At 43.6% G+C, this 121,896-nt stretch overlaps 1 protein-coding gene across 11 annotated transcripts; it reads left to right on the forward strand.

The window, feature by feature from the left end:
* The first annotated feature begins 15,160 nt into the window (after positions 1 to 15,160).
* On the forward strand, positions 15,161 to 117,967 carry LOC119498206 (zinc finger protein 521-like). 11 transcript variants are annotated; one of them, XM_037786819.1, is made up of 9 exons: positions 15,161 to 15,333; positions 23,023 to 23,079; positions 30,836 to 31,036; positions 60,160 to 63,680; positions 63,844 to 63,928; positions 64,249 to 64,281; positions 96,711 to 96,842; positions 104,694 to 104,809; positions 116,529 to 117,967. In XM_037786819.1, the coding sequence occupies exons 4-9, from the start codon at positions 60,516 to 60,518 to the stop codon at positions 116,556 to 116,558; spliced, it is 3,561 nt and encodes a 1,186-aa protein (XP_037642747.1). In that variant the 5' UTR covers positions 15,161 to 15,333; positions 23,023 to 23,079; positions 30,836 to 31,036; positions 60,160 to 60,515; the 3' UTR covers positions 116,559 to 117,967. The 11 variants fall into 11 exon arrangements, with proteins under 11 accessions (XP_037642747.1, XP_037642748.1, XP_037642750.1 ...); XM_037786820.1 differs by having other exon boundaries at positions 23,026 to 23,079; XM_037786812.1 differs by lacking the exon at positions 15,161 to 15,333 and adding an exon at positions 15,341 to 16,118.
* Positions 117,968 to 121,896: the final 3,929 nt, after the last annotated feature.

Consider the following 121,896-nt stretch of genomic DNA (forward strand, 5'->3'; position numbering starts at 1 on the left):
CTCAATGCTACGCTGTTCAGAATAATTCCTCCCTCCCCGCCTGGGAAACAAAAAGAGCAAACTAAAATGGGAGACAAACAAAAGAGGAGAAATGCAAAACATGGACTTGTGACAAGTTATGGAACCCACTTAACTTGTTATCTGACCCAGCAGCAGTAGATGTCATGATATATCCTGCTCTAATGTTTTGCCGGTGTTTCATCCCTGGAAAAATCACTAGTGTATGCCTCCTGCATGCATCCCTGGGGAAATTAAGAGGCACACTATGTATCTCGTGAGGATTCCCCCAAGAATGAGAATAAAGCAGGCAGCATGAAAGAGTAGTGTTGGTGTGAGGGAGTTATTGGTCTGGCAAAGGGATTGCCAACACATCAAAATAGCATGGGTGTTGAACAAGACAGAAACTTGCACCATTTACACCTGCCAGCAAGAGAGAGAGAGAGAGAGAGACGGAGAGACCGCCATGCTGACATGGAAAATTTCCATAGCCACATACGCACAGCGTGATGTGAAGTGCAAGAGTTGACGCTTCATGTCAGACTGAATTTCATGAAGTGACATGTACAACATGTTCACATGACAGAGGTGCTTTGAATGTTGTTTTTTGGGTTGATAAGATGAGTGTATACAGTAGCAGTTTTACAATGTCACATAGGCAGATCTTTGAAAGAGTGTACTATGATCTGGGATGTAAAAATCAACTATTTGACAAAATAGTCAATAGTGCAAGATGTTATCAAGCTTTTCTCAGCGCATTTGGCGTTGAATGCCAACAGTGCCAAGAGTGATGTTACAGCATAATGAGAGTCACAGTGGAAGACTGTGTCTGGTCTCACGGGGAACATGATAGGCTACTGTAACACAAGAACACAACACTAGAAGAAGAAGACTACTTTATTATAAAGAAAAATATATGTTTTAGAAAATAATCTTCTTAATTTAAAGAGGAGGGCTGAGCTAGAGAAGAAGAAGAAGAAGCAGAAGAAGAAGAAGGAGAAGAAAAATAAGAAGAAGAAGAAGAAGAAGTAGAAGAAGAAGAAGAAGCAGAAGATGTCGAAGAAGAAGGAGAAGAAGAAGAAGAAGAAGAAAAAGAAGAAGCAGGAGAAGAAAAAGAAGAAGAAGAATGAGAAGAAGAAGAAGAAGAAGAAGGAGGAGAAGAAGCAGGAGAAGAAGAAGAAGAAGGAGAAGAAGAAGAAGAAGAAGAAGAAGAAGCAGGAGAAGAAAAAGAAGAAGAAGAAGAAGAAGAAGGAGGAGAAGAAGCAGGAGAAGAAGAAGAAGCAGGAGAAGAAGAAGAAGAAGAAGAAGCAGGAGAAGAAGAAGAAGCAGGAGAAGAAGAATAAGAATAAGCAGGAGAAGAAGAAGGAGGAGAAGAAGAAGAAGAAGCAGGAGAAGAAGAAGAAGAAGAAGAAGCAGGAGAAGAAGAAGAAGAAGAAGCAGGAGAAGAAGAAGAAGAAGATTACATCTTTATAATTATAAAGAAAAAAAATGTTTTAGAAAATAATTTTCTTAATTTAAGGAGGAGGGCAGAGCTAGAGCAGGAGAAGAAGAAGAAGAAGAAGACGCAGAAGAAGAGGAAGAAGAAGAAGAAGCAGGAGAAGAAGAAGAGGAAGAAGAAGAGGAAGAAGAGGAAGAAGCAGGAGAAGAAAAAGAGGAAGAAGAAGAGGAAGAAGAGGAAGAAGCAGGAGAAGAAGAAGAAGAAGAAGAAGAGGAAGAGGAAGAAGGAGGAGGAGGAGGAGGAGAAGCAGGAGAAGAAGAAGAAGAAGAAAAAGAAGAGGAAGAGGAAGAAGGAGGAGGAGGAGGAGGAGAAGCAGGAGAAGAAGAAGAAGAAGAAAAAGAAGAGGAAGAGGAAGAAGGAGGAGGAGGAGGAGGAGAAGCAGGAGAAACAGAAGAAGAAGAAGAAGCAGAAGAAGAAGAAGAAGAAGAAGAAGAAGAAGAAGCAGAAGCAGAAGAAGAAGAAGAAGAAGAAGAAGAAGAAGAAGAAGAAGTAGTCCGCAGAGTCAGACCTCGGATCTACCTGCAGTTTGCAGGATGCTGTGTATATCCTGCTAACGCTCCACAGATGCTGGATAACGTCAAACCAAACTTTTCTTCTCTTCCTGGAGTCACCGAGCAGGAGGAGCAGACAGTCTGCAGGAGGAGCAGACAGCCTGCAGGAGGAGCAGACAGTCTGCAGGAGGAGCAGACAGTCTGCAGGAGGAGCAGACAGCCTGCAGGAGGAGCAGACAGCCTACAGGAGGAGCAGACAGCCTGCAGGAGGAGCAGACAGCCTGCAGGAGGAGCAGACAGCCTGCAGGAGGAGCAGACAGCCTGCAGGAGGAGCAGACAGCCTGCAGGAGGAGCAGACAGCCTGCAGGAGGAGCAGACAGCCTACAGGAGGAGCAGACAGCCTGCAGGAGGAGCAGACAGCCTACAGGAGGAGCAGACAGCCTGCAGGAGGAGCAGACAGTCTGCAGGAGGAGCAGACAGCCTGCAGGAGGAGCAGACAGCCTGCAGGAGGAGCAGACAGCCTACAGGAGGAGCAGACAGTCTGCAGGTGGAGCAGACAGTCTGCAGGAGGAGCAGACAGCCTGCAGGAGGAGCAGACAGTCTGCAGGAGGAGCAGACAGCCTGCAGGAGGAGCAGACAGTCTGCAGGAGGAGCAGACAGCCTGCAGGAGCAGCGCCACTCTGCCATTGCAACTCAACTTGGGTATGTCTTTGCCATACTAACTTAGCTAACTCTGCTAAGCCAGGCCCAGCTGCTGTAGAAACACATGTTAGTGCATGTTAGGGTTAGGTTTAGGTAGGGGGGGGGGGGGACACATATTCCACTTATGGAGCTTTCAATTATACTATGATGCTGGATATTTTCCTGAATAGTAATTCATCATATTTTAATTGTTAAATTTTGTGAATAAAATCTGAATCTGCAACTTAAAGGGACTGTTTGTAACTTCTTACACGTATAAATCAATCCGGGTCGGTGTCCCATGCGCACTCGCATGCGGCTACGCTGTTCAGACTCAAACTACATGGAAGCACCAAAACCGCAAAGTTATATCTAGTGAAGCCCGTTTTGCAAAACAGTGTTGGCCGTGGTCAGAGGACGCGGGGGAGACCCTAGCTTTGGTCTCCAGGGCCGAAATCTCTGCTGTACTCTGCTCCTCTGCCTGCCTGCCTTGACTCACAGCTCGCTCCACCTCACGTGCATGCGCGCACACTACACACTGCAGAAGACTTTGTAGCTCTGAGAATATCTAGTGAGTGTACAGTGGACGTTTGTGCAGAAATAAATGCTGCAGCTCCTCCAGACCAACAGAGGTTTCCCGTGTTTTGTGAAGTGACGGGGCTCCGCAGCGAGAAACATTATCGTCTCCGATCGGGTGCCGGTGTCTCCCTGTTCCCTCCCTGGCCGCGGTCGGGAGCTTGAGGCAGGAAAAGCCAACACTAGGATCAGCAGTGATTCGTGGAGAGACCTCCGTCTGGTCAGCTAACATTACTGCCAAGCAGGTGAAATATAGAGTGATATTGTGGTTTTAGCTGACGTGTGTCGCCTCACTGTTTTGACGGATGCTCGCTCACATTCAAGTAGCGCGTGCACACGGGCGAGGGCGAGTAACAGGATGCTGACTTTCGTTGACTTAACGGCCACAGGTGTCGCTGTTACAACCAATTTCTGATTCTTACAAACAGTCCCTTTAACCGGTAACATTTCTCTGTCAGGTAAATGTATTGGTACAAAGTTTTCCTCTGAAGTAGCAGTAGAAGTACACAGTAGGAGTATACAGTTGAGTTGAATAAGTTTAAGTGCTTTGGGGGCCTTTTGTATGTTCAGGGTACAATGACTTAGGATAGTAACATAATTCAATATTTTCACATCTAAACATCATAATAACTATAGCTGTTTGATGCCTTTTTACTTGGGGGCCTCAGGCCCTGCCTTGCCTAGTGGTAAAATCTGTCCATGAAGTGTATTTCACTTGTGTTTCAGACCACAAATAGCTGGACTTGAGTGTGCATTTTCCCGTGAACCAGGCTGTATTTCACTGGTGTTTCTGAGTAGCTGCGACTGGGTGTGTGACACAACTATGTTATGGTAAGCTGGTGGATCCTCCAGTGGTGACTTGCGCATTCACCGAGGAACTTTTACCTTCAGTGGGCGGCTGTGGCTCAGAGGGTAGAGCAGGTTGTCCGCCAATCGGAAGGTCGGTGGTTCGATCCCTGGCTGCTCCGGGTCACATGTCGATGTGTCCTTGAGCAAGACACTTAACCCCAAATTGCTCCCGAAGGCATAGCCATCGGCGTGTGAATGAGTATTTAGATTCGATCCTGATGGGTAAAGATGGCACCTTAGCAGCCTCTGCCATCAGTGTGTGAATGGGTGAATACTGACATGTAGTGTAAAGCGCTTTGAGTGGTCGGAAGACTAGAAAAGCGCTATATAAATGCAAGTCCATTTACCATTCAGTGAGGTGTGTGAGGCCTTTCTGCTGTTTGTGACAATAATCCCTGATGTGACTGCAGAGCCTCATTCAGTTAAAATTGTTTTGAATTTATTGGGGGAGCGCAGTGGGACAGAGAGGCTGAGTGGACTGGTTATACTGGGACTGAGAGGCTGAGCGGACTGGTTATAATCTGCTCTGAGAATGAACGAGCAGAGAAGTTGAACCTGGTTTAGACTGTGGAGGACTTCGCTCTGTCTTCAGACTCACAGACTGACGTTCTCAGACAGACAAACTCGTTGTTCAAACTCAAACCACTGCGTTGCCTAGAGATGTAACTTGTGCGTGCACTATAGCCTGCGCTGGGTTTATAGCCTGTTGTTTACATCTCTGTGTTGTTGTCTGCCTTGGTGTTGTTTTATTCTGCTTTTGTTTCTATAAGAAATGTCAGGTAATTTATGTGGCTTAATATTGCTTGTTGTACCCGCAGTGGTGTCCGTAGACTTTTTTATTTATTCTTGGTCATTTTTGTTTAATTGTCTGTGTTTTGTCCTCTCTTCTAGTTCATTATAGTAAGGCTGCACTGAGGAAGGCAGTTATGTTTATAATTGATAATCGTATGATCAGGCTGCAAAGTGCCGTCTATAGAAACGGAATTAACTGTTGGTTTGCATTGGACATAATGGCTAAGTGGTGTGATGTTGTTCCACTAGTGTATACATCAGACCGGCAATGCGTCATCCAGAGTATGGCTCCAAGCTATAGACCAGACCAGCATTGTGTCATTGCTGAGGCTACGCTCCTGTTCGGGGGAAAGAAACTCGCTATCACATGAGAGAAAATGGAAAATGGCAAAAAGCTGTTGTGTAGCGGGTTAACCGAGGCTTTCACACTGAGATTTGAGACTCAAACGATACGTGAATATTCACTGTCGGTGTGGTAAACGGCTCAATGATGCTGGTGACAGTGATTAGTATGGCTAGCTAACATTAGCTTGAGTGTGAGGCTGCTGCAGTAATGCAGTCATGCATTAACATTATAGCAGCATCAGACAGTCGTCTCCAACTAAATCTCAGCCTTTAGATGATATTAACACATTGGTTATTTACAGACAACACTTAACCTGAACATGATTCAATCAAATATGTATAGAAGTCTGGAATAGCAATATCCGGCCACTGTGTTGGGGGAAGACTGAAGGGACATGATGGCGATCAACCTTAATTTATGAAGGTATCGTGAAGCTCAGGTTCAGACAAGGTCGCAAAATAATTATTAGACATGTGTATAAAACAAATGTTCGTATAACAAGAGATGAATGCATCCGAATTTGTCAAAATTACAATGCAAACTTACGTCAAATTGCTTTGAAGTCTATTGGATCTTCGGTTGTCTTTTCCCCAAGAGGGGGAGCGCCCTTGACTTTTTGCGAAGTACCCGTATGTGTATTTGCTATGTTGACATTTAATGTAATTAATTTTGAAGCCTAGATGTTCTTTAATTTAACAGTAGTATCATATATCATCATACCCCCCCAGGTCCTTTTTAAACATGTAACGCAGTACTAACTCAGAGTAGGATGTGTTTGAACTGACCTACATTTTACTTTTATTTAAGTACAGTACATTCTTACACAAGTACTTTAACTTTTACTTCAGTAATATATATATTTTTTTTAAAGTAACAGTAGGCTACCTTTACTTGAGTACAATATTGTAGTACTCTTTCCACCTCTGGTAGTATGGACTTGGTACAAAGCTAGACACAACTTTGTTGTTACTGTTTACAGTAGGACATACTATGTTTAAATCTATTTTCAAGATGACTTTTAAAATATCACATATTAACAGGATTGCCAAGAAAAAGTGAGAGCAGGAAAAAAAAGCAAGACAGGGCGAAGTGAAGGGATGGAGAGGAGGTGTTGGAGGAGGAGGGCAGTTCATTGAGGTCAGGTTGACAGTAAAGAACAGATGAGATGGGGCGGCTGAGGAGTGTTTTGTAGGTGGGATGTTGTAGGAGGGGAGTAGAGGGGGGAAACTAGGCCAGTGTCCAGACTCAGAGCACCAAAGGCCCTGCGTCCCTGGATGCCCCGTGTCAGCCCTCTGACAGGAGAGATGGGACTTTAACACAGAGTTTTTCACCACCAGACGCTCCCCGTCTCCTCTGAAGAATACCCCTCCTCCTCCTCGACGCGCTCACCAGTCAGAGTTTGAGGAGAGAAATGCACTCGTTACAATAAGGAGGGCACATGGCTTGGGACCTGAGGCTTTGAGTGCCGCCTCCTCCACACTCTCAGTAGAATAAGGATCTTTCCTGCAAGTACTGTGCATTTCCAAAGTTGACGCGCAGTAAATAGAATTTTTGAGGCGAGTTCACACTGCTTAGGTGCATGGCCATACAATATGTGTCCGTGCTTGTTGGCTGCATAAAAAATAACAACCTTATTGAGCGTGAATACATGACTCGCTGATAGCTGAATTTGAATATTCCTCCTCATCCCCGCAGTCTCTTCTGCTCGCTCCTGCCCCACAGATAAAGCAGACTTATTGTCAGGCTTAATCAGGTGGTCTGTTACCTTGGCAATTAAAGCCTTGTTAGAGATATAAAACCTTGAGACTCAAATGGAGAGTCCCTGGCGAGTCAAACCACTGAGCAAATCCTTAAACCAAACAACCTTCCAGTGGGAGCACTTCTTCTCCGAGGATAGATGTTTAATTATCTCTGCTTGTTTGGGGGGGGAAGGAAGGAAAAACTGTTTTACTCCCTCTTGTTTGTCTTAAAAGCTCATGAGTATTTATTAGAATTAATTTAAGTGGCAATCAGTGTTCTTTTATGTTTTGATTTGTCACAATGTATTGACCTAGGATAGATAATATTGTGAACCATTTGTGAGAGAATTTGCTAAGAGGGGGTAATTGTGCCTTTTTCACAGTGAAAACAAAGAACAAAATACAAAAACATTTAGTCTTTTTTAAGGAATATTAAACTAATTCAGTGTTCTTAATATACTTTAATGAATTAATCTTTATAATATTGCTGCTAAGTGTTATCATTTATCATTTATTCCCAATTGATGCAAAACACCTATCTCAATGTTAGCTTTTCCTAAACTAGGCCAACTATTTTCCCAAATGAATATTCTTTTTTTCAGAAATAATGCAGCATATTTGAGCAATATGAAGTGATAATTTATCATTATTTAATGATCTCCCACAGACAGTACATCACACATGGCGCAGTCAGCGACAACAGCTGTGCAGGATCTTGAAGGGCTAATTCTCTGAGACTCAACTTCTCTGCGTGTTCGGTCCCACATAACCTTTTGACCCCTTATTTGATGTCCAGCCTGACTTTTTCTCGCTGAAAGGCCATTTCGGTGCCTTTCCTTGTCTCCTTTCATCCCACACTTTGTCTGTTTCTCCTTACCTCGGTGACATACTCCTCTAAATGGGCCTGGCATGCATCCCACTGTCTAACGAAGGTATGTGTGTGTGTGGGCGGTGTTTAGGGAGGTGAGACCTTCTCTGGGACACACTAATCAGCTACAAACCAAGGCCCGGGCAGGGAGGCACTGGACAGGTGAGCGGAACCACTCGCTACACCCCCTGGCTGCTCCTTAGCGTGAGGGTCAAGTCAGCTCCATCCTTTACGGCCCAGTCACTCCTTCATCCTGGTGTCCCCAATCACCTGGCTTCCATCCCTGGTCGCGGGTCCCTTCCTGGGGGCCTCCGAGGGAGGAAACAGCGAGCAGCTGCTCTACCAAGGGAGCCTCCTGAACGCGCCTTCTGCCAGCCCCGTGTGTGTTAACCTTTTCTTTTAATTAACACCGTCCCAACTCCCAACTCCCGCCGCCGCGGTCCGGAGAGAGGTTCTCAGGGCTTATGCAACTGTCAGGAAAGTGGGAGAGTCATCGGGGAGCGAGAGGTGGTGGGCGGGTGGGAGTGATGAAGGTGAGAGGAGGTGAGGAGGAGGAGGAGGTGGGATGAATAATGTCTGCATGGCCTGGGAGTGAGGGTTCTTCTAATCCTTCAGAGCCTTTTTTATCCAGATGCCTTCACACAACTACAACACACCAGTCATTCCACACAGCTGCCTATTTTCCAGGGACGATCCCGAAGTAAATTGGACATGCTGATGAGAAGATGCCTGCTCCTAATTTGCACTACAGCTCATTACTCTGCAAGAGAGTCAAAAAGCTTTCGTTCGAGCTCTAGTCATTGACTACGCAATTGTTTTCATGTTTGTAAAAACGCACAAAGGGCCTAATTCACTAAGTGAAGTTAAGAGCAATACAAGTTTTGTGTTTGTTCCATTTTCACAGGGTTTTAATAAAGTAGGGATTCAACTAACGATTATTTTCATTGTTGATTAATCTGTCGATTACTTTCTCGATTAATCGATTAGTTGTTTGGTCTATAAAAAATAATAATATAAAAATGTCAATCAGTGTTTCCCAAAGCCCAAAATGACATCTTCAAATGTCTTGTTTTGTCACAACTCAAAGATATTCAATTTACTGTCTTAGAGGAGTAAAGAAAATATTCACATATCAGAATTTATGGAGAATTTTGACTTTAAAAAATTACTTAAACATATTAATTGATTATCAAAATAGTTGGCGATTAATTTAATAGTTGACAATTAATCGTGGCAGCTCTACAATAAATCAACTTTTCAGCTCTGACAAAAAAGAAGAATAAATTGTAATAAACCCGTCCAATCGGTTCATTTGACCCGATTGTAATGATTCGCACTCTGCCCGTGCACTCATTGCATGTCACCAGAGTCATCCACAAGCTGCTTGTTTGACAGCTGTGAGTATTAACAATAGCCATGTTCATTATGATATGTTTATGTTCGTAATGATAATGGTGGGGGAGTGGCTTTGGAGGGAGGCCGGAAGGGACGGACTGTCAGTGTTGCTGACTTGGCGACTTTCTTGCTAGATTTAGTGACTTTTGGAGCCACTGCTGCCAGCTACTTTCATTGGAAAAGAGTTGGCGACACCGGGCTCGGTTTTTCGGTTGGATCATTTTTAAAATATGTAGTTTCTCCAGATCGCAGACCCCAAAGTAATAGCTACTTAGATTTAGCCACAATATGTGTTTAATTCGGAAAAATATGCTTGACTAAATTCAGTGCGAGACGCATTGAACCTGGTAATCAGACATTGGTAGCATTCCGAGGTGAGTCCGGCGGATTGTGTAAAATGTTCTGTATGATAAGGGGCTCTGTAGCACACTTACATGCTGCAGCTTAACTAACTACCAGAATATCGAGGGGTGAGTAGGCTTGATCTCATCTTACAGTGAAGATCTCCTAATGAGAGAGTGGTAATGAGCACGAAAAAAATCACTCTCATTTCAGTAAAAAAAAAAGAAAAAGAAAGTGTTGAAATGTTTGCCTTCGTTCCCTTTCATCATGTGTGGACGGTGCCAAGTGGAAAATGTCCATCTTTCACCGGGAGATTTTTTTTATGTTCGTCTTGGCTCATGGTAATGCCCCCGGGGGGACCCTCTTTCTTGGCATGGCCATAGTGGTCACCATTTGCTGGAGACAGGCTGTGGAGGTCAAAGCCATTTGAGAAGGACATAAAACCCCTAGAATGATTTTTGATCACACTATGAAACCGTCCCATTGTGGTTAAATGGTATTTTTCATGCCAATAACACATCTTTGTGGGGGTTATTGTCATGTCAAGTAATTTCAAGTTAGAGCATAATAGTAGGTGTGTATTCTGGACATTAGAGTAATGCAGCCAGAGATGTTTCAGTTTGTCTTGGAATTTTATCTTGCTATACCCATGAGCTAGCTGATGACGTGAAATGGCTTTGGATCCGATAACATTGTCACCATGATAACACCCTACAGCTTGGGTCGTGATGTTGCAAGTCAGGCCTGCGTCTCGCATCTTGTGACCTCAGTTTTATGATGGAGTAAGTAAGGGGAAAACTGCCAGGACCTTCTCCTCATGAAGACCCAGAGCAAGGGCACTGTCTCCCCAGCCCCATAGATCAGCCAGCCCTGAATGTCAAACCGCACAGCAGCCGCTGCGGTGCCAGGAGTCCCCCTCTTGCTCCCTCTCTGGCCCGTGATCTGCTGTCTGGTGACACCACTGCGCTAATGACCCGGTTTGGGAGTTGCTCTACGGGGCTCCTTGGCTTGGGAAGATGGAAGTTGTGGATATATCCAGCTGGAAGGTCACTGTTGACGAGGACCGCTCACTCAACATACTTTGTTGACATCCTTCAGTTTGCAAGGATGTTGAGACATGGAGGCTGACCTTTTGTTGAAACAGGCGTGGCTATTCACTGAGTGGCAATATTCTGATGTGATTTCCATGCTGTTTTTGTAATTATATGCACTGGTTCTTGGTAGAGAAAGACACAATGTTGATGTGAACTGCATACATATGATACGATTTTGCTCCAGTGTTTAATTGCCCGGCAATTTGGATAAGAGTGAAGTTGGAAAGCAGCACTCGCCCCTTGCTTGCCAACTCTGAAGCCATCTGATTGTTAGCTCGCCGTGTTGTTTTTGTTCTTTTTTTAATCAGTTTACTGTGGAAGTATGTGTCTCAGTGTTCAGAGAGGGCAATGTTTTCAGTCACTCGCTAGTTTTTTTTTTTATTTTCTCAGCCTCAGGAGTTTGGCTTATTGGAGCAGAGTTAAAGCCCCCGGGGAGCACTCCTCTGGTGATGGGGGCACTGCCTCGACCTCACTCATGCCTGGTGTGGGTGGCATCCAACTAGGGAGACGCACAATGGAGAGCAAGACTGAAGATGGTGATGCTTCTGGTGGACTCTCCCAGGACTCAGCCTTATTCTCAGGGTCATGCATTCCAGCAATCTCTGTAATTATAAGCAAGTAAGAAAAAAGTTGAATCTTCTTGCCTTTCTCGAAAATGAACGTGCCCCGCTCCTCAAGGGAAACATTCACATCTCTGAGTTCTAGTAGCTGGATGGGTTTTAATGAGGCAAGTCAAGAGTGTGTGTGTGTGTGTGTGTGTGTGTGGTTGATGTACATGCATGTCTGTGTATCTGCCCTGTTCTAACAAGCGTAATTGACCGGCTGTGCTTTTAAGCCGCCGTTTTTCACCATTTGCGAGAGTATTCTACTAAATAGCCTTCAGTGATTATTATTTCTACCGGAGACACTTCATTGGGATTAAAACTTTCTGAGTTTTTAAAGTTCAGTTCAGTTTTTTTTTTTGTGTGTGGACAATGTGCAGTCGGAGCCAAATGGACAGAGGGTGAGCAGGCCACAGGTCAGGGAGAACTGCTGAAGGGTCTCGCCACCCGAGGGCCACGGATTCCACAGGGGAACATCTCGCCCCGCTGAGAGGCAGAGTGAAATCTCTAATGCTGCGGCACGCACACTTGCTGTGGCGTCTCGATGTCTAACTAAAAGCTATGGGTGGTGAACAAAAATCCCCACATAACTGCTCAGTTTTGCTACAAATGCTGTGGTAAGAAGCTGAGGTGATCTGAAAACAGACTGTGCCTTTGTGCGTTTGAATTTCAAAGTCTTGTTGTCTGAGTGAGGCGTTTTTGAAGGACAGAACAATTAGAGAGTCGATTAAATGTTTATGTGAAGATGCACCAATCAATTGCTTAATTTTGCAGTATCATATAGGTACATGCGAGAATAGAAATATCCTGGCTGGCATCGTTTTTCATGACAAACATGTCACATTTTTTGTATTATTTGTCTTCGTTTGATTCCCTTTTCCCTCACGCTCCGAGGTGAGACTTGAAACAAAAGCATTTTTGTTGATTTTCATTGTGCCTATTTGCTCCCCAAAAATGTATATTTGATTCTCCTTTCCATATTTATAAAGTTATCCCCGAGGGACCAGCCGTGTCAGACAGTTTTCGGAGCATCATATGAGCAACATTCCTCACATGAGGTTTCTTCCACTTGAAGGAAAAAAAAACAACTTCTGAGCGAGTGTGTACTGTAACTTAGAGACTGAACTGCGCGAGCACTGAGTCAAGTCGAGCCTTTTCCCAGTTACTTTGTCACTAATGAAAGTAGCAAAGAGCCCTGGAGGACTGAAGAGCACTGTTTGTTTGTGTTTGAGAGAGCATTCGAGAGGTACGGAGGGGGGAGGCAAGGTGGTAAAACTTTGGGAGAGCCGCCTGACAGAGCGCCGAGACAGGGAGGGAGAACTTTGGAGCATTGTTAAGATTGAAGTTTTAAGGCAGCTGGGATCTCCTGACAGACTCCAAGCACCTACAAATAGATGTTTCATATGTGTGTGTTTACCAACTTTACTGTAGTTTGCGAGGGCTTTGAATTTACCAAAGCACATCACGTCAATCTGTGTCATACTCGGTTTTATTGATCTTTTCTCACACATTTTATGGCAGCGTGTGGGTGGGGGAATTATTTAAAAAAGCAAAGGGTGCGGATGAAATTACGAGAATCCAAATTGAGCAAACAGAATGAACATCATATGTAGGTCATAAGTCCCCATTTATTACGTTGAAGTCTCACATGTGCCACTGATCAGGGACAAAAGAGGCAAAATAACAAGGCCTCTTTAAAAGGAGAGGCTTAATAATGACTGTCAGGTAACGGATAAGTCTCTTCATGTAGCTCTGGATTTCCTATTACATTTATTACTGCTGTAGGTGATTACCTTAGATGTCTATAACAGTATATGGCCTCATTATGAACTCCAAAGTAAAATACCCTATAGAATAAGAGCAGCCTTATTATGTACTCACATCATTAACTTTTATAGTTTTGGTTAACTTTTATGGAGAATTTTCTTCCACAAAGTTAAATTCAGCCACAGTAAAGGCTATCAAAAGGTTGTTGTTAATTTTCTCCTTCTACACCAGCCCGTGTTCGGGAGTTGCCCTATCGACTGCTCCTCTCCTTCCCTATAGGTGTGCAGCGGTCTCCTCTTACATTTATGTCTCTGTGAATCAGTCAGAATAGAAAATGCATTGCAAGTGGGGGCGGGGAGGGGGAGCAGTTGCGTGACTGTGATGTTTTAGATGGGGGGGCCCCTGACAGAGGCTACCTCCAGGCTGCGAAGCCCACTGCAGGGCTCCTCTCTGGATCTCATTTTCACATAGCAGAGGTAGCATGGGGCCTGGATGTGCTCGTGCAGGTGAGGGGTGTATGACAGAGAAAAAAAAGAGGTTGTGTGATTTTTGTACACAATAATAGACCTTTTAATGAAATAAATTCAAAGTTTGCACACTAAAAACGAGTTGAAACTATACCTGGAATGATTAAAATCAGAAAATAAAAGCAAGAAAATAAATATTAAAGGAGAGGACATTGTTTTGACTCAACCATAAATAATTATTATATTTTAAATCTGAAAAAAATATATATTTCTTTATGTTCAAATAATTAAAGGGGATGCAATAAAATCTTCATTCATAGTGAACAATAATAAAAATAAAAAAATAAAAACAAATATTAAAGGGGAGGAGGCTACATTGTTTGACTCAACCACAAATAATTATTATTACTGAGAAAGAAAGAGGTTGTGTGATTTTTTTACACAATAATAGACCTTTTTAATTAAATAAATTCAAAGTTTGCACACTAAAATGAGTTGAAACTATACCTGGAATGATTTAAAATAAGAAAATTAAAGCAAGAAAAGAAATATTAAAGGGGAGGAGACCACAAATAATTATTATATTATTTTAAATCTGAGAAAATATATATTTCTTTATGTTCAAATAATTAAGGGGATTGCAATAAAAAATCTCATTAATACAGAACAAAAATAATGAAAAAAAACAAAAAATATGTAAATAAATAAAAAAAAACTTTACATGCCATTACATGTCATATATGTCAACAGAAAAAGAGGTTGTGTGAATTTTTACACAATAATAGACCTTTTTAATTAACTAAATTCAAAGTTTGCAGACTAAAATGAGTTGAAACTATATCTGGAATGATTAAAATAAGAAAATAAAAGCAAGAAAATAAATATTAAAGGGGAGGAGGCTACATTGTTTGACTCAAATAATTATATTTTTTTTAAATCTGAGAAAATATATATTTCTTTATGTTCAAATAATGAAGGGGATGCAATAAAAAATCTCATTCATAGTGAACAATAATAAATAAAAAAAGATATTAAAGGGGAGGAGGCTACATTGTTTGACTCAACCACAAATAATTATTATATTATTTTAAATCTGAAAAAAATAAATATTTCTTTATGTTCAAATAATGAAGGGGATGCAATAAAAAATCTCATTCATAGTGAACAATAATAAATAAAAAAAAGATATTAAAGGGGAGGAGGCTACATTGTTTGACTCAACCACAAATAATTATTATATTATTTTAAATCTGAAAAAAATAAATATTTCTTTATGTTCAAATAATGAAGGGGATTGCAATAAAACATCTCATTCATAGTGAACAATAATAATGAAAAAAAAAAAAAAAAAATCTGTAAATAAATCCCCAAAAAACTTTACATGTCATTCCATGTCATATATGTCAACAACAGTCAAGACACACAGAAAAATGTATTTCTGCTTAACCACTTCTACCAGAAGGGGGACCAGTAGTCCGTCTGCCGTAGACGGAGAGTGGCCGACGGCGAGCTGAATGAAGGCAGAGAGGAGAGACGCCAGGGTGAGCAAAAGCCGACTTTGGGTTTAAGAGTTCGACTCCGGATCCGGGGAAACCAGCCGATCCAGCGTTCCGCATCTTGCCGTGATCCCTCGGATTTTAATCATGCCTCTCTGTCTGTGTGTGAGTGCAGGCAGGCTGACAATGATTTCCTCAGTGATTACGTACAGAGCGAGTCCCTGCGGGGTAGGGGCCCCCTCTGGAGCCATCCTGATGGCTTTGGGGGCCTTGCTTCCATTTTCCATTATTATGTGGACTACCGGAGCGACAGCGCAGTCCAAGACCTTGCAGGTTTGTGATGAGGAGGGAGCTTCCATCTTCTCTCTGCTTCTTCTTCATCCTCTTTTTAAAGAGCAATTTAGACGTAGACTTTTTAGATCAGATTCCGAAACAACCCTAATTCATGATTAGCAAGGAACTGGAGTGGAGGAAAAAAAAAGGAAAGACTCTATAATAGTTTTGGATGCTGTTTATAGGTGGATATGAAGTGAAACGTGTTATTATCATTTTTCCTCCTTTTTTTTTTTTTTTTTTTTTTTTTTTTTTTTGCACTCTCACAGGAGACGTTTTGCTGATGTCTTTCTCACGTCGGATGCATTTCAGATGAGATTTGCGAGAAGCAAAAATATTCCGCTTTTATTTTCTCTCTTAAAACGAAGCATCATCATCATGCCTGCACGCGTGCAGTGTGTTTTCCCGGAGAATGGAAGCGCATGACGAGAGGGGATTTACTATTATTCTCACACTTTTTTACCACCATACACCCAGCTCAACTAAATAGAGTCGCCGTTATACCGATCGTGGTGGGGGGGGGGTAAATAATTGGATTTTATAACATCCACCTACTCATCAGAAAATATAACAGCAAAAAAAAACAACTCGTGTTTGTTGTGTATAGAACCGCGCGGTCAAAAAGGTTGGGCTAAGTTGCATCTTTCTGTAATGGTAAAAAGGCAGACGCGACCAGTGGAATTTAGAGACCTTTTAGACCAGATTATCAGACAGAAACTGAGCAACTTCAGCGTTTCTCTATAGGATGTCGCGCCGCAAGCAAGCTAAACCAAGATCACTGAAAGGTAAGTGATATAAGCCCTATGTCATGGTGGCTTTCAGATGATTTATGACAAGTGTAGACAGAGCATGATCTGAACTTATCGCTCACTGCAAATGTAACTGTTCCTTTTTTTTTTTTTTTTTTTTTTTTACGCATTTCGGAGTGTTCCTTCCTGTTATGTTTGCGCATGGAATCGGATGCATTTTACGCACTTTGGCATAGGGGGGGGGGGGTATAAAAAAAAAAGCTGGTCGGTTTTACAGTTGAGCAGTATTGTAATGCTAGTTAAAGTGCAAGTGCAAGGGTAGGGCATGGGTAATTTTAAAGAGAGCAACCAGTGCAGCGCGACGCTGGCACAAACATCTGGATCAAACACATCTGGATGTGTTAAAAAAGACGCTCCTAGTCGGAACTTAAGCCCGTCTGATGGAATGGGGCGCAGAGTCACGTGACCCACCCTCCTGTCTGAGAAAACTGAGGAGGAAACATTTTATATGTTGTTGGGGGGGGGGGGAAAGGGAGGGCTGTGGTGTGTGTGTGTGTGTGTGTGTGTGTGTGTGCAATAGAGAAATTAGAGGTAGTGCTAATTGGACATGTTCATTAAAAAAAAAGTTGTAAACATCTGGATTTCAAAAGCTGGAAAACAGCTGAACTTTTTTATTTCATATCTGCACAGCATGTCAGCATATACAGCAGACACTGTGTATGATTTTTAATTTTTTGTTACTTTTTTTGAGACAGTTGGACTGGTGGTAACTCAGCCATGCATTTGTGTCTGAGTGTACATGTGTGTGTGAGAGAGGGGGGGGGGGGAAGGGGGAAGGAGAGAGAGAAATAGAGACAGCAACATGCATGAACACACACATATTCACACTACTTTTCTCTGTAGCATTTTGGTCAGGGGGGGGGTGGGGGGAGAGCTGCTGGGTTTTGGAGGTTGAGCTCCAGTTCATCTGGCAGGCATTGTATTTTGCTCAGCAAATAATTGTCCACAATTTCACATTCCCAGCTTGTGGTCTGTGGACCCCCTTTCTCTCTCTCTCTCTCTCCCCCCTTTTTCGTTCTCGGAAGTCTTCATCTCAAAGGAAGATTACATGGTCTGCGGTAGTACATTCATGCAGCCACCATTTTAAATCAATACCCAGGAGAGGGTGGAAATGTGAGTGCATGCACATCTTAAAAATTGTCACATTCTGTCTCCAGACCTGCACTGCTCTTTTCACAGTAAACAGCTCTATACATAGATTCCCTAGTTTTCTCTCACACCACACTGGCATTGACTGCTTTTTTTTTTTTTGTGTTAGTTGATTTGACAATTGCTATTCTCAAAAGACACGTCACTTAGATATAATCGTTTCCTGCGAGCATGCCTACATGCTACAAGTGTGTGTGTGTGTGAATGTGTGTGTGTGTGTGAATTCAGAACATCTGTCAAGATTTGTGTACATCGAGAGAGAGAGAGAGAGAGAGAGAGAGAGAGAGAGAGAGAGCAAATCAGCATGCAAATGAAGTCTGAGTGATGACATTGTTTGTTTTGTTATTGTCAGTAAAATTTAAATTGGAAAAATGTGGTACACAAAACATCCCCGACTTTTATGTCCTCGTACCGACTGCTGAAGGGGAGCAGAAATGCAGATACGTCATAGCTATTTCCCTGTTTTGGATCAGACCCAAGGAAGGCCAGGCAGATGTTATTTATTGTTCTTTGTCTATCTCTTTCCTCGGGGACAGAGATACACTTATACAGATGTCCACAATAACTTTCCTTCCTTGTCATTTTTTTTTTTTAATAGTGGCTTGACACTCTATTCTCCACTATTGCTTGCAGAAAACAGGAATTGCCATTTTATTTGTAGTTGTTTCAGTATATTTTGTTAACACCAAAGTGGCATCTCTAAATTAGTTTCATATATGTATGCACATGTGTGAGCCTGTGTCTGCACCTATATTGTATGTTTTAACCAACAGAACGCGGCTGCAGAGTTCAGGTTTCACTTTTATAGGTTGTCTTCTGCTGACTTGAGGCAGTGGTCAATGTGGACGGTGCTTTTTTTGTGCGCAGAAAGAACACTTTGTTCTGCGGAAAAGGGAAAATAAACAGAGGTGCCGATGGAACATGGAGGGAAGGTAGAGAGCGGGCATCGTGTGCAGCGTTTTTAGGGATAGTATGGAGTTTGTGGTAGAGGAGATGAGAAAATAATGCTGTGACAGTTGGCACTCTTTTTTTTTTTTCTCCCTTGTGCACCCCCAACACACCTACTTCCTCAGTATTGGCTGCTTGTGGGAGTCAGAGGTTATGTTTTTGGTCCCATCGAGGAAAAGGGCAACATTACAAGTCCCGTTTCAATTAAGTCTGAGAGACAGATCCGGCTACGTTATTGCTTGGGGGAATAAATGGCACAGGACAAGACCATACATCATTCGCTTATATGCAAACACTTCACCCTAGCCACTGACATTTACTCAATCCCGAGCCCTCTACATTTCTCAACTGTAGGCACATTGTAATTTTGTTTTGATGTGCAGAGGCTTTCGGGTCAGCACATTGCTTCAGTCACTCAGTGGCGAGCAGCGAGGAAGGAGGATCTCACTCCCAAATCCTGCATGTAGCGTGTGATGACTTGCCACGTTGCCTGTCCTTACAGCACTTCCTGAATAATGTGAGGCTGGGTTGATATTTTCATTCGGAGCACAAATGACAGTCTCAAGCCTGATGTGTTCATTGGCTGAGGAGGAAGTTTCCATGTCTGTCACTCCGCATATATAAATATATTTTCTGCGCCATTTACTTTAAGTACGGAGGTTGTCATGAAATCAGCGCTGTGTCATGTACACCTTAAATATTTGATGTTTTTTTGAGGGGCTGGAATTTGTCGCCACATGAGTGAGCTTTGCTTGGCCATACATGAAAGGAAATATTATTATACTCTTTAATAGAGCAGGTTATGAAATCTGTGAAGGGCCTATTGAAAATAAAGTTAATATGGTAGTCTGCTTTACGTCAGTAGACTTGAAGCACATTTTTATTTCGTTTCGTGTCAGGCGAAATAAAACTGACTTGACTTTTGACATCCAGAAAAACTCAAATAGATGTGTATTTTTTTTAAACACACATTTGTCATAATTTGAAGCTTTTCTTTTCGGAGAAAAGAAATGTGTCCGTTATGCCCAGAGATGCATAACCACTCCCCCTTTCACTCCTAATAAGCGTAGGCCTGTGTAACTAAAAAAGTGTGATGGCACCTTTAATCTCAAGTATTTTTGTCAGCAGAACTACTCAAAAACTCATTTGGCTCTTTATTTAAATACACACTGTATTCAGCGTGTTTAATGATAAATGCAGTGAAGACCTCTTCTTAATTTGAACAATTAAAAACGCAGAATCTCCAGCTCTATTTTTCCTCCCCTGTTAAAATGTCTATTAACAGTTGCGTCATTCTTAGTTTATAGGGAAGCTGCAGTATTCCAGTCTGTTCACAATTAATGATCTGTGGCATAACACCCATTAACACTTTTCTAATGTGACACAAAAATATGGTTAGTATTATCATTAAGGAAATTATGATGGAGCCGTGGAAAAATCCCATTAGCACGGCTGTCAGTGCTCTTGACATGCGGCTCAGTGTGTTGGACTGGGTGTCGCGGGAGCTGGCCGATATCTCTTCTTACTCCATGGCATGTGTCTCTCTTGTTGTCATGGATTGTCTGCCACATGGAGGAAGGAGTTCTGATTCAGAGACAATGATTGATTCCCACCGCTGCTGCTGCAAATGAAATGATACGTTGCTGGGCGCATTTGCATCTGTCTCATTTTTCCTGTAATATTTTTTTTGGAAGCTAAATTTGCAGTAATTGCATAATGAGATTATTGATTTTTTTTTTTTATTGCTGCTAGTGGAGTTTTTGCTCTTAATATGATTTGCTTACAGTACATGGCAGTATATGAAAGATTACAAATATTATGCAACGTGATTAACATGCTCCTCTATTGCAAATTATTTATGACACTAATCACCAGTTCAAATAATGCTCATTAAGAAAGTTATTCATGTGCAGTGTGTGTCCTCCTCCCTCCCTTCCCGGCCCTAATTGAGGAGGGTTGACCTCTTGACCCGAGCTAAATTGAGTTGTAGTCCCTGTGGCGAGCGTCTCCTTCCCGGTCAGTCAGGGCGGATTACACAGCCATTGTGTTCGCCACTGTATCGTCCAAAGCTGGCTGTAACCAAGCAGATGAGTCACGCATATCCAGGAACACACTCAGGGCTTTTTAATGTCTGAGAAGTGCTGCGAGATAACCACACACACACACACACACACAGACACACACACACACACAAGCTTACGTGGCAATCCACAAATAAAAAAAATGTACAGTAATTATACACACGTGTTGTACGCGCTCCTCACTCCGTTCTCTTACACAGCAGGAATTCATTTGATGGATTAGGAAAGGTCCAAGCTGCTGAGAGTTTGTCATGTTTTTGCTTATTCATGTCTATTAAATCATTAGTTTTATGCAGGTGTGTTGTATCATGGGCCGTGCATGTGGCGATCAATCTGTTTGTTTTTTTTAATTGTGTATTATTTTTTTACTTTTGTTTTGCTCCCCTATTTGTAGAATATTAACTCACCCCTAAAGCAGGAAATGTCCCGTCTTGGGGATTGTCACTCTCAATAATATAATGACGGTTGCTCTGTTCATTTTCTGTGTGTGGCCAGTGTGTTAATTAGTGGCCTTTAATGCTGCGCCACTTGTTGTGGGATTATGTCTTTCCTGCTCCGCGTTTTGAAAATCAAAGGAGCCAGCGCTGAAACGGTCCCATGTGTGTTTAGTATTGTATCAACAGAACCTAGCAGCATGATTACAGTTTGTCACTGACTGAGTGATACACTGTACCTTGTCAAACATTAATTAACTGATAGCGGTGATGCATTAAGAACAATGTGGACTATTCAGTTGAAGTTATTGTCATCATGAGCTTCATATTAATTAAAACTCTCCGGCTATTTGTATTTGTACTGTGTTATGATTGTTGATCAAACGTCCAACCAGTATGAGTCTGCCCTTACATGACAGCTCAGCCTCTCTGATCGCTCCTAGCTAGCTATTAATTATCCAGAAGACAGGTGCAAATGAGAAAAAGAAAAAAAAAAAAAAGCATTTGCACCGTGATGGAAGTTGTTTACTTTTATAAACGACAAAAAAACTTTTAATAAGTTCACAGTGGTGACAAATCATCGCAAACTGCCGTAATGTTTAAGTTCTTATGGCATTGTGAAATAGAATTTTCTGCCTGAACTCCCTCATCTCACCAACAGGGACGGTAATCAAAACAAAAAACCTCCAGCTCCCCGCCACCAATCTCTGATAGAGAACCATGGGGGATTTATTAGGACCCCCATCCCCAGCCCATTTAAATGATCCTGGATGCAAGGCGCTCAACAGCGCTGGAGAAACTCATTAAACTCTCAGGGCGTCAGTCACTAAGGCCTCCTTTAACAGGACAAGGTTTCTGTGTTGGCTGATATACAGTCCTCTTTGGGATTTACCTCCATGGTGTCCAACTATGTCTGTTCCATCACTTTTAATTGATTTAGCTAATTAATTGCCATGCACGTTTGTTTAGCATATTTTCTGTGTGCGTCAATTATAGTAGTTACTAAGAAATTATTTCCCATTCTACGTGTGTATTGAGTGAATAGTGGTTATTTTGAATCAAAGCATCTCACTGTGGAATTCAGTTTTTTGGCCGGACAAGGCCAGACAGTGAAACATACTTGTTCCGTCGTTTGCCATCTTCACAAGAAACAGCTCGACACTTTCCTCTTCATTTTTCACCGAGGTTTGACACCCTGCTTGACACTGACTCTTGCTCCCCTGAGGGGGCTTCTGCCACCATAGGATCCTGCCTTAATTATGCAAAGTACAGGATATTTTGTGCGATTTTAAAAGTGCGCCAGTTTCTGCTTTGGCAGTCACTGCCACACTCCCCTACTGGGAGGTCCTGTCAGACTCCCCCCTTCCTCTTTGCCCAGGAAAATGAAAGGCTAGAAAGAAAAGACATAATGGAGAATGCATTTCAACTGCAGGGGTGGAAACGCAGAGGCGTAAGAAGTCCTCAGTGAGACCCTCATTTTACATGGAACAGGTGGGAGACTCTTTTGTTCTCTTCCCGCTGTTAGAATCCATTTCATTTCTTGTACTTGACATGCCACAAGGAACTCTCACCAGTTTCCAAAAAGGCTCCAATGTAAAAGCTTCCTACCTTTTTTACTAAACACAAGTTGTGTTTTTCAAGGCCATGCTGTTATCGAAAAGTCAAAAGTGGTTTAGTTGCCATGCGTCTAATGAGCGGGTTTCAGCGCCGATCAAGCTGTCACTATTTTGTCAGCCCTCCTGTTAAAGAGAAAAGGCACTTTGCCGCCGCTTTTGGTTGTTATGACACGTAATGTGAATATGTATTTTATAATTTTTCTTTGCATTGAAGTTTGGATCACAGTCGGCTTTAAGGCAAATGTTGTTTTTGATACCCGTCTAATTTAACCACCCAAGCAGGGCACTATACAACCTTCTTACTAATGCAGTCATCAAGGTGTTTTTTAACTTGGTCACTGTTGATGTTGGGAGGACGTTTCATGGGAGACGTTCATAATTCATCACGTCATTACCCAGTCCAATATGTTATTTACGTGGGTGGCTGTTTGCCTTGTTGCCAAACCTCATACATATGAAAGGCTTGTGTGGATTCCCAAACCACAGGTTGAGAGCTGTCGAAAGCTGTTGAAATCTCTTGGAGTTTCCATACAGAAAAAGCTCAATAGTAAATAATAAAAAAGAAGGAAATCTCAATGTGTCTAACTTGTTTTTGCGCTGTTAACTGTTTCTTTCCCTCTTTTTCTCTCCCCGTTCTCTTTTTTTCTGGCAGTAGAAGACAATGTGACAGAGGACCAGCACAGTCCTGGGCAGACTGCCATTCCAAGCGGTAATGCTCCATTTCATATTTCATCATTTTCGGCTGGAAAGTGGATCATGTGTCTGCTTGTGTCTGTCTGTGAAAATCTTTGTTGGGTTCAGAATGATATGTGTTTCCTGTTTTTGAGGTTTTTCCTTCTGTAAACTGCACGGTCGCATGCGTTTGTGTCCGAGAAAGGGCAGAGCGGTGTTAGCTCCTCTTCTTTGTTTTTGTGTGCATGCATACATGCAGGTGTGCTTATAGCTGTCCTTGTGTTTCTGTGTGTTCCTGCCTGACTCTTTGTTTCCCAACCCCTCTGTATGATGTAGAATAGAGCTACCCAGATGAATGTGTCCTGTCTCCACGCGTGCCATTCACAGTGGCCCTCCAGGAACAGAGCGGTAATTCAGGTCAGGCTAGCAGAAAGCCCCCTATGAATGAAGCCTGCTCCTGATGCGCCACACTGTATATTTTCATTTCATTTGTCTCTGGTAAAGGTTAAGTCTCAGGCGTGGTTATTTTAAACCCGATATGGATGGCTTTGCCCAGCAGGCTGGGGACCCTGGGTACTCCTCGGCTGCCACATTAGTCCAGCATTTACCCACAGCTTTCTGAGTGCTCCTCTGCAAAATACAGGAGCATGCACCACTACGATAGGTCCAGTCTTTTCTCAGATGCTTATGAGAAAATATCGATACACTTGAGTATCGCGATATTATGTTTTGCGATACCGTATAGATTCTCAAAAACACTATTGATTTTTAATCAATAGTTTACATAGATTACAAAGATTCGCGGCAGACAGTGGTTCAGATTGCAGAAAGAGTAGTGCTATGATGTTACAGAGACTGTGATAAATGCAAATGGAGATCCCACTGTTCTGATTGTATAAATAATAGGGCTGACAAAGTTAATGCAATAATAACACCTTAACACAACTTAATTTTAACACCTCTAATTTCTTTATCACATTAACACTATCGATCTTCCGGAGGTTGCATCGGGCTTTAAAGCTAAAGAGAAGATACTGCTATCCTGAAACTGAATGAAACTAGAAAACCTAAGGAATCCATGACCATGTCATACTAGCTTGTCAGGAAGGAGGCTAAATAATGCTCCAAATTTACGCTAAATATTGACGATATATATATATAAAACTGTCAGTTTCAAAGGGGTCCCTTGACCTCTGATCTCAAGATATGAGAATGAAAATAGGTTCTATGGATACGCATGAGTCTCCTCTTTACAGACATGCCCACTTTATGATAATCACATGCAGTTTGGGGCAAGTCATAGTCAAGTCAGCACACTGACACACTGACAGCTGTTGTTGCCTGTTGGGCTTGAGTTTACCATGTTATGATTTGAGCATATGTTTATGCTAAATGAGATACCTGTGAGGGTTTCTGGACAATATCTGTCAGTGTTTTGTGTTGTCAATTGATTTCCAATAATAAATATATACATACATTTACATAAAGAAAGCATATTTGCCCACTCCAATGTTGATAGGAGTATTAAATACTTGATAAATCTCCCTTTAAGGTACATTTTGAACAGATAAAAAATGTGCGATTAATCGTGATTAATCATGGACAATCATGTGATTAATCGCAATTAAATATTTGAATCTATTGACAGCCCTAATAAAAACAGTAAACTTTGTTTACTTCGATTTTACGTATATGGTGGTGTGTTATTTATACTATGACAGTTTTCCTAAAATTATATTTTAAAAATCGCAATACATCCCCTTGCTTGCCATATCGGAACATATTGAATCATAACCCCTGTGTTATGATGCGTATCGTATCGCCAGATTCTTGCCAATACACAGCCCTGCTGATGTATTATTGTTTCAGTGTTTTGTTAAAACCCGGCAAACCTTGGCTTTAGCGTCCAGCAGATATTTAGAGCTAGACATCAGTCAAAAGTGACTCAGACATCTTGCAGTTTCTGACCTCTGGCGCTATCCATCATCCCCCTCATGTGTTTCTGATTGACCCTTTCAGCGTGTAATTGATCAGATATGCCAGTAAACATTTTTGTAACATTTTTGTTCATCTCTGGGTAAAAAAGCAGATATCTACCTGCCGCTGAGTTAATGTGTATCGATGAGGCGTTGGTGGGTGGTTCTGTGGAAAGAAACCGCCTCCTTAGCCCCTCTAACCCCCGGCTCAGGGGATGAAGGACTGGGCATAAAAGGCAGACTTGCCTCGGAGACCTCCTGTCATCCAGAGCCAAAGTAGAGCTAATGAGTGTGCCTGATTACAACGACCCCCTCAGACACACGAATCTCTCTCCTCTCTCCCCGTCCCTCCACCACCTCTATCTCCAGAGTGAGGGGAGACAGCCGCCACATGATCGATGTCTGCCTGTGGAGAAATCAGGAGGGCGCACAAATTAATTTCTCACTTTCCTCATTTGACTTCGTCTGACTGATTTATTTTTTTTAACCCCGCTCTCAGGATGCAGCTTGATGAACGGTCAATGAGGAAAAAAGTGTTGTTTGTGGCGATCAACTCTTAAGATGCTGGGGAGAATTTCTCTCGCCAATTTTCTCCTCCCAACTTTTGACATGTTTCACCGCCGCTTGTGTGTCTTAATCGTAACAGCAGTGATTCATCCTTGTGGCTCAGCCGCTGCCCAAACAAGCCCTTTTATAACGTCAAACTGAAAAGCAGTAGCAAAGCTCACCTGCTTTTCATGCATTCGCCACTTTGACGGACACGGCCACAATAGCCATTAGACTCCTGACAAGCCGAGGGCTTAATCAGACATGGTGTCAAGATCTGCCTCATAAGTAGACCCCCAGTCGAGCTCTTCTGTGACTCTGCAAGCGTTCCGCAGGCCCCGCATCCTGTTTCTCATTCATGTTTGATATGTAGCAAAGGCAAAGGAGAAATGCTAACAAAAGAGGCCCTCTAAAAGATAGACAGTATTATGCGTAGTATAGAGGGGCAGGAACAGTGTGATATCTGAGATTTAATGAGGCGGTGCACTTTTTTTTTTTACCCAGAGAGTGTCGAGCAGGCTTAAGATCTGCAGCTTGGCTTTACCACTGCGCTGCCTGTGTGTAATTATAACCACATGCTCCGCGCTTTTTCTTCTCTCTTATATATACATCCCTTTCTTTTCCCCTTTTCTTTCTTTGCTCTCGGCTATGTCAGATGGAGGCTGTTTTTTTGGAAGAGGGTGTCAGAGTGGAGTGGACTGAGGCAAATAGAAGTGTTATCGAGATCTGAAGGGGGTGTCTGGGTGGCAAGGTGCCGTAGTGTAGAGTAGTGTAGCGTATAGTGGTGCGGCGGTGTCTGAGACTCTGGCTGCCCGCAGATCAATGTACTGCAGGGCCCGCTACAGCAGGAAGGGGAAAGGACTCTTTCACTCCACCACTTCAGAAAATCATATTCTCTATTATTCATTTCCTTTGATGTTTTACTGCACTAATGGCATAGCAAGGCGCTCCGTTCAATATTATCACTCCCTGTGAGAGAGCGAGTGAGACAGGGTGTGAGAGAGAGAGAGAGAAAGGGAGCATTTGGTATGTTCAAATGTTGTTTCTCATTCATCCGCTTTGATTTCCATTCTTCTTTACGCGCTTGTATCTTTTTTTTTTTTTTTTTTAGCGTAGAGATTTTAATGGTGGATGATGGTGTCTGTATACCTGTGATTATATGTGCCGTTTCCTTCATGTAGTGCTCTCCGTGTTGTCGTCATTGTTTGTTCTCCTGTAATTGTTTAGCACCTTTTTCTCTCTCTGTGCTCGTCTTATCTTTATCTCAGCATCGCATTTTCATAAATATACTGCATGTTTTTTTTGGGTTTTTTTACATACAAGGTGGGAAACATTTGTCTGTGAATGCATCACTCTGCTTGTAATGTGTTTAGCGTTTTAAGAGGAACAGCTTTTGACAAGCACCTCTTGCTAATCTACTTTCAAATTTTCAAATGCACCAAAATATTAAACAGCAATTAGTCCTTAATATGAATCTGGGTGACTGGAGGCAGATAACTCAAATTGCAGTGCGTCGACCACATGCAAATTCTCGAGGATCGTTAACAATCCTGCAAGTGTCACAGCCGTCGTCGTCGTCGTCGTCGGATCATGACATTCTTTAATGACGGGGGATCAGTGGATGTGACGGCCTAAAGTGGAGAGCCCCAAATCCCATCCACACAGAGGAGGATACACTCGGAGGCACACGTGGCATTAGAATGTAGTGTGACCTATATATGGCGGGCGCTCGGCAAAAAAAAGTTTTAGATTTTTAAATAATGAGGTGCCGGCAACCGTGTGAAGGTTATTCAATCTTAATGTCCTCCTATTTCTGACAGCCTCCCTCACTCTGATAAAGGAGCGTACTCACCTTTGATCAGGCCCGCCGACATGTGTCGACAGAAGCTGCTCGCTGGTTAAAATAAATTCTTAATTCGAACTTGGGGGTGGGTGGTTGTAGGGTGGGTTTGCCGGGGAGGGGGCATCATAGAATCAGGATCTCTGGGAAACGACGGGGATATGAGCTGGTAATGATGTTTTCGACACCAAGGTCTTTCATAGCACAAAAGAAAGACTCGGGCTGAACCCTGATGGAGACAGACGTATTGTATATCTACAGGCAAGTAGGAACATAGCCCTCAGTGATGATTGCACGCTTTTCTCGCTCAGTGTTTTGGGGCTGGATTTGAATGAATTTCGGTTTAAAACACTGACATCCATCACATGTTGCATTTCAAAAAATGGCTACAACAACTTTTTCCGTTTCTCTTTTCCTTGTTCCAGGCGCTCGATATTTTATTTAATCTTTAAGCTTAGGGTTAGACATTAAATCTCCAGCAAGGTTAAAAGCAGGGGTTCATGGTGAGAGTTAACTTTTTAGATCATAAATCTTTGCAGCTTGGCCAGACTTCTTTCTTTAAGTATTCCTGTATGTTCATGCCCCTTCCTCTCCTCTCCCTGTGGTCAACATCTCCACCTTTCTCAGTGTGTGGGCCAGACAGCGGGGGGACGAGTGTGGGCTCCCCCTGCTAGGGACCCCGGGTCCCCGGTGGGGCCGAGGGAGCAGAGAAGAGAATATCAATTAAAAGGTTATAAATATTTAAGAGCAGAAATATTCAATAATATAAGGGTGGGGGGTCCAGGGGACTCTTCAACTCACGAGATGAAAGTTGTGGCATGATAAATGTCACTAGGCGCCGTAAGAGACAGGAGTGTCTATGATGGATGGACTCGAGCTCAGACTGATATTACACGGCTATAAAGATGTCAATCACCATTCAGATATTTTATATTAGTGCGAAACTAATGCGGTTTTTCGTAGCATAAGGATTAAAAAAAAATCATCCTTTCAGTCAGATCTTCGTCGTATTCCCCCGATGAATAATTTCTCAGTCCGAGCTGCGATCATCTTACTTCGAGCTGACCTTATCAGAATATGGATCAGCGGTCAATGTAGCTTCCCTCTCGTCCTTTACCTGCATTGTCAAGCTGATTAACAGAATTAACATGGTGAAAAATTCTCAATACGCCACGCATCTTCCCCCCCATATTCCACATGTGATTGTCAGCCATTCCAGGCATGTTGGTATTGATCTGCTGTCCAGCCTGTAGAGACTGCTAGAAGAGGATGTCCTGATCTGATGGATTACTGTATGAGGCCCAGAGGCACAGGAACCTCAGTATTGACGTGGCTCTTTAATCCCAGGGTTGGACGTGACCTTGCCGTGTCAAGCCCCCACTGCCCCCCCACCCCCCGCCCCTCGCTCACGCTTCCCCAACCCCAAACATATAGTAGTTTACACTTCCAGCGCCGCATCACAGCAGTGCACCGGAGGTCACTCGGAGCACTGACCCGGCTTGGATTCACTGGAAGTTGCAGCTGAAACTTGTCACTCGAAACAAGAGAAAAACAAGCAAGTGAAACTCACACTCTCTTTTGGGTTTTAATCTCATACATGTCCCTGAAACAATGTGAGACTATCAACTTAAAATGAACAACCCGAACATCTGCATTCTGATATGAGAAATGTATTTTTATTGCACGCGTAAATGCAGCCGTCAGTTCTCTTGACAGGACTGTAATATTAGACAAATTAATGATTCATAAAGGCCGTCGGAAAAAAAATAATCTTAACCTCCTCCACAGGCACGCTGTAAAAAAGTGCATATTGTGAATTCTGTGTCTGCGGATGAATCATTAGTCTATATTGTGTGGCTTTTGGCCTCAGTCAGAAGTGTTTCCCCCCAGAGCAAGAAAGGCCTGCATCTGTGAGGATTGGGTTGGGATTTTCATTTTCTTGAAACACCTTCTGTTCTGTTCTGCATCGTCCCACCGGGGACCACAGTGCTGATATTTTTAGAGGGCATGTTCCGAGAGCCTCAGTCGCCAAGAGGGAAGGACAATGGAGGGTGTGATGTTACATCAATACTTGGCGCGAGTGGGGGGAAAGGAAAAAATCCTGGGTGGCCTTGATGAGTTCTGGAAGCGCCTTTCCTCAAGGAATTTCACAGTTTTAAGAGCACCCTACAGGAGGACGACTTAAAATGGCCGCCCGTGTGTATAGTCACCCACACCTGCGCGCATCGGTGCCACACACGCCTTTGTCCTCGAGCGCCGTTAACTGAGTGCTAGGCGCAAAAAAAAAAAAAAAAATCGGCTTCCTCCAAAAACGTTACCCTCCGGAGTTTCAGGAGAGGAACACTTGCATCAGTGGGGCTTTAAAATGGCTGCCAGTGAAGTGCGAGGGCTCGTCTCCCCCCACAAAGCCTTAACCGGGGTGACATGATTGTTTGATTGTAAGTATGGCTTTTTAATCAGTCTTATTGTGAAGTATAATGGCCACAGCAGGGGAGAAAAAGAGGGCTGCAGGCCATGCTGCCTATTTATAAGATGCTGTTGCAAGCCAGATTTACTGTGCTTCTGAGGAGGAGATGTTTACGGCGCGCTGAGCGAACAATGCGAGGTTTTGATTTGTTGTCCGAATATTTGAGCGTCACATGAAGAGAACTCGAGATTAGGCCGGCACCTTGAAAGATGATTCCTAGTCCTGGTTGAGTCAGTCGCCCACCCCTGGCGCTGCTGCAGCACAAAGCCAACGAGAGACAAAACTGCAGATGGATTGAAGAATATTGATGTGTGCGACCCGCGGCTGCCTGCGAGCAAGGCTGAATAATTTAGGGAAGTGTGTCGTGACGACAGCCTAACACACACCAATCTCATTTCTGTGTGTCTTACTGTGATACGCTCCATACATCCACGGTCCTGGCCTAGATGTCTGGATAATATGGCGAGGTCTGTCTCCTTTGATAGACGCTGACTGATGCAATTCAGCAGCACTCACTGGCGGAATTTCATATTTCGTTTGGTCGAGCCAAAAAACTGCAATCCAGGATTTATTAACTACACATATTCCCATCAGTCTAGTTTCATATACTGAAGTTTTGCTTGGGTGAAGCAGGGCAAACACAACGTAAAACCATTTCTAATAACAGAGGGGTGTGTGTGTGTGCATGTGTGTGTTAGATTGTGTGTGAGCATCGTGCCACCTTGTCTGTGTGCGCCTGTATATCTCTCACCCTCACCTGCCCAACAGTTCTGTTATGGCATGAGTGGTTGAGTTACAGAGGCCCAAATTGAACCTGCATTTTTATTACAGCTTTTATTATTGTTTTTATTAAATCCAGAGTCTAGAAATCCATTTTATTGTCACCCAGAGGAAGCTGTAGTGCCTCACCGTGCGGGTCACCCCCTCTGACTATGTGGTGCTGTCATTTCCTGTGGCTCGGCAGATCCAGAGTGCGCCCTCGAGAGGGCGGCGGAGGATGGTGAGCCCGGGCGTCTGAGGAAGAGGCTGCTCTCTCCGGAGGAAGGAGAAGAGGGAGAAGAGGACGACGAGGAGCCGGCGCTGCACAGCTGCGACAGCTGCCGGCAGGTGTTCGAGTCGCTGAGCGATCTCACCGAACACAAGATTAATCAATGCCAGCTGACAGGTAAACAACGTTCAGCCCACCGAGCCTCCCCTCCACTCTGCCACTCAGCTCTTCTCCCACTCCCACTCTCGCTCTGCGCCTTCACCAGAGAATATGCCACACTATGTGTGTTAGTACACTGCACCAAGGGGAGCACAACACCAGACTACCAGCTTTCCTTGGTAGATATCCAACAACACACACACACAGGCCTCACACACATTATTTATATGTGCTGCGCATCAATATCTACAGGCCTGACATACAAATGGGCCTCCATGTGTCCTTATAATAGATCACTGTAGGCTACAGTATGTGTATTTATAGTATGTGCATTGTGTCCTTGCCTGTTTCAGTGTAACATTTTATACAGCACTATACTAATTCTAATATTTCACTAGTGTAACATACACCTCACACAGTAACCAGACCACCAACTGGAAACAGATCCTCGCTCCAGGAAAGTCCCCCAGCCGGTCCCAGTGCTAGCTAGCTGCAGTAGTAATACCTAGTGGGACTGAAAGAGAAGGATGCCATTGGCAGACTGTGTCATTGACCTGTTGATGGATGAACAGGGCTATAAATACTCTGACAAGGTGGCAGACAGAACTAATGATGTGAACTGAAGGTTTCCATGTGCTTCTCCTGGACTTGCTGTCCTCCTTTACACGTCCAGCACATGACACACATTTCCCAATGTTTGGGCGCAGACATTGGTTGCGTCCGAAATTCCATACTAACATGCTGTTTTGTACACTAAAATAGAATGTGAGATTTGTTAGTATGTCCGAAACCTTAGTATGAAACCAATAGTGCACAAATTGCATACTATTTCCGGTGAAATATTAGAGTATGCAAACACCGGACACTATGGCGGTATAAATATTCCACAATGCAGTGCGGTAGTGGCAGCTCTGTAACGTCAATAACGCTTCAATTTAATGTAACGGTGTGTAACATTTAGGAGGATCTATTGGTAGAAATGAATATAAAATTATTAAGTATGTTCTCTTAAGTGTATAATCACCTGAAAATAAGAATTTATGTGTTTTCGTTACCTTTGAATGAGGCGTTTATATCTACATAGGGAGCGGGTCCTCTTCACGGAGTCCGCAATGTTGCACCGCCATGTTTCTACAGTAGACCAGAACGGACAAACCTAACTCTGTTAACTTTTCCTGCTTGGGCCGGAGTCAATAACATTATTCGCTCCCATCGCCACCGCTCTCTCTCTTGCTTTGTCACTCACTTCCACACACACTCTAAGCACTCTACTTTTACAACAACTGTCTCTAGAGAGGGTCATTTTCCCGTTGGCAACCGTAGCAATCCTACGAGCTTGGCACACGAGAGACGTTGTAATCTGTTACCTCACTGCTAGATAACACCAAATCCTACACACTGTTTCTTTAAGTGTCATTATAAGGTTCCACTTTGCTACAGGCTTGATATATTTTTAAAATGAGTTCAGACTTTATGATTCTAACAAATCATCGTTTGGTCACATGAGGTTGGTACGGGTCACCATGGTTACGCGTCTCCAGCTGTTAAGGAGGCTCTCAGGAAGTTCAGTGCGTCCGAAAAGACACATACTACTGTTTATTCACACAAAAGCCTGTTCAACGATAGTACACATATTGAGTATGTAGTGCATAGTATTCGATTTTGGACGTGGCCTTTGTCTCTTAATATCTTGTTCAGAAGGCTAAAATGTTCAGAAGGCTAAAATGTAATAATCCTGTTTCTGATGTAGCACAGAAGCTACAGCTGATCATTTCCAAAGCAGAGTCAAAGCCCTGCTCATGAGAAAGCTAGTGAAGTCTCTTTTTCTGTTTACATTCATGCGCAGTTTGATTTCATATTTTACAACCCACAATCAGCAAGCCACAAATTATAGGGTACTGTAGATATCCCAGGAGTTTTACAAAGATTTTCCATTAACTGTAAGATCCAAGTCGCACGAACCGTGTCCTGTGTTTGTTTGTGTGTGTGTGTATATACTGTAAGCTTTCTGTCATGCCCCCATTGGTGTTAATTTGAGCAGAAATGCAGTCATGTTCATTGTATGGTGCAGGCTCGCTCGTTTACACGTATGTGTGCCTCTGGTGTGCTCATGTGTGTGCAAATTCAAAGTGACGCACCGTCGACTACAGGTGTTAAAATCAATGCGCTGTTCACTTTCACATTACTGTCATCCAATGAAAGCAGGCATGGGTTTGAAGGAAACTAAGTGCAGAACCTCCTGTCACCCTTTTTTTTTCAATGTAACACCTAATTCCATCAAGCCGGCACAGACGTGCAGACAGTCTGTTAGGGGAACATAGGAAATAAAAACACAAAGGGTATTATTTAAGTCATAGGGGGACGTCCTCTAACACCGCTTGAATTAAAATATCTCTTTAAATTATACTTATTTGGAGATAGCCGGTAATGTTATAATAGTATTTGTTTCAGGGGCAGGTCTTTTATGTTCAGTACCGCTGTAATGTGGTCATGACTGACTCAGCCATATTTTTTCAATAATTAAGCCCGGCTTTTATAAATGTCAATCTTACGGACAAATAACTCTTAATTGCTCAATGATGAAAAAAAACACAGTTTGGATAAGAGCCCCCGTGGAAACCAAACAAAAGAATCTAATTGCCATTAGGGTATTGTGATTGCGCAGAAACACTCTATTAGTATTCAAACACAGTTGGAGAAAAGAAACTTCGAGATGGCATACTAAGTACTTTGAATGTGTGTGTGTGTTTGTGTATTCTCTAGAATATGGGAGGAGATTTCCTATGTGGCATTATGTAGACATCCATGACCAATTAATCTGCCTTACATCAAGTCTCTACTCACAGATGGATCCTTTATTAGAAGCATTTTCTAATCAACCACCAGCACCTGCTAAACCCTCCATTTTTACAATTTCAAATGTTTTATTTTTGGTAAACAAATTGCAGAGCTTGACTGGAACCAATCCACATATGGAGATTTGCTTGCTGTTCCCTGACAGCTCTTTTCCCCCAGCTGATATCCCATAAGCGTATACAGTGTATTACCAGAACCAGACATGCCCGTACAAACCCGCAACCTCACGTGTTTATTCTGGGCCTCATACTTTGTGCTCTACAGTAAGTTTCGCCGCAGGAGTGAGACGAAACAGACTAAATAAAGTCTAAACAGATTCTAGCTGCATGTCGACCACGCCCGATGGACAGAGAGAGAAAAGAGAAAGATGTTACATGTCACTGCGATCAATGGCGGCCATTGTCTCCCCCCCGTCTGGCAGAGGTATAACACCTTTCCATGCACTTAAGCCGTGACCACTGCAGTGCGCTAAGGGAGCGCATGGGTATGGATTGCCTCGTGTCCCTGATGCGATCGGTGCTATTGATCGCGCTAATGCTGGACTGCGGAGGAAGGCGAGAGTCTGAGAAAGGGAGCGAGGGAGATGGGGAGAGAGAAAGAGAGAGAGAGTGCTGCAGGAATGCGTCCCCAGGGAGCCCGTCTTGGGCTGGGGCAGGGCTTCAGGAATGCTCCCCAGGAGATCCCAGTGAAGGCTAGGGCAGGGCTGGAAGAATGCTCCTCTAGAGAGTTGAGAGTGGAGGCTGGCTGGGGCAGGGCTAGAGGAATGTTCCCCCAGAGCACCCCTTTAACTCTGGAGCAGAAAGTGGAGGGGCTCCGCGGGGGGAGAGCGCTCCCCCGTCCCCCCGCCGGCTCCAGGATGGCTGCGGATCAGGTTTCCGTGTGGGGATCAGCATCCTGCCGACAGGGCTTTAGGCTGCCCTGGGGAGGAGACAGGAGGCTGGAGGCACAGCTATTCCATAGGCCTTTCCAAAAAACACTTCACAAATGCTTTGTCTCACTGTCTCACTGTATTGTCTCTGCACCCTTGTATTGTTACCGATCCTTCACGGAGAAAGAGAAACAGTGTCTACAGTTTGACTTTTGTTCTCAGTTGGCACAAGACGAGTTCATCTGTTATGAGATTGCAGTAGTAGGCAAGGAAACATGCCCTCAGACCTGCTCGCCAAAGAAATACCTCCGCTCATTTCAACTCGTGTTTACTAGCTAGCCCACACTGTAAATAAAAATAACACATCCAGCTCCGAGTTTAATTCAAAAGATTGCGTTTCCACAAAGCCTTTCGCTGTCAGCTCTCCAATTCGGCGTCTCTGAAGGTATTTGAATAGTCCAGTGCACACACGGGCTGTCAGCCTGGTGGCCATTCTTTCATTACGGGTCCAGCTCCCTTGAGCAACACCTTTTCTTGTGTCCTTCAGTAGAGGAGGGGGGCATGGCTGCTCCCCCCAGAGAGATCCGTGCCCTGCTATTTTAACCCTCTGTGAGATGACCTTTTTAATAAGTGTCTTTCTCTGTTTTCCTGCCGGCCACTGCGCGAGCAAACAGAGCATGTCTTCTGCTTCCCTCAGATAAAGGAATCAATCAGAGAGGGTGCAACGGAGAAAGAGAGGGAGATAACTGGGCCATATATGGATTTATATTATGTAGATTTCCCCTTTCTTCTTCCCTGTAGACATTGCAAAATGCACTCTGCTTCAATAAAAATACGTTTCAGATTTATGAGAAAAATACAAATGAAATATTAATACTCCGCGAAAAACAATAAGTTCCCCTCACAATGAAGAGGATGGTAATATGATAGAAATAGTTTAGACACATTTCTAATATGAAGTCTCAGTTTGCGACGGCGAACCAGACAAATTTCTTAAACCCACTGATATATGTTTTCCCCTTTCCATTCCCAACCACGACATGTTTGTTTGAAGTGTTTGAATTCATTTACATCAAGCCGTTGGGTCAGCGGCATGGAAACATTCAGTAATACCCTCGACTATGAACAGGCTCCTGGCAGGCCATGTTTTCTACTAACTGTTTCCAACAGTCTCCTATTGGTTGTACTGGGGTTTTTTTTCAACTAACTTTGTGTATTGATCCAACAGCTGCTTTGTGGCTGCCAAGAAGAAACTGCAAAGACTTTATTTGCTTCAAAAGGGCTCACATAAGAGGAAAGCGACACGAGCAAGACCTGATTAGCCGAACTCTGAGCCACTGCCGTTCATCAGAAATTCTGCTGTGTTTTCGCCGGGGCGTCTTGCGACATCCTGGTACAAAGAGCAGCACACTGATTACAAGGCTTTGAAAGGAGGAGAGGCGGTCAGGGGAGAATAGCTACTTCTGGCACAACGCAGCCACTGAAAAGAGACCTCATGCTAGAGTGAGCTCTCAGAATTGGGCTCGAGTCTTTCCTGTGTGTATGTGTTTGTGTGGGGGGGCATGCTCTATGCGAGAAAGAGAAATAGGTAGGGAGAGAAAAGAGAGGCTGAGAAAGAAAGGGAGTATTAAAGTAGATGTTTGACTCCACGGCGCAGCATCCCCGTGCGTTTCCTCTCTGTGCGACCGTGCCAGTAACGTTAACAGGAATGTCATTAGGAATTCAAAGCATATGCCCTCGTGAGGACGCCCTCTTTCTCTCTCCCCAGTGCTTCACACCGCACACATTATGCACTGTATAAAGTATTTATTGGTCTTTGTCAGACGAGGACTGCGTTTTCTGCAGGAAAACAATCAAAATAAGAACAGAAGAGCCTGCGCTTTATGCTTGTGTTTGTGTTCGTGGCAGAGATGAGGATGGCCGGCACTGCAACTCCTTCATATTCGCATCCCCCTCTATCTAAAACACTCTCATGTACTTGCTTGCTCAATCAGTCATCTGCTTAGGCATGCAAACACACACACTGAGACGCGTATTATCGCGCACACGCGTGCACACATGCCTCCTCACAGCACCTGCGTACTTGCACTTTGCATTTTAGACGACACATAATTCATCGCCCAAGAGGGTAAACACATGCTGTGACTCCATCCAGTTGACCTCTTTCTTAAGTAGGTAGCCACAATAGCAGGGGTGGCATGTGGACAAAACAGACATAATCTCACGTACTCACCTAGAACTACACGCAGTGAAAAAACACTATATCAACGACACCGTTGTTATTTCCCCCTCCACTATGTAGCATCCCTTTGAAACTACTGACTTCAGTCGAGTGACAAAGACCTGGCCACGGAGCGGTTGTCTCGGTTTCTCTTGCTCTCTTCATCTCTCCCTGGCCCTGGCTCTGCCTGCTCTTTGTTCACTCTCTTCCTCAGCCTGCAAGTCTTTTTCAGCGGCACAAGCAGAAGAATGGCACATTAAATCTTAATAGGACTGCGTCTGGCCGTGTTGAATTGCAGAGCGTGTTAAGCCGGCGCTTTCCTCCCCCTTGGCACACGCTCGTGGAAGTGGAAAACAATTGAATAAAAGAAACCGCTCCCTCCCTCTGTAGCACAAGTGACTTTCGGCTGCCCTGCTGAAGCTATGAGACTGAACCGACTCCGGCTCGCGAATGGCATAAGCCCCTCACTGAGAAACTGTAACATAAATGGCATTAGTCCTTTTCAAAATGCATAGACATACGCTGGAAGGTAGGCACAAGATGTACCTGAACACCCACGATGTAGCATATTCCAGTTGGAAAATACCAGCATAAAACTCAGCACTTATAATCTAATAGCTTGTTGGCTGAGACAAATAGTAGAAGAGGAGAGAACTAGCCAGGAGAGACAAGTGAAATGTATTGATATATGGGAAGGACAGAGATAGAAAGGGGGTTGGGTAAAAGACAAAGAAGTGGAGAGAGACACAGTCAAGGTAGGAGAGAGCCAATCTTAGCAGCAGCAGCAGCAGCAGCAGCGATGTGAGTCCAGGATGCTTTGTAAGGCAGTCAGAGGTGGTAATTAGTCAGTGATGAGTTGACTGGTTGTGTGTCCAGTGCACGGCACGGCTGGGTGGGGCTGTGGGAGGTAGATAAGGCCAGCAGTGGGCTTATCTCTGAGAAGGACAGGCACCAGGCCTGCCAGGCAAATCCACCCACAGACCAGCCGCATTTTATTAACAACATCATTAATGCCAGACAGGTTATGTGCAGTGGCTCAGAAGAGAGACAGGAAAAAGTAAAAAAAACAAATAAAGTCTCAATTCCTGCTTGGCCGGCCAGTCGAAAGTACATAGGCACCGGTTGACGTGTTTTGAAAGCAAGGAGCTTGTGGAGATGTTTACCAGGTAGGCAGCCGACGGAAGGGCACGGAGAGCGAGCTTGGATCTTACCTCTGGGTTTTGCTCACTCTCCTCTGGGTCCCCAGAATTCAAATGATTTTCTTTTTTTTCTCTTTCAAACGTGGGACTGCTCACCAGAATAATGATGAAGCCGATACAGAGAAACATAGGCACAAAAAAAAAAACTTTATGGGCATTCTGGGCTCGGTTTTCTAACAAGTGCTTTGTGAAATGTTGATTTATTTTCTCTCTTCTCTGAATTTGCAAAGAACAAATCAGTTGTGCAGGTTTGTTTCTACCTTTTTAAGTAATAAAATACAATGTTATGCTAAAAAATGCATATATCTTAAAGGTCCAGTGTGTAGCATTTAGGGGGATCTATTAGCAGAAATGGAATTTAATAGTCATAACTATGTTTTCATTAGTGTATAATCATCATATCTACATAGGGAAGGTCCTCTTCACAGATTTGCCATGTTGCTCTGCCATGTTTCTACAGTAGCACAGAACGAACAAACCAAATACTGGCTCTAGATAGAGACTTTTGCGTTTTTATATGTTCCCTGAAGGCCATTGTGATTTCTCCAACTCGCTTGGAAAGGGATGCAATCTGCAACCTCACCACGAGATGGCATTAAATTATACACACTGCTCCTTTAAGAAGGTTATTTTGTACTTCTGTTTTCAGTAATCCCATATCCTTTGATCAGATGGCACCTCATTAACAGGTGTCTGGTGTGTTATGTGGCAAATGAGGGTTCACTCGCTCTGGATTGATTTTATAAACAATTGTGTGAAGTGCGTAACGTGAACAAACACTTGGTTTGTAATTAACACTCTGAGCTTTTTGATGGCATGTTTCACTTCAATAACTTTACACCAGGAGTCGACAGGATGTAACATGGCTTTGAGACAAAGAAAAGTTCACCAATCAGGACGCACCTCATTCGCAGACACCTTAAAGAAACATCTATGAATCATGTCAATACTCCCTAATGAAAAGGTCATAGGATTTAGCTTATGTCTGCGTGGAAATGTTCTGCACATTGATCCCCATAGGGCTTTTTCCCTTAGATGGCTTTTGCCAAACTTGCCAGTAATGGGAGGAAAGGAAGGAGGGAGACGGAGGGCGGTGGAAAGAGTGACCAGTCCGACAGGTTTATGTCTCCCAGCAGGGCTGAGCTCCATGGAGCGGGCCCACAGGAAGGAGCGGAGCCAGCTGTGACGGCATCCTGCTATAGCCACTGTGGTTTAGGAACTTTGGGGCTACACTATCATCGACTCAACGTTTCCCCCCCTCTCCTCTACCCCTCCAAGGGGTTGTTTTTGTTGGCCAGGGGGTAGTGTTTGGGTGGGGGCTGCTATAGGGCCACTCCTATACTTCAGGATATGGGGAGTTCAGCCACCCACTAGGACAGGGATTCTCAAATATCATGTGAAGTAACACATTTGTTCCTTAGTGCTAATTGCCATTTTTCGGACTGGAAGTTGGGTTCATAAATTTAGTTTTTATGAGCAGGATGGGTGTCGTTTGAGGTCTCCGAGGCCACCAGCTGGACTAGGCTTTGGCAGAGGGAACATTGTGCGTTGGTACAGAATGTAACGGCGTGTCAGTAAAGCCATGCTGTCAGGTGATACAGAGATGTCCTCTTAATGTTAAGAGCAGTGGACAGTGGGGGGTCCAACGCCGCTGAGAATGTAAAGGTCATCTAATCTATTCCACCTCCAACCTGCCTGGCTGATCGATCATCCTGGAGGAGTCAATCGATTTGATCAGAGAGCCTCTCCTAAGAGATGGCCTCCCAACGAGTGGCTGGGATTCTGCGGAAGGCTGTGCCAGCTTGGTACATGCCTCCGTGATAAACCAAGACATTAACATCCCTGATTAAATAGTAACTCGCCACCTGTGGTAGCCATTCTCTAAATAAGCCGCTGATTTAAGACGGCAAAGAACATGCAACTGTTACTATCATTTCATCGTGTTATCGGGCTCATCCTATATGCAACGCATGTCCACTGAAATCAGATCAACAAAATCCTGCAGGACTGACTGACAGCCAAGAGAGATTGGGCCGTAGTAAACAGAGTGGTAATCTGTATATTGGGACATTATGTGCCCCCAGTCAAAGCATGATGCATCTTTCTCATCATGAACTTGGTTTGTAGAACATACCCCACAAACAAAGTCAACAGACAAAAACCATCGTGTGATTGGATTTTAATCCAATTGCATTATTATTCAGGCCTCCCATTGGCCATTCATTACTCTCACATGGAGCCTGTGTGGGTTGTTATCGCCCAATCAGGCTCAAGACTGTATTCTGGAGAGCATGCTTTCGTTTGCATCCTTTAAACCCTGTGAGCCTTCCCTCTCTCCGGGCCCGCCAACGGAATACCTAATTCCAAAGTAAACTGATTGCTCTCTCCAACAAGATTACGCTGTGATGATGTTAGCCAAATGAGACCGCTATTCGGATGCAACCGGGGCAGGCAAGGATGCTTACCGCAAGATGACTGATCAGCATGTTAAGAGAAACGAGGTTGGGGGAAAAAAAGGTTGGGAGGCAAAAAAAACAAAACGAGGGCTAGAAATCGAAAGAGTGTGAGAGAGTTGTGAGCGTGGGGGTAAAGCAGAAATGTAATTTGCTTCTCACCTCAGGCGACTGGGCTCTGAGGCCAGTAAATATGCAAACAAGCTGAGCCCGGCCATCAATATGAAGACCCTAGATGATTACTAATCTCCACCGCAGAAGTAGATTGAGGCCTGTTCAGCAGCGCCATGCAACATGAGGGGAAAAAAACAGGGAGGTTAGAGTCCAAACCACGTCTCCGTATTGGCCGCCAACATTATGCGCAACTCAGAATTATGGGTTTAGTTGACCTTCAGTTTGAGATACTATTTATGATGCATACAAATCAGCAATTACAAGTATAGGTGTCTTAAAGGATACATTAATCTTACACCAGATTGTGAATATAATTCGGAAACTAACGTTGTAACTTCTCCGTAACTTTGAACCTTGTTCTCAACTCACCCCGGCCTTTTCATCACGAAGAACTCCTTGTCTGATACGAACTCCTAGACGTGAGGCGCAGTAGTTTACCAGCCCATTGTCATTCCCCATCCATAATCCGGGATAAAAAAACCTATGGGACACGGACCGGGCTGGAGTCATTAGGTGTGTGCGTGGCTTACTCAGACAGCTAGATAAACCAGATGCCTCGGGATGGCCAGGGGTCATCTCTCTGTGAGAACAAGTTGTTGATGTCCTTGTTTCTCTCTACCTCTTCTTCACTCCCTCTCTCGCCCCTCTTCATCACTCCTCCTCTTTCTTTCTCTCCGTCTCTCCCTTGATTGTTCTGCACAGTCATCTCGAACACAGAGGTCCGTGTTGGAGCTTAGCAGTCGAAGAACCTGTCAGCTAAAGGGAAGGGAGGAAAGACAGACAGGGGAGCTGTCTTTGGCCCTAGGTTGAATGCCTGAGGGTGTACTACGTGTGGAGGATAGTTAGTGCTGTAGGACGCGCCGCAGTCTGCAGGTGAATCCTCTCATTTTGGGGCGATTTAATGCATTCGAATCATCACCTCTAGGGGGGAGTGTTATGACTTTCCGTTACAGAAAGGAACCTTGATATAAAATGCAGCAAAAGTTGTCTTTTTCATTTTTTTATTTTTAAATACAGCAGGAGGGCCATGTAAGAGGAATATATATTCTACGAATGTCTTCTCAGTCCTAAACATAATTGACTATTCCTTGTATTTTAGAGTGTGTTTCCAGCATTGAGCTTTACCCTCTGCAGTGAGTGCACAAGGCTTGAGGATGTTTACCTGGCATGGTGCCTGTTGTAGCTGCCCTCCTGTTGAGGAAAAGCAGGTCAGGCTATAGCTTTGTGTTTGTTTGTTTGTGCGTGTGAGCATTTTTGTGGGTGTGTATGAGAACGTGTATGCGTCGGTGTGTGTGTGTGTGAGGAGGAGAAGGAGGAGGAGGGTGAGATCATTAGGATGGAAAGGGTCAGAGAGCGCATTACATTCAGCCAGGAAAAAAAAGCTGAAGATGAATCTCCAATGTAAGCATTTATTTTTCAGGATGTGGGTGGTGGGTAGCTGGACTCTCAGTCCGACTGAACCATCCATCTGCTCAGCCATCAATCTTCCTCCCTCTCTATCCCTCTATTCATTTACTCATCCAGCCATTTATCCATCCTTGCCCGTGGCCAAAGGGCCATGTCTCTTTGTGGCCCTGATAATCTGGACCAATTTCCTCTGCAATTTATTTCCCAGCCAACCACCCACCTGGTCAAGCAGCATCAGGCTTCTCAAGGTAGAGCCACTCATCCCAGCAAGCCCCTTCCCACCAATCACATCCTGTTTTTTTCTACTCCTCAAGCCTCAGATCTTTTGTGTTTTGAAGTTTCAAGTCAGTACTGCAACCTTTCCCTCCTTTCTATACTGTAAACTCACTCAGCAGCCATTGTTTACCTCTAATGTCCTTCTCCGTCTTTGTTTTCTATTATCATCTTCCATTTCTATCCGTAGCTCTCTCTCTGCTGCCTCCCCTCTTTCTCTTTCTCCCTCCCTCCCTCCCTCCATCCTGTCATGGCTCCTCAGTATTCTGCTGCTGTCTTGTGTGGAGTGATTTTGCCCAGACACGTCTGGCTCTGGGTAAAGTGCGGTCCCCAGAGAGCGCGCTCCGCAGCCCCCAGGTCGCCGGCACCATGAATACATTATGATCCCCATTTCCATCCTGTTGCCACGGCAGCACTTTTTGAGCCGCAGGGCGATTAAGACGTGTGCTGTCGATACCCTGATAGGAGCAAAAGTTGGATCTGGGAGCTGGCCTTTGATCAGATTCAATCCTCCCGCCTGCTATTGGTGGCTTCAACACAGGAAGACAAAGAGAAGGTGTTTTGGGCTTCTTATTGGGATGACAGGCTCACCTGCTCTACGTAAGCATACCATGCACCCTCGAGCTCCTTTTCCCACCTCTCTGCTTTATCTCCTTTCCTGCCTGAAACCATTTCCCTCCCTTATTCTCACTTCCGTTGCTCCTCCCCATCGCCGCAGTTCAGCTAAGGCAGCATTATACGCAGTCTCTCTCCCTGCTCTCTGATATTCTGCTTTCCTCACAAAGGAAGCAACTCCCTTACCTTTTATTGTTTCCTTTTTTTCTTTGGGGGATGATGTATAAAACATGGTGCCTCAGGTAGAGGATGTTGGGTAGGAAGCCATGTCCCCCTAAATGGCCAGCCGTGTGCATGCGCCTAACACTTCACTGAGCAATCTGTCAACATGTCAGCAACACATGTTTTGTAAAAAGCCTCTGGTGGGAGCCAGGGGAAAAAAAGGCACTCCTGCCAGACCAGAGAGGAAATGCTTTTTTCTCCTCTATGCAGTGGATTTTCTATTGCTGGTGCTCAGTCCCACGGGCCCCCCACCACCACCCTCCCCTCCCCCCACACATACACCCGTTGTCTGCACTTCAGAAATTTGAACTGGGGACCCTCGAGGGGGTTTACTGGGAGGGTGGGGGTGGGCTGCGAGGGAGGGGCTCCCCCCTTTTTTCAGAGCGTATGAAATTGTGAAGGTATATTGTGGCAGGTCCCTGAGCGGTCTTTTCTAATACCTGAGTTTCTGGCGAAGCTGGAAATTACCAGCGGCTCCCCCGAGGGACGGCTTTATCCACACCAGGAAGGGGAGCAGAACTCAGTGGGGAGGTTACTTAATGCATGGCTGAAATAAAAGAATTTCTGAGACAGAGGCTGAAAAGCAAAGCTTTTTTTTCTCTTTCAACCCCCCTCGTTCCCTCTCCCTCTCTCTTTTCCTCCCCAGTAGTATAGTTTACTACTCTCTGCCTTCTCTTGAAGGGTTCTAGTTTAATAAACTTTCAGAGGATCCTGCTGGTGCAGACAGCTAGACAAATACCCTTGTGTGTTCTCTTTTGTCGGAGATACAGCTTTTTGTTATGTTCTTGCAAATTTGATTTCTCCCTCTGTCTTTCGTTTTCTCCGCCGCCCTCTGTCTCTCTCCCTTTCTGCATTTGTCTTCATCTCCCTCGTCCTCCTCTCCCTCCTCGATACGCACACACACACACACGCACACACAAAGTCAAACTCTGTCTCTTGTGGTCGAGTTTATTGTTTGGTCTGTCTCTTCGTTCTCCCCCTCTGTGCTCCCTTTTGTTTTCTGTATGTTTTGTTGTATTGTGCAGAGAGGCTGAGATGCAGATAGAATGCAGACAGTTAGCCCTGGGTGAAGAGTGCGCACAAGCACCCTCGGTATCTATTTACCAAAACACATTCATCTATTTACACATGACCACACGTATAAGACTCTACCTACTAGGTGTTTTTCATCAAAGATGTGGTAATTTACTCATCCCTGTATGGCCTTATTTTCCACTTATTGTATGCCCCCTTTCCTTAGTAATCAGCACCTGCATCTAATGTCCATGGATCATTAATCTTGTTCATAACATCAAAAACAACAACATAAAAATCTCATCCCATGTATGAAATGCCTCTCTCTCTCTCTGCTTCTTTCTCCCTCTCTCTTCCTCCCCCTCTACTGTTGGTAAATAATTCAACCTTTTCCCCGTAACAAGTGTTGGCCTTAATAGGGAGCAGTACCTGTAGTTGGGATAAACAAGGCAGCCAGCCTCACCAGTGAAACAGAGGGATTTGAGCTCCATGAGGGCAGAGAAATAAGTCGTTTCCTTCTGAAAGGCAGAGCAGACTGGCTGACATTAATTAAACCCTATAGGATAAAGGTTATCTGAGGCCTAGCAAAGCAGAGTGCATGAGGGATGCTTCGTCCGCCGAATCCTAATCAAGACTTCTTATTAAAGCGACACGTGTGGGCTCGGGCATGTATTGTGCGTTTGTGCTATCATGTTCCTAAATGCGTCTCAGGGATCTATTGAGCTTCAATCACAGATACAAGCTGATCATCCAGCTAAATAAAAAAGAATTCTAGCTACCACCTCTGCTACGTTTCCCGTGCTCAAACACATTCCTAAAAATAAAGACCGAGGCAACTTCCTAGAGACTTCCATGTTCAGAAAACATCATGTTGCCCACCATGCTCTGTTGTGGGAGGCGCGCCTCTTCACCAGAGATCCTCCCATGGCGCACCTGCGACTGAGTCACCTGACCCCGAGCATCAGCATGGCGCTCGGGTGCCATGCCTCATGTTTTACAAATTACCCAGGGGGTCGTGCACCACCTCTGTGCCCATACTTCCTCCCTGCTGTATGCATAGTGCGTGGGATTATATTCCCCAACTCCAACTCCTCCCTCAGACAATGAACAGCCGCGGAGACGACAGTCACCTCACTAACCCGAGAACGCTAAGGAAAATACAAATTAAGGGAGGGAGAAAGCGCTGCTCTGACCTATTGGCTTCCTCTGTTTGTGCTGGATATATGCTGGTTAAAGAAAAAAGCAGCGTGGCTCCTGTTACCAGGCGAGTAGGACTCCTCTTTGTGTTATGCGTGTCATCAGGACTCCAACTGTAATCTTAGAACATCTATTTCTCCTGCTCTTTTCCTGACTTGTCAACTTATTTGCATGCCAAATGTAATTAAAGGTCACCTTATTGGTAATATTCTCTTGATATTCAAAGTAGCCAAATATCCACCGGAGGAGTGACGCAGGTTTTATTACCGGCTCATTGTACGCCGTTCCTATATTAGTGGTACGGCTCTTTCACAGTAATAGCATAATAGTAATGTCTTCTCCCTTCATATACAGATAAAGGCTGATGTCCTCTCGTCTACAAGCCCAATGAAAAGTAATTAGCTGATATGGATGTTGCTGTCAGTGATAACTGATATTGGGGGACTATTACATCCACTCTCTGGAATGATGATCCTTGAAATGGGTTCATCGCAGCGAGCTGCATATTCAGATAGACGTAGAGATTACCACATATAAGAAGGGAAACTCCTCATTTCTGCGGGAGGGTTGCATAAATCTTTAAGAAAAGGTCACAAAAAACTGAAATATTTAATATGCTGCAGTCTTTTCTTTTTTATTAACACATGGCTCACTTCTAATATTTGATTTATTCACTTAATATTGTATAAGCAGAGTCCAAATGTAAAGTCATACTGAGCATCTGAGGTCTTTCCTCAAGTTTACTTGTGTTGAATGGATGATAACTCATATGGGGGTGTTGGTTTGGTTGGCAGTCATACCGAGTTCCTCTCCAGAGAGAGACGTAAATAGCCTCCCAGGTGGTGGCGTGTAACTAAGTAAATGGTTACTAAGCCAAGGAGTGCTGGGCCTATGTAAATAGGGAGAGAAGAAGTATCCATTGAGGTGTTTGAGTGAGAAGAGGTATTCAAGATCCTCAATAATCTGTGTTATTTTTTATTTTTGACTGTGTTCTTGTATTCGATTGCTCCTGCTTTCTTTTTATTCGTCCTTCATTGTGAACACTGGCAACTCCAGGTCTGAAAGTGAAGCCAATACGGTAGTGCCTTAAACTTGCATTCTTTCTAATAGCCAGCAGGGGGCGACTCCTCTGGTTGCAAAAAGAAGTCTTATTGTATAGAAGTCTATGAGAAAGTGACCCTACTTCTCACTTGATTTATTACCTCAGTAAACATTGTAAACATGAGTTTATGGTCTCAATCACTAGTTTAAAGTCTTCTTCAATACAACATGATGTTTATTTAGTAAATTATGGTCCCATTTAGAGTCAAATAGACCATAAAGCAGGGTATACTTTAGGGCATGGCTATACCTTGTGATTGGCACGTCTCTGCCACGGCGTTGTCCGGTCTGGAAGTTGTCTATGTTTTCGTCTTAGAACTTTAATCCTTTCACAGGTTTGTGTTTTCAGTTAATAAAAGTTAATTATAACCTTTTCGGTCGCCTAAAAATGTCAGCGTTTGGCTGTACCACCCTCTCCTGTCACTTCTTGTTGCAAAAAAACCAAGATGCCGACGGCCAAAATGCCAAACTCAAGGCCAAAACAGCAGTCCACAAACCAATGGGTGACGTGATGACTATGTCCACTTTTTATATACAGTCTATGATTGTGAAGCACTTTGTAACGGTAGTTTTGAGAGGTGCTACATAAATAAAGTTATTTATTATTTAGTTATTATTATTATTAATCTCTTTAAAGGATTTTTTTTGTCAGTGACCCTGAAAGTTTTTTACCAAGTACGTCAGCATGCAAACTTTAAGCAAAAACAATCCAGGGGAAAGTTTTTTGTTTTTTTCAGCTGATAAATAGATAAACAGGAATAAATCAATGTGAAGTGATGAATGAATAAGTAAAATGCCCCGTAGTCATTTGTCTGGTTGTATTCAGGCCTCATATTCCAGCCCTGTTCTGCAAATGAAGATGAGGGTGAGGGCAACGAAGGAACCGCTTCACTCTGTGAGGCGCGTGCATGTTTTTGTGCGTGTGTTTTCATAATACTTAGTAGCATTAAGATATGATGATGAGCTGCCTGGATACCGGCAGAAAACAATAGAGGGGGGGAAACAAAGCAAACCCCTAAATCTGTCTGCCATTTGCGCTCACATACTGTACACACATGTCATGAGTATTCTGGCACAGTTACTGGGCCAGGGAAGTGCTGGTCTGGGGCCTGGCCCATTCTCCAGAGACAACCCCCCCCCCGCCTCCTCCCTCTCCGCCCCCTTCCCCCTTCCTGTGCAGTCTGTGGACACAGTCTGAGGCGACAAGGTTGCACAACAGCCCGCAAAACCTCCACTTTACAAACATGATCATAAAAAACACAGCCTGTCATTAGAAATCTGTTAAAGAAGGAAAAAAATAATTAGGAGGACTGTGATAATTGTGTCAAGGGGGAAATAGATCAGACGAATTATGGGAAGAACCAGGAAATCTTGCCGTGGCTTTGTTACTTTGCTGTTGGTTCATTTCGACATTGATCCACCCTTCCATCTGTCATCCTTTTTCCTGCGCTCCTTCTTCAACTCTCCGTTTCTTTCTTTCTGCCTTTCTTGGATTCGAGAGTGGAGGAGCCTTCTGGCTTCAACGGAGAGGGGATGAAGATGTTTATTCATCTGGAGGGTATTAGAGCCATGATTAAGGAGAGGAGGGAGTAGTACGGCTGATGCGACGTCTGCATCGCTCGTTCGTGGGCCGCCTGCGGGATTCTGGCCAACAAACCAGGAAAACAAGAAATGGAAGAAGAATGAAAAAACAACTTGTAGTGAAATCCGATTCTCTCGGGAAAGAACAGAAGTTTAAATTTTAGCCGTCTCGCTGGCTCTTTCATTCTCGGTCTCACTCCCCCCGTTCTCACAGCTAAGCTAATTATTAATGAATGCGGTTTCTGTTGAACCTTGGAGAGGTGTCAGCGCTGCAGCCACTGAGGGTTAAGAAATCTTGACATTTAAGACAGGGATGCATGAAAATACATCGTCTTGCTTGAGTTGATGCTTGTTTTTCTTCCCCTCCCGCTCTCCTCTCCAAGATGCATGTTTTCTTCTCCCTCCTGGGCTGTCTCCGGTTGTTTTACCACTGACAAGCTGGGGTGGCGTTGAGGAGATATCAAATAGAGCCACAGTGTATTAATCAGGGGAACCAAAGGTCATGGGTCAAGAGGCAGGGTCAGGCTTTTTCTGATAAATGCTAATACTAAAGCTAACACATGCATCTCGGGGTTGTTTGTCCATATGCATGTGGTTTCCGTCGTCCTCCGTAGAAAGAAGAAAAGAGGTCTAGATATAAGACTTTTTATGGATATTTGGCAGACTAACTGCCCTTTTTTCAAACATATTCCCAGTGTACTGAAACATAGATCCAAGTGTCTGAAGTTATCCTTAAAATGTGAAATAGTAGCTCAAGTTTTATGGGTCACTATGAGGTGGTTTGATTAAAAAGAATTAGAGCCTATTTTCCGAATTCCGTGTGTGCCGTGCGTGGTTTTAAGTAATGGATAGCGCCTCTTGAAACTTGCAGAGCAAACCCTATTTTAATGAAGCAACCATACAGTAACTCAGCATATTTCTTAACGCACAACAATTTTTTTCTTCTCCACATAAATCAAATTTTCCGTGAGTAACTAAGAGTGGGGAAAATAAAAAGAGCATCCAAGTAAACTATTGCGCAGTGAGGAAATATTAATAGAGTCGTAGCATAGTAGAGCACATGTAGTGCTGCAGCATCTCTCGCAGTGGCTGACTGACTGACTGGCTAGCTGACTGTCCACTGGGTCCTGCGCCTGGTCTGCCGCAGTGTTGAGGGAGCAGCACACACCCACCCACACACACACACACACACACACACACACAGAGAGAGAGAGAGGCTCCCCTGCCGATTGAAGCCCAGCCCAGCCCAGTCCCGCCTGGCCCAGCACTCCCTTAGAGCCAGTGCAGTGAGGCAGGCGGTGAAGGGCCATGCTGTGGGACAGATTGTCATCCTCCTCTCTCCCCCTGGGAGGCTCACTGTGGCTGCTGGTCCAGCCAAGACCTGGGGAACAGCCTCCTTCCTGTTTGTGCTGTAGCCCTACCTGAAGTGGTCAACTGTCCTTCCTCTCCACGCCACCTGCAGCTCAGTTCTACAGGAGATGACACCATAAACACACAAACTGCTCCACCTACATCCTAAACACTTCCTGTGACCATCTTGCATTTGCAGCACCTATAGATCTTATACCTATGAGTAAATACTGTGTAACATACAGTACTCCACTTAACTAAAATGTAGTGTTGCCACAGTGGTAGTCGGCATTCAATTAATATGCATTTATTTGTAATGTAAAAACACTATATCCAGCATCACAGAGGTAATGACATGCATGCTGTGAAGTGTATTGTGGTTCCAGTGTGATTCACTTTTAATATTTCAAACACTTCAAGTCAAGTCAAATTCAACTGAAACAATAAGACATCAACATTAGCCCTCGAGCCCACCCACTGCATTCTGAATAGTAACCTATTATGAACCCCAAATTCACCTTTCTTGAATAATGGTATAATTAAATGTCTCCCTTCTCTTGTCTGTCTTTTTTTCTATTTTGAAAAAAAGATGTAATTTTGAGAGCAGCAAAATTAAGCACTCTTGAAAATTTAATTTCTTGTTCACCCTGTCTCTGTGACTTTGCCCTGCCCTGATTCTCTTACAAAAAAAACCACAACAAACAGCAAGCAGGGCGAAACCTAATCATACAAGACAACCTCCGTACAAGTTGTATAAATTACCATTTTTATGTTGAACCTTTTGCCAAATCAAACATTGATGATTTAAGTATAAAGCAAGGAATTTCTGTCAGTGTGTATGTGGGTATGTCCTTCGCATATCTCGAGAACCGTTTATCTGATCTACTTTACACTTAGCGGGTGTATTGTTTGGGATATAAGGCCGTGCAGTGTCGAAGAACATCAAGGAGAAGAATAATAATTATTATTATTATTAGTAGTAGTATTATTAGTATTAGTAGTAGTATTAGTAGTAATAATAGTAGTAGTAGGCTAGTAGTAATAGAAAGCAACGGGGATGGGCCTTCAGAATCCGTCATGTCTGCAGAGTCAGACTGAAGCTCATTTGACCGCAGTTCACTACTTTAGCTGCTGGATGCTTGATAATGTTACAACTGAACTTTTCTTCTTTTCTCTGGAGTTAATGAACTTGAGCGGATAGCCTACAGGAACAGCGCCACTCTGCCATTGCAACTCAAATTGTGTACGTTTGCCTTAGGCTACTAAGTTAGATAGACCTTTTCAAACTTGACAACATAAAAATTCTGAATGGGCACATTTGTATTTCCTGTTGCAACGTTTGTTAATGCAGTAATGTTAGCTGACAGGAAGTAGAATAATCTTGGACCAAAGTTGTTGCCCTAGCAACAGAATGGCAATGAAAAGATCTATAGCGTTACTATCAGTGTTGTGTCAAATACCGTTTCCCCGTCGATATGTGTTTCCCCTACCTAAACCTGAACCAACCCTTATCCCTAACCACCAAGGGGGGCGCTATCATTCAACAGAAGGGAAACACTATTCGATGAGGGAACAGGCACATGACACAGCCACATGCTCTACGTTATAACCGCTGTTAATTAATACATCCGTTAAGTGTATTTCACCGGTGTTTCTAACTGTGAGTAGCCGGAGTTCGGTGTGTTTTTCCCCGTGAACCAGACTGTATTTCACCTGTGTTTCCGAGCAGCCGCGACTGGGTGTGTGATACAAATATCTGTGCATTCCAATACCCTTACTACCTATTTAGTGTGCCAGAAAAATATATAATATGTCCCAATAAATAGTTTATCAAATGCAGTATGCTAAAAATACCAGGATATCCTACTGCATCTGGTCGCATTTTTCAGTGTGCAAGTTAGTGTCCTTTTCTGGCTATTCTGACCCACAATCCTCTGTGCAGCAGATATACAAGCAAGAGGGTCAAAGTTCAAGGCGCAATGTTATGACCAAGTATTATTTCCCAATTTCCCAATACTGCATGCAACAGTACGTACTTTGTAAGGGCAGCTGCAGTATGTACAAAGAGAAAAAACAGAAAATATTGCGATTTGGAACGCACCAAAGGTCATGGCAGGTGTATTGCCGAGGACCCAAGGAAGCGCAATGTCGAGTGTGAAGTTTGTTTGAGCACTTCTCAAGAAAGCTGCAAGCAGCAATAGACCTTTTCAAACTTGACTACATAGGCTAAACATTGTTAACGGACCCTTTCCTGTTGTAATGTCTGTTAATGCAGTAGCTGACAGGAAGTAAACTTACACCAAAGCTGTTGCCCTAGCAACAGAATGGCAAGGGTCCATACCACAGGCCAAGCATTCGGCCCGTTCTGAACCGGCATGTTTTGCACAGGCATTAAAGCAGTAAAATATATTACTAATATAACTATTTTTAAAGGTCTGGTCATCCCTTATCTGGTATTCATGTTGTGTTTAAATGCGTTGCTGCCCTCAGTGACCTCAATGTAATAGTATGCAGTTGTTATGGAGGATAAGAAAAGTGTTAGCCGGCAGTAAGTCATCTCTGGCATGATTTCAGAGTTCAAACACTGCGGTTATATGGATTGTTACACGATGCAGATTTTCACAGGAACAAAAACGAGGCAGATCCTGCCCAAAGCACAAACATCCTCAGTCATTTTAGAGGCCTGGCATTATCTCAAGAAACATTATTATTGATCGCCATCATTAGTATTGATTTCAGTTTGTCCATGTTGGTGGAAAGACATCAGTGTAGCGGGGACACGTCTCTGCGAGTAAGTAATGGAATTCCACTTTTCATTGTCTCTCGCTATCATGGAAAGAAAAAAGCCTAGTAAAGGATGACTGGCCGCCCTACTTTTCCTCCTCTGGCCTTCCATTTGTCTAACTTTCCTGGGACGCCACTGGGGCACTGTGATTTCTGGGACAGTGACCAAGTGCTCCTGTCTGAGCTGGGGGACGTGGGTAATGTGGACAAAGTAGTTGACAGTTTGCCGCTTCCCCATGGTTGAGAGACAGAGCCATGAGGGCCAGAATAATGGACACCCAGACCACAGAGTCAGGACAGCGCTTGATGTTCCAGCTCTTTGTGTCAGGCCCTGTGTGAAAAAAATCCCCATTGACTGCAGTTTTGGGGGGGGGGGGGGTGCATTTCTCCTTCAGAAAATGCGTTGCGTACATGATGTTAGGACCGAGTAACTCACTGCTACGGCACTGATGAAACCCCAGGAAGTGAATCCTTATTTCATCTACTGTTTTTCTACCGTGTTCAGTAAAAGATAGCATCCTTGTTCGCTGCTCCTCACAGTCGTCTCACAACCCCTCTTTCTCATCCTGTAGCATAGTGGATTTGATTGATCTGTAGCAAGGGGCGGGGTGGGGGGGACCTGACATTTCTCAGTGATGTGTAAAAAACATATTGTGTTTGCTAAGAGGGAAAGAGGGAGACAGGCTGAGTATACACACGATGCACAAACCCACACGCGCACAGACAATACTATCTCGGAGGCTGAGTATCTAATGGTAAATAGCAGCAAAAACTATTTGTGTGTATTTTTATGCGTGCTAATCAGCTTCCTAGTCCAAAAAGCCACGTCTGGCCACCTGGCACTTTTGTTGACAGCTACTGGGAATTATCAGTGTTTCATTTTGACTGGATTTGATGTCTTAAAACAGGGATGTAGCGGGACTACTGTGAGTAAAGCCCAGCCCTGGGCCTCCTCCAACAGCTCTGTGTCCTCTGAGCTCTCGGTCCTGAATCAACTGAGTGATTTCGTTCATCTGACTGGAATTAGTCCCAAAAAAATCGACCACCCCTCTCTCTCTCAGTCAGGGAGATTGCAGGCTTAGCTAATGTGAAAAATTCTCTCACCACCTCCTCTATTAGATCTTAAGTGATTGTGTCACAAACAGGGCTGTACATGATAGCGTGTTGTTCAGACACACATCGCTATTTGGGCATCAGAACAGGAAAAGCGTTGAGATGACACATGCATTGTCTCATGGGAGAGGCTCACTACTTTTCCCAGTAACTGTAAAAAGATCCCCTCTCTGAATATGAAGTGGGGTCATGGTGTTACATCAGACAAGTTGTCAGCTTTTTGTTTATTCATTGAATCCCCAATCCCCAATGTGCCACAAATACACTCACACAAACACATCTCTTATGACAACCACTACGTACAGATCTCTGGTACAACACACAGGAAGATAACGTTTTGGCGGCTGAAAACATGGCCATGCTTTGCTTCACTAGAATGGCTTTTGAACAAAGTCGAGCTTGCTATAGAAGTGGCAGATGAGTGATAGCAAAAACACTTTTCTGATAAGATAAGGTCCTGGACCTGGATAAGAGTTTGGCCTCCTAAATAGAAGAGGTGTACTCTGTCGCTGTCAGGCAGTGATAAGCCATCTTGAACTGCTTCCAGGACCTCAGACACGAAGGTCTGGGCGCCAGCAGCGAGTTATTCCCAAACCCTGAAAGGTTTCAGGAGGATGTACTGCATAAAAACAATAGAATCACAAATGCCTGTTAAGTAAGCACTATGTTTAAGAGTAAGCTTTTGGCAAAACCTGCAAACAAATGTCAAAATTCTCTGATTAAAATAGTAATTATGTAAATAAAACTTTATTAATTTATATAATTACTAGGGCTGTCCCGAATACCATTTTTTGGGCTTCGAAGTTGTGGAGAAATATTTGAAGGTACTCGAAGCTTCGCGGCGTGACGTGGCATGTTTTTGTCTGCCTTTATCTCTGCTGCTGTACTATTGTACACACACGCACCTCTACACACAACAAACAGCGATACCCGTCTGAGAATAACTGATAATAATTAATGTTGAATATGAATAATGAATAATGTTGTGGGATTATTCCTTATTTCATGGGTTATTTGGGGATTTATACATTATTATTACATACTTATATATAAACAAAACAACAACAACAAAAAAACGAAGCATTGGAATACTGATTTGGAGGTCGAATACCATGGCAAGGGGTCGGCCCTAATAATTTTTGTACTTTATGGGTTACAAAGTGCTTTACAATTATCTGTATTTTAATCAAACTAAAATAATAACATCTTAAGAATCTATAGTTTTACACTACATCAACTACAATGAAAATTCTGAATTTCTTTGTAATTATTTGTTAGTCGTATTTTACAGTGAAACGTCTTTTACTTTTGTTTGAAGACATCGGTTTGTAGCACTGGCTGTTGTAAAAAGACATTTCACATAATTTTAAAATGGCAAGACAGGAGTGTCTGAGATTGAGAATAACAGAAGAATACCTTTGCTGAGTACTGTGTATAAGGCTGCAACTAACGGTTATTTTCATTTTTAGGTTAGGTCTAAAAAATGTCAGAAAATGGTGTAAAATGTCAATCAATGTTTACTAAAGCCCAAGATGACGTCCTCAAATGCCTTGTTTTGTCCACAACTCAAAGATATTCAGTTTACTGTCAGAGGAGTAAAGAAACCAGAAAATATTCACATTTAAGAAGCTGGAGTATTTTTACTCTTCTTTTTTTTTTTTCTTAAAAAATGACTCCAACCCATTAACCAATTTAATAGTTGACAACTAATCGATTAATTGTTGCAGCTCTAACTTACTGTGCATATCGATTTTCATGGTATTTTGGCAAAAGGCCTTTTTCTATGTTAAGGATTTTATTTTTTCCACCAAATCTAAACCCAAACATCCTCCCCCAATGCCTTTAACATTATAATTAATTATACCTTTTTCTGTCTCTTTCATTCACGTATACATTATTGGCATTAAGGTTTTCTCTAATTCCTAATTAAAAAAGAAATTGTTCTACGAACCAAACTCTCAAACATGTTTTTATTGCACACGTTTGCAACAAAAGTGTGAAGAATTGGCGCTAAAAATCATATGTAGCCTTCCTTCTGATCTTGCATGCAGCTCACACCGTAACGTGTGGCATCTGTCTGCAAATAATTAAGTTGTAATCATTCTTTGCAAATTATGCGTGTTATTTAGCATTTAGAATTAAGAGACAATATTTTCCACCATATGTATTATAGTCCAAAGGGAAACAATGTCATCAGGAAAATTAATGACTTACTCTCAAAAATATATTTATATATCTTGCTAATTTTCAAATACATTAATTGCATAAATCAAAACATTCTTCAGGGGTTTTGAAAGCTGTGCCGCAGTGTACAGAAATGGCAAACCTACCTGTTACCAGCAATAAGGTTTTTATTTGAACAGGAGTATTTACTCTGGGAGAGGGTGCTATAAATGAACATGGAGGAAGTGGTGCACAAAGAGTGGCTCAGACTGGCTTAGAGGAAACTGAGACCTGCGTGTGAAGCGGGAGATTTTAGTGGTTGGTTTTTGCAGTAAAAGAAAAACGAAACACTAATTTGTATAGAGCAATTTTAAACGTCTTTATTAACCTCACATTTCCTTGAATCCTTGAATTTGACAGGTTTTTTATTCTTAAAAAAAAGTTTTCATGTACTACAGCTTAAAGGCTGAGTTTATATATTGCCAGTAAATATGGCTATGGCACATTTTATGCCATCCCCTATAGGAGCTCTCCAAATGAGGTTGTTTTGTTCCATATAGGAGACATTTAAAAGAGAAGGAGGGAGGGGGGTAGGGACAGAACTCCCAGAGAGGGACAGGCCTTAAGATGGAGGTCTTCCTCCCAGGACGTGACAGGCTGTTGGCTGGAGGATGCTCAGGAAGGCCTTGGCAGACCAACAAAGACAGCCCTTCAGCTGCAGGGTGTAGTTTTTCAGGCCCCAGCATCCCCTTTGGCAGCGGCACAGAGAGTGCTGGCGTGCACAGGCCCCCGGCCCGAGAGACAGGGAAGTAAGGCCCGCTCTTTTATTTACTCAGGCTGCTGCTGAGGCCTGGGCATTTCTTGTCTGGGTGAAGAAGGAAAAAAACAAGTCTCACTCTCTGTTTCCTCTTGAGGTCTCCTGAGGAAGATTGCTCTTTCATCTACAGTTGTTCACACACTTGTTTCGGCCATTGCACTTGTATCTGTGTATTCTATGTGTGCATGTATGTCTGCACATCTATATGTCTGTTACTGTGAGGGAGTGTGCCGTGTGTGTGTGTGTGTGTGTGTGTGTGTGTGTGAGTAAAACTGTAGTAAGTCTCACCATGAGGGTCAATTGTACCCGAAATGTACAGTTTCAGCTCTGTATGCTCTGAAACAGATGTGATCTTCTTCTTCTTCTTTTTTAATCAGGCATTTTATGGCCATGACAGTAAGACAAATGACTTAGTGATTGCTGAAAGCAGTCTCTTTGGAGTTTTTTTGGTCCAGCACACATACAGTACAACATTTAAATCAGATTGGTATGAAGATGCTCAGAGGCATACTAATTTCATTATTACTCTGTAATATTAAAGGTACAGTGTGTAGGATTTGGTGGCATCTAGTGGTGTGGTTGCAGATTACAACCAACCGAGTACCCCTCCGCTCACTCCTCCCTTTCCAAGACTGCGTTAACGTGAGCCGACAAGTGCAAAATCATGTTAACGCCGTTGGCCTTGCTCAGAGGCCATCCTTACCATAATAACACTACTTTAGGAGCAACGGAGGTCAGACGGTGGCTGGCGGTACCACGGTTTTGCACTCTGCAGCTCACGTTACTGCAGTTTCAAGTGGGTCGGAGAACTGGCCTTCAGGTATCGTAAAAACTAGTGCTGTCAATCGATTTAAATATTTAATCGCAATTAATCGCATGATTGTCCATAGTTAATCGTGATCAATCACAAATGAATCACACATTTCTGTCCAAAATCTGTTCAGAATGCACCTTAAAGGGAGATTTGTCAAGTATTTAATACTCTTATCAACATGGGAGTGGGCGATATGCTTGCTTTATGCAAATGTATGTATATATTTATTATTGGAAATCGATTAACAATACAAAACAATGACACATAATGTCCAGAAACCCTCACAGGTACTGCATTTAGCATAAAAAAATATTCTTGATAAACTCAAGCCCAACAGACTATGACTTGCCCCAAACTGCATGAGATTATCATATAGTGGGTATTTCTGTAAAGGGGAGACTCGGGGGTACTCATAGAACCCATTTTCATTCACATATCTTGAGGTCAGAGGTCAAGGGACCCCTTTGAAAATGTCCATGCCAGTTTTCCCTCTGAGGTAAACCTCTGAAAACCGCCACAACCTAAAAAACGCAAGTTAATGCATTAAAGAAATTAAAACGAATTTTCATTAACGCGTTACTATCGCGTTAACTTTGATAGCCGTAGGAAAAACGTGAAAGGCTCTCTCTAGAGCCAGTGTTTGGTTTGTGTGATAGAAACATGGCGAAGCAACAAGGCAGACTATGTGAAAAGGACCCGCTCCCTATTTAGATGTGAAGGAAAAACACAACAATTCTTAGTTTCAGGTGATTATACAGTAATGAAAACATAATTATGAGTATATTCCATTTCTGCTGATAGATCTCCTGAAATATTACACACTGTTCCTTTAATATTATGGTGTTATTTTAGTATACAGCAGCTTCTGTAATATTTCACAAAGTTAATATTAACATCTAAACGTGTTAGCTGCTAGTTGAACTTGAGCGATGTTTGCGACTCCCACATGTCCCCCACAAATACGGCTTTATGTATGTGTGTTATTGGAGCTAAGGCACTAAATAAATAATCTACATCATGAAGTAAACAAACCAAAAAAAAAATGTAATGAGGTTGTCCTGACAGCTTAGTAATGTCTCAAGGCAAAGACGTCCTCATTTAAGACAGTGGAATTTAATTTAGCCTTGTATACAGGCCCATTTATTTGTTTGTTTTATACTATTGTCTCCAAGCCAATATGTTTGACTGTAAGGCATTGGCTGGGGTCATTCTTCTTGCACTGTCTTCTTCTCCTGTACCCTGGGAGGCAGTATGAGTGAGGGCAGATCCGCCCCCTCTGTGGAGGAGGGCATAGCACTGAGTCACCCATCCTCCCTCAAACCAGAGAGAGAGAGAGAAAACATTGAGACATGTACGAGAGATAAAGCAAGTAAAGCAGGCTTCTTGAGTGAGATGTGTGTGTGTGTGCAGAGTGGGCGCCTTGCCAGGGGTGGGAGGTTTCCGGGAGGGCCACGGTGTGGAGGTGGGCTCTCAATGTGCTGCTTTCAGCAGTTTGGAGGGGCAAGAGAATGGCCTCCGACCCCATCTGTTTCCTGAAGATAGGCCCTGATGGGGGTAAGTGCTCAGAGAGGGCATGATATCCTGACAAAGGGCAGATCTCCCAGCAAAAACAACAGCAAGCGAGGGAGAGAGAGAGAGACTTAGATTTGTCAGCTGAAGGAGAGCACAGAGGTTGGATCCTGGAAAGAGCTCGTGCTTTTCCTTCGTCCCTCTCATAAATCTTTGCAGTTTCCTCTTGTTTTTCCCATTCCAAGTTTTGGCCTTTTGACACAGTTTTTTTTGTTTCTGAAGGGGTTGAGATTACGTTGTTTTATTTAGGTAAGGAAGTTCACAGCACTTAGAATTCGGCAGCGGGAAGAAGTGGTCAGTAACCTTTCGAACTTGTGGAAAGTGGTGGTCTGTGTTTTCCATTCATATCAGTGTACAGTGAACCAGGGGATAGGAATGTCGGCACAGAGGGGATTTGAAAAGGGACACATTAAAGTAATTGTAAAACAAACGGGGGCTGCATTGTCAGTTTGCCTGGTGTTCCCTGGTCACTCTCTGCACCTGCTTGTCCTTGAGTGCGATAGTTACCCACTCGCTTGTCTCCCCCTATCCGTTTCCCCTCCACCCTCCTCTCTGCATCAGCACATGTACGGCACATCCATCCATCCTGTATCAGTTGCCTCACGGCTCAGCGCAGACTGCACAGACAAATATGATAATAATGCATATTCTATAATCTGATATCTATTGACTAATGTTCTGAAAGGCCCATGTTTCATGAAAATCATCTGTTTTGCAGCGGAGGCTTCCTATAGGCTATGCATAGCTGTGCTCTAAATTGCACATTTAATCTTCTCCTTCACTCTTGAGAACTGCTTTTTTCCTCTGTATTTTTTTTTTCTCTTGTCTTAAGGTCATTTCAAGGGCTCTTGTTTTTCAAAAAATATTCGAGTAATTGTTCAGGGAATAATAGAAATGTTCTAATTTACCTCATGCCGGGTTTACATCCTAAAGTACACCCATTGTCTTGTGTTGGCTTTAAATGTCAGAGAGATTGTGTTTTGAGTCACAGTGGGCTAAGCCATTACACGGCCACATACAAGGTTAATTGTGGTAAAAGTATTTCCACTTATTCTCTTCTCTAATTATACTTTAAATTGCATATTTAAGTGTAACTTTTTAGATAACACCTAAGGAGAGGTATTGTTTCCACTGAAGAAAAAGTGGTCCAAGTTGCGAAGAATTCTAAATTCGTACCACAACCTTATAATTACTATGACAAATAACACCACGGTGGCCCATCTTTTCTATTCGAAAGAGGGAGACAAATGAGTTGCTAATACAGTCTTGCAAAACACCTCCCTGACTCGCTCTCTCCTTCTCTCTCCATTTATTCCCTCCTCTTTTCCCTCTTTCTGTCTTCTTCTCCAGACGGCGCTGATCTTGAGGATGACCCATCATGTTCTTGGCCGGCATCATCTCCCTCCAGTAAGGATCAGACTTCTCCGGGACACTGCGAGGACTATGATTTTGGCGAGGATGAAGGGGGCCCTGGCCTGCCATACCCATGCCAGTTCTGCGACAAGTCTTTCAGCCGCTTAAGCTTCCTCAAGCGTCACGAACAGAGCCACGGGGATAAACTCCCTTTCAGCTGCACCTTCTGCAGTCGCTTGTTCAAGCACAAGCGCAGTCGAGATCGACACGTGAAGCTGCACACCGGCGACAAGAAGTACCACTGTGGAGAGTGTGACTCCGCCTTTTCCCGCAGTGATCACCTCAAAATCCACATGAAAACTCACGCCTCGAACAAACCCCACAAGTGCCCCGTGTGCCGCCGAGGCTTCCTCTCCTCCAGCTCCCTCCACGGCCACATGCAAGTTCACGAAAGGGGCAAAGATGGCAGCGGCTCGAGCCTCTCTAGATCTGACGAATGGAAGCTGAAAGAAACTCGCAAGTGCAGCCGTTGTGAGGAGGGCTTTGATGTCCCAGAGGAGCTCCAGAGGCACATCTCAGAGTGCCACCCTGAATGCTCTCCGTCCGAGGATGGAGGCCTGGGTGCCACCCTGCAGTGCATTTACTGCCATGAGCCCTTCAGTGATGAGGGCACCCTGCTGACTCACATCGACCAGGCCCATAGCCGAGACAGGAAGGGCCACACCTGTGCTATCTGCTCCGAGCACTTTCTGTCTGTCGAGGACCTCTACTCTCACATGGACATCCACCAGCTCCCCGAATCCAGTAACCATAGCAACAGCCCTTCTTTGCTGACTGTGGGCTACACCTCTGTCTCCAGCACCACTCCTGACTCCAACCTCTCAGTCGACAGCTCCACGATGGTGGAGACAGCACCACCTGTGCCCAAGGCGAGGGGGAGGAGAAAGAGGGCCGCTCAGAACACATCAGACATGGGAGGACGCGGCTCCAAACAGCCTAAAGTCTCCTACAGTTGCATCTACTGCAACAAGCAAGTATTCTCCAGTTTGGCTGTGCTTCAAATTCACCTGCGGACAATGCACCTTGACAAACCAGAGCAGGCTCACACTTGCCAGTTTTGTTTGGAGGTTCTACCCTCTTTGCTAAATCTAAATGAACATCTTAAGCAGGTCCACAACGCAGAAGACCACGCTGCCCTGTTAGTCAGCTTGCCTGATCCCCTCCTTCAGTGTAACTTCTGTCCTGAGGTATTAACCGACCTCAACGCCCTCCAGGAACACATTCGCTGCTCCCACGGCTTTCCCAGTCCTGTGGCAAAGGAGAGCAACGCCTTCTTCTGCCCCCAATGCTTCATGGGGTTCTTGACAGAGAATACCTTGGAGGAGCATGTTCGTCAGACTCACTGTGACGGGGGAAGCCTGCGCTTCGACTCCCCCCTGGCTGTAACTCCCAAGGAGTCTATAGTAGAGGTGTACTCCTGTTCGTACTGCACCAACTCCCCCATATTCAACAGTGTTCTGAAGCTCAACAAACACATCAAGGAGAACCACAAGAACATTCCACTGGCACTTAACTACATCAACAACGGAAAGAAATCCCTGCGCACCCTCAGCCCTTCATCTCCAATATCCGTGGAACAAACCATGCTGAAACAAGGCAGCTCGGCCTCACGCACTACCAGTGAGTTCATATGTAATCAGTGTGGAGCCAAGTACACCAGTCTAGACCTTTTCCAGACTCACCTAAAAACTCATCTGGATGGCATGCAGCCTCAACTCACCTGCCCACAGTGCAACAAAGAGTTCCCCAACCAAGAGTCCCTGTTGAAGCACGTGACAATTCACTTCACTATTACCTCCACGTATTACATCTGTGAGAGCTGCGACAAGCAGTTCACTTCAGTGGACGACCTGCAGAAGCACCTACTGGACATGCACACCTTTGTGTTCTTTCGTTGCACTTTGTGTCAGGAGGTGTTTGACTCGAAGGTGTCCACTCAGCTCCACCTCGCCGTCAAGCACAGCAATGAGAAAAAGGTGTACCGCTGCACCTCCTGCAACTGGGACTTCAGGCACGAGACTGACCTGCAGCTACACGTCAAACACAGCCATCTGGAAAACCAGGGCCGCGCCCACCGCTGCATTTTTTGCGGGGAGTCTTTTGGCACGGAGGTGGAGTTGCAGTGCCACATCACAACCCACAGCAAGAAGTATAACTGCCGCTTCTGCAGTAAGGCCTTCCACGCCATCGTCCTTTTGGAGAAGCATTTGAGGGAGAAACACTGTGTGTTTGAGGGAAAGGCGCAGAACTGTGGTGCTAATGGCTCTACTGTAATTGGTGGGGACAGCCAGCCTAAAGAAGATGCCGAGCTACATGGTCTCCTGACTAACAGCCATGGTCCAGGGGCTGTGGTAGGATCCGTGGTGGAGACTCACAACAGCCATGATGGAAGCGAGGAAGAGGTGGACACTGCAGATCCCATGTTTGGTTGTGACATCTGCGGGGCGTCTTACACCATGGACTCGCTTCTCACCAACCACCAGTTGAGGGACCACAATATACGCCCTGGCGAAAGTGCCATGATGAAAAGGAAAGCTGACATGATTAAGGGCACCCACAAGTGCAATGTCTGCTCCCGCACCTTCTTCTCTGAGCCTGGGCTGAGGGAACATATGCAGACCCACCTTGGGCCTGTCAAACACTATATGTGCCCCATCTGCGGGGAGCGCTTCCCTTCCTTGCTCACCCTGACTGAGCACAAGGTCACCCATAGCAAGAGTCTGGACACGGGCAGCTGCCGCATTTGTAAGATGCCACTGCATAGCGAGGAGGACTTCCTGGAGCATTGCCAGATGCACCCTGACCTGAGGAACTCCCTGACAGGTTTCCGCTGCGTGGTGTGCATGCAGACAGTCACCTCTACGTTGGAGCTCAAGATCCACGGTACCTTCCACATGCAAAAGACCGGCACCATGTCCGGCAACCACCAACCCGTGGGCCGCAATATCATCTCTCATAACCATCAGCAGCACCAGCAGCACCACCTACAAAAACCTTTCAAGTGCGCCTCTTGCCTGAAAGATTTCCGGTCCAAACTAGACCTGGTGAAGCTGGACATCAACGGACTGCCTTACGGACTCTGCGCGTCCTGCGTGACGGCAGCCGGCTCCAAGAGCTCCAGTCCGACGGTGAACGGAGGAAGGCAACAACAGCAGCAGCACGGCAGAGCCACCACTCCGGCGACAACCACAGCCGCGTGGATCCAAGGGGAGAGCCTCAGCCCCGGAGACGGGAAAGGCAAAGCCGTCTCGTCGTCATCTTCATCCTGTTCTACATCCTCATTGTCCGCTGCCAAGACACGATGCTCCAGCTGTAATGTGAAGTTTGAGACCGAAGCAGAGTTGCAAAACCACATCCAGACGGTGCATCGGGAGCAGGCTGGGGACAGCAACGGCGGGCAGCTCAAGACCCCCCAGGTGTCCCCCATGCCCAGAACCAGTCCTTCACAAACTGAAGAGGTATGGTTAATTAGTGTTGTATTGAATGGGGTTGAATAGTTCATGGTAACATGCTGAGGTTCACAATTTGTTTAGTATTGATATGTTAACTTGGTAAAATATAGGTGTAATATGATTCTTAATTTGAAGTTAATAATCCCTTTCCTGTTGGTCTTATTTTCAGAAGAAGACCTACCAGTGCATCAAATGTCAGATGGTGTTCTACAGTGAATGGGACATCCAAGTTCACGTGGCCAACCACATGCTGGGTAGGAAATAACTCTTTTTGTTTCATTCATTATGGTCTGTGTGACAGTGATTGTGTAGCAAATATGTTTTTTACATTGTAGCATAAATTTAATCAATGTGGCTTTAAGGTGTGCGATTTAAATGTTAGCGGGAATGATTTTGTGTGAGCATCATCGATACAATATACAAATCATTATGGAAAAAATTCACCAAATTTCACAAGTATTTGATTTAAATGATTTAAATCAATTTCAGACATAGTCTTTTTTTAAAAAGGTGTATCACATACTGAGGACTGATGTGATATATGTAATAAAATATTTGACCCTGTCTCATTCAGGCTCACAAGTATCTGGATCACATCACCAAATAGGTGGAATTATTTTAATATTTTGACCATCGATTGCATCCCCAGTGTTGTGCATTTATAAACCCAATCATCTCCCCATCATTTCCCCCATGCATGTGAATGGTATAAAATAGTACGTGTGCATGCTTGTGGAGCAGAATCTCTCCACTTCAAACCACTCTGTACGGAGGTAGTTTGAAGTAGTGGAAACATACAGATTATTGAAATATTAAAATACCCAAACAACTGTTTAAAAAATTCCGAAATATTATTTTTGAAAAATCTCCACATTGCTGCTGTACATTATTTTGTTTGTTTGTTTATTGTGCCCCCTCACTTAAGTAGTCTGTTCAGATGACTGAGATCTGAATACAACATTTTTGGTAAAATACTTTCATGCTCTCTGCATTTAATGACGTCAAATCAACTGAAAAAATGGATATTTGATTTTATTACATTGTGTATCATCACCAAATTATTCCAAATTTCTCATTTTCTTTCACACAGATTCTTTAAAGAAAAGAGTGCTGGTGTAAGACTAACCTCCACATTTTCAAAACGTCTTTTACTTTTGGTTTTGTCATTTGTATGCAGGCAGAATAATTTGTAGAGAACAGACAATTGGAAAACAGGTTTTCTTGCCTGCAGTAAGTAGGCGTCTGAATTCCGGTCTCACGTTCCTTTATTCATTCATTTATTCAGCTCGTTTGGCGGCTCTTTCATTACACTGCATTATCTGTTGTCTTCAGTGGGAGAGAGACTCATTGATCTGGAACCAAACCGCCTCTCTGTTTGGGACACGCTTCTAGGCGCAGGTGAATTTAAACACGGTGGGCAATTCTATCAGGACCGGTAGGCAATTCTATCAGGGACCCACTGTTTGTGCATAAACAATCAGAAGCATGTGATTTGTGATTTTGATGCCTCGGTGTATTTGCAAAGGAGAGAGACGAGCCGAGAGTGTGTAGGTGTGTATTTTGTATTCATCTTTGCGATCTGCTCACCCACTATTCTACTGGGGGTGCCTAATACAGTACCATGCCAGCATTAGTCCTTTCTCTCGCAAAGGCAGGCACGGAGCACACTGGGAGGGTAGAAAACAAACCCCCCTACTGGTTATTTTATGTCTGTCAGCCGCACAAGCACACAGTTCCCCCGTAATAGTGGAATTCAGACAGCTTAAGATAACAGGAGGATAGGTGATTGGGTTATTGTCTGATGTCTTACTTCTCTGATATGCCGTTGCTTTGTATTCAACATGATCACGGGTTTCATCAGGCTCCTCAAAAGGGTTTCTGCTCCATGCATTCGTTTTGTGATCTCTAAAATATGGGGAAAACAGAACTCGTCGTAATGAAAATTTGGTAGAAAGATGAAGTTGTCAAGAAGGGACTGCGTTTTGTGAAACAAAGAAACGAAAAGGGAATACATTTGACTGAAGGGGTATAAATGTATGCGCCAGCTTAGTAACGTTGATCTCTTGGTTTTATATAGCTTCTGAAGTATTGGTCCCTTTTCATGTAGAATGGGGTTAAATTCAATCCAGCCTGTAATCACTGCAAAGCCAATTTGGGCCAAAAACACAGAAAAAAATACTCATTAGGAAAAGCTCTAAATACCTTCTCTACTGAAAAGGGGACACTTTCTCCTTTTAATGGCCATCTGCACAGGAGAGGGGAAACAGGGGGCTGGGGTCATCTCCGCTCAGCTGTCAGCGTTATTAGCGTAGGTAATGGAGCAGACGCTGGATTCATAGGGGTGTTGTTTTCATCCATGCCCCGCTCTGTGGTGTCAGTTCACACTGATAACTCTATATATAGTGATGTGCCGTGACATAACCGTAGTGCTAAGTGTATGGAACAACAAAACCTGAGCCTGTCTCATCCAGACAAGTCCATATTAGCTGCCTTTTGTAACACAATAGTCTCCTCAAACCCAAGTGCACTCAGCCTCCACCCATCGGCCCGAGGTGCTGCCTCTTCTGTACGACTGCCAGCGCATTTTGATGCATGGATATTAAGCTCAGACGATGACGGTCCTGCTTCAGACATTAAGCACAGCTCCGGTGCCCAGCTACTCGACATTTACTATGATAATAGAGGTAAATGAAAGGGAAAGGAGGTGGCCGTGGGTGCAGAGGGGGTGTGTTGCAGACCAGCCCCAGCCAAGCCTGTGAACGGCCCCACGTGTTTTAAGATGGAGGCCGCAGCCTGCTAGGGCCCAGATGGATCAGTACACATTTGCTGTACAGCTGGTCGCTCTGTTTGGGGACCTGGTGTGATACTCCTATGGAGAAAAAAATGATATCGCCACCATCCAAGGAGCAATTTAATAGCAGGCCAGAAGACAGCTGGCCACTCTTTAGTTTAGAGTTTTTTTGGCATGGCTCACTTACAGAATTGAGGGTGTCCGATTTTTCTCTAGAGACACACAGATTTATACAGCTTTCAGCTGCTGCAGTCACTATCAAACCTTTTTATTTCTATTTTTTTTTAGATTAGAAAACAAATCTGTCCTGCAGTTCAATTTGCCGTATTGATGTGTAGTAATTGCATCGGAAAGCAATATTTAAAATCACAGTGCTTTCACAAAGTCGTCTGGTTTTTTTTTTTAAGAGGACCTTTGAAGGTCTTTCATTGACACAAAAGCCTGTTTGGTTTTATCAGCATGCCATCATGCCGCCCCATTGCTTCACTTTGACCCCTCTGTAAACTATGACATTTGGAGCCTCATGGGGGGCACGTTTGGCCCATTTATCGCACTGTTTCAAATGTCCCTGTGTGGATTTTCAGACATGTTTTGAAGCACGGGCTCTGTCTTAAAGGGTTTTAAAGGTGAAAAGGGTTTTTGCTTTCCCGTTATATCCGCTTTCAATCCAATTCTCGTCCCACTCCTGTCCATTCCAAGCAGCTACTGCCAAGGTGGCAGCGCTCAGAAGGACAGTTGTAAACAAAACAAACCAAACCCCATCCCAGAAAAGTGCTTTTTGGGGTCACCTCTACGGATTTTTTTTGGGCTGGTGACAGCACCGAGCTCGAAGCCAAGTCAGGGAGGAGCCTTCTCTCGCAGAGAGGAGCCGGTGGCCCGGTCGGCCCAGGCAGAGGGGGGCACTGGAGGGGTGGAAAGGTTCGGGGGCGGAGAGGGAAAGGCACATTTGCTGTACAGCTGGCCGCTCTGTGTGAAGCAGGCACTGTGGGCCGTTACAGAGCTGGAGAGGAGAGCGAGTGAGAGGCCTTTAGCTCTCCTCTAGTTTCTCCTCCTCCTCTCTGTTCTCCTTTCCCCCTCTCTCAGGCCTATCTATCTCACCATTTTCCTCTGCCTCGCTATCTAGCCCTCACATTTTCATATTAACTGTGCTCCAACCTGGCAAAACGCACTGCGCTGGCTGTCAGTGGGGGAACAGACAGGAGGCACACTGTAACAGTATTTGAAGCTGGAAGGCTCGTTTTGTTTCTTGCTAAGGGCCACAAATTATCCTTGACACATATCCTCTTGTCTTGGGCCCCAAGAGCAACTTGGCCAGTGTATGTTGATTACATGGTCTCCATCACTGTCTCTGCCCTGGTGGCAACACATTTACTAGTCCATTAAGTGCTTCTTTTTTTTACTCCTGGTGCATAAACAGAATTTGGTATTTTTATTCTTTTGTTTCTTTCCCTATAATCCTCTTTGATTAGCTATGTCTGTTGGTGTTCCCTCCGTTTCTGGGACTCATTCATAGAGCGCACACACACACATGTAATCTGCTAACAAACATGGCCAAACACTCCTCATTTGACTCCTAGGGGGCTGGATCAGAGTCAGAACTCAATAGACAACACGGCACAGGAACAGGATCAATCTTATGAAATAAATAAGAGAACAGGCTTGGACCAGCCAGTGGAAACAAAGGGAAACCATGCGTGCCATATACCGAGTGTGATATCTGCCTGCTTTTATTAATTGGTGATTAATAACGCCTCTCTGTTCGTTAGCGCAGTCACCTCCCGTGCAGCCAAGTGTGTTGCTGCTAATATGCAATTATGCGCACCTTACTGCTCGTTACATTATACCTCTCCCTGACTAATGTGGCGTCCATGAGGAGAATAGAAAACGGAGTGAGCTGCAAAAAACAGCTATCAATACGATTCTCACATTCACTGTGTTACCTACCTGTCTGGATGGAAAACAAAAAAAAAAAAAAAAGAAGTTTCTTACAAATTCCTCAATGTAACCAGGAGACTGCATTAAAAGTTTTACAGCATTGCAGAGATTTGAGAGACTGTTTTGCTCTTCCTGGTGTTTTTGTTGTAAAGCAGAGGTAATTGACATCACCATGGGGATGCTCTGTTGCTAGGCCAGACAAGCTCAGGCTGATGTGGTCCTTATCTATTGATTTTCCTGACATTTCCCCACACTTCACAGACTAGGCCAACATGTGAGAAAATATCTGATGCTCTCAGTTCATACAGCCTGTTTGTACAAACTCGGAGCGAACACTTGCTGCCCCTTGCTGCATTGCAATTGGTGGGTTGATGTCACCATGGTGATTCGGGGGCAAATTGCTTTCAGTGATTGGTTGAACTGTGCTCATTTGTTGAGCTAATCATTCTAAAGCATAAATTACCATTAGTGTAATATACTAAGGACATTTACTCAAGTACTGTACTTGAGTACAATTTTGACATACTTGTATTTTACTTCAGTATTTCCATTCTATGCTACTTTATACTTCTTCTCTACTACATTTCAGCAGGAAATATTGTACTTTTTACTCTACTACGTGTATTTGACACTTACAGTTACTCTTAACATAAAAAAACCCGTGATATGATGCAGTACTATACTACTAATCTACCCAGTAGTGTACAATATATCTAAAAGTAGCTCCACATTGACCAACTACAACATTAAAATGCTCTTACATGTAGAACTGCAACAATTAATCGATTGGTTGTCAACTATTAAATTGATCGCCAACTTTTTTTATAATTGATTAATCGGTTTGAGTAATTTTTCCTGCTTCTTAAATGTGAATATTTCCTGGTTTCTTTACTCCTCTATGACGGTAAACTGAGTATCTGTGAGTTGTGGACAAAACAAGACATTTTGAGGACGTCATCTTGGGCTTTGGGAAACACTGATTGTCATTTTTCACCATTTTCTGACATTTTGTAGACGAAACAATTAATCAATTACTTGAGAAAATAATCAACAATGAAAATAACCGTTAGTTGCAGCCCTACTTAAGTGTATTAGTTAATGATAAAAACAGAATAATATAATATTATATAATAATATAACACTGCAGAATGAGTACTTTTACTTTTGACACTTTAAGTACATTTTGCTGTTAATACGTCTGTACTTCTACTGAAGTCACATTTTGAAATAAAGACTTTTACTTGTAATGGTGCATCTTTAGACCATGGTATTTCTACTTTTACTTAAGTAAAGGATCTGAGTATTTCTACCACTTCCACTGTAAATTACAAACTACATACAATAGTACAGATTTGTTTAAATCCTACAAATTTTCTTTGAATTTAAAGACATCGTGTACTTTTAGAAACCTCCTGTGCGAGACTAGTCGGGGACTTGGGCGACCTGAATAAAGGTAGGCTCTTCCTGTGCTTCTGGCTATGTTTTATTGATATACAGGAGGGATGTCTCCTTTAGAGTGTTAATGCCAACCCTTGTTCTGAAGTGAAGCCCATAAATACTGGATGATCAGAATTAACCTCTGCATTACTCCACCTCCCCATGGTCTCCGGGATGTCACCGAGGCCGTAGGTGCATGCGCACCCCTGGTCTGATGGGGTTGCTTAGCAGTCTGACTGGAGGGGGGCTTATGGGAGAAGTGCAAACAGACAGTCCTGCCTTAGTAAAGGTCAGAGCTGCAACCTACACCTCTCAAATCCCAGCCCGGCCCTGATGGGACCAGGTTCCAAGCGTGCCTAGAGATGCTTGTGGTAAGGGAGAATTAGAGCAATGTGCTACTGCTGAGCTGCATTGCTTTTAGTGGTTGTCAGCACCAATACTAGTGTGACAGATTTGATCTAACTTTGTGTAGTGGCTCTTACTTGGTGTGTTTTTGGAATGACATGCACGCCGGGACGCCAGTAGCTCTCATATGCTACCGCATAGGAAAGAGTCTCAGTGTTGATCTCGAAATTGTTGTTAAGTACGCTTCATAGGTGTAGAGAGGTTTGTTTTAGAATACAAACACACTCCGAAAGAGTACCCCCAAAAAGTTTTAGCTCTCTTTATGGTGCACAATGGTGGTTTTACAAAGTACCATGTAACGAATTACTATCCTCATCGAACTTTGGCGGTGTGAATGGCAGACAGGGGAGGAGAGGGGAGGGGGATAGGGTTCTGAAAGGCCCCCCAGCGTCAAAGCCTTAATAATCATGTGAGCAGCGCTGGACTTCATTACCCTCCTGTTCGACAGGCCGAGTGCCAGCCTGGATTGCTGGCTGGCTGTGGCAAGGTCAACGGCGGAGGAAAAACCAGTTACTGTGTTACTCTGGAGCGGAATGGAGAGGGGCGGCCATCTGTCAGCTCAGGCCTGCCATACCCGCAGAGCAAATGGACACGGGCGGCCAGAGGAGAGGCCACAGACACCCATAGAGCTAAACCCAGTGAGCATAACACTGAGGCATCGACACAGATCCAGCCAAAGAGATGGGCCTTGGTACCACTAAAACACATATATACACACACACACACACGCGCGCATAGCGGAGAAGATAAGGCTATCTCCAAGAAATTTGGCAGCAGGTTGTGTGTGTTTATGCATGTTTGTTTTTAGTGTCAGCGCACTATTGGGCCCCTACTGTTTTAAGTCCAGATGGCAAACCATTTGATAAAAGTTGATAAAAGTTTTGCTGGGCTTGCCAACGGTAAATGTTTTAATCATAGTGTTATTTTATGAAGACAAACTCCTTGTGAACTAAGTGCAGAAAATGCTATCATCGCCTTTAGACCACATTTTTCATTACAGCAGGGACCACAGGCAAGTCAGATATCTGGTGGAAGCAACATGTTTTCTTCCTAACGACAATAAAAACACCGCTATTATATACACTCTATATATACTCAGATGTCACGCACGTTTTTAGTGTTTCACCTTGCTGGCTGTTTGTCGGCGTCTGAGTCGCAGCGACCCTCTCTGTGAGGACCTTTACGATGCCCTCTGGCCAAAGTGGAAGAACCCTGTGGAATGTTCCAAAGCTCTCTAATAGGTTTCAGGTGCTGCGGGCCACCGGCCAGCCCCCCGCCATTACCCCACTCTGTGTGTCTTGTGTGATAGGACTCCCCGCTCAACACTCAAAGCACCGCCATTTCTCCTCTAAAGGAGAAGAGGGCAGAGCTACGAAATGGATACCCGTCGTTGTTTACTGCAAAAATTCACTTTGAGCCTCTCAATGAAAATTTCAGTTTCTCTTACACATATGGTGGAAGTTGCAAGGATGCAATTTGCATCTCTTCCACTCAGCACAGCTAAAGTTCCTCCTTGTTTTCCCTCCTGCACCGAGAGAACCGACCCCCCGGCTTGAGCGTCAACATGCTCCGGAAAACAGGGGAGATGGTCTTGGGCGATTCCCCCCACCCCCTCTTCCACATTAATGGAAATCACACAGGAACTCCCTGGATGAAAGCTTTATTAGTTATTAAGGTTTAATGTTGATATCAGTGCTTATATGTTTACTGGAGTGCGCGGTGCTGCTGATGTGGAATTGTCAGAGAGGTGCAGATTTAGTAAGGAATTAGTGTACACCCAGGATTTAATTAAGGGGATCTATTTCCATCTTGTTAGAAAGAGATAATGTGAGTACTGCATGCATCATAGGTTACCATATTAAATGCTGCTGCTTCCTGTAACAGCGTAATATCCACTACAGTAGTGCTTGTAGATTATATAGAGAGGAAACAACAATCTATACTTGGCTGGAAGAACTGTAGCTTAAAGACAAGCACATGAGCTCTCAATTTAAAATGATATTACGTCGTATTTGTGTCTTCTTTCCAAGTGCAATCACAATGCTAAAACACATTCATTAAAATGTAAAACGCTCACACTTCCACTTTTTATCGTACGTCTCATTCAATTTCCAGCGTGACGGCAGAGTGTGAACACCGAAGCGACGTGGCCTCTTTGTCTCTCCATTTGTCCCACCGCCGCCTAGAGACGCAAACCTTAAGCCACTCACTCTCTGATTAATCTTTAACATTTATAATTACTAATTAAGTTAGTAAGAGATTTTTAATGTAGTCCTCCTTCAATGGGGAGCAGAGAGGACAACAGATCATTAGCTTCAATAATGAACGCGGACGAGACAGATAATGGCCTATGATAGGTGAATACTGACAGTTGTATTAAATGAGGCGAGTATATGGGAAATGCTGTAGCACTTCGCGGATTCAAAGGCACTGGGACGTGAGGTGATGAAGTATGCCAGTGACTCAAGAAAGGCTTTAAAGTATGAGGGAATCTTAGAGATACTAATTAAAACATATATCTATAATACAGTCAGGTCTATATTAGCATGCTGTGTGCATCATATAATGTATATCTGCAGTGGTAATTGTGTCAACCCCAGTTTCAAGTACAAATTTTATTTATTCATCCACTCTGGTTTCATTGAGTTTTTGGTCTCCCTAATGTCTTCGGTGTATCTCATTATCACATTATTACATTAGTGTCTGCATTATACTGGTGGCTGTAAGTTGCTGCCCATTAAAAGAGTCATTTCATCTCCGTTTTTTTTTTTTTTTTTACCTTAACGACGATGCTACTCTGGCACATTCCGCGAGCCTTCCCCACTTTGGGGGAAGGTGCTTATGCCATAATGATTATTATCATTAAGAAGATATTAATGTGCTTAGTGTTTGCGACCCAGCTGCTCATCATGGCCTGAGCTCCCTGTCGGGGAGTGGAAGGAGAGCCTCTGCCAAAACGGACAGTGCACGTAGGCCGCCGCCCACCTGTCCAGAGGTTTCAGGGTCAGTGGAGGTCACACCCACCTACCTCCCTGCCCTCTGCCGAACCGGAGGAGGGATGGCTCCCAACATCAAATTGGAGGAGATGAATTGTGGGATGAAGTTAAAAAGCGCTACAGAGTGAATTCAAGTCATTGTAAGCACCTTCCTCATATAAAATATCAGCATACATATTAATTATAGTTATGTTACTCTGCTGTGAGGGTTGTGGATTTCCCCGCAGAGATTCATGGCACATAATAATTATTCATTGAATTTCAATCTTGCTATTATTTCAGGCTGTTCCGGCAGTAGAACACTAACATTAGATTTTTTATGTATTAAATCAGAGTTTTATAAATAAGTTGTTTAGTTTCCTTTAGATTAATTAATCAAAAAGTATACAAAATGTTCACCTTTTTTGTATTCTAAATGGAGCTGTAACAATTAATTAATTAGTTGTCAATAGGGCTGTCAATCCACTAAACTATTTAATCGCAATTAATCGTATGATTGTCCATGATTAATTGCAAATTAATTTCACATTTTTTATCAGTTCAAAATGTATTTTAAAGGGAGATTTGTCAAGTATTTAATACTCTTATCAACATGGTTAAATATGCTTGCTTTATGCAAATGTATGTATATATTATTGGAAATCAATTAACAACACAAATTAATGACAAAAATTGTCCAGAAACCCTCACAGGTACTGCATTTAGCATAAAAAATATGCTCAAATCATAACATGGCAAACTCAAGTCCAACAGGCAACAATAGCTGTCAGTGTGTCAGTGTGCTGACTTGACTATGACTTGCCCCAAACTGCATGTGATTATCATAAAGTGGGCATGTCTGTAAAGAGGAGACTCGTGGGTACCCATAGAACCCATTTTTATTCACATATCTTGAGGTCAGAGGTCAAGGAACCCCTTTGAAAATAGCCAAGCCTGTATTTCCTTCAAAAACTTTAGCTCAAGTTGGGAGCGTTATTTAGCCTCCTTTTGCAAAAAGCTCGTATGATATGGTTGGTACCAATGGATTCATTTGGTTTTCTAGTTTCATATGATGTCAGTATCTTCCCTCTTGCTTTAAAACTGAGCCTGCTATAATCTAAAAATCACAAGTTGGGTTAATGTGTTAAAGAAATTAGTGCTGTTAAAATGTGTTATTATGGTATTAACTTTGACAGCCCCAGTTATCAACTAATAAATTAATCAGCAACTATTTTGATAATCGGTTTGAGTACATTTTTAAGAAAAAATAGTAAAAATTCTCTGATTCCAGCTCCTTAAATGTGAATATTTTCTGGTTTCTTTACTCTATGACGGATTAATCATCCATGAAAATAATCGTTAGTTGCATCCCTAATTCTAAAAGAGGTACAGTGGCAGGATGTGTTGTGATGACTCCTGTTATGAAGCCTCACATACAGATAGACGGCAGCGTGGGGCTGAAGGCAGCCTGGCTCAGCCTCCTCTAGTCTCTCAGTTTCAAATTGCTGCTTCATTAGGGCTTGGAAAAGAAACCCATGGTTACATTTAATCAAACGAATCGGTATGGCAGACCCACATAATCAATCACAATCCTTATCCAATATGCTACATTCTGTAACTACCAAGCTGGCTTGGAGAAAAGTCAATTATGGCCCCTTCTCTCTCTGCTCCTCTGCCGGGGTTGCTGTGATATTATACTGTTTCTGCAGTTGTTTTCATTATGCAAACATGGACTGTGTGCATCTAGCCTTTTCCTATTCATACAGTCATTTCCTAGTTTCCCTTTTTATACGGCTAGTTCTTGCATGATACACGGACTGGGGGTTTGTTGGGGAGTATGATGTGCCATATCTGGAATAATCAAATTAACTATTAATGATTTTTGCTCTCCAACCAACACTTGTGTTACACAGTGGGCTGCAGTCAGTGATGTTGTTCATATTTCGTATGTTTCGTGTCCATATGGATCTGTTCTCACTGTCTCTCTCTGTATGAAATCGTTTACAGTTCTACTTTCGCACCCCCCGTATCCCTGAGTATTCATATGAATGCAAACAGGCACACGCACGCCCACACACAAACACTGTAAACACCTACTGTACGCACACGCACTCATCACTCAATCCATCAATCTGTTTTCTCTCCTTTGCTCGTCTTGTGTGTTCTTTCTTCCCTGCCTTTTTAACGCTCAGCCCTCGCGCGCAATCAACGTGCTCGGCGTAATACACACGAGCGAGTAAAACACACACAGGCACGCACAACACAAGGTAGCTAGGTTGGTGGGGGCCGTGGCTGCAGCTCTTCTGCGCAGTCCCAGAGTGGCTCCCGGGGCTCGGCTGCCAGTTGTTTGCCAGCGTCTCCGGGTGGAATTCATTCAAATTAAAGCGGTGGAATGAGGCCCGAGTCCCAGAATGCCTCGTCCCTCTCCTTCATCAGCATTCCGCCGATGAGAGTAATTAAAGCAGAAATTAATTCTGCTGTAAGCAGAGGAGCCACAGAATAACTGATATTAGAGGCTGGATGATGAATGCTTGGCATCAAGGGAGGTCTCAGGGGAAGAAGGGGAAATTCACAGATCTCTTTTTCTTTCTTTCTTTTCTTTCTTTTTCTTTCCATCGTTCCACTTTGGCTCTCTTTTGCTTTCTTTGCCCACTCCTGTGTTTTTATGTTGTCTACATTCCCCACGTCTATGCATTCCCATCTATGCGTCTGCTCACTATTTGCCCCTTCTCATCTTTACATTTCTTTCATCCTCTGTCGCAACATTTGTCCTTCCGTGGCGCCTAAAGATTGCCACAGAGAGCCAAAGCCATTGGTTTTAAGCATGACTGAAGACATCGCCGCTAAGCCGCCTCTGCTCAGTAACAGTATTTCACATTCTGTCAGCACTGGTGCTCTCATTTTCAGTCAACAGGCATATTAGAGTGTACTGATGCTGCAAATGCAAGCGCTTTGTTGTTCGTCAACAGAAGCCAAAATGGAGAGTGCTTCCAGGTGAATACCAGGGGCTCGCTATTAAGTGTCACAGAATGAAATATAAATCAATCTAATTGTTAATCAGAATGTGAGCAACCACAGAAATACATAATTATTGAATTAGACCATGTATGTAGAGTGGCTCGGAGCTAAACATGGTGTATTATTTTCAAGACAAACTGTCTTTTTTTCCCAGGCAGAGTTTGAGATTGAACCTTGAAGCTCTCCAGATGATGTGATATTCTACCCAGGATGATTCAATGATCCCCCCCATGTCCCCCGACGCTTTATTTTTGGAATAGCACATCTTTAGCAAGAGCAGTCACAAGACTGAAAGACAAACAAGTGAACTCATGAAACACTGAGGGTGGATGAGGCTGTCAGTGAGACTGTTTTCCTCTCTTAGAATCAAATGGAATTGAACAAAGGTTAGCTCTTTGGGGCTTTATGGTAATGTGATATACGATGCTGCCATGGAATTTGCCAATGCATGTCTTCGCACTGTCTGACTCCAAGGAGGGAGTGAATGGTAATTACGCTGACCTCTGCCCCTCCCTCTCTTATTCTGCCCTCTGGGTAAAAAGCCCGAGGAGGTAATAAACAATAGATAGATTTGTCTTGTTTGTGTTGCAGCTGCTGCACTCTTAATGACACACGAGATTGGTCTCTATTTTGAAAATAATACATGCCAAGATCTGCAGGTAGTTGTATTGCATTTTTAATTGGTTTGTGCGAGAATATCTCAATCAGATGTAAATGAATGGAAGCTCAACCTGAGAGTTACTGACTGTTATTAAGAATTTATCAGGCTGGCGTTGAGTTGAAACACAGAATGAATGATTAGAAACCATAAAGGGCCCAAATACAGAGGAGACAGGCTGAACCAACTCTGAACCTGTTGATGAGGCCAGATAGAGAGGCTGAGAAGCAGAGGAAAGACTTCGCTAGCAGTGCCCAGTAATGCTTAGTCTTATGGGGACAGACAGGCTGTATTTTCCCTGCTGTTTTCAACTGGAAGTTGTTACTGTTGATACGTAGTACATGCCACATGGTAAGAGACAACAGAACGACTCACCATACCTCTAATGCCGATTATTTAAATGATATATATAGGGCTGGGAAATATGATATATATCATGAAAACGACATAAAAATGTCTATTGTATATATTTTTCTATATCGTTTCTATCTTGATATAGGCTAGGCCTATATTTATTTATTTTTCTCTATAATTTCACTTAAACTGTTATGTTCATTTTGCACCCAAGTTCTTAATTACATGAGAAAATACTCAAATTAAGTATATTTGATTCACACAGGAGTATACACAAATAGGTTTACCATGTGGTTCTTTCATATAGACAATTTATTTATTGAATTATAAGAAAACATGCTATATTGTGATATATATCATCATCAAGATATGAAATGACCTGTATTGTGATAGAAGATTTTGGCCATATTGCCCAGCCCTATATGTATATATATATTCTAAAATACGAGATTAAGGCAAGGCGATAATTCAATATGATAATTTATTATCTTTCAATGGAATCATGTCGTGATGAAATCGTGTATCGAGATATCGTGATACACAATTCCGTCATCTAAATTGATAATAACAAGCACATACTAACTCAACTTTCTCTGAAAATCGAATCATTTTGCACTAAAGTTCTTAATTCATTTAGAAAATACTCAGTACTTTTCATTTGTCAAGCATTTAATTCACACAGGAGTGTACAAAAATAGGCATTACCCATAGACTGTATATAAGAAGTGGACATTATCACCGTGACGTCACCCATTGGTTTGTGCACTGTGGTTTTGAAGCCTCAAGTTTGGTATTTTGGCCGTTGCCATCTTTGCTTTTTACAATCAGAGCTGACACGAGAGGGGGCAGCTAAGTACAACTGAAAGCTGAATAACGCCGTGGTAGCGACCTGTTAATCACAAGGTAGCCACGCCATAAAGCATATCCTGCTTTATGGTCTATTTGACTCTAAATGGGACCATAATTTATTAAATGAACATCATGCTGTATTGAAGAAGACTTGAAACTAGCGACTGAGACCATAAACTCATGTTCACAATGTTTACTGAGGTAATAAATCAAGTGAGAAGTAGGGTCATTTTCTCATAGACTTCTATACAATCTGACTTCTTTTTGCAACCAGAAGAGTCGCCCCCTGCTGGCTGTTAGAGAGAATGCAGGTTTAAGGCACTTCCACACTGGCTTCACTTTTCAGGTCAGGAGTTGCCCACTGGCTTTACCATGTGGTTATTTCATATAGACTATTTATTTATTGAATTACCAGAAAACATGCTATATCGTCATATATATCGTTATCGAGATATGAAATTGCATATATTGTGATAGGAGATTTTGGCCATGTCACCCAACCTTATACGAGATATACTTTTTGGAATTTGCCATATGAACTTCATCAGAAAACACTTGGAAAAAACATAAGTTTGTGCCTTAAAAAAACAAGTTATTTTATGAGCAACCATGTTACAGTATCACAAACAAACTCAATAGTAATGCCTGATGCGCTGAACCTTAATGCCAGTATTCAATATGGGAGAAAAATAGCTAGAATTCATTAAGAAACTCGAAAACATCATATTATTCCACTCCAAATCTTCCATGTCATTTGGCTGTTTCTCCTTCCGCTCCTTCTTTTGGAAAGATGATATGAAGCATGAAGCAGAAATAGTAATCGTACAGTAAAGGCATTTCCTCTAAATTATTTAGTAATGGTGCCTTTTTATAGATGCAGGGTTTACCTATGGCCCTTACTAAAAGCTTGGTACACAGCAGCAGTTTTCCAGAGTGTATCTCTGCAGTGGATCATATTGCTGTACTGCATGATATCTCTCTCTCTATCATTCAGAATGGCGATGCCGTTATGAAAAGGGAGGGCATATCTTGATGTCTGCCATCCTGGAAATGGCAGCGGCATTGTTTGTTTGTCTACTTTGTTCCGCACACCAATAAAAATACACTCAAAATGAAACCTCGGTGTAACGATGACCTTAAACGCAATGACACTCTTTCCCATAACATTGTCCTGTCCAATAGTCCAGAACTCCCCAAGAGGCCTTACAGCAAGTCTAGGAGGAACCAAATGAGAGAGAAATCGATTACTTTCCTCTCTCCACTGTCTCTGCCCTGGCTGAATTACTGAAACAAGATGCTGCACTTAGAGGAGTCTTTGGAGAGGCAGAGGGAGAGAGAATGAGATGTGGGGGAAGAGAGAGAAACACTTTTAGGGACATGGGTGCCATTTAGACTAGGACCATCTTCTCACAGAAAGCCACTAAAAGCAGTGAATGATCCTCTTCCTGTCCCTGGCTGGGAGGCGGTGAGCCTCCTGTGGTTAAGTGAATACACTCAGGTTTGAGGTCAAAGCAAGATCATTAAAAAGAATATTAATTTCTGAAGTCCAAGCATAACAATCATGCACCTATGACTGCATCAACTCATCCTTAAGTTGAGCTATCGCAGTTACGGTGCGTCCACAAGCATGAGACCAGCAGGCCACATGGACACAATCTGATGTTTTTCAGATTTCCTAATGTCAAATGGGTGTTGTTTAACATCCACACCAGGTTTTATTGTCTGAACTATGAAGATGAAAATGAATCCCGCTCGTTTGGTAGACAGAACGTGGTGCTTAAGGGACCCAATCCCTGTAAGTGCCATTAAGTGGAAATTGCCGTTCACATATTCCAGTGGTTTGATTAATTACACTCTCTCATGTGCTTTCATAAAGGCCCAATGAAATATGGGGAGCAAATTGCATTGTGTTCCTGTATCCTGTTATGTAAAAGCAGTTTAATTATTGACACATGTTTTGCCACCTGGCAGGGGGAAAGGATGGTCGGACATGAATAGAAATCATACAATAGATAGTCACGGACGGGTAGAGCTAGCACTCGAGATGCCATGTGTTTCCGTATGTGCGACTCATTTCGCGTCCCCGTCTTCACCTCGCCTCAGGTTCTCCCGCTGACTCGGAGCAGAGAGCAGACGTGATCAGCTGGATATGTCACAGTTGCAAGGGAAAGCATTTTGTGAAAGTGACTGCACTTTAAAAAACCTGTTTAACTTTGTGCGGCAGGACTGCTTTTTGAAAGGTCTCTTCTAATAAATATGTAGTTAAGGAGATATTTTGTGAAGGCTACGCAGTCTCTCTGGGGGATTAAAAGATCACTGCTGGCTTTGTGTGATATCTTAAGATAGCTCTTTTTGATCAGAGCACAGGCTTAGACACTGCTTAGTTACTGACACACTTTGAACTCGAGGAAGCAGTGTAGGAAGACAACAATCACATTTGCAGTTTTAACATAAATGTCTTTATTTCGCCCTTTTTTCTTTGTTCCTGGGCAGTGTTTTTCCAAGAGCAGTGCCCTCTACTGCCACGGAGACTAAATAACACCAGAGCGTCGGGGCAGTGCTTCCCGTCTGTGGTAGCCAGTAGTACTTAGGCTCCACTCTACTCTGTATTCTACAGTGTATGTGGAGGTATTAGCTCATAAAACCCTCCTACTGTCATATGAACCCACTGCTGTCCCTGAGCTCCATATGAACAGCAGGGCTCTGATACTTAGTCCCAAGCTGTTCCTGTTTGCCCAAAACGATCAGGCCTGGCCTCGTGCTCTCTACCTGATCTAGTTGACTGGGCTGTGTAAGTTAGGTAGGCAGTCCCTGTCTCTATCCCCCCCTCCTCCCTCCCAATATGCACTTGGACCCGAGCTCAGGCTGCACCTTTTGTGTTCCACAGGGATAGGGGGGCCAGATGGAGGAATTTGATTAACCAGCAGTGGAGGACCAAATGTTCAATTGGATACAGAACCAGTTGGAAGGCGGGAGGGAGCGAGGGATGAGGCAGGGTAGAGGGAGAAATCTAAAATGGCTGGTCATGTGCGCCGGCCAACACTTTCCAAAGGGGAGCCCGTACAGACACTGAGGTGTAGTAATGCAGAAGCCCTTTTCCAAGTACCAGCTGGGCCTTTTAGGAGCCTCTATCCCCACAGCAGACACTCGGCAGCCTCCGAGCAGCTTGACTTTACCATATGTGGAACTTTTTTATGCTCCACCTGGTTTCCCCAGGGGACCTGTGCCGCTGGGACGCCGGAGGCAGGTGAATTGCTCTTAATGCAAGGCACTGAATCACTGGGCCAACAACATGAGGGAAGTGCCTAGGGAGAGGAAATGGATCTGCAGAAAGGCTGGCGCGGACTGGCGCGACCTTGGAGCTACAGTAGTGCCCGCTGCGGAGCAGAAAACGAGGCCGTGTGACGTGCCATTTTGCCTCACACCTCCACTTTGATCATATTCACTCAATACACACATTTCTGAAATTGTGTATCATTTTACAAAGTGGAAGTTTATCCATTTGTAAACCTTCCTCAGCCTCTGTTTATAGCTTCTGCACCAGTACCTGAGTTTCTCCCTGTCTCTCCCATTGCCCTTTTAGCTGTTTCATTATTAATATCTATTGATATAAACTTCGCAGTATTGGTTTAGTAAATTGCAGCATGACTGTATTCTGCTATACAGTATTTTTGTCACAATCTAATATTCGCATGCAAATCTTAATTTACTCAGCAACATCAGCTGTTATACCTCTGGTTGGTGATACATTATTTTTCCTCACATAGTTTGAGAGTCCAGAGCATCAGGACAGGTAGGTCAGATGAGGGAGACAGTGGGGGTGTGGTCACTCTCCTGCCTGCACCTGTCTCACCGAGTCTGTGGCACAAAGCCAGAGGTCAGGGGTCACCACGGGGGGCTGTCAAGGTCAAAGGTTTATCACTCTCCGAGGGGTCCTGGAGCCATCACTCAGACCCTACAGTACACACGATCTGCCCAGTTGAGTTTTTTTTCTTCCCCCACTTTTTCTAATCCTTCCAAATGGCTCGGGCAAAACTCCTGACAGCAGCAAGAGAAACAAACTGTGGGGTGTGGAGCTCTAAGCCATCAGCTGGAGATTTCACTTTGAAAAGATTCCCTTTTACTCACTGCCCTTTTCCACCAATCAGAGGGCCCGCCAGAGTCCAGGCACCCAGAGCAGCTGCCCTCTGACCCTGCCAGTGGTTGTTGGTTTATTTTGTTTGGGCATTTTAGAGACGATGGGGCTGCTTTTGACAGGTCAGGCAGCAGGACTTGGATGAGGTCTTTAGCAAAGACGGCCAGAGGAGGGAGAATTTCACAGCTCGAGAAAAGACTCAAGCTACCCCTCGCTGGTGTTGCAGTTCCAGTATTGCGCTCATATCGCTGGAGCCGTTGTCATATACAGCGAGACATGTGGAAAATGGCCCATTTTGGGGGGAAAAGAGGGGCCATTCATGCAAAGTCAATTCCATCAAGCGGACAGAAATTCCTCGATACCCCTGTTTATGCAGCTGTGCCCTCTGATCGAATTACACCAGCCCTCTTGCAACACCCACGCCTCCTTCTGCCCCCACCCACCCTCCTCTGACGGTGCCAGGAGCCTCAGATGGGTCTCCCATTCACCGGGGAGAATGGGAGAGGTGAAAAGGCACGAGGGGGCACGTAACCCAGAGTTACACCTACCCGCCGCCGTAATTGGGGCAAAGCCACGGTGCTTCCATGGGTCAGAGCAGGGGCCTGTCATGTGAGGGGCGCGTTGGGGCGGGCAAAGGAGGCACATCCCCGGAGAAGTACTAACCGTCATGCTGTAGCACCAACTCTGACAGACCGCAGGGAATGGACCCGCCGCATCGAGCCTGTCAGCTGTTCCAGCAGCGCAGAGTGATCGCGGAGCCCTCCGCTGGGACTGCATTACTGAAGGCTTTTCTTCTCTGCCTCTGTTTTATTTTTTTGGGGTGGGGAGGGCGAGTCTGTGTGCGAGAGGGGGTGTTGAGGGGTATAATTGAGAGCACAGAGGGAGCTTCGTCTCTCCATCTTATGATTTGGAGGTGAAGACAAGCGCCCTCGGGGGCCCCCTGTCAGAGCTTTTGGGCGCGCTCAGTGCAGACTTCAATAAAAACACACAAAAAGAATTCCCCCACAAGGGCGCCTGGCTGAATCGCTGACGCCAATGTAAAAGATTCCGTTTTCTGTGAATCATTTAGTACGCGACCCTGAGCTCTCTACGCAACGTGACAATAACAGGAAACCCCCCTCTGTCCTCCTTATCGGGGAAAAATGAAAATTTCAACGAACCAAAAGAATGTCGAATTATTTCTTTCACACGTACAATTTCGCACATCGATCACCCTCTGCCACTCCTCCATTTTTCCTCTTCCCCTCCCACCTCTCACTCCTCTTTCCTTTTTTTTCCCCCCTCTCACTGTATTCCTGTCATGACAAATGTCAAACACAGTCCGTTAGGAGAGTGTTTTTTCCTTTTGGTAACCAAGAGCTTGCCAAGTCGAATGTGCGCTGGGACAAGACGGCTGCGGAAGCATCACATTGGAGCACCAGCATCAGATATTTCTGTGAAAGTAACAGAAATGTTTGAAGGTGTTGTCACAAGCTCACAGGTTCCTGCTGTTTGTATGCACCTGAGGGAAATGGCGCCTTCTCACCCCGTTTGTCTCCACCCTCCCTTTTGTTGTTTTTAAACTTATTTCTCTGTTTAGTTGTTATCACTTTTATTGTGGTTAAGAATCTCAGCATGGCTGTGTTTTTTTTTTTTTTATGGTTTTTGACAGAGGGGGTCGGTGTTGTAGTCAGAGTTAAAATTAGAGGAGTTGCTTTTCTGTGTGACTTGGAGACATGTCATCTTCTGGAAGCGGTGGGGAGTCTGTCAGTCACAGCCATGGTGTGTTTTAATCATCTCTGTCCCACTTGGAGGAGCGCTGACGGTTAGAGTGAGGGTTCCCTCCCCTGGACAATACCAGTACGCTCGAATCTCATACACTCTGATGTCAGACGTAGCAACCAGTTAAGAAATATGAGACGTTTTCTTCCTCAAGTTAATCCTGCAAATTCAATGGGGGAATCAAGCGATGTCTGGTGAATTTGAAGACGTACCACAAGTGTGTTTGAAGGTTTTTGTGATCCTTCAAAAGATGTGACAGCTGGAAGGAGATTGGCAACAAAATAGCGGGAGTTTGTCACTATAATAAGAGAATGAAGCTGATAGAATAATCAAAACCCACGACATCTTAGAAGCTTAATGAGCGAGGGCTCCCCCCAAGCGAGCAATAATAATAGCGTTTTGTAATTCTATAGCCCTTTTGATAATACTCCAAGGAATTTTAAATAGACATTTCTTTGTAAAGCAAAGTAGGTTAGACTGCAAATCATATTTTTCCATAATGTAGCAACGATGGAAGTTTGTCTCTTTACAGTACGCTGCTGCGAGAGACTGTACACCTATTTAGACATTAAAAGATAAATTACAAATATATGCAAACATTGTGAGATGTAACTCTTAATCATAATATCCTTTTTAATTGCAGCTGGAGTGAGATTTTCATTTAATGTGCACCAGAGTGACGCACGCCACTAAATTGAGCTTTAAACAGAAGTACTTAGCAAAATATTCCTGCAAGCCCCCGAGCAATTAGTCCAGCTGCCTGCCTTTGTCCACCTACCCATTGTGTTCTTTGTACAAACCATTCTCTTATACCTCCACTTACTCCATCCTCTGAGACGCCATTGGAAATCCAGGGCTCTGAGTTGAACCCACAGTTGGTTTAAGTGTAATGAAATGTGTGTCATGTCTCTGGCTCTCTCCCTCTGGCTCCCCCTCACCCCTGGCCCCCTGAAAGCACTGCCTTTGACAGGAAGGCCTCAGTGGCTTCTTCTGCAGTGATCTTTAGCCCCTTCAGGTCCCATTGACTATTTCAGGACGTTCCTGCGATTTGAGGGTGGACTCAACCATTCACGCATGCTTCAGAGCATCGACTGCGGAAGGAAAAAATAGACAGATAGATGGAGCGGAAGCCTCGGACAGCTAAACCAGCCCTAAGGGAAATCCGACCCTGATGCCTAGTGGTCACATTTAAAAAAAAACTAAAAAAAAACAGCCTCTACACTGATTGTATTTATTAGTTTTACAATATGCTTATTGAAACGCCAAGTTGCCAGTGCAAATTATACACGCTATGTGCTTTTTTTCACTCTGCGGTTTACACAGTTTTTCTGTTCTGTGTGTTCTGTCTTATATTGCACACATAATAGAAACTATGGCAACAGAAATCAGGTGCGGTTTCTGCAAAAAAAAGGACCCAAGCTGAGCCATTCCAGACGCTGCGCATTTAAATTTGAACATATATTGACTCAGTTCCCAGTATCTGTTTATTTATCATACATTCAATCTTTATGCAGATGAGGGCGAACAGATCATGCATGGAACACTTACCTTGCCTGTGTGTATGTTTTATGAGGCTGCGTTTTACCTGAAGCTTTTGTGCGACCGTGTGCGTGTTTGTTCCCATGTGTACTATCCGTGCGTGGACGTGTGTCTGTGCATGGATATCGCAGCTTGGAGAGAGTGTGCATGTCCACTATATTAGACGGAGCGCGCGAGGGGCGCCTCAGCATGTGTGTGCTGCTGTCTGTTCGGAGCTCTCGACGCCAGCAGGGAGCGCCATTCCAATTTACCCATCAGCCGCGGAGGTAGGGGGTAAAAGCGCGGGGCATCGCTGTCGGAGATTTCACATTCGAGGGACGAGATTACCAGTCAGGAGACCCCTGTGTGGAGGTGATGAGGGAGGGAGACTGCAGGGGCGCAGTGTGGGGTGGTTGGGACTGTTGGGGGACGAGGGAGTGGTGAGAGGAGGGGGGAGGGCAGCACGACTCGACGCCACCCTGGAGTCCGTGGGCTCTCTGTTTTCTGGGGAGCGTAGCTGCCAAGCTGCACATCTGTTTGACACCAGGCGCTGTGGTATGGCAGTCAGGGGCTGTCTGTCCTGATTCACATCTCTTCTTAGCTCTCGAGTTTGTTCTAAGGATCTAAACAACTCCGTCTCTTTAGAGATCCTTGCAGAACTGTGTGTTGTTTAGGTTTTTTAGAGAAAGAAAACCAAAAGATTCTAACTTTCATAACAGCAAATTATTTATCCTTTTGCCTGCTTTTCATTCTACCTGCATGCACAGGAAAGATTACAAACGCTAGAACACAATCATGGCATTGTAAAACCATCTTGAATAGTTACCTCAGTCCCAGGCTGCTGTCGGCCGTGCTCACTCAGCCTGTGTTTGAGTGCCGGCCAAGTCAGCCATGGCTGCTCCAGAGGCCCCGAAGCCTGTTGGGGAGACGGGACATTCCAAACAGCATAACTCATTCTTTACACCCTCTCTGCTGCCATTAGTTAATTATATGCAGGTGTTTTCCTTTCTCAGGTTTTTTTTTTTTTTTGCTGTAGATCTAATAAAAATGTAACCATAAGTACATAAAGCCAAATAGACAGAGAAAAAAGGAAGGGGGAAACAGTGTGGAGGAAGTGGCTGAATGTGCTGTGTGAAGCAAATTATTGCCCCCATGTAGATTCATCAGTTCTCCCTGCTGGATTAAGGAAGGGCCTTTCTAATGAAGTTCGCCCCGTCAAAATGAAGGGACTAATTCTGATTTAGCTGAGGTAATGAACTTCCCCTCTCCTAGTGAGAGCAGCACCATGGGGCGAGGAGAGAGGGGTGGCTGTGTAGGGGCGGGGGGGCAAAGGAGAGTGGCAGCGAGAGAGAGAGAGAGAGAGAGAGAGAGAGAGGCAAGACGAAGGCGAGACAGGAGAGAGACATGGAGCGAGGACAGAAAGATAGAAGGGAGAGAGGAAGCTAGGTGGAGAGTGAGGGAAAAAAATTATGCAAAACGCCTGTCTCGTATTTGCTGAGATGTATTAAATTTCCAGCGCGGGTGCCTGTGTTATATAAAATTATGCTAATGTCTCGTGGCCCGCTGCGAATGGCGGCTTGCTGGTCCTGAGCATGCGTGGCTGGCCGCTACACGGAGCGCACTCAGTGGGACTCAGCTTTTCTATTAAGGAAAACCTCTAGACACCTGATGATGAATTCTCTCTCACCAAATGTTCCCCCTTTTTTTGTGTCGAAAATATGAGCGCTTTTCTAAATGACTTTGGAGAGCCCGGCGTGGCACTCGGCGGCCTGCGTCGAGCAGGGGGGAAGGGGGTATGGAGGGGGGAGGGGGTCCCTCTGCAGCAGGCTAAGGGAGTCAATTAAGGCAAGCACTGATAATTATAAGCCGGCAGAACGCAGGGGCTGGCTAATTGTACACTGTTCCATGCCGTGAGCCCAGCCAAGGGGCCTCTCTGCAACGCTTTCTTTCCCTGCTCCTTTGTGTGGACCACAGACCCCATAGAGCCACATACCTCAGCCTGACAATGCCACAGTGAGGCTAGCGAAAAAAGCCGGGCATGTGCCCGTAATTAACTTTTTACATCCAGGCCACTCACTCTTTTGAGACCTGAAAGAGATTCTGGTCAGATTCACACCTCGTTTCTTCTCTCTTCTTCGCCCGCCGGAAAGTTTTTCTTTGCCCATTTTACTGTTTCTTTGCTTGTTTGTAATTTTTTTTTTCTCCTCTTTGCACAGCAACTTTCATTGAGCACAAGAGTCTCGGAAAGTCGTAGCCACTTGACCTTTATTTCCTTCTAACAAGAAAAAAATCCAACAATTTAGAATAGGCATGTAAAGAGTAAATTAGAGCATTTCAGCGCAGAGTGGTGTTTGTGTGGCTGCAGGGGGTCCGGCGCTCCCATGCAATCCATCTCAGCAGCCTGCACTGTTTGTCCCCAACGGACCTCCATACCTGCCTGCAGCTGCAGCGCCTACACATCATTCGTTAACAAGTATTCGGCTCTTGCCTTTGTTGTTGTGGATTTCTCCCTTCTCTCTTTTTTTTTCTTCTTTTCTTCTGCCTCTGTGACCTACACACTGTTCATTTGACCGAGTTTTAGCCATTGTGGGTTTCAGCTGTAAGAATAGCTGGTAATGTGGTCCAGGAGAAACACAAAATGGTATCCTTCAAAGCGTACTACAGTAGCGCCAAGTCCTGCTGAAACACCAGCTTCATCTCGTTTTACCGGCTGCAGGGTGGTGCATAACATTCAAATCTAAAAATACATATATGCACAAAATCTGAAAACTTTTGTTCTTTTATAAGGCCCCCCAAAATTTCATACGGTTGACATATCTTGCGTACGGCTAAATGTGGGTTTTTCTCACTCTTTTACTACAGGATTTGAGTCCTACTGTGTTCATTTACTTGTTCTAGAATTAAATAAATATGCTTGTAGAATGACAAATGACAACATATAATCTGTGTTATGTTTCTGAATGAGATGTAACAGTAATATGAAAGATAAAATCTAATTTCCTCTTTGATATTATGCCACTGTTTGCTGCCATAACCCAGCTGAGTCATAAAAGCTTGTAAACGCCTAATGTAAGCGATGCATAAAGAAACACAAATACTCCGTATATAAATGGCACATGCATTCAATGTATCTGGACATTTATACATCCGGCCCCCTGGTATAAAATGATTTAATATGATAATAATAATAATGCAGCTTAAAGACATGCCTTTTTTATGTCTCTAATATTAATGCTTCAACAATAACGTTTGGCTTTAGTTTCTTTATTTGCTGCTACAGAGTGAAAACTACAGAGTATCGCTAAACACATGCACAGGGGCTCTTGGCAAATAACTCGAGTGGAAATGTCTTCTCAGTGCATTTCTGTTAGGGAGAAGAAGTGTCCTTATGTTTTCGTCCCCCATGTTTTGTGAACTCCAAAAGGTGTTCTAGTCTGCTAAACCTTTTGTAACATCCACTCAAGCGTTGCGCATGTTTATCTCGACACAAAAACCTGTCAGTTTGGTGTTTTCTACCTCTGGCCCGGTAGCCAGGGGAGCTGTGAGGCGGCTAATGTAGGCGCAGAGTGGCTGATCCTAGCAGGAGCCTAGCCCTGCTCTGATTAGCACCTCCAACGAGCTGCCATGCATCAGAGCTGACATTCTCCCAGAGACATGTTCCCCCAGAATCCTTTGCTCTCGCTGTGCGAGGGCGTCGCCACCACTGACATGTCGCAGCCAACACCTCACCCCTCCTTCTCCCTCTGGAGGTTGGAAAACAGCATCAGGCGCGCACCGAACTTGGGACCCTAACACGAGGGCTTCGGTACATCGCTTAGCTCATCTTTCACTTTTCTCTGTGCAGACACAGAATGTGTCTTTTACATGCCCACTTCCCTACAGGCAAACTGGAGTCAAGCCTCTCCTTTCATGCTGCGGTAGTTTTCCAATCTCTTTGATTTTATTAGCTAGCACTCGACCACATTTCCATCACTGTTCGTGTAATGCATTAACTCTTTGATAGAATGGGGTGAGTTTTCAAGGTGCTATGATTAAATCTTGTACTTTAATTTTGACATTTTTGCACTCGATTCACTCTGTCCTTCTCAAACTGTGCAGACAGGAAATAGATATTAGTAATGTTCCCCCCAGGCGCCAGTTCTCCAATCAGCTTTGGTCCAGGGGGAGTCCATCCCTTTGCGCTCCCACCTACCACCTTCCTACCCCCCATCTGCAGCATTCTCCAGGCCTTAATGGGCCTTGTAGTACTTCTGAAATGAGTTTGTTCCTTATGAGCAGTGCTTCTACCTCAAGAGAGCGCACCACACGGAGGTGGAGTCAATTTGTATTCACCCATAATTCCCTGGGCCTTAATCACTCTGATTTTCCCCCCATTATCTGTTAATGGATAGTTCCCGCGGAGAGAAGAGAGAAGTAAACCCACCTACTGTTTACAGGCCTGAAGCTGTCTACTCTGCTACCATCCGCAATCCCGCAGTGGGTTGTATATACAGCAGTGAGTCCGCTGAAAACCAAATCTTCTTGGTTTATTAACATGCAACTCCAACATCAGGCTGAATATTGTGAAACAGATGGTAGAACGGAAAGCAAACTCTTGCTAAAGGTGAAATTCCTCATAAACAAGATCGCTCCAAGCAGGTATTTCTGCCTTTATGGCAAGGTTTGGCAGTTTAGAAACTTTGTATTGACCTATCAGTTAGCTATGGTAGTTCTGGCTCCAGCTTTTCCAAAAACAACCCATTTCTGCCTGCTAAATATTCTCAATTTGTTCTCCCACTTGTTTACTCATTACTTTCAGCGAAGAAGTGCCTTGATTGATGTCCTTAATATCATTTGTTAGAGTGTGCTGCTTTGGCGACACAAGCAGCATGGGTCCCTCTAAGAGTGAGCTTCAGAGAACCGTTCGCTATGCCCCAGAGAGGAGAGTAAATCTAAGTATCAGATTTTTCTCTTCCAAAGCCAAATGCTGAAAGTGATCCTGAATTCCCCTCCAATTGAAACAGCTCCTCGGCAGAATTGTTTAAATAGAGTAAGGGGCAGTGGTGGTGGAGGTGGGGGGGGAGTGGTGGTGTTGGAATGGAATAAGCTGAGGGAGAGTTTTTAATTAAGCAATGCCCTGCGTTATACTTAACTACACACTGATATCAGAAAGTTAGACTGTCTTTAGTTACTTTAGTTTCAGTCTTTTACTCACTGTCAGCTGATGGCAAACCAAGACGTCTCTATCAAATTCACACACACCTTTACCGCCGCCCTAAACGTACAGAATTCAATATGCTGCAGCGGTGTCGTCGTTACATAAAGAGTTCACTAAACTATGCAAGCCCCAGTGTCCCAAACAACCTTCAACAGCACATGAACTTCAGCCCGGATAAAAAAGTAAACAGCGCAGAGAAATAAAGACCATTCTTTTTGAGAGTAGTTTTTCCCTCTCTCCCGCTCCCTCTCCTGTCCTCCACGTGGGAGAGATATTAGGCGTTTGTGTTTTAAGGAGCTGTGAAATACATAAACCATGAGCCACAGGAACGCGAGGCCCTGTGGATATGCAGATGGGCTTACTTTGCTGGTGTCAGGGATGCTTAGAGGGAGCAGGCACAGGAGCAGTTCTCATCTAAAGGATTTTCTTAGGAGTGCAGAGGGACAGGGTGGTGGCAGCGGAGAACACTCGGGAGACTCGGAAAACAGAGAGTCGGAGGAGGGAGAGGGAGACGGAGATGAGGATAGAGAGAGAGCTGACAGTCCCCCGTGGCCCTGTAACTATATCCAGAGTCTGCTCAGTGCATAGAGAGGGGTGGTGGTGGTGGTGGTGGGAGGAGGGCCACGCAGGGCCATGCTGATTGGGCAGCCCTGGAGAAGGGCTGGGGGAGCGACAGGAAGTGACCTCAGCCCAATGAGGCAGCTATAGGGGCGATCGAGCTGACTTCCTCCCTTGGCTCTCACTAAGAAACAGGCTGCCAGCTTGATTCAACCCCTGTTACACTGCTGAATACAAGCCCAGCACTACACAGGCTGCATTACAGGGACTAACTGAGCACAGTTTACTCATAACAGACTCACAGTCAATCCTCTATTGCTCTCTCTAACGTCTTTTCTCTTTCCATCTGTCTAGATCTATATATTTCGTAGCACTCCTTCAGTTTAGGGTTGTATATTAACATATAAAGAATGTAGTTGAACTATGTACTGACTAGAATTTAACACTAGCACTTTAGTCGCCAGGAGTAGCGCCGATTAACGTTGGTCCTCTCCTCTGACTCTCCTCCGGCAGCCGAATTGACTCATTTGCATAATGACCGTATACGCATAGAGACACTGAATGGGACATAGAAACTAATTTGCTCGCCAATATTCATTCACATGCATTTCTAATCACACTAAGGTTTGTAGTACCCTAAAGAGCCTGGTGGTCCTATAGTGTTAAACACATATGGGCGATAATTCAATATGATAATTTATCTTCTTTCAATGGAGTCGTATCGTGATGAAATCATATATCAAGATATCATGATACACAATTACGTCATCTAAATTTATAATAACAAGGACATACTAATTCAAATTTCTCAGAAAATCTGATCAAACTCAGTTAAATGAAACTATTGTCCTAATATGATTACTCTCTATTTGTGTGCATGCATGTAAACATAGTCAGTGTGTAGCTGGAAATATTTTGTTAATTCTTTTCTCTATAATTTGATAATTTTTATGTTCATTTTGCACTGAAGTTCTTCATTAAATGAGAAAATTCTCATTAATTTGTCAAGTATTTAATTCACACAGGAGTATACAAAAATAGGCTTTACCATGTGACTATTTCATATACGTAGACTATAGAGTGCTGCAGGAATTAGTCCTAAAACTCACAAATGAGTTAGCATTTTAGCACTTCCGGTTCCCTCGTCTGGAAGTCAATGAGTTTTTGTTAGATGCCTAAAATAATGTCTGTGGGTAACACAAGCTTAAGAGATTTTAACGTTTTGTTCTCTGAAACAAAATAAATAAAATGATAGTAAAAATAAAAAAGGTGGTTGCTAACAAGTGGCGAAATGAGACTACTAAACGTCATCACGCCGACTTTACAGCCTCGTTGTGTATACTCACATTCATGCGATCATGGTGTAGTTCATTAATAGCCTAACTTTAGCTTTTTACTTCTGGCGATTGCATTCACACTTCAAAAAATCATAAAGTGGTGTTCATTTGTGAAGATTATCTTGCTGAACAAAACATGTAAAGATCATAAACGTGGGTTTGTCACAGAGCTTATTTACCTGCATTAATCCAAAACCCAATCCCATTTGCTTTTTGTCGAGGGAACCAGGGCGATGCTAACTTCCTGGTTGGCCTACAAAAATACGTCATCCCTGCAGCACTCTTTTTGTTTATTGATTTACCAGAAAACATGCTATATTGTAATATTAGTCATTATCGAGATGTGAAATTACCTATATGGAGATAGAAGAATTTTCCATGTTGCCCAGCCCTAATATCACTCTAGTCATCTTGTCTAATATATATATTCCAAAGTATAATATACTGTAGCTCATTGCTCGTGCCGTAGACCTCCATTGTTGTCCAAAAGCTATTAGAACACATCAATGAGCCACACCTGTGCATAAGGCGACATGTTCCTACATTACGATGAATACTGTAGTTTATTTTGAGTCAATCCCGAATACACATACAATACTGCATGCACACCAAATGTGTATCAATCCACAAAAAACAGTTCCCAGCAAATGCCCGATTTACTGTTTCAGTCATGTTTGGTAAAAACCACAATGTCCAGCTGTTTTAGGGGAATTATGGAGCCTTTCTTCAGTAGGAATGAATGAGCCACAGTCAGGGTAGGGAAGTAGAGACGGGCTAACACATAGTTGACTTTAATCCGTTAATGCTATTTGTTGGCAATAAGAAAAATATAGAATAACACCAGCCTTATTCTTCAAATTGTATATACACGCTGTATGAAAAATGTCTTTGCCATTTTCCCTTGATGCACCTGCTCACAGACATAAACACACACATGCACGCACACAAGGTCAGTCAGGCAGGTGCAGAGTTATCTGCATAATGAAGCAGGCCAGGTCTCCAAAGGGACAGCGTTGTGCACCGGGGTCAAATGAGGGCTGCGCATATGGCAGAAGAAGAGTTCTATGAACCTGGCAGCAAGCTTGACCTCATAGTGTACACACCCTCACACAGATAGGCAAACTGAATGGTGATCAAAGAGGGCAGTGATCCTCCTGCACGGCTGCGTGGATGCACTCGTGCCACCCTCCTCCCCCTCTTCTGCTGATGCCTGCTGCTCCACTCAGACGCACATGTAGACTACAGAGTATCTCATCTGTCAAATGCATGATTGCAGAACACATCATCAACTCAGTCCCTTTCAAACTACTATGAGCTGCTTTGATCAGCTTTTATCTTTTTACTAGACAGTCAGGAGGGAACGTAGTCTGTCAGCGCTCTGTATGGTTTGTTTTCATGCTGTAGACACCACCTATGCCATATGTTTATGTTATTGAGAAAAGATTGTAAAAGGACATGTGGTAATATATGTTACAGGAGAAAGTTCAATATGTATTCACTGTTTCTTTTGGCACTGCAGGAGATGTTTCCGTTCCCCTCTCCTCCTGGAAATATCAGGGGTCAGTGGGTTGCAGTTGTCACTATTAGTCAGAATCAATATGTGCAGACACTGAGGCTTAGTCCGCACGTACAGGGGTATTTTTGTAAACATTGTTTTTCCACACAAGCACGGTTTTAAAAAAAATCTCCGTTCAGACGAAAACACAAAAACACAATTGAAGTACTGTCAAAGAAAATGGGCCACGCACACCAGTGACGCGGTCTGTGTCGTGGGAGTTTTGCATTGGATAAGTAGCATTGACCTCCGTAGCGCATTCTGACACATCTGTTCCTCAATATAGTGGAAGAGTAACTGTACATTTATGTGTAAACGTGTAAAAAGTCCTGTTATTTGGCCACGTCCGCCGTTCACGGATGTGTTTATGTCGCCGTTGCACGACATGTCGCCTCATTAGTGACACCTCACAAAAGAGAAAACGGCAAACACTCTGATGTTACAAGCCAAAAACCTTTTACCTGCAACAGTGGGCAACCTCCGGGTCTGAAGAGTGAAGCCAATGCAGAAGTGCCTTAAACCTGCATTCTTTCTAACAGCCAGCAGGGGGAGACTCCTCTGGTTGCAAAAAGAAGTCTGATTTTATAGAAGTCTATGAGAAAATGACCCTACTTCTCACTTGATTTATTACCTCAGTAAACATTGTAAACATGAGTTTATGGTCTCAATTACTAGTTTCAAGTCTTCTTCAATACAGCATGATGTTCATTTAGTAAATTATGGTCCCATTTAGAGTCAAGTAGACCATAAAGCAAGGTATGCTTAGGACGTGGCTACTTTGTGATTGACAGGTCGCTACCACGGCGTTGTCCGGTCTAGGAGTTGTCCGTGTTTTCATCTTACAACTTTCACAGTGTGTTTTCAGTCCATGAAAGTTAATTGTTACTTTTTTGGTCACCTGAAAATGTCTTATTCAGCATCGGTTGTACTTAACTCCACCCTCTCGCGTCACTTCTGGTTGCAAAAAACCAAGACGGCGACGACCAAAATGCCAAACTCGAGGCTTCAAAACGGCGGTCCATAAACCAACGTCATGGTGACTACGTCCACTTCTTATACAGTCTGTGGTCTACACGTCATCACTGACAACGGAGTTTATGAAAATGTTCACCCTGGCCAGAGTTTTACAAAAGCTCCATTTTCAGAAACCTAAAACGCCGTTTAGGTGTGGATGAAAGGCCAGAATGCATAGAAAAAGCTTTGTTTACAAAAATACTTGTGTACGTCTGGACAAGGCCTGAGATACTACCTTTTTTTATACACCCCCGTACCAGGTGTGCTTTTAGTGGAAAAATAGGAAAATAGAAAGTTGATGGCGAGAATTACAAAGCAGTTACCCTACATACAAACCTAACGCTAAACAAAAGGTTAGTTTCAGGGGAGCTTTTAGTGCTCTATAGACAAATGAATCTAAAAAAAAGGAAATTTGCTGGTGAACAAAATTTACAAAGCAGGAAGTGCCTTGCCCATTGCAGGTTACTGTTTTATTGTACTGTTATTCAGCAGACATGTTTTGCCAGATCTGCCTGAAGCACTTTCGATTAACCCTCTACTCGGATCCTCCAGGGCTCGAGCCGGGCACAGCTGGTTAGGTGGATGTGTATTCTGGTACCCAGGGCCTAAGCGGTGGGCACTGGGCTGTAGAGACCTGGGGATAAACCCTCGATGAGTCCCCGGTGTATCCACCCCACCCCCTCGCAGAAGCTGGCCTAATGTCAGCGTTGGCAGGAGTTTGATGGAGCACTAGTCCGGCCCCATGGCAGAGTGTATAGGCCTTTTATTGACGCGCTGGAGATGGGCAGCTCTCTGGAAGCCTGAGTCAGCAGATTGTCGTGCTGCAAATGAGTGTGCAGGTTCACAGTCTGAACGACGTTTATTGTGGCCTCGGCCGAGGCGGTGTAATGTTTAGATGGACGTGTCGGGAATTCTAATGCCAAGCAGATAAACTGGGAATCTGTCGTGCTCTCGAAATAACTGTCGTATCACTGTATTAAAAATGTTGACGTGTAAAGGAGAGTTGTTTTGGCAGCCTTGACAGTCAGTGTATGTGCACCGGAGATGTGATGAGATGATTTGGTGACATAAAAAGAAGGTTTCGGAAGCAATTTTGTAATATTCTTTTTGTCCTTGCATTAATAGTAATAACACTCATGGCACATCTGAAATGAGACTATTTAACTGTTCTTTCTCTATTATTTATTTTCGATTCAGTTTTAATTTGCAGCCGCTAAAAATAAATTATTTTGCATGTAAGTTAATCAAAAAAGATGACGCTCACCATGTTCAAAGTGCAGGGCCTCGTCTGAGCGATTAGAACCCCGGCTGGTCATCTAATTTATGCCTGATGGGAGCAGATCACACTTTATATTATTTCCTGTCTCATGAAAAATCACAGGCGGGGGGTCTTTGCCACAAATTTGTTGAATTTGAATTTCATGTGAAAGAAGAAAAGGAAAAGAAAGAAAGAAGGCAGAGTGAGACCAATGCCATTCAGGCTTTGCTTATTTTCCTTCTTATGATTTTCTGTGTGTTTTTGTTGTTTCTTCTCTGCAGAGGAAGGATTGAACCATGAATGCAAGCTCTGTAGTCAGTCGTTCGACTCACCGGCGAAGCTTCAATGCCACCTGATTGAGCACAGCTTTGAGGGCATGGGAGGAACCTTCAAGTGTCCGGTCTGCTTTACAGGTATGTGTTGTGCGTGTGTTTGTGTGCACTGACACTGATAGAAAGATAAAAAAAGTTGTGTTTCATGTGCATGTTCAGAGACATTTACATTCTTAAAATGCAAAGCTTTGCATATCCGTGTTTTTTTTTTTGTTTTTTTTAGTGTGAAAAGGCAAATGGGTTCTAAATGAGTTGCGAAAGGTCAAGCAAGCAGGTCGGCTAAAGCTGAGAACAGTTTGCTGCATGTGGCTTTTTTATTTAGTCAATTTGCCTCCAAATCAAGGCCAAAGAAGTGTCATGAGGTGAGGGGGGGGGGGAGAACGAGAGAGCAGGGGGGGGGAGACAGTGTGAGCTGAGGGGAGATGGGGGGATGGAGGAGTGGGGAAAGAAAAGGAGATGTGCTAATTGTGGATGGCAGTGGTGCTGATAGCTGTAATGATCTCATCTGTCTCTGTGCGTGGAGGTGGAAGGACCGGACTCCTCCTGAGAGGATAGCGCCCTCCTTCAGTGTCAACAGGGTTAACTATCTCTATAATGAAATCTGCAAAGTCGTTAACTTCAGCTCTTCACTCTTTCTCCCTTCTCAGCTCTTTACTCTTCCTCGCACTTTTTGGGTCCTCAGCTCATTTCCCTCTTTTGCGCTTCCTGCACCCCCTCCCCCTCCTCCTCCTCCTTATCCACCCGTCGCCCAAAAAGTCTCATTTGTCTCTCCTCCACTTGTTACATCAATTAACATCATTAGCTCATACTTTGCTCAAATATCTTTTTTTCTTACCTCTTCATCCACCTCGCTACTCCGCTCCTTATTCATTTTCCTCATCTCTCTATCCTCCACTCCCCTCCTGCGACTCTACTCTACTCCTCTCATTGCTGTTTTGGCCTTATCTCTCTTTTAGCAGAAGCCTATTGATATATCCCCACCCCGAACCCTCCTCCACCCCTCACAGGGGTCTGGGCATTTAATATACAGAGCATGCCTCCTTCATCTGAGCCTTCATTTTCCACCGCCGGCTTTGACAGACAGGTCCCCCCTCTCCCTCCGCATCCATATCGATCACGGCGCATGAGAGAGAGGGATGCTGGGAGGGGAGAGGGGAGGAGGGAGAGACAGAGTACACCCTCAGGACGGCGGTCGCAGAGCAGACAGACAGATGGGCGAAGGCCTATGGTGGTAGGGACGGCAGGCTGTGGAGAGTATGTATGGACTGAAAAGGCCTCCCTCTGTTGGGGATGCAGGGGACACGCAGACTGAAGTCAGAGCACTCGGAGGAAAAGGAGGATATGAGAGTTTGGCTGACAGCTGTCCTTGAATATATTTCTTCAAGTTGAGCCTGGCATAAAGTAGAGAAATACACTTTTACATCCTAACATACACTAACTTACAGTATGTCGTTAGTATTGCTGTCCTCGACCAAAGAAATTCTTAGTCGACTAACACTCGTATGATGGCTATATTTTCATTACATGTTCAATTTCACAGATGTTACTTTTAAGACATATCCAGTTGTGCAGCAGCAGTATTCAGATCTTTTACTAAACTAAACGAAGCAATAAAACAAAGTTGAAACATTCTATAACAAGTCCGTCATTCAAACTTTTACACCCACTTGTCTCCTACAAATTACTTTATTTGCTATTTTGCAAAAGCAAATACATTTTGAAGGAAATGTAAACATAAATGATACTGAACGCTTCAGGAAAATGTTCACTGACACAGTATTTCATTTATTTTCCTACAATATCTGCCATTGAAGCATGATGCACTTCTCGTGGTTATGTTTAGGCATTCACAGAAAGATTCTGGTCTCTAGATGTTTAAAAGTGCGGAAGACAGGACATGTTTATTTTATTCCACGTTTATCCAAAACCACGATCTTTAATTAACCTTAACCTTCTTGGTTTAGTTGCGTAACCCTAACCACACATGGGACACACAGGATGTGAACCACTAGTTTTCCTTAAAAAGTTACTGACAAAACAAATTAGTAGTATATACATATCATTTCTAGGAGACAGAGTTGGAGTACAAGTATATACAGGAAGTATTTCCAGCAAAATGTGTACAAGTATAAAAATATTAAGGCTGCAACTAGCGATCATTTTCATTGTCGATTAATCTGTTGATTATTTTCTCAATTAATCGATTACTTGTTTGGTCTATAAAATGTCAGAAAATGGTGAAAAATGTCGATCAGTGTTTCCCAAAGCCAAAGATGACGTCCTCAAATGTCTTGTTTTGTCCACAACTCAAAGATATTCAGTTTACTGTCATAGAGGAGTAAAGAAACCAGAAAATATTCACATTTAAGAAGCTGGAATCAGTGAATTTTCACTTTTTTTTTGTAAAATTTACTCAACTCGATTAATCTATTATCAAAATAGTTGTCGATTCATTTAATAGTTCACAACTAATCGATTAATCGTTGCAGCTCTAAAAAAATATACAAATAAAACTACTCTTTACACTGAATTACTCACCATATATATATATATATATATATATATACTGTACTGTATTGTTATGCATTAACACATAAGCAGCGCTTTTATGTTGTAGCTTGTTCAAAGTTTAGTTAATTTTATGTACTTTATATACTGTTTGGTAGTTTAATCCATAACAATGCATCATATTCTACTTTGGATGTTTAATCCTACCAGTAATTGTAGGGGAGAAAAAAAGTACAATATTTCTCTCTGAAATGTAGCAGGGTAGAGGTCTAAAGTATGAAATACAAGTTGTAAATACTACTGTAATAATTTAGTTTTTTATAATTCACTATGCGGTTTCAGTTTTGTTTAGTCCGTGTAGAGCTACGGCGATTAATCGATTAGTTGTTCAGTGTTAAATTAATCGCGAACTATGTTGATAATTGATTAATCAGTTTGAGTCATTTTTTTAAGAAAAAAAAGTCTAAATTCTCTGATTCCAGCTTCTTAAATGTGAATATGTTCTGGTTTCTTTACTCCTCTATGACAGTAAACTGAATATCTTTGAGTTGTGGACAAAACAAGACATTTGAGGACATCATCTTGGGCTTTCAGAAACCCGGATAGACATTTCTCACCATTTTCTGACATCATATAGACCAAACAACTAATCAATTAATAGAGAAAATAATTCACAGAATGATCGACAATGGAAATAATCGCTTTAGTTGCAGCCCTAATCCAGTGTGGATGAGATATTGTTGATGGATCATTGCATGCACTATTCCAAAAAGTTTTTTTACAGATTAAAAGGATGCCTATTACGGACGTAATGAGTCTGAACATAAAAGCAAAACTTTGATCCAACTAGGTGGTGCCAGTAATAGTGGTTGGGTCATTGAGCTCTCTCGATTTACAAGGTTACTCTTTGTTCAAAAGATCATCCCCACTCGATGCCCGTGTTTTAGTTTGATCTACCCCCCCGTGACCCAAAAACTCGGTGGGAGGCAGGGAGTGATTGTCATACTTTGACTTACCTGATTATCCTCAATCTGCACCGAAGGGAACGGAGAGAGGACAAACCATTCCACGAAACAGACCAGAGGAAAGAGCGCGGAAAAGTAAGTCGTAGACGGCAGATGAGGGGGAGACAAAATAGAGGAGAAAAGGAGACAAAACTTGGAGGAAGCTGAGGAGGTTGCAACTGGCAAGTTTGGATGTGAGATGAAAGGGGGGAAGAGAAGGAGGAAAAGAGAACTGTGTAGGGGAGGGAGGGTAAATGGAGAGAGGTCCATAAGCCCCTGGATGATGAGAGGGAGGCTGACTCTCCCAGGACAGATTTGACAGGTTTCAGAAGTGGGGGAGCCTGCAGCTAGAAGTGTCTGCCTGCACCCTTAGGAGCGGTAGTGAGGGCTGGTGTGGAAATTGTGATTGGGAATATGTGCTTAAGACAAACAAAACAGAAGAAAGTGTGCCTGATGAAAGTCGTACGTGTGTGTATGTGTGTGTGTGCGCTTTTCTTACTTATGTCACAGCGTGAAGTACAAACTTGAAAAACTACAGGATGCAAATCCGCAAGAGTCTGACAAATACAGTAGTTTAATTGGCTTTTTGTTTAGTTGCTGCCCACGTTCTGCTGGCGCGTGATGTTAGAATTATGACATCTTACATCCAGAAAAAAACATAGGCTTAGCTTTAACTCAAAATTAGTAGTTATCAGCTTATAGCTGCGAATCAACTCACACAGCCGACTTGTTTGTGTTGCCTCAGAACACTTGGATCAGCCTCGGCGTTGTGAACTCTTGGATTAAGCAGAAACGAACACATGTAGGCTAGACGAATAAATAAATGAAAAGGAGAAAGGGGGGGGGGGGGCGGATAAACTTATTTTTTTTTCCCTCCCTGCACAAACAGCTTAGTATTGGTGCAGTGCAGCCTGCAGAGAGCACCACCCTGCCAAAATAAAGATGAGCTGGGGCCTGTAGTAAAGGAGACGTCTGCCATGGGCGGCCCCTGAGATCTAATCAGAGGGCTTAATATCCCCCACAGCGAGGAGACCTTGGCCCCTCAGCCCCCTCAGCCCTGACACCCCTGACGCCCAACCCGGCTCAGCGCTCTGCTCAGCTCCGCTCTGCTCTGGCTCCACGGCCAACAAACTCCACAAAGTTCTCTCTCTCCCTCCCTTATTCTCTCTCGTTCTCAGCAGGGAGAGACACAATGGCCAGCCACTGATCCTGTTTGGATGTGGTTTTGGATTATTTCTTTCCCCATTTCTCTGTGTCCTCATTTTAACCCTCTTGGAAGACTGTGTCTCCTTGCAATGGGCACATTTCATATGTGACTCATGCTGCCAAATACCAATACAATGTCCCCTCATTGCCCGTTTCAGCTTATCCCTTTATTACATGTTGCATGCTAATTTGATGACAAAGAGTCTTCATTTTTAACTGTAATTAAATGGCTACCACAGTTTATATTAGCAAACACTGCACTTTCCATTAGTAATCATGAATATAACTCAAGCCTGCCAAAATGTCAAAACTGAACTATATGAATTAGCAACAAAGTTGGTGCGCTTCCATTTACATCTTTGCCTTTTAAATGTCAAAAGTCCATTTAGTATTTATTGTTACAGGAGACGTCTAAGTGCCATTAGTGCATTTTAGGCACTTTAAATCAGCTGTCATTATCCACTTGCATAAGAATGAGCGCAGAGCTATAAACTGATAAATGCATAGCTGATTAAATGTGTCTCTTACTGGAACTGGACCAGATCTGCACATAAGCAGCGAGCATCAGCTAACTTGACATCTCAGTTGTGTTTGGCCCTATTGTACAGTATTTGAAGGCCCCCCAAGTCTCGAATCCATTTTTATTTTTGCTGTATTGACTTTTTCCTCCGCTAGCCAAAGACATAATGAAGGCTTCCTGCAGCTGCCGTGACCTGCTTCTGTACAGTATATGCAGACAAAACGCAGCTGAAGAAAAAAGCAATTGTTTATCAGCGCGTTTTGTCTTTCAGAGCATGTATTCCCCACAAAGAAAATTGTCACCGTTTTTGGAGCGTAACAGAGGCACAAATGGGGATGATAGCAGAGGCCTTAACCTTGAGCGGCGCTGTTTTGTAGCAGACTGTAACAACCAGCCATCTATCTGCAATTATGTTTGTCTTCATATTGTTGTGGTCATTAGTTTCAGAAATGGACCATGGAGTTGTTGTTTGTTCATTAGCGGAGGTTTGTTCATTTCCTGGTTAACACGCTGCCATGTTCCAGAGACAGCTGTCACCCAGGCATTAGCAGTCTGAAAGCACCGCCGCAGTGTGTCTGCTTTGAATCTAAACTTTTTATTTCCCAGGTCAGGAGTGTGACATTCAATGAAGCCCGAGTGCGTCTCAAGCGTACGCAGCTCAATAATTAATAACCGCTCTCCCAGGTGAGCTCAAATTGGGACACGTTAATGTTGCAGAGCCCCGCCACAGGGCTGCGGCGACCCCAAAGCCATCTCCGACAGACACCTCACCTTTTGTGGCTGTGCTTTTTCTTTTTCCTCCTCCCTCTCCTTGTGGCCCCCACGGTGCATGCATTAGAAGAAAAGTTATTTTGAGCTGTAAGAAATTCAAATGAAGCCCCCACATGCTAACTTTTCCAGAGCATCCAGACCTTTGAGATTAGACAGCCATCCTTAAAGCACAAGGGTCTGGGATAACAAACGGCATGTTTGAAGTGCTCCTTGGAGAATGCAGACACACTCCCACACACACACACTGACACACACACACACTTGCAAGACACTCTCAAGACGCACACAATTGCCTCCCCCTTAGCTTTTCCAGTGTGGACTTTGGCTTAATTAAAGCAAAAATGTATGGTATATGTTTTAAGTGCCAGTGAGTTGTGTGTTTATATGATGGCGAATGTAGTCTTTGAGTCTGCATGAATAAGTAGCGCAACACCATGAATATTTATATTGTCAATATAATTAGCGACGTAGACTAATGGAGGCCATGTTTTGCACTTGAAGCCATGCCAGTTTTTTTGTGGTTGTTTATTTTCTGGCTTGTTGTCCCCACAGCAGAGCTAAATAAAGAGCATCATTATTCCCAAAACATTATGCATTCACTAGCTCTAGTGCCGTGAATGTGACCACTCTAGCTTCACTGTTAACATCTAAATTGTTCTCTGTTTTTTTTTTTCAATTATATAGCTCATAACAATGTTTTTTTTTCTATTGTTGATAGCGCATTCATTTGTTTGTAATTAAGTAATTTTCCCTGCCATTTGACATAGTCTGTCTTCAATTTTTATTCAGGCAGATGCAATTAGGATGTTGCCTTTGTTCCCTTAATGCAGGCAACGAGGCTCTACTCTAATTTACCACAGTCAACAACAGGAGCTGCAAAGAGTAGGGGCATCTCACAGTGCAGCCCTTTCTCCTAAAACTTACATTCCCATAAAACTAAACTGCATTCTCAATTACGTTGGAGGGAAAGTATTTTGTTGCGGATTACACGCTGAAGGCCGCAGAGCAGGTGATGTAGTATATCGAGCGACCTTTAATGAAAGTTATGTAGAATAATAACGTTATTGGTCTCATAACAAGTACAACAAGCGATAAAGTCCACTAAGGGAGGCTGGGAGGGGTGGTGTATGGGTCAAACCAACACTGGAGTTTCCAAGTCAACGTTCAATTACGTCGTCATTTTAAGCCTTACCATGTTGTTTTTTACGAAGCCTAACCTGGTGGTTTTGTTGCCTAACCCGAACTAAGTAGTTTTGTTGCGTTTTTGTTTTGTTTTGTTTCACTTTACAACGTTAATCATGTGATTAAAACTGTTTAAAGAGGACCTATTATGCATTTGTGTTTTTTCCCTTTCCTTTGGTGCATGTAAAAGGTCTGCAAAGTTACAAGGCCTAAAGTACACACCAAAGGGAGTTACTCTCCTCCACAGAAACACTGCCCCTGAACTGCCTGAAACGTTTTGCTTGAAGTTCTGCCTTTTCTTCTGTAACGTGGTGATGTCACCAAGTAACACATTTGCATATTACCTGCCTAGTGGCTAGTTTGACACGCCCTCAAACAAAGCTAGTTGGGGCGGGTTCGGTTGACCAATCACAACAGAGTGGGCCAGCTGACCAATCAGAGCAGACTGGGCTTTTTGGGAGGGCAAGGGCAGGAGGTCAAACAGAGTGTTTCAGCACAGCCGGTATGAAAAAAGTAAGGCGTTTTTTTGAACATTAAAGCACGTAAACATGTTCTAGTAGAAACCCAAAATACTTTCCCTCAACACGTAACTGAGAATGCAGTTTAGTTTTATGGGAATGTGATTTTGTAGGACAGGGTTGTACAGTGAAACTTTTTGTCCAACACTAGTAAAGTCTTCCACTAACGGTCATAAATGTCTTCTCCTCTGTCCCCGTGTCTCCTCTCCTTGTATGTGAGCAGTATTCGTCCAGGCCAACAAGCTCCAGCAGCACATCTTCTCTGCACACGGCCAGGAGGATAAGATCTACGACTGCTCGCAGTGCCCACAGAAGTTCTTCTTCCAGACAGAGTTACAGGTGAGCCTCGGGGCTGGCGCAGCAAAAAGGGCCACCAGCAGAAGCTGCGACCGCTAATCACACATGACAGCTTAACAAACACTAAACACCGCTCGCCGCTCTCCGGCTATCCCCTCCATCCCGGCTGGGACGAGAGACTCAGAAGGCATTATTTCAGTCCGTTTCCAGAACTCATTTGTGATGTGCAGATATGATTTGATTTGCTTATTAGACCAGCAGAGCACTAAAATATCTGGAATTAGAGGATTAGTGGAATGCTCGTTTTTGAAGAGGTAATTACATACAGTGCCGAGGCAAAAACAGAGTTGAGTCAATATGCCTGCATCTCCCCTCCTAATCACAGAGGAGGCCTCATGGCTAAATATGAGCTTTGTCCTCTGGGAGACCGTATCTGCCCTTCAACAAAGTTAGCTGTTGGACTTATGAACTCGCAACGTTAGAGAGATAATCCATTTTCTAGCAATCTTTTTCTCCGGTCCTTGGAGAACCTGAAAAAATGAAACAGACCTTATTATATTATTTCACTGTGGTGGTGTTTTCAAGCAGCTTTGTTTTGTTTGGGGGATTATCTACCATACACATGGCACACTTCTCATATCCAGAATCTTTTTCTATTACCTTTTTGAAACTGAATCATTAAAATATGAGTTGTCTTTTACAATCGCGTTCAAATCCAATCAGTGAAATTAGTCTCAATTCGCCTTAAAGCGGGGAGAGAAAACCAAAAGCTCCTGACCACATCATAAAAAGTGTCTGAAACTTGGATTAGCAGCGCTATGTATTAGCAGGTAGCCAGAGGAAGCATCCAGGGCTTGGCCGCCCATTGATCGGCAACGATTTTCATATTGAGATTCAGGTTGTAAACACAGAGACGCGTGTCTGCCAGGAGGAAGGTGAATGTGATCATTATCTGCTGGTCATTTGAGCACCGCAACCATGAATAAAACAAGTCCTGATCCACCTCCATGCAACTCCACCAACGGAGAAGGTTATTTAACAAGCCTCGTGCTCCACCAAACTGCCAACATGGAGTCTTTTCATTCATGCCAAGGCCTCCTTATTTATCACATTTTCCTCTCTGATTGGTGTGAGTGTTCTCTATATAGCGAGGGTTGTTGCAGGTATCTGTAAACAATCTCAAATAACCTAGGGATGTTTTCCTACTCTTTTTTTTTTTTTTGTTTGACATTTTTGGGAATGAAGTGATCTCCACCTCCCGGAGGTGTTGTTTCATGCATGATTATATTGTTTTACACTCACTGTGTGAAAAGACAAGAGTAGAACATGAAAGACCTATGGCACTCTGTTGTGAAACGGGGGGTTATGAAAGGAGAGCAGGAATGAGCTTGGGGGATAAGACGATCATTACGCTCAACCTGTGCCACGCTCTAAAAGCAGTCCCATGTGAGTGCATGCTCACACTCTCTCAAACACATATGTGGCTCATATAGATGCGTGCATACGTGCTGTTTCATACAGCAAAATACACAACGTCAGTTTATTTATACTGTGACCAACTTTCTTCTTTCCTTCTTCATCTTAAAGATGCAACTCCTGAACTTGGTTGGATGTTAGATTTTTCGCTGTCTATAGTTAAAGCCTTCAACAAACAGTGCAGGTTGGAGTCTTGTGTTTAGTTGTTGTTTGTTTGCGGTTGCCATTTCCCATGCATCACACTTCAAAATGTCTCACTGACACGGGGCAGTCGTTTGTCAGTCTGTCTGAAGTGGAGCTGTCTTCCAGCAGCGAGAGAAGTGGAGGCTCTCTCTCTTTGCCAGGTCTTGAGTTTGGAGTTTCTCCCTATTTCTCCCTGACACTCTGGCCCACTCACAGGCTGCCTGGGCTCCTCATCTCTCACAGTAGTCGGAGGGGTCAAAGGGCTAGTGCAAGCTGGGAGAAGGAGCGGCGAGAGGGAGAGCTGCCACGGCAGGTAAAGGGAAGCAGGAACGATATTTTATTAATTTGCTGCTGAGATCCTGAAACAGACCAAAGGCTGTGACAGGTATCCAGCGCACCGCTCCACATCCTCCCCCACCCGCCTCCCCCCGTGAACTCTACCCTGCGAGGGGCTAGCCAATTTTCGCCAGCCTGTCGAGATGGATGATGGGAGAGCATCCGTCTAATCAGCCCTCCCAGGACCCCCCGCCCAGCCGCCCCCCTCAGACTGGCCAGATTGACTGACTCCTGGGCCTGTGTGCCCCAGAATCCAGATTCCAAAGGAGAATAATCTCTCTTGCTCTCCCTCTCTCTCTCTCTCTTTCTCCCTCTTTCCTCTTTCTTTCACAGACAAAAAAAATAAGCACTGAGATGCATAGACCACCATTCCCCTCGAAACTCTCCAGAGGACTCCCCTCCACCATCACACGCAGCCTCCACCCTGCGCATCGCTCTCCCTCACCCCATTAAAATATGGAGCAAAGTCTAGATATTTCATGAGGTGCTGATGGGGAGGGCAAGCGGGCTGGCTGTGCGGCGCTCTCTCTGACCCTCAACTACTGCCCACCCCTTGAGCAACTAGGAGGCATGGCTTCACTACATCCTCTCTCCCAAATAAGATAGTTTAAAATTGAAATAGAAGAAAATTAAAAGCAGCTGTCCCCCTTATGAGAAGAAAAAAAACGTCCCTGGGTTCTAGCAAAGGCCACGTTGCAATGTGAAACTTGATAATAAACTTCCTTTTCCCTCTGCGCTGACTTCAGATACTGTAGCTTTTCACAATGCGAGAGGAAACCGAGCTACAGACAATGCTGCTAGGCTGGATTAATTAGCCAGATTCATTAACTGATGGATGCTCAGTATTAGCCACAGCTTAAATCTGACATTTCTCTGAGTGCAGTTCATTGTGAAGAAACACACAAGTTCAGCTCCTCCAGCAATGCGGCGGCGGCGTACCGGAGGGCTGCAGTCGGAGGCTTCTCTCCCAGTGATTCCAGTTTCTCCAAAGACAATGACATTGAAGTTACACAACAGTCAAGATGACATTTTCTGCGTGAGATTCCCTCGGTCCTTTTAAGCTGGGCTGTCTTTTTTTTTTTCCCCCTCCGTCCTCCAATTTCATTATCATTGCTTTGGAAGTGACACGAGATTGTAAGTCATGTGTTAAGTCGTGCCGCGATCGGCTCGAGGAGGAGTGGAAGGACTGGGGATGTGCCGTATTACTTCTCCCTCTCCTCAGACGCCCGCAGGACACGCACCTTAATTGGAGTGTCTTTTAAAAAGATTCCTTCAAAGACAATCCAAAGCTCCCTGGCCTTAATGAGTGCTGAAAGTGACAAGAGCACATCTGCATCATGTTCTACTTCCCCACACAAATGAGATTCTCCTCTCCCCGTGTGATAGCCATTATTGCCAAGCTCTGACCAATTCCACTGTTTTAATTAAGCATATTTATAGGCTTCACGGTCACCAGGTGTAAACAGCTATGCATGTCATAACGGACCGTAAGACGGAAAATAGGGAGAAAAAATTAGAGATGGACACTCGCAGATAAAAGAGGAAACAAGTGCGTGAAATGGGTTAAATGCATCCAAGGTGTGTACGCAGTGTGCTGCATTTTTATGATATTATAATGCATGGAATAGCTAAAGTTGATTCTATGAATGATGGCTCTTCAAAACAACATTTTAGGCCTTTCTTCTTAAGAATGGCACTCGTCAGCATGAAGCACAGAGACTTAATTCCCCAGAAGTTTTTCCTCCTTTTATTTTTTATGAATTTTAAAATATGCCCCCAAAAACGCCCCAACTGCCCCGCGTCCCAAAAGTGTCGCACAAAAAGCAAAAAGCTTCGTGTGTTTGTCCCCGAGCGGCTCTCAAACACCCCATTTTCTCAGAATATCTTGATCTGCCAAGTGTGACAGCTCTTCACGCTTTTGAAAGTTGTATATATATTATTTTTTTTCCTTTTATATGACAACTTGTTTTCTTCTTCATCACCCCAGGTGCTCAGAATTCTGTCACCATTTCAAAAAAGTTGCACTACAAAATAAAAGAACAATGAATTAGGGGAAGAAAAAAAAAAAACGAGCTGCTTGTGAGGCGCCATCATTAATATTTAAGCTTATTTATAATTATGTACAACACTGTACACACACTGTAAATGGGGACATAAACACCCTTAGATGACTAGTGATGTATCACAATAGTGGTGTTCTAGTTTTGTAGGTGGATCAGAATTAGACAGCATGACAGACCTAATGATCCTGGGAGGATATTCTCTTTCTCAGTGTGTGTATACATCTGTGTGCGTGCTCTATGTATTTGTCTTTGTGTCTGTCTCTCCCAGGGTCTGATATGTGCATGCAAACACATTGTCTGGAGGGAGACATGACAAAAACTCCCAGAAGCCTTTGAGCTGTTCTTTTTTTTTTTCTTTTTCCTGTGTTGCACCACTGGGGAAAGTTAAATCCAAACAAAGAGGAGACGCTTGGTGTTCTGTGCTAGAATCCATCACCGGATCTCTCCCTCAAACACGTCTCCTTTTACTTTTCTTAGTTGACTTTTTCAACAACTTTGATACGTTTTAAGCGCTTCTCAGGAAATTCACCACAGCTTTAATTTGCCGCGCCTGCAGTGATTTGATTTTTCAAGTGTCTATTATGCTGTTGATGTTAACAAAATGCGGCAGAGGCCAAAATAAACAGCATTAGAACAATTACTCCCTCTCGAATTCATATTCGCACATCGCGCTAACAAAGTAATTTAACTCTTCAGCGTTTAGAAAAAGGATGTTGAACGACACTGGTCAATTAAAAGCTCATTTTCCGATTCGTTCCTCCATTTCGGTGGGAAAACATGAGCGTGCACATTGACTCTCGCCTTCCCGTTGAAGCGTGGAAATGCGGGAAGAAATTTAGTCCTCAAAAATCTCCGCATTTGTGAAGTGGCATATCTAGCAGCATGGGAGAGAGGGAGGGAGGGGGGGGCAGACGCTCTGTAGCATCCCTAGTCAAAGTCTGTCCCCGACTGAAGTGGTTAAATGTGAGAGTAATTGTGTTTTGTTTCTGGGACTGACATGTGGAACCCCATGGACCCCATCTCCCTCCCAGTGACAGGCAGAGATCCTCCCCCCTCGCTCTGTCTAATTAGAGGATGTAGCCCAGGGCTCATGTCCCAGGAAGACCCATCCCCCTCCCAAGATGGCTCCCCTAAGAAAGCCCTTAATTGGGTTCTTTAGTCATAGTCTTCATTTTGGCTGGAAAGGCATCTGTGTGTTGCTATCACCTCAGAATACAGTTTGTATCGCTCTCTTGTGTTTTTTTTTCCCCTCTCCCTCTCGCCGGCCCTCTCTCTATTGCTTTCCCTCTCTCCCTCTCCCCGTCTCCCACTCTCTCCTCACTTAATGAGGCCCCATAATAACACAGCAGTTGTGCAGTTGTTTTGCTACCTCAGTCAAACAGCGGGATCACTGCATAGTGTGTTTCTAGTACCATTCACTTGTCTACTTAGACAGGGTAATGAGTATCATTTGGAGCTACAAAGCACCAGCCCACAAAAAGGGTGGTCCGTCATCTCCGGTTACACCTCAGAAGCATTTGGTCGGGGTAGTTAGACATCTAATCAAAGCATTTCAAAGCATTATTATATATTCTTACAAGCGTTCAGCACGAATATGAGCGGACGCAAAATGACACACATGGAAGACATTGAAATCCATCGCTGTTGTCAACTCCACCCGCGCCCCGGTGCTGTTACTGTATGACCACGACTCCCCGGGCACCTCACTTCAAACAAGACAGTCTGTTACCAAGGAGACCGGGCCGGTTGTGGCACAACAGTGTTTGGGGTCAACGCTCCCTACGGCCTGATAAGTGATGACTGTGGAGAATGCCAACTGCTGTATTATTTATTTATTTGATTGTGTTCTTCATTGGCTAAACTAGCCGGCAGTAAGCTTGGCCTGAGGTCAGAGCAGGAAAGGATTACTCCCTCGGTGGACTGGTCAACAGTAGGGAATGCACAAAGGGAGGACTGAGTCAATACTGGACCGAGTTCAACACACCATTAAAGATCAAGGCAGAATGCAGCACTCTCGTCTTTCTCCACAGCAGTTTTGAGCGATAAGAAAACACTTTACACGGTGGCAGAACTTTCACAAAATTACCCAACACAATGGGGTCATTACTGTCCATTGTTTATCTTTCGATCATCGTACACAAACATAAATTAGCTCAAATATCCAACCCAGTCGCCCTGCAGTTTGGTGCCTCAAAGAAAAACCACAGGTTCTTTGTTTTAGTCTCATTTGATGACGTTCTCTTATGCGTTAATTAAATTCCTGAGTGATGACTACGGGTGTGCACAGGTCTCAGTGGTTTTGTGCACGCTCCCCGTGCTCCAGATGCAGCTATGCAGGGTAAGAGAGGAGCTCGCCACAGACTGATAAGACTTTTAATCAGAGCTTAGAGGGGGATGTTTACACTTTTGACTGTTCCTTCAAATTTTTGATTATAGATAAACTAAATAAGACACTTTAGCTGCAGGGGTTAAAATGAACTCTTCTAATTAAATACAGTTTCTTTAATGAGTATTTTTTACTGTAACTAAGACTAACTTGACTCACATTAGCAAATCTGTGCTTTACTGTTATACTAGCACGTCAAATAAATGTCTTGAGTCTTTAAATAATCATTAACTAATGGAAGATGTAAGTTATTTTTTTTACATTTTGTTATAAGTTTTCTTTTTGTAAAAAATGTACAATTACAATATTCTCAGAGAATACCCCCAACCTAATAATCTGTTCTATAGTTGAAGCTATTCCTGTCTGGCTTTTTATACCTTTTTATACCTTTTTATACCTTGTACACATTAAGAAAAATAACCTAATTATAGATAATAATAATAATTGGGGGTTCTTTTGTTTGATTTTTTTTCTTTAATTATTTTACGTTAAACCAGAATGCCAGCCCGGTCTCATTCACAGGTCGTCAAATACCGTCGCAAGGCACCATTCAGCGTCTTTATGAGACGCACCAGGCTTTAAACTAATTCCAATGTAAACGCTTCCACTGCAACACGCATATGGAGCAGGATGGGTCAAACAAATACAGGACTTTCACCCAGGAGACTACTGTTTGTGTCCTGTGTGACACCAAATCTCAACTGACTTATTTTAAGTTATGTACGTAAGTCAACTTACATAGCGTAGGTAACAACTTACTTAAGTTACGTAACAAACAAACTTATTTTAACCTAAACCCCGATCTTTTCGGGAAATAGTTTTTTTGCCTAAACCTAAGTGACGCCAAGGAGTCCTGACCAAGCGTCTGAATAGATAGATAGATAGAAAGATAGATAGATGAACTTTATTCATCCCAAATTGGTAAATTCTAGTGTGACAGCAGCAGGTTAACAGTAAATAAATTGTACATTTCAACACCAGAGAGCTATCTCCATACAATACACAATATAAAGAAAATTGGATTACACTATAAATATACCCGACTGCAAACAAAACAAAAAAATATAAAATATAAACATAGAATAACTTACTATATAACTTAGCAAAGTGTGCAAGTTACATTGTTTTGTTTTTAAATAAGAATTAATTGAGGTAGTAAATGTGCAAATGTAGATGTGCAAAATTCAACATGTGCAAGATTAAAACAGAAGAGAAATGTGGTTGAGACAATGTATGTGTTGAGTTGTAAATGAGAACACATGGGAAATACTGACCAAGGTTATAATAGTTTTGAATTTTCAATTAGCTTTCATTTTATTTTAGTTTTGATTTTTTTATTTAATTTTAGTTTATTTTGGACAGTTTTCAGAGTGTGTTTGATAGTTTTAGTTTAGTTTCCTTTTTTCAGAAAGGTTTAGTTTTTATATATTTAGTTTGTTTTTGTCAGCTATAATGTAGTAATGGCCATAATGTTTAATGTTTAATCTTCGCTCTACTTTAGTGTCAGATGTGAAGCGATTGCAACATAGCGTCATCTCCCTCAATATCTCTTTTTTTCGGTAGAGATATATTATTAAAGCTAAAACACTAAAACTGAAATTTATTTACTTTCATTTTTATTATATTTTTAACAAGGCAATATCGTTTCAGTTTACTTTTAGTTTTTCTTTAAGGATTTAGTATTTATTTAGTTTCAGTATACTAACAATATGTTTGCTTATTTTCATTATAGATTCAGTTTTAGTTTACTATAATAACCCTAATTCTGACATACAGAGAACTTATTAAAACTATGTATTACAGCAATTTCAACTGTATTAGTCTTGTAAACATTAAAGCATTTATTCATGCTTTTATCAAAGGTTAGTTCATGCACAAACTTTAATTTGGGTAACATTTCTATGCAGTATATATGATATATAATTCCCAATAAATTGTTAGAATTTAAAGATACAGCACTTCCAATTTGAGGGATACATAATGCGACAAATTCTGTTCAATTCAGTGGTCAGCTCTACACTTGTGTAAAGTGCTTTGTTTGTTAGCGAAGCCTTGAAAAGGCCGTGGCTTAAAAAGTCGTTACTGCTCGCTCAGCTCTCTAACCACTCGATAAAGCCTGGCTTTAATGCTACACGCTGGATAACACCAGGTAGGAGAGCACACACAATGTAGGCTGCTTAACATGTGCTCTGCAGGTATTAACATTATGCTAATCAAACATTGTTAGCGTTGCGATTAAGCTTTACATCTCCACTCTGTGATGTTGGACAATGTGAAGATTGTCTTTTAATACGGCGAGATCAGATGAAAGAGAGAAAGCGTCTGCTGGTCCGCTGGACTTCCTTTTGCAGAGCTGATGTAAGCGATGCACCTCTGTTGCCTCACTGGAGACCGGGTGCTATCGATGGAGACCAGAGCAATGGGGAACGACATAAAGAATGATTAGTTAATAAATCAACTCCCCAGCCTATTGCTCTCTCTCTCACCAATCGTTCTCCATTTTTTTTTCTCACCCACTCCCTCTCTGCAGCAGTGTTAAATTCCTAAGACGTGTTGCACCTGTTTGCATGGGTACACAAGACCCCTGCCGGATGTTCCCCCTCCTCTCCCACTACCCCTGAGGGCGTTGCAGTGGGGTGATGTAATCAGATGAAAGTGGTGGTTTTAACGGTGGCACAGAGAATATGAGAGGAGGAAGAGGGCTCGCTCCGAGCCAATGCAGCCAGCCTTCATAAGGGAGAGGCGGGTGCGCATTATTGATCAGAGCAAAATTTAATTTAGTGGAGAATTGACTGCTATGGTTTACCTGAACGCTGCTGGTAACTGGGCCCTGCAGCAGGCCTGTGTGGCCAGCAGGTGGTTGAAAGGATCGAGGAGGAGATTAAGGGTTGGATAGAAGGGAAGGAAATGGATGATAAGAGGAATGGCAGAGTTTCAGGGGGAATAAGGTGGCATTGAAGGAGGGAGTTGGGATGAGAGCTAAAAGGCTTAATGGAGGGCATCTAATCCTAAATTGCCGTGATTCTGGGGTGACACCATTAGTGACATCCTCCTTTGCTGGGGCAGTGGACATTTTGGTCATTTTCTTACAAGACGTGTCTCATAACTAATTTGACATTTGTGGTTGGGTACTGTAAGTATTTAACTTATACAGCGGCAGTGCAGAGGCACTTGAAGAACTCGACAAGGATGAAGATTGGAAAGTGAATTTCCCCCCCTTCCCTCCCTCCCTCCCACCTTCCATACTCATACACAGAACAGTTTATAGCTACTCTGCGGAGTTCAGTATCCACAGAGATAAAGGTATCAGTTTCATTTTCTTTTAACGTTTTTTTTTTTCTTCCTCCATTTCCCTTTAGTCTGCATGGCTGCCACAGCCACTGAAGTCGTTTAACACCGTCCTTGAGAAAGCCCTCAGTGAGAAAACTCCTGGCATGTTTAAGGAAAAGGTAGAATGCAGTGTGTGTCAGACAGAGCTGGGACATGCGGAGGGGGGAGCCATTCCCCAGAGGGGTTATTTTCCCCTCTAATAGCTGTTACGAGCCCTACATTATATCCAAGGAGCTACGTTCCTTTGGGGTCCACACACACACACACACACACCTAGACGCACTGGCACACTCACACAAAGGCATGCACACTCAGTTGAGCACAATTTTTCTCTCTCTGTTTCTCTCTCTTCCACACACACACACACACACACACATGGGCACACACACACTCAGTCCTAGCCGCTTTGCTCTCCTCGTGTCAATATCCTGCCATTTGAAGTCACGTACTGCAGGGGCTTCTGGGAGTCGCCGAGGAGCCAGGCTGACGGGTAATGGGCCGCATTCATTAATAAGGTTGCCGTGCTCCTGTCCCTCCTCAGCAACGCCAAGGATGTCTTCACCGGGGGGTAGGGGGTTGGTGGAGTGTGAGGAGGGGGAGGAGGAGGTGAGGTGGGGCGAGAGAGCGAGAGAGAGAGAGAGAGAGCGTCCCGTAGGGAATCTCCTCCCAGACTCACTTAAAGGAGCTTTATTTCAGCAAGAGAGGAGAGAGGGAAGCAGAGGAGCTGTCCGGGGCCGCCTCTTTAAAAAAGGGAGAGCAAGGCCCAGGCGAGCCACGCTAACCCTTACAGGGGTCACACTCCTGCTCCCCGTCAAACAGCTTATTACCCCACCTGTCGGGAAGTAATCGCCCTAGCTGAAAGGAAAGCTGTCGAGGTGTTTAAATGCTTTATATGGCGGCAGCTGAAAGGGTAAAGAGGGAAGGAATGAATGCAAGGGGGGCTAATAGTCGTCTCCTAGCACACTGCCCGAGGGATTCTGCACCACCAGGACTGAAGGTGACTGCTTTGGTAAACCTTCTCACCGAGGCTGCAGTAATCATTTCAGATCGTCTCTTCCTCGCCGCAAAAAATTTCATTTCACATCCTTCGTTCTGCGCAGAACAAAGTGTATGCGTGCACCGAGGTGTATTTGTGCATGCATGCGTGCTGATGACTCTGTGACAGGTGTGTCTAGTCCATGCCAGTTTAGAGAGTCCAAGGCCGTGTTTTAAACAGAGCGCAGCAAGTGGGGCATGTAGTTTGCATTAAAAGGATTAGCAGTCACTTCAAAAGATGACCTGGATTCAGCCCACCAGGGACACCAGTTACACACCCCCTGGTCCACACTCCCTTTAAAGAACCTGGCACAGCTGCCCCACTACAACCACTCTCAACGGCCTGTGTGTGTGTGTGTGCCCGCATAAATTTGGGAGATGCAGCAAAACAGAGTGATATTGTCAGCTTGTTATCCTGTCATAGTGAATTGTGCACCGTTACGTATTTACAGAAGTGTGGAGGATCGGATCGCCAGCGGCCTCACCTGAACAATTTTTGTACAGTACATTTGCAGCATATTCAATACATGTAGGCGCTGGAAAAACACGGGTGATATTCCATCAGGTGTGCTAGTGGCTTGTTATGGATTTGTTTCCATGCACACAGTCTTTGATCGGGAGAAACACGATGTTATCTGTCAGTGCCTTTGTGTTAGACTACGACTTAACTATGCTTAATCCTAAAACCAGCTGCTATTGATCCACACAGGTTTGACTCCTGCACAAGTTAATTGGATCTGAATAATGACAGCCTATTAATGTCAAAATAATCAGAATTGCTTGTCAATCATAACATTCAAAATAAATCTCAAGGTGTGGAGCATTAGTGTCCTTGGTATGGAAGATGAATAATGCCCCCGATGTCCTTTTAATGAAAGGGACAGGAAAATGAAAGACACATTTGTTGTATGTGATCATAATGTCTCCCCCGTTTCCTTTTGTGTCCTTGCAGAACCACGCGTTGACTCAGCACAGCAGCTAACATGGCAAAGATCAGCGCCGTGGCCGAGAACAAGGATCACATGACGCAGAGAATAATGTCTGACCGCCAATTACCATCAGTGCAGTTTCCCACTGACTCGTCTTTGCACTGAACTTTCGATTCAGTTTCACCACAAGGAACCCTGCCACAGCAAGAAAAAAGAAAAGCAAAGAAAATAAAAGAAAGAGGGGGGAAAGAACATAAAAGAACCCTCTCCGTTATTTCAAAAATAAAGAAAACTTGTTTGTACATAGAATTCTTCATGTGTTGCTTAACTACAGCTATATTGCAATCTTATACAGTATTTGCCAATGTACAGTTCAAAATGTTTGTCCAAAAAAAGAGATAGAGGGGGAAAAAAAATATCAATGACATTGTCAATCAGACCAGATGGGACTCAACCAGTTGTGCAAAGGGGAAACAGGGTGCCGCTGAGAGCGGAGGAAGCTGTAGGAAGCGGCAAGTGTTGTCAGGAGGACTCTTTTCATCAGCGCCACTCCTACTGCGCAGTATGTCACTCTGTATCCTAACATGGTCAATCATTATGGGGTAGGAAAAGCTTGATTCACCAGCATAGGCTGAGATCTTGTCTGTGTGTCCGTCGTAACATGGCTGCCAGAGGACCAGCTGAGAACGGCGGTGCGACTAATCTGCGCTGCCTGAGTTCAGATGAGAAAAAAAAAAAAGAGAGAAAAAACAACACGGAGAACAGAAAAACAGGACAGGATGCTGATATATGCAAACGCAGTGACACAGATTTGGAAAAGGCTAGTTCCTCTGGTTGGCTCGTGAACAGAGGCGTGAAGCTCCCATGTGGCTCTCAGAGCATGGGGGAAATCTCCAGCCCACTGACTCAACCTGTACATTTCTGTTGTCAATGTTTACTGCTCGTTGAAGCCTGGAGATTACTGGAATTTTTTCTTTATGTTTTGTTATCTATACATATTTTTTCGCAGTGGGGGGGGGAGTAAATCCATTTGGATTTGGGGTCATGAAGACTGAACATAATTGCAGTCTGTTTTGGGGATAAACCGTAGTTACAAAACTCCGTCCCTGGCTCTCCTGGAGAGTGCCCAACTACCCCTCTTGTTTCTTTTGCAGTGTCCCGTTGCTCAAGCTGGAAGCCACTGTGGCGTCATAACGAAAACTTTAAAAACCATTATGTTCTGTAAATGTTTTGCATTCATTGAACCTGAGATGCACTTTTGTATAAAACTTTAATGTTTTGACATTTTGATTGAGAATTGTTCGTACACAGTTTACAGGAAATCACCATCTCCTGCAGCAAAAGGACAGTTATCTCCGATGTTATTAAAATGTATTGTACAAAATATGGAGTTCTGTATTTGGCAGACCTCGTTTTTTTGTGTTGCACATGTGATGGAAATATTAAAAACTGTATGAGGAAATGGCTTCGTTGTCCTTTCATTATCTATCTAAAACACTTAATGTGAACACAATTAACCCTTCAGACAAGACCTATGACAGCGTAAACGCCATCATCATCATCATCAAAAGCTTACACATGCTCTTTTTCATTGTATCAAATTGCATCCTATTTTTCCTCGCTCCCTCGTGGCTCTTGCTAACAAACATCTGAGCATCTTAAGGGAGGTCTGCGTTATTAATGACTCCATTACCCATCACCCTGTGCGGTCCCATTCCACACACCCTTGCGCTAGGTCTATTTAGGGAGCCTCCAGCACTCCGGGAGACCGAGGAAAAGATTCTTCTGCCTTTGCCGGATGGGACGAAACCCATGGAACAACATCTGTCTGTCCCGGCAAAATGATTCATCAACGGTGACACGCGAGCGGCATAACATTTGTTGAAGCTTTCAGTTTTGTTTTGAAAAGGCTCAGCGCTGCAGCTCATTGTAACTGGGTTACACTGTGAGTAACAAATGGCTGTGAGCTCATGCTTCATTTTAAATACACACACATGCATTTCATTATATACTATATATATAAAATACTCCATATATTGTGTGCATATTCAAACAAATACTAATAGAAGCACAATAATATTCCTATATGTACTGTTTTGATCTATTATGTGCAGAGCACATATAAAAACATATAAATCTGACCCGTCTGGATGTTAATATTAAAGATAATTTGTCACAGAAAATGATCACATACAGTGTTTTATATATGCAATATTCTTATTCCAAGCATAACATCAAATGTGCATGTTGTCTGTCATCTGTTAGCTTTTTATTACATTACTGTAATGAGGATCATATGAGGAATGGACAGAGCCTCTTACGTTGACAGACTTCCACAACCCCTCGTCCAAAGCCGAGATGGTACGGCCCAACATTAACTGTCACACTGAATGCAAGCTGGGCATCCATTAAACAACTTTGCTAGCGTCTCCCCGTGCCAGGCACTTTTAATAAGCTTCAAGGGCATTTGAACGGGTCCAGAACTTTGCTTTGCCAGAGATGGACTGGCCCACATCATCCATTACATTAAATTGGGTGGCGGCCTCCAGCTCATATTTATGATTTAATTAAATTCACTTGTGAGGCGTATCAGAACCACTGCGGCCTCCCTTTTAACGCCAGCCTAAGCAGCAAAACACACACACGCAGCTACACACATGAGTGCATACACAAGCGATGTGTTTCTGACACTCGCCCAAGTGTGAGACTTTGTGGGCGCTTTGGCAGGGGCGTTCTCAGGGGTTCATTTAAAGCAATATAATTACACAGCCCCCAAGTATTCTTCCATCAGAAAGCAGCAGAATGGATGGCTTGTTCAGAGATAACTTAGCCATGGCTGATCCTCTGCGGTGTCGTCGCCTGAACATAACCTCAAATGCAAGTGGCACTCAATGCTGCTAAGAGCCTGGCCCGTCCTCGGTGAAGCTGGGCAGTCTGGGCCAGATGTTTGGGAGTAGCTGAAATGCCATTGTTCTCGTCCAGGATGTGTGTGTGAAATGGCATTTTGGATTTTTTTTCATTTGACAGCCTAATACCCATAGTCCCCTAGAGGGAAAGTGGCAGCCTGTGTTAAGACTTTATTAAAGAATTATGAGATCCTACTGAACCTGTGCAGTGCTGTATGTTGCTATCCACGAGGCTGAAAATGTGCCACTTTATGAACAACCTCCACAAATGTAGGCATGCATTCAGTGTTTGTCCCCTGTGTTCCAGTGTCCTTGCTATCACTCTTCTTTGGTGCAAAATTTAGTTTGGTGAAAACTCCACATTGTTAGGCTGCGCATTCCTCCCGCTGAAGGAGACCTCAGAGACCTCTTATGGCATTCAATATGTGCGCCCAAGCGTGAGATCCAGATCCATTTGGCCGGGAGATCCGCTGGGAGTGTCTGGGGTAACCCAATCTCTCACACCGGCACTCCACATCCAGAGAGCCATCTTTTCACTTCAGGACTGTGTCAGCAAAATGGACGCCCCAACCTCAGTATGTAGCCCTGCCACAGTGTTTATGGATCAAGCACAAGGGCCTTTGCTATTGTCTTTTGTTTATATCTTGCAGAATTTTGTATACACGCTATTTCTGTGTCTTTAAAGAGGACCTGTTATGCATTTGTGCTTTGTCTCTTTCCTTTAGTGTCTTATATAGTTTTTTGTGCATGTAAAAGGTCTGCAAAGTTACGAAGCCCAAAGTCCACACCAAAGGGAGTTATTTTCTTAACTGCCTGAAACGCCTTGCTTGAAGTCCCGCCTTTTCTTCCGTAACATGGTGACGTCACCAAGTAACACATTTGCATAATACCTGCCTAACGGCTAATTTAGCACACCCTCAAACAAACCCTTACTAAAAAGAAGTTTATTGAAGTGTGCTATTAGTATACTTCTTTTAAACTTAAAATAAGAGAGTATACTTTCAGTTTACTTTTGATGTACTTATCAGAGATATACTTAACAAAAGTATACATAAGTATACTTGGCTCATACTGCCAAGTATACCGAAAAGTCTAAGTATACTTGGCTCATACTGACAAGTATACTGAAAAGTCTAAGCATACTTGGCGTATACTTAAAAGTATACCGAAAAGTCTAAGTATACTCGGCTTATAAGCCTACTTGTACTTAATCTTTTCATTGAGATATACTTAAGAAAACAATAATTAAATATTCTTGCCTTATAGGCCTACAGAAAGGTAGACTTGACTTGTAGTTGTGCTTACTTTTTGATAGAGTAGCCTATTAAAGTGTGCGAAGTTAGTTAGAGCGAGTCCGAAGAGTTTGGTTTGGTTGACCAATCACAATAGAGTGGCAGCAGGAGGTCAAACAGAGTGTTTCAGACAGAGGGTGAAAAGAGGTGCTGCAGCACAGCCGGTATTAGTAAAATAAAGCGTTTTTTGAACATTAAAGCAAGTAAACACATTCTAGTAGAAATGTAAAATACAAGTATCCACCTGAAAATAAACATAATAGGTCTTCTTTAAAATGTAGTTTTTTTTGTAGTAATATGAATAACAGTAAAAAAAAATTAAATAAAAAAAAAAAGGTCTTGAAAGCTATATCTCAAATAGTCCTCCTCAGAGTAAAGTTACTTTACAGATTTTTCTTCTGCTAATGTATGGATGGCACAGACAGTTCTCAGGTAATAATTATAAAAACCGCCCGGAGCTGTGGAATATCACCTTCAGATGATATCCACCTTCATCCTACACTTCAAGCTACAAAACTAGAAAATGTAGATAAATATATTTAAAAATAAAACATTTATTCCGAGTTGAGGGGAGATGCATCTTTCATCCCCTCCATACATTTTCTAAACCACTTATCCTGTTCAGGGTCACTCACGGGGGACTTAAGCCTATACCCCAGCAGCCCACATTGTGGGGCAAGAAGTCGGGTTACAACCCCGGACGAGTCGCCAGTCTATCACCGAGCTGACACACGTATAGACAAACAAACACATTCACACTCCTCTGTAGCCCCTCATAATGATCCCCCTTGTCTCCTGAACTGGGAGAGCTGAAGGTGAGTACCCCCCTCCAGTCATCTCCCTCTGCCTCACCAAGACAAACACTTGAAATAGACAAGGCACTTTTTTGTATGTGTGTGTGAGTGTGTGGATGGGCCGGGGGAGGATTTTCAAAAATTTATTAAACACCAAGCAATAAAATATAGACCAGGTGGGGTCAAATTCGCTGCAACTCTCGAGGCTCCGCAGCCGATGTGGCCGGTGTGATGATATGAGGACAAGGGAAGAGTCTAACAAGAGGAGAGAAAAGGGAAAGAAAGTATCAATAATGCAGCGTACACCATATACAGCTGACAGGAAAAATGGAAAACACACTGCCTGAGAGAGAGAGAGGAGGGCACACCGAACTCTGGGCAGAGTCGCTCGTATCTACG

This window comes from Sebastes umbrosus, chromosome 12 (genome assembly GCF_015220745.1).
Source record: "Sebastes umbrosus isolate fSebUmb1 chromosome 12, fSebUmb1.pri, whole genome shotgun sequence".
In the NCBI taxonomy this organism is placed as follows: Eukaryota; Metazoa; Chordata; class Actinopteri; order Perciformes; family Sebastidae; genus Sebastes; species Sebastes umbrosus.

Excerpts from the sequence above, each read along its gene's own strand:
- LOC119498206 (XM_037786812.1), top strand. The coding sequence starts at position 16,079 with ATGTCGCGCCGCAAGCAAGCTAAACCAAGATCACTGAAAG. Across the intron at positions 63,929-64,248 it reads CGTGGCCAACCACATGCTGG|GCTCACAAGTATCTGGATCA; the intron begins GTAGGAAATAAC and ends TGTCTCATTCAG. Across the intron at positions 96,843-104,693 it reads GTGTCCGGTCTGCTTTACAG|TATTCGTCCAGGCCAACAAG; the intron begins GTATGTGTTGTG and ends GTATGTGAGCAG.